At 31.9% G+C, this 121,793-nt stretch overlaps 17 protein-coding genes and 1 long non-coding RNA gene across 29 annotated transcripts; 11 read left to right on the forward strand and 7 right to left on the reverse strand.

Annotated features, from left to right (window-relative positions):
• Nucleotides 1–11,670: 11,670 nt before the first annotated feature.
• On the forward strand, nucleotides 11,671–13,679 carry LOC121220127 (dof zinc finger protein DOF2.1). Its single transcript, XM_041099362.1, has 2 exons — nucleotides 11,671–11,958; nucleotides 12,652–13,679. Exons 1-2 carry the CDS (start codon nucleotides 11,932–11,934, stop codon nucleotides 13,447–13,449), a joined length of 825 nt encoding a protein of 274 aa, XP_040955296.1. The 5' UTR covers nucleotides 11,671–11,931; the 3' UTR covers nucleotides 13,450–13,679.
• A 10,252-nt stretch (nucleotides 13,680–23,931) lies between these two features.
• Nucleotides 23,932–27,099, forward strand: LOC121220128 (LOB domain-containing protein 1). The gene is made up of 2 exons (XM_041099363.1): nucleotides 23,932–25,012; nucleotides 26,569–27,099. The coding sequence occupies exons 1-2, from the start codon at nucleotides 24,764–24,766 to the stop codon at nucleotides 26,929–26,931; spliced, it is 612 nt and encodes a 203-aa protein (XP_040955297.1). The 5' UTR covers nucleotides 23,932–24,763; the 3' UTR covers nucleotides 26,932–27,099.
• A 5,004-nt stretch (nucleotides 27,100–32,103) lies between these two features.
• Nucleotides 32,104–35,335, reverse strand: LOC121203257 (pentatricopeptide repeat-containing protein At2g27800, mitochondrial). Of its 4 annotated transcripts, XR_005917353.1 has the most exons (4): nucleotides 35,098–35,335; nucleotides 33,697–34,870; nucleotides 32,879–33,173; nucleotides 32,104–32,794 (listed from the first exon to the last, which is right to left on the reverse strand). XR_005917353.1 is itself a non-coding variant. In XM_041099364.1 (3 exons), exons 1-2 carry the CDS (start codon nucleotides 35,183–35,185, stop codon nucleotides 33,717–33,719), a joined length of 1,242 nt encoding a protein of 413 aa, XP_040955298.1. In that variant the 5' UTR covers nucleotides 35,186–35,308; the 3' UTR covers nucleotides 32,104–33,154; nucleotides 33,697–33,716. The 4 variants fall into 4 exon arrangements, 1 of the variants encoding a protein (XP_040955298.1); XR_005917352.1 differs by having other exon boundaries at nucleotides 33,697–35,205; XR_005917351.1 differs by having other exon boundaries at nucleotides 32,879–33,154; nucleotides 33,697–35,204.
• Nucleotides 35,336–39,500: 4,165 nt separating this feature from the next.
• Nucleotides 39,501–40,379, forward strand: LOC121220129 (protein transport protein Sec61 subunit beta). The gene has a single exon (XM_041099365.1). The coding sequence runs from the start codon at nucleotides 39,838–39,840 to the stop codon at nucleotides 40,162–40,164; it is 327 nt and encodes a 108-aa protein (XP_040955299.1). The 5' UTR covers nucleotides 39,501–39,837; the 3' UTR covers nucleotides 40,165–40,379.
• Nucleotides 40,380–42,992: 2,613 nt separating this feature from the next.
• LOC121220130 (uncharacterized) lies at nucleotides 42,993–44,231 on the forward strand. The gene is made up of 2 exons (XR_005917354.1): nucleotides 42,993–43,562; nucleotides 43,915–44,231. It is a non-coding gene; the product is annotated as an uncharacterized lncRNA (long non-coding RNA).
• Nucleotides 44,232–45,724: 1,493 nt separating this feature from the next.
• Nucleotides 45,725–52,700, forward strand: LOC121220131 (serine/threonine-protein kinase GRIK1). The gene is made up of 12 exons (XM_041099366.1): nucleotides 45,725–46,274; nucleotides 48,407–48,807; nucleotides 49,135–49,209; nucleotides 49,293–49,337; nucleotides 49,588–49,662; nucleotides 50,072–50,159; nucleotides 50,247–50,371; nucleotides 50,744–50,839; nucleotides 51,632–51,698; nucleotides 51,800–51,915; nucleotides 52,001–52,079; nucleotides 52,165–52,700. Exons 2-12 carry the CDS (start codon nucleotides 48,481–48,483, stop codon nucleotides 52,320–52,322), a joined length of 1,251 nt encoding a protein of 416 aa, XP_040955300.1. The 5' UTR covers nucleotides 45,725–46,274; nucleotides 48,407–48,480; the 3' UTR covers nucleotides 52,323–52,700.
• Nucleotides 52,701–54,241: 1,541 nt separating this feature from the next.
• On the forward strand, nucleotides 54,242–56,501 carry LOC121220132 (10 kDa chaperonin, mitochondrial). Its single transcript, XM_041099367.1, has 3 exons — nucleotides 54,242–54,469; nucleotides 54,544–54,683; nucleotides 56,276–56,501. Exons 1-3 carry the CDS (start codon nucleotides 54,365–54,367, stop codon nucleotides 56,322–56,324), a joined length of 294 nt encoding a protein of 97 aa, XP_040955301.1. The 5' UTR covers nucleotides 54,242–54,364; the 3' UTR covers nucleotides 56,325–56,501.
• Nucleotides 56,502–57,206: 705 nt separating this feature from the next.
• On the reverse strand, nucleotides 57,207–61,428 carry LOC121220133 (GTP 3',8-cyclase, mitochondrial). The gene is made up of 7 exons (XM_041099368.1): nucleotides 60,867–61,428; nucleotides 59,926–60,471; nucleotides 59,656–59,823; nucleotides 59,375–59,566; nucleotides 58,927–58,995; nucleotides 58,605–58,689; nucleotides 57,207–57,464 (listed from the first exon to the last, which is right to left on the reverse strand). Exons 1-6 carry the CDS (start codon nucleotides 60,936–60,938, stop codon nucleotides 58,606–58,608), a joined length of 1,131 nt encoding a protein of 376 aa, XP_040955302.1. The 5' UTR covers nucleotides 60,939–61,428; the 3' UTR covers nucleotides 57,207–57,464; nucleotide 58,605.
• A 513-nt stretch (nucleotides 61,429–61,941) lies between these two features.
• LOC107949068 (60S ribosomal protein L7-4) lies at nucleotides 61,942–64,816 on the forward strand. Its single transcript, XM_016883784.2, has 7 exons — nucleotides 61,942–61,950; nucleotides 62,987–63,165; nucleotides 63,255–63,352; nucleotides 63,439–63,496; nucleotides 64,051–64,130; nucleotides 64,225–64,327; nucleotides 64,415–64,816. Exons 2-7 carry the CDS (start codon nucleotides 62,989–62,991, stop codon nucleotides 64,628–64,630), a joined length of 732 nt encoding a protein of 243 aa, XP_016739273.1. The 5' UTR covers nucleotides 61,942–61,950; nucleotides 62,987–62,988; the 3' UTR covers nucleotides 64,631–64,816.
• A 1,007-nt stretch (nucleotides 64,817–65,823) lies between these two features.
• On the forward strand, nucleotides 65,824–67,860 carry LOC107949069 (molybdopterin synthase catalytic subunit). 2 transcript variants are annotated; one of them, XM_016883785.2, is made up of 2 exons: nucleotides 65,824–66,058; nucleotides 67,019–67,860. In XM_016883785.2, exon 2 carries the CDS (start codon nucleotides 67,112–67,114, stop codon nucleotides 67,670–67,672), a length of 561 nt encoding a protein of 186 aa, XP_016739274.2. In that variant the 5' UTR covers nucleotides 65,824–66,058; nucleotides 67,019–67,111; the 3' UTR covers nucleotides 67,673–67,860. The 2 variants fall into 2 exon arrangements, with proteins under 2 accessions (XP_016739274.2, XP_040955303.1); XM_041099369.1 differs by lacking the exon at nucleotides 65,824–66,058 and adding an exon at nucleotides 66,130–66,877.
• An 873-nt stretch (nucleotides 67,861–68,733) lies between these two features.
• Nucleotides 68,734–73,819, forward strand: LOC107949070 (translation initiation factor eIF-2B subunit gamma). 2 transcript variants are annotated; one of them, XM_016883789.2, is made up of 13 exons: nucleotides 68,734–68,957; nucleotides 69,041–69,136; nucleotides 69,244–69,321; nucleotides 70,644–70,724; nucleotides 70,971–71,190; nucleotides 71,268–71,326; nucleotides 72,085–72,134; nucleotides 72,231–72,318; nucleotides 72,407–72,667; nucleotides 72,762–72,839; nucleotides 72,933–73,037; nucleotides 73,218–73,334; nucleotides 73,454–73,819. In XM_016883789.2, the coding sequence occupies exons 1-13, from the start codon at nucleotides 68,892–68,894 to the stop codon at nucleotides 73,523–73,525; spliced, it is 1,371 nt and encodes a 456-aa protein (XP_016739278.2). In that variant the 5' UTR covers nucleotides 68,734–68,891; the 3' UTR covers nucleotides 73,526–73,819. The 2 variants fall into 2 exon arrangements, with proteins under 2 accessions (XP_016739278.2, XP_040955304.1); XM_041099370.1 differs by having other exon boundaries at nucleotides 68,793–68,957; nucleotides 70,644–70,728.
• A 2,487-nt stretch (nucleotides 73,820–76,306) lies between these two features.
• LOC121220134 (disease resistance protein Pik-1) lies at nucleotides 76,307–77,866 on the forward strand. The gene is made up of 3 exons (XM_041099371.1): nucleotides 76,307–76,493; nucleotides 76,630–76,708; nucleotides 77,555–77,866. Exons 1-3 carry the CDS (start codon nucleotides 76,488–76,490, stop codon nucleotides 77,695–77,697), a joined length of 228 nt encoding a protein of 75 aa, XP_040955305.1. The 5' UTR covers nucleotides 76,307–76,487; the 3' UTR covers nucleotides 77,698–77,866.
• Nucleotides 77,867–79,496: 1,630 nt separating this feature from the next.
• On the forward strand, nucleotides 79,497–80,746 carry LOC121220135 (heavy metal-associated isoprenylated plant protein 47). Its single transcript, XM_041099372.1, has 3 exons — nucleotides 79,497–79,640; nucleotides 79,846–79,924; nucleotides 80,323–80,746. Exons 1-3 carry the CDS (start codon nucleotides 79,635–79,637, stop codon nucleotides 80,460–80,462), a joined length of 225 nt encoding a protein of 74 aa, XP_040955306.1. The 5' UTR covers nucleotides 79,497–79,634; the 3' UTR covers nucleotides 80,463–80,746.
• A 2,062-nt stretch (nucleotides 80,747–82,808) lies between these two features.
• Nucleotides 82,809–89,221, reverse strand: LOC121220136 (protein DGS1, mitochondrial). Of its 4 annotated transcripts, XM_041099374.1 has the most exons (15): nucleotides 88,704–89,221; nucleotides 88,497–88,611; nucleotides 87,457–87,660; nucleotides 87,085–87,222; nucleotides 86,789–86,950; nucleotides 86,452–86,646; nucleotides 86,220–86,320; nucleotides 85,566–85,655; nucleotides 85,111–85,183; nucleotides 85,006–85,034; nucleotides 84,775–84,898; nucleotides 84,277–84,387; nucleotides 83,517–83,617; nucleotides 83,233–83,392; nucleotides 82,809–83,040 (listed from the first exon to the last, which is right to left on the reverse strand). In XM_041099374.1, the coding sequence occupies exons 1-14, from the start codon at nucleotides 88,928–88,930 to the stop codon at nucleotides 83,272–83,274; spliced, it is 1,791 nt and encodes a 596-aa protein (XP_040955308.1). In that variant the 5' UTR covers nucleotides 88,931–89,221; the 3' UTR covers nucleotides 82,809–83,040; nucleotides 83,233–83,271. The 4 variants fall into 4 exon arrangements, 3 of the variants coding, with proteins under 3 accessions (XP_040955308.1, XP_040955309.1, XP_040955307.1); XM_041099375.1 differs by having other exon boundaries at nucleotides 82,809–83,392; nucleotides 84,277–84,390; nucleotides 84,778–84,898; XM_041099373.1 differs by having other exon boundaries at nucleotides 82,809–83,392.
• A 143-nt stretch (nucleotides 89,222–89,364) lies between these two features.
• LOC121220137 (50S ribosomal protein L12, chloroplastic) lies at nucleotides 89,365–91,414 on the reverse strand. 4 transcript variants are annotated; one of them, XM_041099377.1, is made up of 2 exons: nucleotides 90,748–91,414; nucleotides 89,365–89,810 (listed from the first exon to the last, which is right to left on the reverse strand). In XM_041099377.1, exon 1 carries the CDS (start codon nucleotides 91,308–91,310, stop codon nucleotides 90,756–90,758), a length of 555 nt encoding a protein of 184 aa, XP_040955311.1. In that variant the 5' UTR covers nucleotides 91,311–91,414; the 3' UTR covers nucleotides 89,365–89,810; nucleotides 90,748–90,755. The 4 variants fall into 4 exon arrangements, with proteins under 4 accessions (XP_040955311.1, XP_040955312.1, XP_040955310.1 ...); XM_041099378.1 differs by having other exon boundaries at nucleotides 89,370–89,807; XM_041099376.1 differs by lacking the exon at nucleotides 89,365–89,810 and adding an exon at nucleotides 89,843–90,448.
• A 2,041-nt stretch (nucleotides 91,415–93,455) lies between these two features.
• On the reverse strand, nucleotides 93,456–94,339 carry LOC121220138 (glycine-rich RNA-binding protein 4, mitochondrial). Its single transcript, XM_041099380.1, has 4 exons — nucleotides 94,173–94,339; nucleotides 94,026–94,094; nucleotides 93,776–93,882; nucleotides 93,456–93,694 (listed from the first exon to the last, which is right to left on the reverse strand). The coding sequence occupies exons 1-4, from the start codon at nucleotides 94,327–94,329 to the stop codon at nucleotides 93,605–93,607; spliced, it is 423 nt and encodes a 140-aa protein (XP_040955314.1). The 5' UTR covers nucleotides 94,330–94,339; the 3' UTR covers nucleotides 93,456–93,604.
• Nucleotides 94,340–97,203: 2,864 nt separating this feature from the next.
• LOC121220139 (uncharacterized) lies at nucleotides 97,204–98,775 on the reverse strand. The gene has a single exon (XM_041099381.1). The coding sequence runs from the start codon at nucleotides 98,427–98,429 to the stop codon at nucleotides 97,479–97,481; it is 951 nt and encodes a 316-aa protein (XP_040955315.1). The 5' UTR covers nucleotides 98,430–98,775; the 3' UTR covers nucleotides 97,204–97,478.
• A 19,339-nt stretch (nucleotides 98,776–118,114) lies between these two features.
• Nucleotides 118,115–120,315, reverse strand: LOC121220053 (cytochrome P450 94A2). The gene is made up of 3 exons (XM_041099200.1): nucleotides 119,412–120,315; nucleotides 118,448–118,536; nucleotides 118,115–118,246 (listed from the first exon to the last, which is right to left on the reverse strand). The coding sequence occupies exons 1-3, from the start codon at nucleotides 120,313–120,315 to the stop codon at nucleotides 118,115–118,117; spliced, it is 1,125 nt and encodes a 374-aa protein (XP_040955134.1).
• Nucleotides 120,316–121,793: the final 1,478 nt, after the last annotated feature.

The raw sequence follows: 121,793 nt of genomic DNA on the forward strand, positions 1-121,793 counted from the left end.
ATCAAACATTAATCTGAGTTAAAATATAAAAAAATTATGATATATTTGTTAGTTTCGTAAAATGATTGGGTATTCAATAACTAGCTAATTTAGTTGGGATTCAGTTGACATCAACTTAATCAATCTCGGTTGATTGGGTTTTTTTTTAACTATACTTCTATATTATATTTTAAGTGTCTGACTTAGTTAATGGTACCCACAAATAGGGTCTCAACCAATATTTTTTAAATCGAATTGGTGATCGAACAGGTTAGATTATTGGTTCATCGGTCCAATCGGTTACATTAAAAAACCATTAAAATTAATTATTTTTCAAAAATATCGGTTCAATCGATCTAACAAGTTCAAAGCCACTTTTCGAATCGGTCCCTCGACTGGCTTCCGGTCTGATTCAAACAACACTAATCTCAACTCAATTAGGAAATTACCCCTAATCCCATTATTTTTACAAAGCAACAAATATTATTTTAAAAATATTTTTTGTCATTTTATCTTTCTATATTTTCATATAAATCTAAAAATAATACTTATACATATGAATAAAAAACATGATTTCCATTGTTTTAACTTTTTCATTTCAGCTAAATCAACATTTCATTTTTATAAACTCGTAACATTTTTCTACTCACATAGTAAGTGTGTTATAATTTATTTAGTAGCTTTTGGGTGTAATTTACCCTATATTTTAAGGATCAAATTTAGATAAAAGTACCATGAAGGCCTTAGGCTGAGAACTAAATTACATTTAGTCATTCTATTAAAAAATCGGCAAATTAATTCTGATATGTTAAATTAAAGAGCAAACAGGTCTTTTTGTTAAAAATTTCATCTATTTTCACGGTTAAAAATTGGCCCTTGTACGTCAACATGAGGTATACATAGCATATCACGTGTAACTGTTTAGTTTTTTTTTGTCAACCACATCAATTTTTAACAATAGAAATAATTGAAATTTTTAATAAAACAATCAATTTATTTTTTTTATTTAAGGTAGAAAAATTAATTTACTATTTTTTTACTTAAAAAAAAGGTAAAAAGTAATTCGTTGTTAGTTGTGGAACAATGGGTTGTTGTTATAATAATGTTGTTTCTTTGTTTTGTTGGGTTAAGGTTGCTTTTTTCTCGTAATATGAAAACAAAAATTTCGTTTTCTTTTTTTAGCAACATTCCATTTGGCCACGTCTTCGGTCTTCCACCTTCAAATTCTATCCATATATGTCTTATTGTATTAGTCCATTGCTTTTTCCTTTGCCTTTGTCCCCCCCCCCTTTTCTTCGCCTTGTCTAGTTTTTCATTTTTCACACTTAGGAGAAATCTTTATTTCTTTTCTCATATTCAACTTCACACTTGGAGAGTTCAAATGGACAAACAATTCCACTTAAATATTCATCAAATTCTACTATTAGTCCCTCCTAGTATCAGTTGTAGTTTAAGGAAAAATTGATAGGACATAATAATTTATTGTAATGCCATTACTCGACCCGATTTAGTCTAATATCAAACTTTAATTAGATAATTCACCAAAAAGACTTTATTACTCTGAACTCAACACATATACATGCCAACCATACAACATCCCAGGAATGGAGTATAGAAACTCACCTGGTGCTTATTGTCTCATCAACTTAGCTTTTCCGAACATCTGAGCTTCCATCCTACTGGCAATAGCTCACTAGACTCTCTATTTTTCTGACTCAAGCCTCATGATCATCGCTCCATGCAGAGCTTCATGAAATTATCTCTTCTTCGGAGCAACCAAAGAAGAAGATGAATAAGGGAAGAAAATAAAACAAAATCGAGAAAAATTCACCTCGAGAATTCATTTCTTATCCATTTATAGCCCTTCATGCACGATTATCAACCCATTAAAAATCACCCATTAGTAATCATTTTGTCTCCCACTAAGGAACCAGTTGGTTTTAATCCAACCCGAACCAAAATTGAGACTCAACTAGCTTTTTTCAATTTAACCCTCAATTATTCCTAAATTTCGAACTTAAGAAAAAACTGTGTGTGACATTTATCTTATTTGTTGATATATTTAATCAGCGTATCTTAATTATTTACTTACATATTTTTTAGGAATGCTAGTTTTCAAGAGTTCAGGTGTGACATGTATATACAGATTTTGAAGAAGTTAAAGTTAAGTAAGGACTCTTTTCAAGACTTTTCAATGTGATTATGTTTTCCTTATATTAAAAAAAAAAGTTCATTCCATATTGAAGATTATATCGAAGGCTATTTTTGAGGAAATAATGATTTACATTAACTGTATTTTTGCAAGCCAATATTTTTTTTGAGGAGATAGTGAAGGCTTATAATTGTTTTATTGAGGAGTTGAAGAGATAACTTATTTTGTTCAGTTAGGAAATTATTTTTGGCGCAGATTTATTGTAAGCAAATTGTTTTTGTTGTTGATTTTGCAACTAAACATTTAAGGGGAATGTCATAGTGGGAGAGCGATCTAGATTGCGTATAAGAGTGAAGTGGCAACTTGGTGAGTGAGTTGGACTTAAATTCAATATTTTCAAAACCAGAATGGTGGTTAGGTCCCCAGTTTGATCGATCCATCAAGTTCGATTAAGTAAATCATTAAAGAATCCATAAAAAAATTAAAAAAAAACCAATTCAATCGCCTGGTTCAATCAGTCTGTACCGATTATAGTCAACCAATTCAACACTCTTCTCCATATCAATAACTTAGTTGGTCCAATCTGACTCAAACAATCTTACTTAAATCTTGTCTTGTACAAAGTTGATTTATAATAGATTACTTTATGACAATGCTCCACAAACGTAGAAAGTTTTCAAACCATGTGAACAAACTTCTACTGCTCATATCTATTTTTCCTAGTAGAAGTCATTTAGTCTAGTTGTAAATGAATATATGGATTAATTAATACATCTGATAGGAAAAATCAATGAATCTCTTAGTCCTTATATTATACGTAAATTGTGAATTTAGTCTTTATAGTCTAATTGGTCAATTTTAGTTCATGTACCTTTCGACTTTTGAAATTTCAATCTTGACCTAATTAAACATTAACAATTACAACTTTAGGTCAAATTGTGTTGTTAGTCCTACACTATAATATTTTGTGAATTTAATCCATGTTATCCAAATTGATTACTTTTTGTCCTTATAATTTTTTAATTTTAAAATTCAATCCTGACTCAAAACGACAGTCATTAAACCAATTAACTAAAATGACATTGTTTTTTGTTAGTATTATGCGAATGACATTACACATGAGATTTTGAAAATAAATTTTTTTTAATTTAACGGCTTTAACAGTTATTGTTGGATCAGAATTGAAATATAAAATTACACATTTACAAATTCAAGGATTTAGAGTGAATATATTAATTAGGATTTTAGAGGTTCGGGCATAGTTTATAAAATGTATAAAAAAAATAAGTATTTAATTTTTTTTAATTTGACAATTTTTTCAAATTGATTCTTGAGTTTTTTTATTACTCTTAGAATTTAGTAATTTTTTTCTATTTAGTCCTTAAACTTAGCTTCTGTTAATATGTGATAATATAACATTTTGAGATTGTGTCATATCATCACTTGAAAATTCATATATCAAAACGAAAAAAAAAACCCCAAATTCAAAGACTAAATATTGTTTTATTCGCCAAAAGAACAGAGGAATCTTGTTTAAATTTCAAAACTTAAACCAAAATAAATATTTCAATTAAAGGCAACTATGTACGAATCTTTAATTCCACATGTAATTGCCACGTGAAGTCTCTAATTTCATCATGCACAAGTTGTAATACATAAATTTTGTTTGATTATATGCCGATATTTTATCCGTAAGTTTTTATTGTGTTTTTTGTTGATCGAGTCTTAACTCGATTGCCACGTGAGTGCGCTAAAACACATTATTCTTCTATTTATACGTCGGGAAAGGGTCTGAATCTATAATAAGATTAATTAAAAAAAGTTTTTATTATTATTTTATTTTATAATTAATGAGACATATATTTATAAATGGTATTGTATTATATTTATATTTATAACATTCAAAAAAAAAATCAGCACACAAATTAAGAGGGGAATTTTATATGTTTGAAGTGGGAATGCAGATTGCTAGATTCTTTTCTTCACTGAAGATGCTATCAATTTATAGGCACAGTTTTCCATTCTACTTTCACTTTTTTTTTCTCTTTAAAGAAATTTATTTATTTATTATTTATTTAATGACTTTTGACTGTCATAAATTTGACCAGTCAACTAACTGGATTGATACTATATATGATTATGAACATTACATTACAAATATCCACTTGTCTCACCATAATTTCCACAACCCCAAACACCACATATCCAAAAAAAAAAAACTCTCTTTAATTATTTTCATTAAAAAAATATCTTAATTTGACCAAAGAAAAAATTGAAAGGAAGTTTTGATTGAAGTAATAGAATAGATGTTAAAATTATATTTGAATTTTGGTTTGATGTGTAGTTTTATATATAAAATTTCGATTCGATTAAATTCTTATAAATTATTTATATGATTATCGATACGATATCGTTTTATGATCATATGTTGCATACACAAATAATTATATTTATCTAATATAAGAATAAATTGATGTATTTATTTATTTACATGTGTATAATCAAAGTTTCATGTGTATTGTTGAGGGTGAGCATTTGCTTTGGAGTGTCTCACTCCCTCAATGGAAGGTATTGTCCCCGTGTGGGAGGTTTCGTCTTCCGTACTTCGAAGAGAGCCCAAAGAGGCTCATGGAGTTCAGGGAGCGACTCAGTTGGTGGAGATACGACTTACAAATTGTGCGAAATATTAATTATGCATATTGCGCCTGCAGGGGTCGAACCACCAACCAAGGCATTAAAGCCTTACCTTTGCATCCATGGTACCACTTGGCTAGTTCTCTTGTGAGTTTACAAGTCGTATCTCCACCAACCGAAGCGCTCCCAAAACTCAGTGAACCCTTTTGGGCTCTTCTCGAAGTACAAGAGACAAAACCCCCCACACAGAGACAATACCTTCCATTAAGGGAGTGAAACACTTCAACACAGACACTTGCCCTCAACATGTATAATTACACTAAATCAAAGTTCATGTATCTAATTGCAAATTGAATCAAAGTTCATCTATAATTTTGAGATTTATTCCTCTTTTTCTGTTCGAGTTTAGTATTAATGTTCAATTTAGTACCTAAATCTTTTCTTTATCTCAATTAAGTACCCATATTTTTTTTATTAAAGCACAAATATCAAATATTCATTAAACCACATAATCAACATTTAAATATCAAATAATACACTCATCACGTAAATATTATATAAAATCAAACAACATTTCTCATTCTCATATTTGTACTTTCCCCCCCTTCTTTATTCTTAACATTATAGAATGATGTTTTTTTCCCCCTCTTTAGGATCCAAAGTATCTGATCAAACAATCATTGTTAGTTCAATATTTTTCTTGTTTTCTGACATATGATGACAATGTTAGAACTTTGGTTCGTGACATTGATTTTCTTGTCGGTCCAAAAAATCATGCTCATAATATAATAAAAGCATAGGCTAAGTAAAGATCTTAGCCATTTGGATTTAATTATTAAGCTTAATTTGTTTGGTTTGATTGCATGTGGATTACAAGCTTCTCTTCTTTTGTTGATGGATTCTTTTAAGGTACAAAAACTAATCTTTTTAATCATTATTTTTCTGATGTAATCTCTTTTGAGTGTTATGATTTTATATAGAATATATAACCAATAAGTACAAGTTTGCATATATTAATATATTATATCATATTATATCCGTGTTTAAATTTTTTTTTCTGATTTTGAATGATAAAAATTTTGTATATTAAGTCTTGTGGATGAAAAAAACTATCGAGAGAGCTTTTCCATTTAAAGATTCAACTCGCTTTGACTATAAATTTAATCGAAACACATATAGTTATTTGACTATAAATTTAATCGAAACCCATATAGTTACTTGACACAAGGATTGCATGCTTTGACAAAAATATTTACTTGGAAGGACTTATGTCCTAGATTAAAATATGTAGGTGTGTTAGACACCACATATTAATTAGAAGAAAGCATAATTATTAGTCCTCTTACCAATTATAAGGAATTCTAATTTTTGAGCCTTACTTGGTTGATAGAGTGTAATTATATTTTAATTAAAATTAAAAAGTTAATAAAAAATAAAATTTAAAATTCGTCATGACTAATTATCTGCGCAATTCTCCTAATTACTTAGTGACTCACCTAGTAAAAATTTTATGGGTGTCGATATTGTTGCCAGTACAGGAGAACGTAGGTTCAAGTGTGCTGAAGCGCCTTTATCCTCTTATTTAAAGGTTGGAGATATTATGCCTAGTTCTAAGTATTATATAAAAGAATGTAGTAAAATTTCTATGTTGATTTACGTAGATGTAGTTTTGTTAATAAGATGTGTATTTCAACTATATCTATAAAAAAAATATTTGACATATTATTAATAAAAATTTTAGATTCTACAAATATGGAATTTAAAAGATTATATATGTATGTATATATAAATGGTATAATATTGTTATGATGTTTGTCATTACCGACCCAACCTTTTTTATAGTTTGCTTATGTGAGTCACATGGGCTCACACGTGGGTGGTGTTCGCATCATGAGTTCGCACTTGGGGTGTTCGCATCACCATGCAAGCGAATCCATATCCAGTGAACACATATCAATTGTAGAACAGGATACATATTAGCATGTATGAAGACCTACCTAGGACATCATATTTACAAACCATATCATATAAATAACAAAAATTAACCTAAGGAGGTCACACAAAAACACTCAACAAGTATGACACACAATAACATAAAATAGAACAGGTGAAAAATGCTACAAAATGCCATATGATATGTATGACTAGAGATAAACAAACGTGGCCTCTTTTGAACCAATGTTTCACCATATGATTAATTTGACTCAAGCCTAGGAGAATAATAATGTTGTGGACCAACTTATTGAATTAATATACATGTAATATATAGTTAGTTGATGATGATAGTATTTTCATGTTTCATCCCATTTCCCTACCTTTTTCCATTCAATATTTCTTAACCACAGATTAAAAGTTTGTACTTTTTTGTGGTTAATTTATTGATGAAAAGAAGTTTAATTAATTAAGGGGATTGAAACCGATTGGACTTTGATGTAATAAAAGGTACAAGATAGAGATTGAATTTTTTTCGATTTAAAATATGTGATAAGTTTTTGTGTTGTTCATAAATTTCGAATTTAGTCTCTTTATTTTTCATGTTTTAAAATTTAAGTCCAATTGTTGATGTTGTTTTGTTAAATTCAAGTTCATTATAACGTCATTTTCTTGGTTATATGACTACAAGTGAGTAGTTGTTTTTATTTCAAAATGTCACACCAACAAATGTTACAAATAAAAAAACATTAACAGTGTTAGCAATTGGACCCAAATTTTGAAAATCGAAAAGTAGAAAGGCTAAATTCTTGAAAATAAAAATATAGGGACTAAATTCCAGATTTGTGAAGGGTAGAGAGACTTAAGACATATTTTAACCTTTTTTTTAATGTGGTATTTTTGTTGTGCAATGTGGTCTTTTATTTGGCAAAATTTATATATTCTGATATCCAAAGGTATAACAGTGTTAAATTTGATGAAAACTGATAATTAACTAACGATATTAGCAATTAGCTTTCATCAAATAGCTCTAAAACTTGAAAAATAATATAGTCATTGGGTCGTATTTAACAAATTAGTTATACACAAAATTAAATAAATTCACAATTAAAACTAAATTAACTCTATTAACAAAATAATAATAAAAGTTCAAACACGATAATATCAGTACCTAACTTTCATCAAATCAACCCTAAAGCTCAAATTAAACATTAAAAAATTGATACAGTTACTTTTGAATATAAAAATGTATAACTTCAACAAATATATGTACAATATTAGACACAAAAAAAAATTCAGATACCCCATTTTGAAAAATTCCAAACTTAAATATTAAATAATACATTAGGCCTAAATGAAATTTCAAACTCAAGCATTGTAGGCTTAGAAACTTAATCCATGAATAAATAATCCAACGAGTTTTGATCATCTTTGTTAACATAGAAAAAAATATATAATTTTTCCGTTTTCGAAGATTAATAATCGAGTCGATGAGAGGTTGAAGACCTAATTTCAAGCTCATGGACATGTCAAGTTTACTATACCCCAAGGCTCAATTACGAGGTTGAAAGCGAAGCAAATACTCTTTTTCCTTGTTTCCAATTGATTTTAGCACTTCATTTCTTCAAATTTGTTTGAACCGATTATATTTTCTTATTTGGTAGCTTTGTTTCGACTCAATTTCATTAAGAATAAGTTTGCCTCTCTAGGCTGACTTGGATTTCAAGAAACCCTAATCTTCAATTTTGTTTCCTTGTTCTTCACACCTCTATTATTTCGTTTTATTTGCTGCTCTTATTTTACTTAGATCTAACTTACTTAGTGTGCATTACAAATTCTAAATTTCCTCATTTATCTAGAGCTTTAGGTCAGATTCGCGGCTTCGATAAACTTGTGATCCTGCTCCGCACGCGCCCCTATCATTTGATATTAGTTTTTTTTTGGTATTTTAGGTGTTCTTTGTGCTTTTTATAAACTGATTTTCAGCAAAACAACCTCAAAAATAGTTTTTTACCCAAAAATATTTTTCAGTGGATAAACATTTTCTAAACGATCTCAAATTTTACATATTGATTCTTGGCACTATCTTAGAATATAAAGAAAAATATTTCCAACAAAAAAAGTGATCGAAGAAGTGGGGAAAAATAGAAAAATAAGAAAAAGAAAAAAAATAAAAAATATTTTGTGGGTTGAATTTCATGCCGAAACTTTCCAGATTAGATATACATTATTCGAGGAGACTTCAGTTTAAATTTCATAATTTTGGAAATCAAGAACACCTCGAACAAAATTTGTCAAGTTGCCCTGCAATTTTTTAGGTTTCAGCAATGTTCATTGACTCTTAACCTTAGATTTTCATTTGTTTTTTTTTTGTTACTTGATGCATTCTAACACTTTATTTTTTCTTGTCTTAGTAGGTTAAAGAACGTTGCAGATTTCTTCCTCCGTGCAACACGATTCTTTGGTGTCTAGCAGATTTTGGACTCCTAGTGCCACTAGGTTTGCTTTATTAATACGGTTCTAGTACATTCTGGTTGAGTAATATAAACATTTTTAAAAGACTCACAAGATTAATTCTTACCTCAGTGAGGTTTGCTCTTTTTTTTCTTTTTCTTTTTTTCTTTTTGAGAGTTGTATTTTTTCTCAGGCTTTCACAATGACTTGTGATACTTATAGTAGCAAAGGGAGTGATAATCTGAGTGAAAAGCCACCAATTACCATAAAGAACCTTGCTGATTTTGCGACGAAATTGTAACAAGACCTCTTTCGAGGTTAATGATAAGTTCGAGAATATAATTGACAAGTTGCAACGAGATATAGATGCTCAAGAGAGGCAATAAAATACTATACTTCAAATGATAAGCAACACTTTGGATTGTTTGAATGCCCAAACTGAGCGTTTGACATGTATTTGAGGCGATGATGATAGTGTTGAGGTTGAACAACCTCGTGCTTGCGGAAATAATGCTCGACATGCAAATGATGATATTTTGGCTAGTAATGATCATGGGCAGTTTTCTTTAACTAAACCAAAGTTCTCTATTCCACATTGTTGTAGAAAGAATAATTCAGAGGGTTATTGTGATTGGAAAGTTAGCATAAATTAATATGTCAATCCAAGAGGAGATGACCAAACAAAAGGAAGCGTACGATTAAGCTATCACCTGAAAATTTTATCTTGGTCTCTCAAAATAAAATTCATAGCTCTGTATTCACCTGAAATAACCCCAAAAAAGTAATCTTAAATGACCTAATAATGAAATGTCTAAATTTTGAAATGATCTGAATCATAATGATCCGACTTGAAATATCAAGCACTAAATCTGAATCTCAAAGCATCACATTATCATACCTTAATAGAATCCAAGTTTGAGGACCAAATGGGAAAAAAAGCTACCAAATTTTGGGAATAATGTAGACAAAAAAAATCCAGGGATTAAGGTGGAAAAAGTTGCTAAGTTAAAGGGCTAAATATTACTTTATTGAATGCAGTAGTAAGATATATTACACTTATAGAAAGAAAACTCAAATTTGAACTCTAGAGATAACATTCTTAGAAGGGACAACTACGAATCCCCAAAAGATTACAAAATAAAATTAATATTCATAAAATCATAAAACCAACAAAAAAGATAATTAATTTATATTGAAATAATATTGAAGCAGTTTCCAATGATGTTTGAACCGAACTGGACCAACCGATTGAATCTAGAACTGGCTGGGGTCAGAGGCTAGGGTCAGAGGCTAGGGTCAGAGGGAGGCCCCTAAATGAAAAATTCTTCCTTTAGTCCCTAAGTATTTGCAATTTTTATGTTAATTTAACGATAAAATTTTATTTCTGACTTTTCCAAAAATTTAAAATTCAATTATGCCATCTCCAAAAACAAAAAAAAAGTTTATAGACTCTAGTTAAAATTATAAAATTTTGCATTAATACAATAAAAAAATTACATTTTTAGCTCTCTCTAAAAAAAATAGAATCAAATTCGGCCCCTCCAAAAGAAATTATGGCTTCGCCCTTAGTTGAGGTATCGGTTTAAAGAATGATTTTAAATCGATTAGATTAAGAATCGGTACGAACAAGTTGAACTAACTAAAAACTGATTAAACCAATAATTAAACTAATTGAATCGAGTTTTCATAATATTTTTAATATTTTTTTAATCAAATCAAACCAATAATTAAACCAATAAAAGAATTGGGCGGTTTCATTACCAAAGAGAGAAGAACAAGGTATGGATTTTTTGTCATATTGTTTTTACGAAACACGAGGTTTATGCTTCTACCGTTTTCATGATTTTTGTGTAGTAGTGGATTATGATCCTCTGTGACTGTGCTGCATGCATTTTCTTGTGGACCCCAATCATGGTGATGGTGACGTACAGTGGAGGATGGGTGGTGGAAAGGTGGGGTCCCCTACTCCAATCCCCCATTGGACCCCACTGTATAGTTGCATCCAACCGAGCAAAAGGGTCCCACAAAACAACAACAAAGAAACCAAGCAGCATAACTAAAGCTATTGTAATCTAAAACATTTTGGTTTAATATAACATTTAGTCCTTTAAATTGATAACTTTTTATATTAATCCTTTAACTTTTTTCATATTAGTATTGGAGCTTGGCAGATTTTACCAGTTTGATTCTTAAAGTCAGACTCCATTAAGATGCATGATGTGTCACAATTCATCCCTAAATATTATCGAATTTAAAAAATATAACGACTAAGAATAATTCAATAACATATATGAATTAAATCTATAATATTACGTATAGCACATGGCTAATACCAAAATTGCTATCGTTCAGGTTACCACTAAAAATTTAAACAATGCAAGAACTAAAATTAACCAAAATAAAATACAAAGACTAATCCACAACTTTTGCATAACACAAGGACTAAAAATCAAATTTGACCAAACAATAACTTATAAACATAAAGTAAAATAAAATTTTATTTTTCCTTATTTCAAATAGGGGTAGGGGGGGTCTTTGCTTTCTATATATTAAAGGGTTGCCCTCATTTTCTCTTCACTTTCTCTTTTCCTTTTGCATGCCTTTGAGTTTATCATTACCAAACACAACCCCATATCTCCTCCTCCTCCTCTTCTTCTTCTGCTACTACAGTTCTTAGTTCAAAGAACCCCCCAAGTACAAGTTAGAATTCTTCTAGCAGTGTGTTGGGTTTTGTTTTTTGTTTTTTTTTTCTCAGTTTCACTTTCTTTTTTGTTGCATGGATGGATCCTTCAAGCAGACAATACCAGGTACATATATATATATATATGTATTTATATACATATAAAAAAGTTTTTGTTTTAATTTCAAGTTCATGTTTTTTTGGGGGGTCATGGTTCTTTTGATTTGATTTTAGATTGGAACATGTTTTAGTCTTTGTTTTTTTTTCTTTAATAAATTTAAGTTTTAGTTTGAATGTTCTGATTAGCTTCATTTGGGTTTTAATTGATTAATTTTTTTAAAAACCCTTTTTTTGTTAGCGAATTATAGAGAAAAAAAATTCAATATAATCCTCAAAATTTCTCCTTTGATGACCCCACCAATGACACCAAAATCCCATCATTCTTATCTATCATCCAATATCACAAAACATGCATTAAATGAGTCAAAATATCAAAATGTGCTTTTAAGCCCTTGAAATTTTCATAATTTTTAAATTTTTAGTCCTTTTACTTCTATTCTAAGGGATTCAGTCCCTATATTTTTCGAGTTCAAGAATATAAGCTAAATTGTTAGTATAAATTTTTTATAAAGAATTTTTGTTCCACGACTATCAAATAATTTTTTTTATTAATTTCAGAATGTAACAAAAATAATTTTAATAATGTTAATAATAAAAGAAAAATAAAGGATTATATTAGAGATCCAAATAAAATGAGTTTAAATCTTGTCATCCTCGTTTCTCGTAAAAAAAAAAATTGGACTAAGATTATATTTTGTAGGAGATGCCTAATCCTACGTTGGGAAACATGATGGTTTGCACCAAAGGAAATGAACAACAAGAGAGGAAACCAAGGCCACAACCAGAACAAGCATTAAAATGCCCAAGATGTGATTCAACCAACACCAAGTTTTGTTATTACAACAATTATAGCCTTTCACAACCAAGGTATTTTTGCAAGTCATGTAGGAGATACTGGACCAAAGGTGGCACATTGAGGAATGTCCCAGTGGGTGGAGGGTGTAGGAAAAACAGAAGATCATCATCATCATCATCATCATCATCAACATCATCAAAAAGGAGTCAAGATCAACTATTGATGCCATCCAATACCAACCTCCCACCAATTGACACTAGTGAACTCTCCTTAGCCATTGCTAGGCTCCAAAAGCAAGCCAATGTTCACTTAGGGTTCGACGAAAATGAACTCCCCGTTCTCGGAAACCCTAACAGCTTCGGTCTTCTCGCTAACCAGAACCATTTCCAGGGTTTTTATAATTATGGGTTCGAAAACAGCGGTGGGGAAACGATGATGTTACCGTACAACAATGACGAAGAAATCATCAGTGATGCAACGATAAGGACGGCATCGAATGGTATGGTCGCGGCGATGAAACAAGAGGTTGTCAGTGATGGTAACAAAAGTGATGAGAATCAAAATCAATGGGGTCTCCAATGGCAACTTAATGGTGACCATGGGAATAATTATTATAACATGGTTGATTTTGACTCGGTGAGAGAAAATTGGAGTGGACTCAGTTCAACTTGGCATGGACTTCTTAATAGTCCTTTAATGTAGAACAATGGGAGTGAACAAGCGTTAGAACGTTTGGGTTAATTACAAGAATGGTCCTTAGTATTTTCCTTTTGTTTTTTTTATTTCTCCCTATATTTTGCATGAATTTTGGAGCTATTTTTAAAAGAAGAGATATTTGGGGGGGTCTAATTCTGTAATTTTCTTATAGTTGGGTATTGAAAGCTGTTGTTGTTTCCTAGATATTATATTATATCACCATTGCTTCTTGGTCACTTTCATGTTGATTCTAGGAATATAACAGCATGTTGTTTATTTGATTATGACCCGAAATTAAAAACTCGATTTGCTTAATCTTCACATAAGCTTGATTTAATCGATTTGAATTGAAAAATAAAAGAAAATCGAATCAAATTCAAACACAATGGTCCTAATTCGAAACAACAAAAAATCTTAATCATTCGAACAAATAATTTAAGATGAACTAAATTTGAGCCTTAGACTAGAATGGACCTAACCATAAATAACATAAACTCAAAATTGAACCAAAAATTTTAAAACCCAAACCGATATGACAAGATAAAAATCTAATTGAATGATTGAAATTGGAAGAGAGAAATTATAAGGAAAAAAAAATTCGTACCAAAAACACAATCACAAATCCTTTCTTCTTTTTTCTTTGGTGAATTACAGTAAGAGGCAATGCCCTAGCAGTAACGCAATTAGCGCGGTTCAAACTCAGGCCTTATCTAGGACGGTGAACAAATCATTTAATCTAATTGAATTTAGCTTTAACAAATATGTCTTAGACTGGCCCAAAATAATGAAAGAAATTATTCATGGACTTTCTCAATTTGGGCTCACCAATGGCACACTTAATATATGTGAAAATATATGAAAAAAATTTGGTTAAAGTACCTAGGAGGTCCCTATATGATAGAGATTGGATCAAATTAGTTCATCTATTATTAAATGGATCAATTTAGCCCCTATACTGTTAAAAAGAATCAAATAAGTAATAGGATTAACATTTTTGTTTAAAAAATATCTTAAAAATTATTATTTTTTCATTTGCATTTCAATTCCAAACAAAAGATTTTATTTATAAAACTATAAAAATTTTAAAAATATTAACTCTGTTAAACAATAAATGATATATTTTTAAACAGTAAATGTTACCTTTATTCTAATTTGACTTTATTTGATCATTTTTAATAGTAGAGGGACTAATTTAATCTAATCTCTATAATTTAAGGACCTTTCAAATACTTTCACCGAAAAAAATTAAGAAAACATGAATAAGAAAAAAATTATTGAGTGGTGCCTGAGAGGCACCTCTATTATAGGGACATGGTCAAATTAATCCCTCTACTTTTAAATGGATCAATTTAATCCTTATATTTTTAAAAAGAAACAAATAAGGCAAAATTAGAATATAGTTAACATTTACCGTTTGAAAAATATGATCTACGGTTTAATAGAATTAATATTTTTAAATTTTTTTATGGCTCAATTAACAAATAAAATAGGCTTTTAAAACTATACACAATTTTCTACTTGGATCATTTTTCAACTATTGACTAAAAAAATTATTATTGAAATTGGACCAGATTAATCTATTGAGCTAATTGTATCGAGAATCTGTGACCTAATTGAAATGAAATAATTCAGAAAATCGATTTAATTGATAAAATTTGAATTTTCAAGAATTTTAAAAGTTTAAGAGTCATTGTTATAAACCATTAGGGGTTAGAAAAAATAGGATTTTATGTTACTTAATTGTAGCAATTAACAAATAGTAATCTAATACACATAACACGCATGTATGATAAACAATTAATTTTACAATTATAATCAAAGCACCAATTAATTTTTATATGAAGTTTTAATAAATATATTTTAATTACATAATTTTTTTTACCTATATCGTAAGTATGTAAAAAATTTAATATATATTTAAATCCACTGTGTCATTCCATCTAATACAAGGGGAGTTTCACTTAATAGAGACTTGGTTGATTGCAGTTGAGGAGAGTTGACTCTTTCAAGAGAAGTCTTCAAAGTATCAATTGTCGGGCAACCAACTAGATCCACAAAATCAAGGGTATTGTATGTTGGAAAAAAATCCGGTTCGAAAACGGTTTTCTTGCATAGCGGAAAATTATAATTTTGAAAATCGAGCCGGTTTATGATATTTATAGCAATAAACCATTTACTGTAATTACACCTATATTTTCGGCTTGACGGATCCTTGTCGTTCCTAACATTCAACCGAATGGTCTTCTTTGTTATTCTCGTACCACGAATTGCTTCAAGTGTGGGCTCGAATTAAACACGAATTCGAATAAAATATACTAGGGTTTGTCGTCCCATATATTTAATATGAGGGGATTTTGGGCCTCTCTTATATCGGATCTAATTATAAGTATTCATAGACTTTTAACCCAGTACTTTATAATTAAATTCAACTCAATACTTATTTTTCTATTTTTCAAAATAAACATCATAAATTAATTTTAATAAATTAATAAATTTTCCAATTAATAATTTTCTCAACTCGATTCTAATTCTGTTAAAATCATTACAACTTCACCGTAAAAGAATCTGTGAGAAAATATATTTAATATTTCTACATTCAATGGATTCACAATGACCAATTAATTTAATTCTATTTTTGAACTTCAATTATTTAATTAAATAATAAATCGGAAATCCATAAATTAAATTTTCAGGTCACTTCCATTTAGAGAAAATCACATTAATTTCCGAATGTTTTTCATTTCTCTGACTTTACCATTTCTATCTATTTATATTCATTTGATTCAACATGCAATTTATTTTCGGTTTCAACGAGCTAGCAGATGGACCAATTAAATATATGTGATTAGAGCTCAAATGATTTATAATTAACTTCTAACTTTTCGCCTATTAATTATAAACTCATTTAGTCACGAAGTCATTCCACTATAGCATTATAAATGAGCTCTCCCTAATAACATATCATTACGAAAGCAACTCGATCAGTGCTCATCCAATTACCTTGTCATAAGTGTGTTGCACTCATAGGATACCTTTAATCTCTTTGGGATAAATCCATTCTCCCAATATGATCCTATTTTTTCTTATGATAACCATTACATCTTCTTTCATGAAAAGTCAATTACTATTAAATAATAATCTAGTTATTCATCATAAAGATGAACGATCTGTAACCACATTTACTTTTCATCTACCATGTAATGCCAGTGAGAGGATATCATTTACTCATAGCTTTGGCTATGAATTTCACTATTGTGATTGATGCTACATACTGTAGAAGTCATATACCCAACACACTAGCTTTCGGTTCTTTATCTATTTGAGCTCAGGCTTTTACTTACATTAAAATATACGAGTCATGCATACATAGTTCGTCATCCACTCAGGATTAAGGTGTGCCACACTCTGAACGTCATAAGTAAATAAATCAATAAATATATTCAAAATTTATTCTTTTTGGGTCTAGTCTGATGTACTGCCAATCTAGTCAATTGCATCTATATTTCTATCTTTTGGGAGTTATCCGTTCCGATGCCCAAGACAAGATATCTCCTTAATTGGATTTGATAACGACATATTTGTAACACCCCAAACTTGGCCTAGACATTATGGCCGAATCTGGAGATGTCATAAAGAAGGGTTTGAAAACAGAGTTATTTCGATAAAGCCTTGTAACCCTTATTCGTTAAATCTGTTATTGAAAAAGTCCTTTAAGCAATTCATTGTCAAAACATAATTTATGGCGAAAGTCTTAGAAATTGTTATATATAATAATCTCAATCGTAATAAATTTTTTTAAGAAACCGTTATTTTATAGTAAAAACATGTTTTTGAAGTCGATCACAGTAAATAAAAAGTCAAGTCAAAATCCAAACCCCAAAATAAATTCAAACAGTCTAGAGAGTCCATAATTTACAAAAATCCCAGAAAACAATTCTTAAATAAATAAATAAATATCAAAATCTTAAGCAGTACGGACTCGTGGTCATTGCGAGACTTCGTCACAGCAATCCACCTAAGTCTGTGGATTACCTGAACAGAACATACAAAAGATGTGAGTTTTCGTAAAGTCAGTGTGTAACCCAACAGAATTTAGACATGTAACTCATACAGATATCACATATACAGTCAGATTTGGACCTAAGTCCTTTACAGATACAGATGACAGAATCAAATATGCAGAAGAGATATACAGAATCCTACCCCCATCCTCTACACACCAACTCCGACCATCACAACACACCATGTGGGGTTAAAAATACTCACCCATCCTTACACACCATACCGTGTTGTTACGACACATATCCGATAAAGTGCAGCCAAATTGCCAAAATATAGACGATGAACGCCATACAGAACACTTCCTTCACATATGTAAAACCCACTCCAGTCACAGATATAGATATACAGATACAGTAATTCCATGCATAACATGCTTATATATGAATGTCGATAGATTGGTTTTGCAGCTTTTGTTGAAGCTCGATTTTCTACGTTTCAGGTACACACCTGGTACAGTTTTGAGGCAAAAACAATCTCAAGCCTTCTGAAACCTAAAAAAATAGTACCCAACATCGATTTAGTAGATTGATTAACGAATTCGACACAAAAATCAACACGAAACCTACTTACCACCGATGACAAACCACCTCTAACGCATACTAAACCGTTGAAGTGCAATTCCCTACTCCACAATTAAACCAAAAGGAGAACTTGACAATTCCAACAGCACGATCGAACAATGGATTCACGAGCCGAATCGAAAGAGAACCAAAATAGAGGGTTGCAGAGAAGGAGAAAAGAAATGTCAGAAAAGGGGAAAACAGAAGAAATTTGACGTCAGATTTTTTTTAGAGGAGAGATAAAATTTTTAGCAAAAAATAGAAATAAAATAAAAAATAAAAGATAACCCCCAAATCCCTTATTTTTCTCCCACTAACCCACAAACTCATAACTCCCCCAGAATTTAAGCTCTACCGAAACTTTATTAGACAATCAAGCAAAAATTAACATCCATGCTTGTGCAAGGATTCAAACACAAGAACTCCAACACACTAACTCCCATACCACTCAAACTAGCAAACTCATTCTAATATAGATTAACAGATAATTTTCTATAAGCCCCCTCAACAAGGGTAAGGCTTGGATAAAAAATAACAAAAATTGCCAAAGTGATAATTGAACTCAAGACCTCTCACACACACTCAAAACACTTAACCACTAAAGTAGATACACATTTATGTTAAATACTTACAGAAACAGAAATAAATGATTCAGGGCGTTACAATATTAGTCTTTCAATCGGTTTGCTCATTTTTTATTAGACTAAGGACATGTTTAGGTTCGTCTACTAATATAAGGACATGTTTAGGTTCGTCTACTAATATAAGTTGTCTTTTCGTATTACGATTCAACCATGTAATACCTCTTAGTATTAGTTAAATATTAGACAATTAATGAGCTAATATTTGTTTTACATGTAAAAACCACGCGAGGGCAATATACAAAGAATATTAATGTAATTCGTGAATAATATTATTAACCAATCTATTCAAAAAAATTACAAGTGTACATAGACGAAAATACTATACTTAAGACACCAAATCCAACATTGTACCCGTATTAAGATTTTATCCCCAGCTTCTGTGAAGAGTTGTGCATGTTTGACGTAGCTCAGGTGATACGATGCTTGCAAGTATGTTGCCTTAAGCCTAAGTTAGTGGCTCAAATCCCCTTGCATGCATTCTCCATAATTAATATTACGCACAATGAGCTTTTGTAGGTCATCTCTTCTCCATTATAGGCGTCCTCCTCTATGAATCGTACACAGCTCTACGCAGAGACTAAAGACAAACCCCCAACATAAGGACAATACCTTCAGTTGTTGAGGGTCCGATTAATTACTCAACAGATAACACTTTAAATACTTATCCTAAATGAGTCGAGCCCTTCAACAATTCCTTTCACATAAAGTTTAATGCTTATTCATATGTCATCATGTAATTCACTCACAATTCACAAAAATTATAAGAAAACTAAAGTCATAATTAAGTTGATTTTTCTTATAAAGAATAGCCCATGGGAGAATTAACCCAAAAAAGAAAGACCAATGGGAAATTATTTTTGACCATGTATTAAAAAATTAATTTTTTTGGTACCATATTTAAAAAAAAAGAAATTATTAAACTATGAGTTTTTTCAAAAGTCTAAGTCCTATAAGTTAATATAATTAACCTAAAAGTTTTGTCACATATCACGTTTATTAATTAAAATTTGATCACAATAATATTTATATATTTTATTATTTAAATGAAGATAATTTATTTTATTATATGAATGGGACCTTATTCAATTTGCAATCACACTTACCGGGCTGCTACAAGTGGATTGCAATTTTGTAATTTATTTATTTATTGGTATAAAGAAGAGGGAAATGATTTGTTCAAATAATTCCAACATTTTATTTTCGATTTAATAGCATAGAAAATACAGTAAAATGTTTAACAAAATAAAACGATGGTCGATTGGGTCTTAGCTTAATTGGTATGGGCATTGTTGTTAATGCAGAAGGATGTAGGTTTGAGTGTGTTAAAACGCATTATCTTCTTATTTATGAGTTGGGGAGAAATTATGGGTACTTTTTAAGCATTGTGTCAAAAATTTTACTCAAAATCACCTTTTAAAGATGATTATACGAATCAACCGAACAAAAACTCATACAAATTTTGTAAGATTGAAATAATATATATATATATATTTGCTTACACCTATTCTAAGTTTAATTAGTGGGGAAGACTATTCCTACAATTCTAGATCACCATCTTTGTTCCACAAAAACACTGAAACCTACTGTCTCCCACTTATAATTTTTTCCCCTTTGTGTGTTGTGTCTAAGACTTTGGGACATGTCATGAGGCAGACTTTGGGACATGTCATGAGGCTGACGCCATTGACATATATGTTAGTCATTTTATTATGGGTAAATTGCTACCAACATCACTAAATTATAAGTAAGTTTATATTTTAGTTACTCAACTTTAAAAAGTTATAAAATGATCACCGAACTATTTAAAAGTTTTTATTTGAGTTGTTGAGATGTTAAAATTGATGTTGTATGACCTTCTCTGTTTGCACTGCTAGAGCCAGACAATAATGGTAGCCCCCCCCAAATTTTAGGTGAAATTTTTAGAAAATTTTCATTTCTCTCTTGAAGTTTTTAGAAAATTTTAATTAGGCCCCCAAATTTTGAAAATTCTAATTATAACTTTTGATTTTTTAAAAATAAAATTTAATTAAGCTCTCTTAAAATACTTGGAAATTCTCATTAATCTCACAAAAAAATTTAAAATTAATTAGACCCTCCAATTTTTTCTTTTTTTAAAATGTATCATTAAACTCCAAAATTTTTTAAAATTTTACTAGCCCCCTCAAACTTTGTCCCAAGATCTACCACTATGCACTGCCTGTACCAACGGAAAGCTCTCCTTCCTCTTTTCTTCTGCAATTCAACTTTTTAGTTTAGTGATTTAAATGAAAACTTTTAAATAGTTCAGTGACCATTTTGTAACATATTAAAGTTGAATAACCAAAATATAAACTTATTAATAATTTAGTGACCTTAAGTGTAGTTTACCCATTATTTTTATTTTTTTTGGTTAATCCATTGATGTACTTTATTTCCACCATTTTGTGTTGAAATTGCAGCATTCTTAATTTCAACATTGAAGATTGAAAAAAACGGCAAAAGAATTTTGGGGTTTCCTTTTTAAGTTGTTTTTTTAGTGTTTCGCTCACGGTCTGTGTGGGATAATAGAAAAACTCAATGCTAGCTGCAGTAAATTTAAGACCATTTTTGCCCTAAAACCGCGTGGATCTTTTTCTATACATCTATACATATAATACTGTGTTGGGATCGAGATAAAATTTTCAAAAAAGAGTATGGGGTCAATGCTGAAAAGTTTGGTGTTAAAATGGTTTAAATTGAATATTTAATTTTTTTGGAGGGGTCAAAAATGAAAATTGTCCATTTGGCTAAAGCTAAAAAGGACTCAATTCAAGTGTTTATACTTAAGAGGGATTAAAAGTGAAATTATACCATTTAGGCTCCTAAGACTGAAATCAACTTTGAATTTTATAAGTTAACTACATTAAATGTTTTCAAATTATTGTTTAAATTTTAAATCAATATGTACATTTTATAACGGTTTAATTCAATTTTCAAAATACTAGTCCGATCATCGATTTAGGTTTTAAATGTTAACTTTATGTGAACATAAATAAAACATGTTAATCAGATTGTAAACACGTGCGTATCTATATGTTAAAAAAAACAAATGTCAATAAAATTTAAGTGATATAATTTTTTTTTCTTTTAACTTGTCGGATCCAAATTATCCATTTCTGTTTGGAGTCAATATAAGATTATAAAATTTGAGGGGGATAAAACTAAAAATCATGCGTTAAAAATGCTTAAATTAATTAATCAATTTTTTAAAAGACCAAAATTACAAAATTTCCATTTAACAAAAAATTAAAAAATTAAATTGAATCTTTTTAATTTTGAGAGGACCTAAAAAGCAATTTAGCAAAGGAGACCAAGGTCGCTGCCTGTCCCCTTTAACTACGTCCCTGGCTAGTATACACACGTTGAAAATTTTGAGCTAATATTTAATGTCCAAGTTAATAAATGACCTAACAAAAGAACTTGATTGATACGATATTGGTATTATAAGGACTCAATTAAAATATTTTAAAATTCAAATACCGATATAAAATCTAACCATAGTTTGAGGATGTTTGTTGCAATTAACCCTACATATTCTATAATCTTTTATACCATATCTGAAGATCAAAGTTTCTAAAAACAACTTGGCCGACATGAAAATGTCAAATATAGATAATCATCAATTTTGTTATGAAAAATCTTAGGTTTTTTTTTCAGCTTTATAGTTCATCTTCCACTAGTTTTTGTTGGTCTTTCACGCCATCCATGCAACATCCATCCATCCATCCATACATACACATACATACATTATCTTAACCGTTTCACAATAGCTCTTCGTTATGTAGTGTACATCCATTCATCTATCCATCCATACGTACATTACTTTAACCGTTTCACAATGACTGGTCGTTACATAATGTACATAAATTGAAATATAGATAACTGTCGGTCAAATCTCGAATTTCGAATATCCAACCTCAAACCTCGTTTAAATAAAAATTTAGTGGAAAAGTATTAAAGTAATGGTTGGATTAATTTGTAAAATAGTAAAAATATGAATAATGAATTAATAAGAGATGTAGTTTTGTTTTTTAAAAAGTTAAATTACTTTTTACAACATTATAAATATTTATTATTTATTATATTATTTGGGTTTTCTGTGTTTTTTTTTTATTGCGTCGGTGTTAGTGAGTTAAGTGATACCAACTCAATCTAAAGTTTTATTATAAGTATCAGAAATCCTACTACACACGTATGCGTACGGAAACCACAAATTTAGAACATAAATGTGCGTTTAAAAATAACATACAATAAATAATAAAACGTATGGTTTGAGGCCATCATAATAATATTAATTATAATTTAAAAAGAATGGGTGTTTCTGTAAATTCATAAGTGAGTTCGTGATCTGATTAAGGATGACACCAACTCAATAAAATGCTTAAATAAAATAATTGGATTTTTTGTATGACTTAGTTATAAACCAAGTGTGGACCACTTCGAATTTTGGCTGCTTGTGTTTTTTTAAAAATAATTTTATTATAGATTCTGATCATATCTATTTTTTCTTTTGTATAATGCCTAAAACTACTCATAGCCCATCCTCAGCCCATAAATAGGAGGATAATGCACTTCAACACACTCAAACCCACGTCTTCCTGCATTGGCAACAGTGCATATGCTAATCGAGCTAAAACTCAATTAAAATGGTTAGTGTCTTTGTAGGAAATATCAAATTTTAAAAAAAATAACATTTTTTTAGATATTTAATTATTTTAAGTGTTTTATTGAATTATTTTCATGAGTCAACCAAGCACCATCTCAATTACAAAAATACTAAAATACCTTTTTCTTATACAAATTAAGTTATATTTTTATAATGGTATTTTTGTCTTTTTTCTTATATTATAAATCAATGAAATTTTAGTCATAATGAGATTTAAACACATAACAGTTAACACCTCTCTATAACGAACAATTAATTTTACAATTGTAATCAAAGTATCAATTAATTTTTATATAATTTTTAATAAATATATTTATTATATAATTCTTTTACTTACATCGTAAATATACCGTAAATCTAGTAATATATTTAAGTTCACCGTGTCCTTCCATTTAATACAAGGAGAGTTTCTCTTGTCAAGGAAATAAAATTTTTAAGTAGTGAAATGGATTATCTGGGCGAATCGAGCTGAGCAGGAAATTGATTTCTTTTTCTAAAATCGGGTCATAGTTCGATTTGACCCATGAATATATCTTTTATACAATGTCTACTTCTATCCATAACCCCAAATCTTTAAATCGGAAGAAAAATGCATTTACGAGTGGTCGAACCCACATACTCCTTGTTGTTGCAATAACAATGATGCCAACTAAATTAAGACTCAATTACACCCAATCAAATAATGATTTAAAAACTAAAATTCTATATAAATATTAATATAAAAATATTTGTTTAATATTTATTTTTACCAATTTTTATTTTTAGTTTCTCAATGTATCTACCGGAGCGAACCTAGTAACTAATCCTCCGCATTCGATAGGTCCATTAAGGGGTAAATGTTTGGTCACGAGTTTTAAAACTGTTCCGTACCCAGAGCAAAAATCAAACCCTTGACCACTAACTAAGATAGGAGAAATACTTATCACCTCACCTAACTCTCGTAGTTTTTTACCAATGTTTCAAACTACGGAAATGTACTTAAATATAAAAAGAAAAGTTTTAAAAAAAATTAGGTCATGGGTCATGAGGTCAACAAAGAAGGAAGAGTTATTCAAACTAGAAATGGTCGTTTTTAGAAGACAAAAAAGCCAAAAGAAATGTAAAAACATAACCCAAAAAAATTTGTGAAAAACATAGAAAGCAGCCAGACCAGACACCAATGTAGAATTTTTTTTTTTGTTAATTTAATGATGTCATTTTTTAAAATTTTTTATATGGGCTTATTTCTTCTATAAATAATACCCCATTTCAATGCAAGAAAAAAACCCCCACAAAAATTTCCTATCAACATTTTATGATCATCATCCTATAACTCTTCTTTTTTTCTCTCATTTAAGTCCATTTCTTCTTTTACACTAAAATCTTCCCATATGTTTAAGATGGAATTTAGAGAACCAACCCCATCCGCCGTTGCTTCTCCGAATTCTTCGAACCCGTCATCCCCTTCGACACCTACGTCTCCGCCGGTCGTCATTAGTCCTTGTGCTGGTTGCAAGATTTTGAGGCGAAGGTGTGCCGATAAATGCATGTTGGCCCCGTATTTCCCTCCAACCGAACCGGCTAAGTTCACCAACGCTCATCGGGTTTTTGGTGCTAGCAACATAATCAAGTTCTTGCAGGTAGTTTATTGATAGTTTTACTAGGAGATTTTCCATGTGAAGAGTATTGGCTAGTTGTACCAGTGTGAAATGCTTAAAAGGTTTTCACTTTTTTTTTAGAGAAATAAAAGAACTTTTACTTTACGAAAATTAAAAAAGTTAGTCCCTCTATTTTAATTTGTTAGGTTTCAACCCTCGTACTTTACAAAAATCGAAAGTTAATCCAATTGTTGATAAACATATGAACTTGTTGAATTGTTAGTTTTCAAGTTATTGATATCACCCAATTGGACTTACTTCTCAATTTTTGTAACAAAACAGGGATTAATTTCTCAATTAAACCCTAATAAACTCAATTTGTATTAAGTCAAAATTGAATAAAAAAATTTTGAGTCGACTCAACCAAACCCGAACTAAAATATTTTTAGAACATCTTCTTCTAACCTATTTTTTTTTAATACGTTTAGGCCTAACATTTCTCATTCTATTAAATGAATGCTTTATATCAAACAGCAATATGAAAAGCTAGTTTTGAATTGATTTGTTCATATTAGGTAGAATTACATATGGTGCATGTGCTAACGACCCCACTTTATTTCATCAAATGTTGACACTTCCTAATTACATTTTCTTTGACTATGTCAAGAATTATTCGTACCCAATTTCTTTTTCTCGATCTGATGTCTTGATATTCAGTAGTTATATTGTGCCCCAATTAAATCTAGAGTTAAATCGTGTCAGAGTCTAGAGGCAAAGCAAGAAATGTTGTTAAAGGTTGAGATTAAGTTATATGTTTTTATTATTGTATTGGCTTATATCTAATTTATGGTTTTCAAAAGTACTAAATCAAAATTCTAGAATTTTTTTAAAGGCCAAACTATAATTTTATCATATACTAAATTAATATTTTAGATATTTCAAAAGGACTAAAATAGAAATTTTCTATTTTAAGAGACCAAGGCATAGCCTACCCCTCCTTTTGCCCTTATCGGACCCATCAAACTTCAACTCAAAACCTTATACTTCTGCATGTTGAATTTCTTCACTACATTGAGTTCTCTTCATCAATGATATTTGATTTTTTTTCCCACACATTAAGGCCTATTCATTTGTTTACTTATGGTCTTAGTTTTGAGATTAATTTGGTTCAAATTGTAGTTTTGGTCCTTTTACAATACTCAAATATGGGATTCAGTCCAAATACTTTAATTTATCATAATTTGGTCATTTTAGTTTTATAATGTCATCTTTTAGTCTAAATGGTTAATATTATTAACTACTCCGATTAGAATATTATTGTGAACTTTCTTAAAATCCATTTTAACATGATGGGTCGAAAGGGTTAAATCGTGAACTTGAGCATAAAAGGGGACTAAAACAATAATTTGACCTATTGATAAGAAAAGTTCATTAAAGCCTAAAGGTGTAGGTGTAGACTTTCCTTTCGCAGTGACATACTGACATGAACAGGGGCTTTGGGGAATAAAATGGTGAAATTTTATTTTAAGTCTTTCTATAAATTTAACAATTTACTTTAGCCCCCAGTAACTTATATTTTTATCTACAACCCCTTTCAGGAACTTCCAGAGTCACAAAGGGCCGATGCAGTAAGTAGCATGGTGTACGAAGCTAGTGCGAGGATCCGAGACCCGGTGTACGGCTGCGCTGGGGCAATCTGCCAGTTGCAGAAGCAAGTCAACGAGCTCCAAGCACAGTTAGCCAAAGCTCAAGCCGAAGTGGTCAACATGCAGCTACAACAAGCGAACCTCGTGGGGGCTTTGCTTTGCATGGAGGCGACTGCGCCGCCTCCTCAACCGCATCCCCAACAACTCGCCGTCGACACCTTCATGTGTAGCCCACAAAGCTACCATAGCAATCCCGGCTTCATCGACGACGACGAGAACAACAACAACCTAGGATCCTTATGGGAGCCTCTTTAGACATAACTGATGTCAAAGGTCCCATGAAACTCTTCTAAAGGAGAAGTTGAAGGACATTAGATTAATAAAGGCCAAGTTACGATTCTAGTCCCTCTATTATACTCAAATTTCATATTTAATCCTTATACTTTAATTTGACATAAAATTATTCTAATTTACTTTTATAATGTCATTAGTTAGTCTAAATAATTATCACCGTTAATTATTCTAGTTAAAATATTGGCATGGCTTTCTCGTAAGAGACACTTCTTTCAACACAAAGTAATTCATGTTAACATGATGAGTTGAAAGGAAAGCTTCTTAAAAAAAAGCCACATCAACATTTTAATCGGAATACCTATGATGTTAATTGTTTGAGTTACCTAATGACGCTATAAAAATAGAAGGATAAAAATATGTCAAATTAAAATATAGGGATTAAATCGCACAATTGAGCACAGTGAAGGGATTTAAAACCATATTTGACCATTAATTAATATTTAACTTTAAACATTGGTACTAATAGGTTATGATAACTTTGTATAGACGAAAAGATACCTCCAATTTGTTTCTAAACTTTATTGATGTGCTAATTATGAAATAACTTTTTCCTTCGGTCAAATTCTAGTTTTGGTTCCTTATTCTGCTTAAATTTGAAATTTAGTCCCTTTAATTTGATTCACTCTACTTATAATATCATTGGTTACTCTAAATAGAATGATATTTTTTTCTTAAAAACAGTCTAGACTAACAAATAACATTATAAAAGAAGGAAGACTAAATTATAAAAATTGAAGTATAATGACTAAATCTAACAAATTCGAGCATACTTGAAAAAAACTCGCATCAATAATTCAACCATAATAGTTAAGGGCGTTATTTATATGGACTAACAAATGACACTATAAAAGCAGGAGGACTAACTTATAAAAATTAAAGTATAATGACTAAATCTAACAAATTCGAGCATATTAGAGGGACTAGAATCATATATTCTAACCCTTTTTCTTTTGCATTAGACTCCCCCACTCGATTTTTTTTTTTTTTACTTACTGAAGTGGAATTATGGCATGTAAAAAGAAAACCTATAGCTAGACTCAAAATTTGGGTTTAAACCTAATTTCCACTAGTAACAAATTTTAGGTCACCCACTAATACTATTTATGATATACTTAAAAGTTTATGTTTGATTTAATTCCTTGTCAAACAAGTTTTTGACCTATCTCTATTAGTTTTCAATTCTGTTATTTGAGTCGGAACGGATTGAGAATTTATCAGTATACTGGACCGAACACAAGGGTTGAATCGATCCTTACACTGGTGAAACTAAAAAATTTTTAGGGTTAGAATTGAATTATAAATTTTTGAAATTTCAAAATATAATTTTATCATTCATTACTTTATTTAATTACTTTTTAAAGGGTTAAAATTATTTTTTCCTTCTATTTTTTAAAGGGCAAATTTATCATATATCAATTTATAAATTTATTATTCACGCGGTACTGAAAGGTTAAATTTCTATTTTTTACCCCTAGACCTATGAGCTAATTGCTCGATAAAAATTAGAAATCAGGATGAAAAGTAAACCAATTGAATCGAATTTTTAATTTTTTTAATTATTATTGAATCGGCAATTGAACTGAAAATTAATTATCTAATTTTAACAAATTTTTTAAAAAAAATCAAATTGAAATTAAATATGTGTGCCTAAATCAAAGTGTACTTTTCTAAATGACTAATCATTTTCCTAATACAATGAAACATTTTTCAATTTTATTTTCCTAAATTTGACTAATTAGGGTGACTAGTTTGACCTTTTTGGAAGGTTCAAGACCTTATCTCAACTAATTCACCACCACAATTTAATTTCTTTCCTTATTATTATTATTATTATTATTATTATTATTATTTATGAATCGGATTATATCATAATTCAAAAATATTTTTATTTAAATTTAATTTATAAATTAATTTATTATTTAACTCGATATGGATTTAACTCGATATATGATAATTCACTTGAAAAATTCAATTTATAGGAAATTCAAAATTTTAATAAATTTAATAATAAACATTAAAAAAATAATTGACTTATAAATAATAAAAGTCTATACCAAAATTTTTCTTAATAAAAATCTTCATAATTAATTATCACTTAATAGTCAACATTATCATAATTTATATTTTTTTTATCTTAATATCATACCTATCATTTAAAGAAAAATCTTTAATTTATGAACTTTATTTAATATTTAATTTTTTAGATATCTTGTTTTAAAATTTAAAATTTTACATTTCTCAAACAATATAATTATATTCAACCTAAACCTAAACCCGAACCCTGAACCTCGAACTCGACCCTGAATCTTGAAGTTTAGAATTCAAGGTTCGAGTTCAAGTTTGGGTTTGAGTTTCGGATTTGGAGTTTGGGGTTCAAGATAAAAAAATTACTAAAATTATGTGTCAATGACATGAAAAAAATTGTGATTAACAGGGCACATGCAAATGTTTCAAAAACTAATGGTCTTGATTTTGAGACTTTGTCTCCTTTTTGGAATTCTGATTTTAAATCATGTGCTTCCCACGTGATTTGATCTTTCAAATGGCTACAATAAATTTGTCATTTTTTGGTAACAAAGTTTATTTTTATTTCTTTTCTTTGAAAAAGACAAAATGAAAAATCATATTTTTCCCAACATCCCATTATTTTCCATGCTCAATTTCTTTTAAAAAAATCTGATAACTTTTATCGGTAAAAGAATTTCTCTAGTCTTTCTCAGTTTTGATATTGAGTAAATTGATCATTTAAAAAAGAATTTGTCAATTTCGAAAATGAGCAACCAATGACAATTTATCCTACTTTTAATTTGTATAATAACAAGTTTATCTTCAATGTTTACAAGTTTTGTCATTTTTGTCATAATTCTAAAACTAATCAACAAATTTAGAATCGGGACCAAATTGATAGGATATGTAAATGTTTAGGGATAAATTTATTGAATTTGTTAGAATTAAGACAAAATTGAGGGTTGTTATACCAATCAAAGGTAGGATAATTTGACTAAAAAAGTTAACATCATGACTAATTGTCTTTAGTTACTCACTTTCGAAATTGAGATGGACTAAATTGCTATGTTTTTTTTAAATAGACCAATTTACTCGATATCAAAATCAAGGAGGATCAAAGAGGTCTTTTACCTTTTTGCATTTATATAATGTTAATCTTTTTAACCCTATAATATTAATTAAGAGGGACTGAATTATCACATTATTCCAATACATGAACAACTGCCAAGTTCAGGGATTAACTTGGACAAAAAAAGTTCAAGCCCCAATATGGGAATAGTTGTTAAGATCAAGCTCCCCAAAAGTGGATTAACCCTATAATTTACTTTATAAAAAGGGACAAAGTAGCATTTAGTCCCTGAACTTGGAAACTTTTCCTAACTTGGTCCCTAAATTTTTTTGTCCATGTTAATCCCGCACTTGACATGTTTTTCCAATGTGGTCTATAAAATTGAACATAGATTCCATTAAAGTATGATGACATGACACTTTGACAAAGTACCACATAATCACTTAAAAAATTTTTAAAAAAATATAAAATCTAATCGATATAAAAAATTATATATATTTAAAAAAATTATGTGACAATGCGGTACAATCTCAAAATATCACATCATCACATTTTAACGAAAATCTAAATTTAAGGATCAAATTGAAAAAAGCTGTCAAATTCTAAAACTAATATGGATTAAAAAAATTTCGAGGATCAATATAGAAAGATTGTCAAATTCAAAGACTAAATATTACGTTATATATTATAAAAAATATCATTTTTAATTATTTTTCAATTTAATTGATTTATATCATTCCAATTTAATTTTTAATTTTTAATTATTTTTAATTATTGTCAAATTCATGTGCATTGTTCCTTAGATTTTGATGATATTTTCATGGCTGAATGCCACCATGGCCATGGAGCTCCTCTCTTACCCATACTTCATTCAAAGCCATATAATAATGACACCCACGTTCCAACATTTATTCCATCCTTAATTTTCGAAAAAAAAATAAAAATTTTATTCATTCAAGCATGAAAGTCTAGTCGATATTTGAGAGAATTTTAACAAAAATATTGACAAATTAGACAACAATTAGGTCGTGTTTAAAAATATGACAGTTTATTTTCAAGTTTTAATTATATATATCCTATATATTAAGGAGATAATTGAGTTAGTGTCGTTCATCAATCAGATATAAACTCAATTATGAAATTACTAAAAACCCATTTTTTTACAAAATAAGAAATATTGTTAATGGGTATTTGTGTCTTTTAATATTTTGATAAGTTCAGAAAAATAAGTACACATTATAAGATTTGAACTTCAGTTATATTTTTTTCACTAACTCAACTTTATTATCATTTCAACTAAAATCACATCTGGTTTTTATGTCAAATTTTTAGAAATATTTTATATTCGAGTCTTTAACTGAGTTGGTATCACGAGTCAACCAGGCATCAACTCAGTTAGAAAACGACTAAAAACCTATTATGTTTATAAAGAAACAAATATTATTATGATGTTTTTATCTTTTACGTTTTTATATAAAACCTATTATAATCAATTTAAATCCGAAAACATACCTATGCATGATGGGGTTTGAAGTTAAACCTACCATTTCAACCAAAACTTCATTTATTTTTATAAATACATTTTTAGAGCCACTCAAATAAAAATCAAACCTTTTAAGAATTGGTCACATAATGATCAATCATTTTTAAATTGTCAAATAATGACTATACCTATTCGAACGTACTCAAACACGAACAATAAAAAATAAATAAATAAACAAAACCTTAATTACAACAAAATATTAATCCTCAAAATTTGTAATAAAATAATCCTTAACCAATGTCTATAACCCTAGTCATCTTAGAGCCTATATCCGTACGATGTCTGACACCCGCGTTCAATGCATAAGATCCTCCTAAAATCTCCCAAGTACAAGGAAAGGGAAAAAACATATGTAAAATACATATTCATATCCAACACTAACATTCAAGTCAAGTCTGAGTAACATAGCTCTGGTCCATGGAACCTATCTCGTAAATGCACTGGTATATTCTACCATGATGATGTACCAATGAGAAGAAAATACACTGACCTACAGCTACAAGAAAATTTAAAGGGAGTAGAAATATTATGTTGTATTTTATTGTAATCAAAAGATACGAGTTGCAATATTTTTCAGCCAACAAATGTTATCAATTAAATAACTACGGCCTATGTTGCACCGACTCTTCATTTTACTTGAAACACCTGTGTCTGATAGTAGTGCCTGATGCATATCGGGGATATGAGTACAAAAATATGACCCCTTTTTTCCAGTCAAAAGAATATTCCACCTAGCATAGCAAAGAGGATCCATTGCTATCATACCTCAATCACCTAGGTACCAAAAACGAAGACGGGATGCTTCAACCCAATTCGTCAAGCACATCCTCTTCCTCACATGGGTGGCCACCTGGTGTGCCGCTTTATTTGCTTGTCTCTTCACAATTCAAAACTCAATAGCTTCACACTTTATACATCTAACCTCAATTTTTCCTTTTCAGCTAGTCTTAACCCTCTCTTGGAGCTGCAGCTTCAGCCTGGACTGCTGAGTTTTATGTTTCTTACAGTCCCATGTCGCACAACCATTTCAACATTCTCATTCCAAATTACAACTCCTATTCGTCCCTTTCCCACCATAAGCTCCATCGCAGTTAACTTTTGTCCAAGTAGCCTTTGGCCTTTCCCATTTAGCCTTCTCTACCTCTTTACTGTCTAGCCTCTCGTTCGCTCCTTTAGCTTCCCGCAAAAGTTCAGCGACGTGCTGCCTGCATAACGGCAAAACGGTCATTGTACTAGCTTCCTTCTCCACATATTCTGAATTCTTGCTATATTATTAGTATGAATCTCACCATAAAAAACACCTTGATCTTAGCAGGCACCAATGCATAACGGCATAATGGCCGTTGTACTAGCTTCCTTCTCCACATATTCCGAATTCTTGCTATATTATCAGTATGAACTCTCCATAAAAAACACCTTGATCTTAGCAGGCACCAATACATATCCACTTCCAAACTTTTTTATCGATGACATGGGAAGTAGAACAAACCTCCCCTTTTGTTCTCCTTATTTCAGCACCCGATATCCAGACTCAACCGTATATTCCCCATCAGCCTCCAAGGACCCTTCAAATAGATGAAAAGACTTAAAAAGAAAAAGAAAATACCCACATCAAATACCTACTCATGTCAAACACATTATCGTATCCAAAACTCACAACTGAGTTAGAGTACACATAGACTGAAACATATATTTCACACATGGAAAAGAAAAACCAAAGATATTGAGAATAAAGCATTTTGAAAGGTTTTCAAATGCTGCATTGATTGTTGACAAAAAATGCAGCATCAAAGCTTGAACTATGATATTCCTAAATCCCTAAATCACATACATTAACATCAATTCATACAAATGCAAATCTAGATAGAACAAACATGTATAAATGAAAGAAAATGTTTAAAAATAATAATTAAAAGCATGCTTCTTAGGGTTTTGTTTTTCTTTTTTTGTCGATTTATCATCTATGTCAACTAAAATTAGTTCAATATCAGGACTGTCAACACATATTATAGTAGTTCGGTTAGAATGAATGATGGTGAAGTAACGATTTACGCATATTAGGACATAAAATGTTATGAGCAAAAACTAAAATTCTTGCATGCAATACCTGATCCGGCTTCTTTCATTTCAATCCCCATAGCTATCCTCCATTGCATAAAGAAGTTTCTGATAAGTATGTCCATCGACAAGATCTTTACTTTGCAACTCTCTTAACAATCCCATGGCTTCCTCGACCCTTCCTCTTCTGCAAATCTCATCCAAAACCGTTCTATATGTTATCAAATCAGCAGACTTCCGCATTTCAATCATCTCTCTCAAATAATGCACCGCTTCTTCAACCTCTCCAGCAATTGCCAAAGCATTCACAAGGGAGTTATACGATTTACCACTAGGAGTAAACCCATTTCTCTTCATTTCATCACACAACTCCCTAGCATTATTCGTTCTACCTTGCGCACATAACCCGTAAATCAAATAATCATAGGAAAAAGCATTAGGCAAGCACTTGTAAACCACACCCATCTGGTGAAACACACGAAGAGCATCATTGACATGAAGTGAAAGCACGTATCCTTTTATCATAGAATTCAACGTGAAAACATCAGGTTCGATCCCGTCATCAACCATTTGCCTGAACAAACACCTAATAGTCTCCATATACATATGGTTTATATAAGAATCCTTTCCCCTACTCAACATCGCGGTAAAAAGAATGTTATACGTCCTAATAGACGGCCTACAATCGAATTTCCGATTGTTCCTCATATGCTTAAATATATTCACAGCTCTAGTTAACTTCCTGGCTTCAGCAAAAAAGTAAATCATGGTATTATAAAGTGGCTCAGAACCGAACGAACGAAGTGCGAGCACTTGGTTAACAACAACATCCATTTCTTCATACATTTTCGCAACACCGAGCTTCTTTATAGTAATATGATAAGTGGAAACATTGTGCTTAAACCTAGGTTGTTGAGCAGCCCAATTGAATAATTCCCAACACAATAAAGGATCATCCTCTAGTGTTATTACATTGTAAAGCTCATCAGCAGTGAACCTAGGTGGGAGTTGTGAAATGACTTGTTGAAATTTAGCTTGGTCAAGAACAGGCTTTTGACTAGCTTTTAATCTCTTATTGACCCTCCTTCTATATGATCTTGATGGGGCTTTAGTTGAGTAAAAATAAGTGTAAATTTGATGTGAAATTGAAGTGGGAGATGTAATGGATGATGGGTTGATTTGAGTAAAGGTAAACGGGCTGTGTTGAGGGTTTTTGAAGGTACCTAAATTACAAGAAAAAACAGAGTAAAAGGGGAAATAGTGAAATGGGCACCTGTGAAAAAGATTAATCAAGCAATTTCTACGAAGAGCTATCATTTTGATGTTCATCAAATGAATTTGCAACTGGATTTATGGCAATAACAAAGAATATGTATGTATATAATTTTCTGTTTGCTTATCGGGAAAACAAGAGAAAAAAAAAAGAGAAAATGGGTGCTGCAAATCTAACCTCGAAACATATCGGAGAAGGCACTGAACGGTGAGTAGCACAGCACCAAAACGTAAAATTGATGGCTGTGTTTTAGCTCTATGCCCATACAAGAACAGTGGCTAACAATAAGAAATTAAATCACCAGTAAAACCTTGAGCCCTCCAAAACAGTGGTGTTGATGGCCCGGACCGAGACCCGAGCCCAGTTTCAAAAAAATCAGGCCCTGTCTTAGGATCGGTCCAGTCCGCATTAAATAATTTATTTTATTATTTATATAGCTATTTTTATTTTTTTGGGAAAACTTCATCTAAGGTTACTAAACTATTAGTGAGTTTACATTTTGGTCACTTAATTTCAAAATGTTACAAATTAATCACTAAACTGTTCAAAAACTTTAATAATTAATCCGGAGCAAACCAAGAAAAAACCCAATTGTTTGGCATTTTTGGTGAATCGAGTAAAAACTAATTTAATACCGTAGAAAAAAAAGTTGGCTAACGCCTTGTTTGATGAAGTGTTGAAAAAATCTAATCAACTGAAAATTAGTATTTCAGCAACTTAATTTCCCAAACAAGTTTGATTCCAATAGTAAAAATTACTAGATAAAATATTTTTCACGACAAAATGTCTCAAGATGTTATTTATCTCAAAATGTCTCACCAGTGAACTTAACAAAAAAAGATTAACGATGTTAACAATTAGAAGGACTAAATTACAACTATACGAAAAGTTCAGGGACTTCGAACATATTTTAACATTTCAATTATTTTAAATATCGGGGATAAAACAGTTTTTAATCATTGAATTTAACAACCTTATCCAACTTGGTCCCGAAACCTTCCTTTTGTTCAAATTAGTCTCAAAAGTCAAAACTAGGCAACTTTTCTCATTTTGGCTTCTGAACTTGGATTCTATTAAGGTCCAATTATGTAGCACTTTGATATTGTGTCATGTCATCACTCGAAAATATATGAAATTTTTATATAAAATATAAAAATGAAAAAAATATAAAAATATAATAAAATTATTAAAATTTTGTTTTTCTAATGATAAATGATGATGTGGCACAATCCGATAGTGCCATATCATTAGACTCTAAGTTCAAGGACCAAATCGGGAAGAACTTTCAAGTTCCAAGGAACAATTTTTTAAAAAACTAATATAAAAAAATATCAAATTCAAGGACAAAATGCTACATTATTCCTAAATACATTAAACGATTCTCAAACATTGTCAAAATACAGGGAGTAAAAGCACATTTTAACCTTTTAATTCAATAAAAAAACTACCTTAAAAGTACCATGGAGCTCTTATACTAAAAATTAGATTATATTTTGCCCCCTCTATTTAAAATATGGATAAATTAGTCCCTATAGTTAAATTAAAGAGTAAAAAAGCCATATTGTTAAAAATTGATCCATGTATGTTAGCATAAAGTACACATGGCACATCACGTTTTACTATTTAGTTACTCTGTTAACCATGCCAATTTTTAATAGTAGAAACAGATGAAATTTTTAACAAAAAAAATTACTATTTGATCTAATGTACAAGAAATAATTTATCTATTTATCAAGTAGAGGGGATAAAATGCAATTTAAAACCTACTATAAGGGCTTCCATGATATTTTTACCAAAAACTACCCAGCATTCACCGTAGAAACCAAGCCAGTATTGCACGACAGATCCTTCAAAACCAAAGCTCGATCTCCATTAACGTCAGCTCCCATGGATTCTTCGACCATCGTTTCGATGTTTACTCGAAAACCCATTTCTTCATTAGCTCGAACAAAGGCTTTCATAGCTTCTCTTCTTCGTTCATGCTCTGCAGCCCTACTAACCCCCCCCCCAAAAAAAAAAAGAAAAAGAAAAACACAAACACACACAATAATTTAGTTTAGTTTCCATGGGGATACCTGCAAACATTGTGAGAAAACATATATATATGTTGAGAGAGAGAGAAATTTTAGAATTATCATACTCTTTAAACCGGGAAAAATGGTGGGTAATGCCGGAAATACAGAGAGGAAGGCCATGAAAGCTTAACATTGAGTTTATGCAATATTTGTTTGAAGAATAATAAGACAAGGGAAGAGGAGGAGTTTAAGTAAGGGATTGAGGGTGTTGGTCTTTTCAAATAAAAAATCTATTTATTTCGCATTTTGATATCATTGGGAGAGATATTCACGAACTCCCAATATAAATAAAACGAACATGAAAAATACCCCGCATAAATAAAACAGACATGAAAAGTACGACAAAAATTATTTTGATTGTTTTTTGGTAAATTACATTTAAAGTTGTTAAACTATTAGTAAGTTTATGCTTTAGTTACTTAACTTTAAAAGGTTATAAAATGATTACTTAACTATTCGAAAGTTTTTGTTTAAGTCACTGGATTGTTAAAATCGTTGTTGTATGGCTTTCTTTGTTCACACAACCTGCAGTAATCGAAAATTCTCCTTCCATTTTCTTCTATTGTTCTTTTTTTTTTCATCAAACAGCTTTTAATATTATGAATCTGTGAACTGAACTCTAAATAACTTTCTTCTCGTATCTTTAACATTGGCTATCAAATTAACTTGAATATGAGATATAATTTTTTACTCATAAATGAGTATTATTTCACCGTACTGATTATTGAATCGTTATTCTTTATATGTAATCGTAGGATAGATAATTATTGTGGTATTAATTATTTGGATCGTTTTATAATTTTTTAAATAGTTTAATAGATACATGGATAGTTTTCTTTATTGCCTGGTGGCCTTCGTATGGTCATTTTCTTTATTGATTTAAGGTTGGAACACGTGCATGTGTTGTTATATTTATGTGGTCTATTTTTGTCTCTCTTTTAAAGCATTTAACACGTGGCAATTTATAAATATTGTGTACTATATCATTAAAATATGTTATAAGCTTTTATATTTTACGAATTTGAAATGTAATCATTGTACTTTTATTTTTAAAAATTTAATTTTTTTTTATTTTTTAAATTTTAAAATTTAAGTGTAATTGTTAATACTGTTATTTTTTTATTAATTATAATGTCTTGTTTTTACAAGGCTATCAAATGAATATTTTTTATTAGGGTTAAATAGTAATTTACCCCCTACAAGTGATTTTTTTTGTTCTCAACTTGGTAATTATGGTTTTATTCCGTCAATCACTTTACTCCATGCCGTTACAAAAAGTGACATGGTAATGTTGAACAAATCAACAACCAACACGTGGCATGATATATATTAAAAGTAATTTTCCATTTTTTCCTTTATTTACATTTTTATTTCCATTTTGTATTTTTTTAACAAATATTGTGTCATGTGTCAGTCGTTGATTGGTTCAACATTGCCATTTATCAAAATGAGAACAAATAAAAAATATCAAGTACCACATTGAGGAATGAGGTATAGTTCAAAGGGTAAATTACTATTTAACCTTTTTTACTACTTCAAAATGTTACACCAATAAATTTAGCGGTGTTAACAATTGAACTTAAATTTTGCCATTTGAAAAGTAGAAGAACTAAATTTCTAAAAATAAAAGTATAGGGACTAAAATCTAAATTTTTTAAAAGTACAAGAACTTATGACATATTTAAACCTTTTATTAAGCATAAATTGCACTGGTAGTCACTCAACTATTTGTAAATTTCTTTTTTGGTCACCCAATTATAAAAAGTTACAAACTTGTCACCCAACTATTCGATTTTGTCTTTTTTGGTCATTGATGGTTAAATGGCTAATAGAAAGATGATGTGATAGCTTTTAAATTTAGCATAATAGCATTTTTAATCCTCAACATTTATATATTGTGTCATTTAGTTATGATTTTAAAAAATTAACCCTCAACATTTATACATTATGTAATTTGGTCTTTTTTGCAGTTTTTTGCGACTCTTTTACTTAAAAAGCTCAAAAAATTTATCAACTAAAATTGATCAAAAATATACAAAAATAGAAACACTAAAAGATCCAAGATAATATTTTTCATTTTTTCTCATTCGTTTAAAATTAACCCCAATTTCATAAAAGAACCCTTAAAAAAGGACTAAATTACACAATGTGTAAACGTTGAGGATTAAATTTTTTAAAATTAAGACTAAATTAACACAATGTATAATGTTAATGGTTAAAATTACTTCAAATTTTACTCAACGTCATTGCTAATTTTGCATACTAGCTTCACCTTCAATGACACCCAAAACTATGGGTTCACGAAGTATTATTCTTATTTTCATCCTTCAACAATCCATACACAATGGGTACGGATACTTCATTTCACTCATTTTCATTATGTAAGTGCTCGTGTCGAATCAATTTCAATTTAACTCGTTTTAAAAATTATGAATCGGTAAATAAACTTTAAAAAACTAAATTGAGAACGTTAGGAAGTAAAGTGGGAAAAATAAACTTTAAGAACTAATGTGGGAAAAGTGTATACTTTGAGGACTAAAGTGTGCATTAAAGCCTATTTACAAACTATCAATGTCCAAATCAAGGACCAAAGTGAGAAAAACGTATACTTCAAGGACTAAAGTGTGCATTAAAGCCTATTTACATACTATTATTGCCCAAATCAACGTCAAACCGTTGACTAATTATCTAAGAGAAAAAAAATGCTGATCGTCCAAAATATTACTATTTTACCCTCCACATTTCACTCTTCTCCCCCACCTCTCTCTCTCGCAGAAATTAAAGGAAGAAAAATACTCACACACACACACAAAAAAAGAAATCACATTATTCTCCCAAAACCATGGCAAGAGGTTCCTCCCAGTCGCAAAACACCGCTTCCTCCACCACCACCCGTCCCGGCGTCATGGCTCCTCGCGGTTCCGCTGCCGCGACTGCCGGAATGCGTCGTCGCAGGGTTACGGGAGGCGCTGCTGCCACCTCCGAATTGACCACCGTCGGCTCCGGATCGAGCAACATGCTCCGGTTCTACACAGACGATGCTCCGGGCTTGAAGATCTCCCCTACCGTTGTTCTTGTCATGAGTTTTTGCTTCATTGCCTTCGTCGTTGCTCTCCACGCTTTTGGCAAGATCTATCGCGCCAAAGCTGGAGCCGGAGCTGGACCGTGAATCATGACCAGAACGCGGTCTCTTTTTTTTTTTCGGATCTATGAGCTGTTCTTGAATCGGTAACTGAATAACAATCGATTTGGTTTTAACTTTTCGATACTGTAAATGATGGATGGGTAGCAAGCTTGTAATTAACTAATGGTGTTTGATCCAGTTATTTTTCATACCTTCTGTTTTTTTCCCGAGAAAGTTAATTTATTTTCTTTCATTTTGTACATTTTTTTTATCAAATTGCAGAAACGGGATTTGCTTAACCTTTTACTAGCTTTAATTTAAATTTAATCGGAAAAAAATGAAGTAAGAATATTCTTTTAAGTCGAAATTAAATTATATGCGAAATTTGTTCGTTTTAATAATTTATATATTTATAATTTTTAGAATATTAAATTAAAGTATAATTTTATCATTATTAATTTAAAATTTTATAAATTATAAAAATATTTTTCATTTTACGGCAGTGGGGTGTCAGCCACTTTAAATCCGCCTTGATTTTAGGTTAAAGTTTATTTTCTTGGAATCTTTTGGGCAAGGAACAATTTTCTCAATTTTGCATTTAAATTTTAATGATTTAAAATTTTTTATTTATTTGGAAGCTAAGTTTTTTAATTAAATATTTTAATAAAAGTGTTTGACTTTTTCATTAGAAATTCCATTCAATTCTAAAGATGACATGATTAGTAAGATAATAATCACGTGTATCTTGTTTTGATATATAATAATTAATTTTTAACAGTAAAAATAAATAAAATTTTTAATAATAAATGACTAGTGTATTTTTTAATCTAACGTTAAAAATTAATTTACATATTTTTTAATAAAGGGTCAAAAATGTAATTCGACTCTCATTACAAAAACCTGAGCTTTAATCACTAACATTTTTTTAATTATTTAAAGAGTTTTTATTTGTGTTTTATTTTTTTATTGTGATTTTAAAGTTTGAAGTCTTGAATTATTATTATTTTATTTAATATTGTATTTGTACAATAAGAGAATAGTTTTTTTTAACTCTCGTAGGATATAATTAAAGGATGTTCACTTATAGAACCTATCATGGTTTTTGCCTTCGAGCGAGCCTTTATTTGGGTAGTTCTCTTTAAATGAAGTGTGTGCGTGTGTGATGTAAGTATATCTTCATGTGTGTATTAACTGTCGAAACCATTTTCAAATTTGAAAAAATGGGGATCGACTTTGAAAATAGGAATTGGAAGTCGCCACCGATATTTTATTGTGGTGTGATCGGACCACCTCGAAAATAATTTTAGGTCTGCGAATTTTGAGAAAACAGGTTAGGGAGTCGGTTACGCACGAGGATGGGTTAGCACGCTCGTGGCGCCCAAAATTGGTACCGAATTGATTGTTTAATGTCTTAATGTCGAAACCTTGAAAATATTATTAATACGTTTCTTGATAAAAAACTTGAACAAACTAGATTGAATGATGAGACGCCCTTATCTCGAAGAAATAAATTATCACACCCAGTGAGTTAGGATGTTACAATTCTATCTTCGAAATCAAATGTATACCCTTTTTATGAAAATCACGAGTTTAAAGAAGGTTACTTGATTGTTTAAGTCAATCGAGAAATCAGAATCCAGTAAGCTAGGGTTCTATTTCTCGAATTTCTTAAACCTCAAATATTGCCTTTATTTTAAAATTGAGATGACTAAATACCATATCCAGTAAGTTAGGATCCAACATCTTGAAATCAACAAAGTTTTATTTTGAAATCATACGGTTTTAACAAAATAAGCATTTGGTTATTTAAATTCATCGAGAAGAATTGAAGCCCAGTAAGTTAGGGCACAATTATCTCGAGAACTATGAGAACGAGGCTTTTTTGAAAATTATGAAATAGAATGATTGTAGTGCTTTGATAAAACACAATTTTTACAAATATAACATGATTGAAAAGCAATACGTAAGGTAAAAGACACAATTCGCAATCTAAATACCCATTGAGGAATAATAAACAAAGGATGAATTCAAGCAAAAATGGCTACAACAAATTTTTTTTTATCATATTAGGCAAATATTAATCTTAATTGTCAAATATCAAGTGAATTAAATATAACAACATTTATTAATAACCACATTTTTAAGCTAAAATATTTACACACAAACTTAAAATGGACTTGAAACAAAATAAAACAACATTGAATAATTGTATTTAAAAATGAATTTGAAACAAGTAATATACCTTTATCAATTCAACATAGATAGAATATACAAAATAATAATAATAATAATAATAATAATAATATATCAAAAAAATGAGGTAGTTATACAAAAGTGGATTTTAATAATATCCATTTAAAGTACATTTAAAGTACTCTTGTTAAACATGTTAAAGACGCTTGAAATTAATAATATCCAATATCAAAACATTATCTTATTTTTTTAAAAATAATAATAATAATTTATGGGTACAAGAATAATAGCCTTATATATAAAAAATATATTATCACATAAATATTTGATATGAAAATATTCAAGATAAATTTTAAAATGGAGATAAAACATTAAAATATATATCAAGATTTTATCCAATCTTCATAAAATATATGTATATTAATAAATGATGAATTAAATAATAATATATCAAAAATTTTAAAAAGGTATAAGGGATAAAAGACTAATGTATGATACATTTAAATTACATTAATAACAATTTAAATAATAATAATATATTGTATTAAAAAATTGTATTAATAATAAGTTTAAAAAAAAACTTAAAGATTTAAACAATGTTGGAAATAACTATAACAAAATAATAATGAAATATATTTAACCATAAATGAATAAAGATTAAATTACAATTAGAATTAAAAACGAACTAAATTATTAATCTAGATAAACCTAAGGGACCAAAACGGAAATTAAACGCAAAGGTTCGGGCATTCAAGTCCAAACAATGGAAACGACGTCGCTTAACAGTGGGCTTAAATGCAATCGAAGTTAAATGCACAGTCTAAATTAAAAAACAGAAGAAATCTGAATCGAAACGACACCGAATACAGAGGGGCCTATTGCGCAAATAGACCGCTGAGCAAAAACGCGTGGATAATTCCCTTGGATCGGGTCACCGCGCGGGTCAAAGGCCGCTAAACGGCGCCGTTTGATGTTTTACAGAACTAAAATAAATAAATAAATAAATAAATGAAACCTAAAATAAACAAACTAAAAAAAAACCCTAGCCCCCTTTTACTCAGAAACGCGCCGCAATCAACCCTCGTCCCTTCCGATCTCTTACCACCATGAAGCGGACTAGGATTCGATGACTCGACGGTTTCGACACACAGGTAAGCCTCTTTTCCTCTCCGCTGCCTTGAAAGCCAGAACTCTCCTCTCTCTCATTCTGATTCGGACGGAGTAGAGGATGGCTCCAATGGCGCGCAAAGGTGAGGTTCCTCTTCCCTTTTTTCTTTTATTTCATGTTATTTATGAACTGAGTAAAAAGAACAAAGAAAAGTAAAAAAAAAAAAATCAAAAATCACCTTACGAAACTCTGTTTTTCCTTTATTTTTGAATATCTCTTGTTTTTTTATTTTCGTATTGATGTTGTGTAAAAAAAAATCCTTTTTACAAATCTTGATGGCTTTTATAGCCGGAAATACAAAAGAAATCCCTCTATTTTTTTGTTGTTATCCTCTGGCCTTTTTCTGCGTTTTGCTACTGTTTTGTGCGTGGTTGCTGCTTGCGCTCTTTGTGTGTTGCAGGTGTACGGTGCTAATGTAGCGGTGTGCGTGGCAGATGCAGAGGGTACAGAGGCGCACGTGAGAGGAACGACTCGAAGGTGCGGTTCGTGCGAGGGCAGAGCCTGCAGTGCTGGAGGCACGTGTGTAGGGAAACGGCGCTGGGAGCTTCTAGGGTTCCCTGCCTCTGATTTTTGTTTTGGGCTGTATGGTGATTGGGCTAGGGTTTAATGGGTAATTCGGGTTAGGTTTAGTTAGCATTTCGGGTTAGGGTATTTTATTTCTATTTGTAATTGGGTTTTAGACAAAATTTGGGTCAAATTTTGTAGTCTGTACTATGCTAATTGGACCTTTATTTATGTGATATTTTTTTTATATCTTGGCTTTAACAATTGGGCTCGGGCCGGGAAAAAATGGGCTCTTACATTAACCTTCTACCTGTATAATACAAAAAACAATAGAATAACTTTTATGATTTTTTTTTTTTAGATTCTCATGTATTTAGTCATTATATCAAATTTCAATTAAATTTGAAGTCGAGTCCGGTTAGAACCTAAACTAGAGAATAATGCTCTTTCAAATTTGTTTTCTCTACTCACAATAATTCGATTCCTTATTATTTAAGAGCCATCAAATTCTTTACCCCTCGATCCAACACATAAATTATTGACCTAATTATAGGCTTAAAATTTTTAAATATTGTAAAGGTGACCTAATTTTTTAATTATTTTGGGTCAACTACAAAAATAATCATTAAGCCATGCCTATAGTTCTGCTTTGGTCATCGAACTATTAAAATTTTCAACTTAATCACTCAACTTTTTAAAATCAAACATTTAAGTCACTCTTCTATTAGTTTCCATTAGATGAGTAACAAAAAGCCGACGTGGATTTTTTTATTGACCTAATGTTAAATTTAAGGGTAAACTATAAGAATAGTCACTTTTGTTTACCTCATATTACATTTTAGTTACTTATATTTGAAATATTACATTTTAGTCATTTACGTTAACGTGTTGTAATGTTTTAGTCACAGAGTCGTTAATTATCGTCAACGATGTAATCGTAAGCTGACATGACACGTTTAATCATCATTTTAAACAAAAATTTTAGGTTAAATTATACAACTGATCATCATATTTTTTTCGTTTTGAGCAATTTATTTAATTTTATGTTATTTTAACTTTTTTTTATTTTTTCTTTTTCATTATCTGTTTTCCTCCCTTCTCCATCGCTTTTAACGTAATTTTTCTATATTTTTCATTTGTTAAAATTAGTCCCTATACTTTTTTTTTTGAATAATTTAATTTTTCCTTTTTATTTTTTTTATTTTCCTTTTCTTATTCCCCTTAAGTTTTAACAAATGAAAAACATAGAAAAACTACATTAAATGAGATGGAGAATGGAGGAAAACATAGGAAGAAGAATAAGAGAATGAAAAATAAGTTAAAAGGACATAAAAGAACAAAAATTAAATTGCTCAAAACGAAAAAATATGGGGACCAACTGTATAATTTAACTTAAAATTTTTGTTTGAAATGATGATTTAACCATGTCAACTTACCATTACATCGTTAACGACAATTAATGGTTCAGTGACGAAAATGTTACAAAATATTAACGTAAGTGACTAAAACGTAACATTTCAAACATAAGTGACTAAAATGTAACTCGAGGTAAACAAAAGTGACTATTTTAAGAATTTACCTTAAATTTAACCTTGTATTAAAAATCTTAAAAATTTAACAAAATTAGTTATCAACATTTACAAAATTTCTTAATATAATTCTAATTCTAAAAAATTTAAAAGGAAAATATTAAAAAAATAAATTTTATTGGGTCAGCTGCGAATCTTTTACATATACACCAAACTTGATCTGACCCGACCCCCACACCCACACCACAGTTACCGGTCGTTATCAGTGCCTTTACTTCGATTTTTTCCAATCACTTCCCCCAAATCCCTCTTCTCTAAAATCCACTCTCAAAATCCATTAAAAAAAAACCCTAAAATGGGTGTTTGAATTTTTTTTCCGATTTTCTCCGATTCGATTTTGGAAAAAAAAAAAACCGGAATCGCCGCTTCGATTTCAAAATCTTCGAAATAATTTTACGCAGGCCGTTTGAATTTGATTCTCTATTTCTAACCCTTTTTCGTTACCGCTACGGAGGTTTCTTCTTCGTAGTGGTTCATCTTCTTCAAAGAAGAAATCAAATTCAAATGAGGCCTTTTCTGTATATCTGTTTGATCGGGGAGGGAAAAAAGTCAACGTGAAAAAAAAGTGGAGGGTATTTAGAGCGATGTTGGGTGAGATTCGCTGTGGGTTTAATGTTGAAAGTTGTTTCTTCCATTTAGCCGAATGGCATCCTTTGCAATAGCATAGTTGATTCGGGCTTCAGGCCTTTAAAGAAAATCAGGTAATTTGAATTTAGTATTGGATTTTAATTATGCTAGGGTTTCGTTTGATTGTTTGGTTTATTGCTTTTTTTCTTTCTTTCTAATTTTACTGTTTCGAATTGTGCGAGTCAATTTATGTCTTAATGAGTATTGGAATTACAAGTAGCCGTTTACTATTTATTTACTTTTTGATTTGATGCTGGAGCTTTCTAATTATTTTAGATTTATTATTAAATGATCGAATGTATTATCGACTGTTAGGGTTATTAGTTATGTTTAGGGTTTAAATCTGGGGTTAGTAATAGAACTTTATTTGCTAGAAAGCGTAGTAACTTTACTTGCAAGAAAGTCTAGTATAAATAAGTTGCAAGTTTTACGGTCAACTTGTTTGTTCAATCTAAACCACACTGATTTTTGGTAGATATTAGTAGTGAAAGAAGGGAGAATGAGCTAGAAAGTAGGGGAGAGAACTAGAGTGAGGAAGGAGAAGGGAGGAGCGAGGGAAGAGCAGGGACAGGGATATGGATGGTGAAAGGAGAAGGGAGAAGGTGCATGATAGGAGTTGGGATATGGAAGCAGATAGAGATAGGAAGAGGGAGAAGGAAAGAGATTGGAGCAGGGGTAATGACAGAGAAAGAGTTGGGAAAAAAGGTAAAAAAAAAACTGAAGAATGGAACCGAAAGCAGGAGAGGGAAAGGAGAAGTGACAGGAGTAGGGATAAGATGGGAATATTGAAGTTGAAAATGATGGCTATGGTGATTAAGATAGGTATAAGAAACGTACACAATCTAAATGGGATGTAACAGAAAGCTATTGGACAGAAGATGAAAGCATTTAACACGGGGCATTTTATAATCATTGTGTACTATATGTTATTAGCTTTTATACTTTACGAAAATTTGTAATGTAGTCCCTGTACTTTTATTTTCAAAAATTTAGTTTTTTTTCCTTTTCAGATTTTAAAATTTAAGTGCAACTGTTAATACTGTTGTTTTTTTTATTAATTACTACGTCCTTTTTTTACAAGGCTACCAAATAAGTATTTTTTATTAGGGTTAAACAGTGATTTGCCCCCTGAATTATATCTCATTCATCAATATGGTACCTGTGAATTTTTTTGTTCTCAACTTGGTAACTATGGTTTTATTCCGTCAATCACTTTACTCCATGTCGTTACGGAAAGTGACATGGTAATGTTGAACAAGTCAATGATCGACACGTGGCATGATATATATTAAAAAATAATTTTCCATTTTTCCTTTATTTACTTTTTTATTTCATTTTGTATTTTTTTAACAAACATTGTGTCACGTGTCAGTCGTTGATTGGTTCAACATTGCCATATGCCAAATTGAGAACAAAAAAATCTCAAGTACCACATTGAGGAATGAGGTATAGTTCAGAGGGCACATCACTATTTAACCCTTTTTACTATTTCAAAATGTCACACCAACAAATTTAACAGTGTTAACAGTTAAACCTAAATTTTGCCATTTGAAAGGTAGAAGAACTAAATTTCTAAAAATAAAAGTATAGGGACTAAAATCTGAATTTTTTAAAAGCACAAGAACTTATGACATATTTGAACCTTTTATTAAGCGTAAACTGCACTGGTAATCACCCAACTATTGGTAAGTTTCTTTTTTGGTCACCCAGTTATAAAAAAGTTACAAACTTGTCACTCAACTATTCGATTTTGTCTTTTTTGGTCATTGATCGTTAAATGGCTAATGAGGAAGAACTCAATAAGATTAAAGAGGAAAGCAGGAAGCAAAGGCATGGAGAAATATAAGAGTCAGTAGTTGCAGCAACAGAGTATGTTGTAGTGGATGTGAATAGAGCCTAAGTTGATGGGTAATTTCATATGTGTTTCTGTCAGTTCTAATGCATGATATTTAATACTTTTGAATGATTAAAAGAAAAAAAGAAACTAGCTTTTTGAATAGAAATGTGCATAAATTGTGTTTTTGAATGAACAATTGTCTGTGTGTTTCAATTTAGTCATTTACACATTTGTAATAAAATATTATATCTCTTTATGTAGTATATAGATGTATTTGAGATTTCCTTAATCTTAACCAGAAAATTCCATGGGTAGTTTTGTGATAGCTATAGGTGGTCTATTGACCTATTCTTATGCTCACTTTTTCAGGTCTAAGATTTGTTGTTCGTTGTTCCGAGGCTTGAGAGCTGCAATTTACTACCTTCAATGTTTTGAGTGTTTAAATGTTTAGTAAGAGTGTTTCATTTGCTAGAGCAATGGGGTGTTGTGGTTGCTTTGGCTTCACAGCAAGGCCCAAACAAACTTCCAGGCCCAATTGTAGATCTAACTTTAAAATTTCCCGGGAGTTATTGTTAGAAGAAGAAATAGAAGAAGAAGATGATGATGATTGTTCATATTACAGTGAGGTTACTAACACTGCTCATAGAGATGAAGTGGAGTCTATAGGTCGTGCCAAGCGTTCTGAAGAAATTTTGAGGTTCAAACTTGACAATGGCTTGATTTGCAGGCAATTTCCTGTCAAGGAAACCAACAGGATTGTCCGGTCAGAGGTAAGCTTAGAAATGAATTATTATGCCTCCATTTGTAGTGAACTGTTATGACATATGATGGCTTTCTTCTTTATTTGGCCACAATATTTTATCTCTAATATGGGTGCTGCATAATCATTACTATCTGTATCGACTTTACAAATTGTAATTATGCATAGGTTAGATGACTTATCACTTTATGCCAACATTAGTGTTGTCTTGTCGATGTGCTTTAGCATGTGAGACAACTTGTGTGCTTTGTATTCTGGAATTACACCAGTAATCTTCATTTCATTTTGTTTTTAATTCTTGTGCTAATTTATTTTTGATTCTTGACTTCGTTTTCAGGATGGAAATGGGAATAAGATGATTAATGAGTATGTGAGGGAATACAAGATTGGTTCTGGTAGCTATGGAAAAGTGGTGAGGATATTATTGAAAGACAGTGGCATATAATTTGCTTAAAGGATTTGAAATTTACCTGTTTTGATTGCTTTTTTTGGTAGGTTCTGTATCGAAACAGCATAGATGGGAAACACTATGCTATTAAGGTTAGTAGCTTGTTTCAATACGAAGCGTTCCCTTTGAGGGTAAAAGAGAAGTAACAAATCAGAATGAGTGTTTTATGGCTATTCTATGCTGAATTTACGTGGTTACTTTCAGGCTTTACTTGGAGCCACATTTATTGTTTATTAACAAAATTGAAGCATTTAAAATTAAAGAAACATTTATTGTTAAAATTTTATGCCAAATTATGATTCTACCTTTCAATTTTGAGTAATTTTTATATTTAAATTATAGGCTTTTCATAAGTCTCAATTGTCAAAGCTGCGAGTTGCTCTTACAGAGACGGCACTGACTGATGTTCTTCGTGAGGTATTGACTTGATATATATATTTCTGATGTAATCACTCATATGTTGGATCAGACTGCTTTCTCTTCTCTCATTTAAAGGCTATTATCCCATTTTATTTTTACTTCAAAATAATTGGAAGTAACTCAGGTCTCCAACTCCTTTCTTTTTTCTTTTTTAAATGAAAAGTCTTTAATGGAGAAAATGACTCAGCTCATTGTTGGTTTAACATGTTATCGGTATTTTATTCCATCCATGAAGAGGTGGGGAAACAACAGAGAATTTGTAACACTATTTGTTTAATTTTCTTGACAAATCAGAGATGTTGGAAGAATTTTAAGGATTCTACTTTTTTTGTGGAGAGAGCTGCCTTAACTTCTACCTTTTATTTTGGGTGAGTGCCCATGTTTATCTGATCCATTTCCCTTGCAGATTCTAATTATGAAAGTGTTGGAACATCCCAATATAGTCAATCTCATTGAGGTGATTGATGACCCTAGCATGGATCAATTCTACATGGGTATTTATATTTCCTTTTTTTCCCTTAGTGATGTGCTTAAATGAGTTACTGTCATTATTGACTGCCTGTACCTTTCTCTTTGTTCAGTTCTTGAGTATGTGGAAAGCAAATGGGTTTGTGATGGTTCTGGTCCTCCTGGAGGCATTGGTGAAGATACTGCTAGGAAGTATGTGCGAGATATAGTATCTGGACTTATGTACCTCCATGATCATGTATGATTTGAAAACCAACTTTTGTGAATGGTTTCATTTTTTCTTGCATTCATTTTTGAATAAATCTTTTGTGAATGGTTGTGTGATGGGCCCCAACTAAATTCTTTATTAGATAGATATGGTAAAGAAGAAAGTGTGCTGTTTTTTTTATACCTATGATATATATTCATACTTGTTCGATACCTTATGTTTCGATGTTCTGATGATGAAGGGCTTTGATCTTAGAATTTTACTTGTTTACCCTTTGTACTGTGATGAAAGTTTGCACATGCTCCCATGAATTTTACATTGTATGTGGAACATCTTGTTCACGGTGACGGACGATAAAATCATCTGTTGTTAACTTGCTAGTGTTGTTTCTTCTAAATACAGAACATTGTGCATGGAGATATAAAACCTGATAATTTGTTGATTACTAGCACGGGTACGGTGAAGATAGGGGATTTCAGTGTCAGCCAGGTTTTTGAGGTAATGGTTTTACTTCACCCGTAAATTCCCTCAAATTACACTTGAATGAGAGTGTTAAAGTGCAACGGTCTCTTGTTTGAACCTCTTATTTCATCTTTTCCTGTTTATTATTGCAATTATAATCATGTGAACCGCAGATTTTGTTAATAGTCTGTTCTTCTAAGATATGAGCCAAGTGTGGAAGGGTAGTGTGTGTACCGGGTAGATTGCGTGCAATTGTTTTGGTTAGTTTAAAGTTCAGTACACTATAAGTTTGTATGGCTTAGACTTGAAGGCTTTGCTTGGCTGAGCAGAAAGAAAATTGAAAAGATGGAAATGTAAGAGTAGAAAAATAGAAAGCAGTTTATCTTTTCTTTCCTTTGGCGTGCTTGGTAGGAAAGATGGAAAAATCGAAAGAAAAAGTAAAATTTCTTTCCTTTCATTCCTTGGTAAAGTTGAAAATTGAGATAAAAGAAAATGAAATATATTTTTTTAATTTTCTCTCCTCTTATCATTTCAGTTTGGAATGATTTGATTTTATCCATTAGGATGGAAAATGAACATATTTCCTATTTTCTTTCCTCTTTCTTATTTTCTGTTCTCCTTTTCCGTGTTTCTATTTTTCCATCCAAGTACACCCAAAAAGATTTGCTTGAAGTGTTCTAGTAGAACTTTGTCCTTGTTTGTTCTCATTTTCATGCCTCTCATTATTATTGCATCTTTGTCACTGTCGAACTTTTAAATCATGTTTAGTTCTCTGTGGAATTAAGTTGTGTATTTACTGTTTCAGCAATTTTTTTTTAATTTCTGTAGAATGACAATGATGAGCTTCGCCGTACTCCCGGGACTCCTGTGTTTACTGCACCCGAGTGTTGTCTAGGTCAGTTTTCCCTCTGTTAGCTGAAACTTCACTCTAGGATTTCATGGAGATAGAGAACATTGTTTATGTTTGTTTTTACAAAGCCCAAAATCAACCAACAGGTTCAGTATATCACGGAAAAGCTGCTGACGCGTGGGCTGTAGGAGTTACCTTGTACTGTATGGTACTTGGAAAATATCCGTTTCTTGGTGAGACACTACAGGATACATATGAAAAGGTATGCAAAGGCTTGCATACATTCTCTCGCTACATCTTTCTCTCTCCCATGGCCAACAAATACTTTGTTCATTTTCTTCTTGCAGATTGTTAATAACCCTTTAATCCTGCTGAACGACATAAACTCAGAGTTGAGGAGCTTACTAGAAGGACTTCTTTGCAAAGGTTAGCGAAATATTTCTTTATGATTTCGAGCTGGGCTTTACTGTTCTTGGTGATCATGAGAATGTTAAAACCATTTCTTTTTCAGACCCAAAAGAGAGAATGACTTTGAATGATGTAGCCAAGCATCCTTGGGTTATTGGAAAATATGGACCGATACCCCAGTATATGTGTTGGTGTAAGCGCAACAATACTGACGAGGGGCGGAATCCAATACGAGGAATGATGATACTCAATGGTAACTAACTAATCTTCTGCTTTTGAGAATTTGCTGTACAGTAAACTAAAAAGAAAAAGAAAACTCGGGCCTCCTTTTTTGCCCGGTTACTCCCTTTTTAATGCATGCGCCGGAGAACCAAAAAATCAAGAAAGCCAAAGACCGATATGAAACAGTAGTGGTTGTTTCGGGTTTTATGATAAGATATATAGTAGGGAAATATTTGTGCAAAAAGTGATTCTGTGAGATATGATATCATAGCTTGGGTTTGTTTTTTTTTTTTTGGATATCGAGCTTTGGTTTGTTAAGGTTTGTATGAGTGTTATTCTCAATGGTATCTCAAATCTATTGTACATTAAACGAAATAATTTACTTTACAAGCAAGTACTTGTAATTTTGTGAGATTATTTATTGGAGTTGATTGTAAATGTCCTTAAATTATGGGTTAAATTTTAAATATATTTTAATTTTAAAGCATATTATACTTTGGGTTGAATTTGAATACGATATTGTTAGAAGGGACAGTTAGTTCTATCATTATAAAAATTTATTATTTCTTGCGTGTTAATGACGGAAAAAAATATTTTATATTTTGTACTTATTATTATTTTAAGTTGGTAAAAGTTTATAATAAAAAAACCTAATTAGAGTAGGGAAAGGAGTGATAATTTTTATATTTTGTTTTTTATTTTTAACAAAAAAAATTTGATTTATTTTATTTGTTTTTGGTTCATTATTATATTTGATTTTAAAAAATATAGTTTGTTATATTTGATTTCTTTAATCTTTAACTTTTTAATTATTATCAAATTGAGGCTAAGAAAATGTCAGAAAAGCTCACTAGCCTCTTTTAAGATTTATTTATTAAAATGAATTTTAAATAAAAAGAAAACCTTATTATTTATGAGTTAATTTTTATTTTTTATCTTTGATTTTTTAAAATTAATAAAATTTAACAATTATTAAATTAAATTATAAAGTATGCATAATATATTTTTTATTGATATATATAAACTTATTTTAAGCTTAAAGTATAATTAAAATTATAAAACAAATGTATTATCTAATTAAAAGATTCAATAATTTATGAGAAATTTAGTAATCGTATAAGGAATTCGATAGTTGTCTAAGAAATTCAATTTTCTTTTACCTTACTATAGAGGTATATATGGATCGGGTAAGGTCTACGCACGATATTAATATATTTTATGTTTATTTAAGCTTGACTGATTCAAAATATCGACTTTAAATTTTGTTTAAATCAAATATGGGCTTCAAAAATTGTCTAAACTCGGCCCGAAAGAAAATTGTTAAGTCCAAGCCCGGCCTGGCTAGGCCCATATTTGATTAAAAATAAAAAATATATATTTAATGTATATTTCAATTAAAAGTCCAATATATATATTTAATAAAAAGTATATTTGATTAAAAATAAAAATAAAAATAAAAATAAAAATATTTAATATATAATTTGGGCTGGGCTGGGTCGGGCTCAGGCCAAAAAAGTTTTACCCGAGGCTTGGCCTATTTTCTAAATGGATCTCGTTTTTTTGCCCAACACATTTCAAGCCTATATTTTTACCCAAATCCTCCTATTTTTCAGACGGGCCGGGCCGAATAGCCCAACCCATAATCACCTCTAACCCTATAATATACTTGTCAAAATCTTAATCTACTTCTAGAGTTTAAAAAACCCTCACTTACAATGCATCAAATAATTTTCCTTTTATATAGTGTCATTTTAACATTTTGTTTAAAATTTACATTACAATAATATTATAAATTTAAATTTTATATATTATAAATTATATAATATATAAAAATAATATAATATAAAACATTACCATATTTAAAAACAGGTTGAGCCTACTAAATTCGAACTTTAAATAATTGAATCTTAGCTCAATTCATATTTTAAATACCTGGATTTAATATTTTTACCCAGTTATGCGAGTAACAGAATCATATATATATATATATATAGGCACCCACAAAACCCTACTTCTCCCCCATTTACTCCACCCTTTAAAGAAGCTTCTAGTTTCTCTGTTAAAAGCAACAAAATCAAAACATGGCAAAGCGTTTAATCCCTTCATTCAATCGCATTTTGGTGGAGAAAATAATTCCTCCTTCTAAAACCACTTCCGGAATCTTACTTCCCGAGAAAACCTCTAAGGTTAATGATCATCTTCCATTTTCACTGATTTTTTTGGGTTTTTTTTCATCTAATTTCGTTCAATATTTTTTCAGTTGAATTCTGGGAAAATCGTAGCAGTTGGACCAGGAGCACGAGACAAAGATGGGAAATTCATCCCGCTTAATCTAAAAGAAGGAGATACTGTTCTTTTGCCTGAATATGGTGGCACTGAAATCAAGCTCGGTGAAAAAGAGTTAGTCTCTTTTTTCTTTTAAAAAAGATTGTTTTTGTATATTCTCATCTTTCTTCTTCAATGTTGAAGCTTTTACTTAAATTTTGATGCAAATTTGGCTCATTCATGCGTTAGACAAGTCAGGGTTGATTTTGAGCTAGACTCATTTGCACATGTTAGACTCTAGGCTTTTAATTTTCAAACTTGTGAAGTTCTGGTTTGAGGATTGTATCATTTTGGGTTTCGGGCCTCTTCGAGTTCGAGTTGGGGCTCAGTATTCAGGTTTGATTTTGGATTGGTTCGATTTAGTTTGGGTTGAAATATGTAGATTTAAATTTTTGGGGTTATTTTGGTTTTTCAGTTCCTTTTGAGTTTATGTTTTCGGGTCTAATCATTTGGGGTTTAGTTCACTCTAGATTCGTATAATTTCAAGTTTGTTTCTGCATATTCTCATTGTTCTTCTGCAATGTTGAAGATTTTACTTAAATTTTGGTGCAAATTTGGCTCATATAAGCCTTAGACAAGTCCGTGTTGATTTCAAGCTCGATTTCTATGCATGTGTTAGATCCCAGGCTTTTAATTTTCGGGTTTGGGTCATTCTGGTTTGAGGATTTGGTTTTTCGTGATATGTAATTATAGGATTGTATCATATCAGGTTTTTGGTCATTTTAGCTTCGGGTTGTTTCGTGTTCTAGTCGGGTTTGGTTTAGGATTGGTTTGATTTAGCTCAGGTTGAAATATCGGGTTTTAAAGTTTCAGGTTATCTTGGTTTTCAATTCCTTTTGAGTTTGGATCACTGGGTTTGAAGTTCATGTTTTTCGGGTTGGATCATTTGAGGTTTAGGTCACTTAAGATTCATATCGACTTAGGTTTGCTTGATTCTAGTTTTGAGGATTTGTTTTTGGGTCCAGTCATTTTGGATTTATAAATAAAAGGAGTAATTTAAAGATCTAACTCGTGAGTGATGTCAAATGAAAACTTCAAAACAAATCATTTGCACTTCATCAATAGTTTAATCAACCATTCTGGTTTATATCATTTTGGGTCTAGGCCGGATTGAGTTCATGCCTATTTGGATTTGGGTTGCTAGGTTCAGGTTGTTAACTTTTTATAATCAAGTTGGATCAGATTTGATTCGAGTTGATCAAATAGGGATTTTGGGTTCTATAATTTATGCCTCTGTCTTTGTTTACTTATGAGCTTAGAAAATGTTTTTCTTGATGATGTTTGAATTGGATTGGACCGGAAAGTTGAATCGGGAACTGGTTTGAGAATGGCATTGAACTGGTTGGATTGGAAACCGGTACGGACTGGCTGAACTGACAGTTGAACCAGATTTTTTAATAATATTTTAGTTGAATTGATCGGACTGACAACCGGTGGTCTGACCAGTTCGATCACCGGTTTGGTTATGAAAACATTGGTTTTTTTTGCCTTTGTTTAGTTCTATCAACATCTTTACTAGTTTATTTATTTAGAATGAAGTCCATAGGGTGAAAATGCAAGTTATGTAAGTTTTACATTTTTGGATATTTTACACAAATAGTCCTTTGCTTTTGTAAGTTTTTTTAATTATAAGCTCATTTGCTTCTTTGAACTTTGATTGTTTTCAGGTATCACTTATATAGAGATGATGATATATTGGGAACACTTCATGAATGATTTCAAACACTGCCAACTTTTGAAGAAATGAAACATTGATTCAAATGTGTTGTGTTAGGCCAAATGGTTTGTCTTTTTGGACTTTGACCTTGTATTTGTTTTTAAGACAATTATGGATAAGCCATGTTTTCAAGCATCCAATTTTTGATGGAACCATCAATAAAATGTTTCCTAGTATCTTCCCTCAACTATATATATATATATATGAACTTTCGCGTTAGGGATGTTCATCCCGTAGAACTTATTCTAGTTCGAGTCTTTAGTTGAGTACTAACCATATATATATATATGAAGTTTTTGTATTCAATTTTATTAATGAGAAAAATAAAACATTTTCCTTAATTTTATTTAGAGATAAATTTTAAAATTATACAAAAATTTTGATCTATTATGCAATTTTATAATAAAATTTTGATTTGATTAAATTTTTATAAACTATTAACATAATTAGTGATATATCATTTTATGTTTATATATTGCATATAAAAATAATTATATTTCTTCAATATAATAATAAATTGATGTATTTATTTTTTAAAATGTATATGATTGAATTAAAATTAATATTTAATGTCTAATATTAAAATTTATGTATCAAATTGTACATTTAGTCAAAATTCGTTTATAATTTTAAAACTTGTCCCTCTAAAAAAAATTATTTTATGGAATTTTATCTAATTATTTAAAGATAAATAATTTATAATAAACATTATATAATTAAATATTTAATAGGTCAAAATGTATGAAATCAATATAATTTCCAAATGTATAAAAATAATATTTTAAACTTAAATAATGTAATTAAATTTGAATATAATTGGTAATAATCCCCATTCTAAAAAGGTATATAAATAAAATCACTGCATAATCATATATAGCTTATGCTGTAAAACCAATACCATTATGGTTATTGCAGTAAAATACAGCGTTTTGATCTCAGTAAATGTGCCCTCTCAATACTAAACCTGGCCTTTTAAGTTAAAAAAAAATTATACCACATAAAGAACTTACAACAAAACTTTTTCATCACAAATTCATCCCATTTTCTTTTTTACTGTTAAGCAAAGATCAACAGTGTGTGAAAGTTACCAGCTTCATCTCTGTTTTTCACCTCTGGAGGATGTTTTTTACACCACATGCCTGAAATATATGTAAACACCAAAGAGTAATTATCATCAGCATTCGATTTATTCAATGTCTTCTTTTTTCTAAACTATGTTTCCCCTACTATTCATTTTTGTCTAAAATGTCTGTGTTCGCCACATACTCGGACATGAGTATGAGGGATGATTATACTAAGTGTATGTGCAAAGAGAAGAAGCATCTCCATACCCGTACATACACATACATATTTGAAACAGTTATGCTCTGTTTTTCCATTTATTTGGAGAATCATGTCCCACACTCATGTTCGAGTATGTGCCAGACATGAACTCAGACATGAGTTTTACGAGCATGTCGGTACATTTATTTTGCATTCATTTTGTCTAAAATGCTGCAAATGTCCAGCACATACTCAGACATGGGTAATGGAGGTATGATTCTCCAAATAAATGGAAAAAACCGAGCATATACATTCAAAAGGAAGGGATATTGAAGCAAGTGAATATCGAAGATGCATGTGTAAGAAGCAAGAGAAGAAGCATGTCGGTACATTTATTGTTTATGTTGCCTTTACGTAGGCAATGGAAACTATTGGGCACTCCTCATGAATAAGTTGGGACTAAGCAAATGAAATGCTCAAGGGTTATAAAGACACTAGGGTTAAATTCGGAAATCGTTGAAATCTTGGGTGGAATGACCGACCAGAAACAACGTTTGTTAAGTTCACTGAAGCTTCAACCTATGTAAAAAACCTAGACAGAAAATGCTTGAGCAGCTAGATTCTTATTTCCTAGTTTCAAATAATTCAAATCTCACATGGGGTAGAATGGCTAAACCATGCTCTTTACATTGAATCTCCGAAAATATAACGTTCGACACAAACAAGTTGAGGAGACTTTATTCGTTAGAGAGATAAGAATAACAGGATCTGTGATCTTGTCCCAATCAAAGATGGGTATAAACATTAGTTGACTTACAACACCATTCCATATTCTAACAGGTAACAGTCTTCCTATGCTATTCGGAGCAATACATATGAAGAAGAGAACCTATGCTATCCCACTCTAAAACGGTACTATAATCGTTCAACCTCAACAAGCAAGAACTAAAAACAAGACCAACAAAAAAGAAACCGAGCTACCAGATTCCTTAAAACATTAGAAGGTACATAAGTACCTTAGCCACCAATGTGTATCATCGGTCTATTTGCTGTCTTTGCAATGTCAAACATCCCGGCGTGCGAAGCTTTCTTCCTCTTTACCTGAACCAAAGAAGAAATAACGTATACGTATATATTACAAGCCAAGAAAAGGAAATGAAAGAAGACTTGGATTGATTCTTCCGTAACTCGAAGCTACCATGAACAATCAACTAGCCATATCACTCATTTAAAAAGCTATAAAACTCCATCAAACCCTCTCCCTGGTCTCGGAAAAGGACAGAGCATGAAAGTCAAAATAATAGGCCTAAACAAAGTGTCATTAAGCAGAAAGCATACCGCTGCTCCAATTATTTCTCTAAGTTCCTCGTCACCAGCACCGGAACGAAGAGGATCTCTTAAGCTAACCTGAGAAGAATCATCACTAGTAAACATTGAAAGTGCAACTGCTATGCCAGTGCAATGAAGAACATATTGACATTGAACTCGAGATACGCAAAAGAATGACAACATATGCAGCAAATAGCATAAGAACCGGAAAGAACCATCACTAGTAAACATCAAACCGCTATGCTAGTGCAATAAAGAACATATCACCATTAAACTCGAGATATGCAAACAAATAACATATGCAGCAAATTGTGTAAGAACTGGAAAGAATCATCACTAGTATACATCAAAAGTGCAACCGCTATGCTAGTGCAATGAAGAACAAATCAACATTAAACTTGAGATATGCAAATGAATAATAACATATGCATCAAAATCGTATGAGAACCAGACTCACCTCAGAAGGACCAAAGAGACATACTTTTAAGTTGCCATCAGCCAAAAGTCTCAATCTATTACAACCAGCACAAAAATGTTCGGTCATCGAAGTAACGAAAGATACAGTACCGACATGGCCATCAATCTGGAAATTCTTTGCAGTCTCTGTCGGATGATCACACAACCTCTTTAAGGTCGGAAATTTCTTTGCCTATCAAGCAAGATCAAACAGGAAACTGAGTTAAATTGTGAAAGTTAAGAAACAAAGCATAAAACAAGATCATTAGTTCCGTACCTTACCACTGTATCCAACATCTCCGAATATGGAATGAGTTTCTTCACATTCCATACATTCCCATCAAAAGGCATGAACTCAACGAATCGAACATTAGTTGGTTTATCAACAGTGAGATTGACAAAATCACAAATTTCATCATCATTGAATCCACGCATAACAACACAGTTAACCTAGAAAAAGCAAGGAAAAACAGACCCAAACACTTCAAAATCCAAAACAGAGCATTATATTGAAAACAGAGTAAAAAAAACAGGGTATAAAATAGAACATACTTTTACAGGGTTGTATCCAAGATCAATGGCCGCATTAATGGATTCAATAACCTTATGATGACCTTTACGCCTAGTCATAAACTCAAATTTCGAAGGAACAAGGGTATCTAAACTGATATTCAAATTAGTAAGCCCACATTGTTTAAGCATTGGAAGCTTTTTAGCAAGGGTAATTCCATTTGTAGTGACAGCCAATGTTTTAAGCCCTTTCAAGCTCGATAAATTGGAACAAATATCGTGAATATCTTTCCGGACGGTGGGTTCACCGCCGGTGAGACGGATCTTATCGACACCGGAAGTAACAAAGAGGTTAGCTAAACGAAGGATCTCGTTGTGAGTGAGTAATTTTGGTGAAGGAGTAAGGTCTACCCCTTCTGCCGGCATACAGTATTGACACCGGAGATTACAACGTTCGGTTAAGGAGATTCGCAGGTAAGTATGTTTCCGGCCGAACCCGTCGATTAACATATCGGAAATTTGATTCCCTTCTTCGTTATTAATTGGTTCTTTCGCAGGTTTAGAACCAAAATTCCTCTCCTTATCCACCTGATTTATAAAACAAAAAACAAAAACAAAGCCCAGATCAATTCTCATAATCAAAGGTGATTTAGACGTTTAGTTGTCAAATCACATAGTGATAAAAATTGGGTTTTCATTTTTGAACAGAAAACAACAAAGAATTGACAAAAAAGTGATTATAGAATACATACTAAAAAACGTTTTTCTGGGAAAAAAATTGGAAGAACATTGAAGAAGAAGAAGATACCGTGATTTAGACGTTTATTTGTCAAATCAAATAATGATAAAAATTAGGTTTTTCATTTTTGAACAGAAAACAACTATGAATTGACAAAAAATGATTATATAATACATACTAAATACGTTTTTTTTGGATTTTTTTTTTGAAAGAACATTGAAGAAGAAGAAGAAGAAGAAGATACCATGAAGAAATTCAAGTTTCGAAAGGGAAAGGGCGTAGGCCAATTGGTGATTCTAGAGATGTAGCGTTTCATGGTAATGGCAAGGCAAATTGCAATTGAATTACTGAATCTTCATAAATGAGTAATCCAAACAATATAAGCAGAGAGGCCACCAATGCAGCTCGTTGCTTATCCAATAGTAACGTATGCATTACATCGAACACTTCATCTGCAATTGAAAGACTCGTACTTGAAATGCTGTCACTGACATCTGTTGAAATAGCTATGTGATTGTCCGAAGGGTCAGTTTAGTTCTACTATCCTATTTTTAAAAATCGGATTATTGATTTTCATTTATATAATAATTTAACAATAAATAAGTATCATTTTTAAGATCATAAAAAGTTTTTTAATTGATTCAACTAATGATTTTTTGTTCCGATATTTTTATCGGTTCAAGTGAGTCAGTTAAAATATTATCAAACTCGAGCTTGGTTTGAAATTTGAAACTTAATTCGAACTCGATCAAATATTTATTTTTAAGTTTAAACTTGGGTTGAGATATAAATGAGCTACTTGAGCTTGAGCTCAATTAAACTCGTTTACATATTTTTATATTCAAGCTCGAATTCGAGCTTAAGTTTGGCTTGATAATTAAGCTTTTATAATTAAAAAAGAATAAACTGTAAAAGAGTAAGGGAAAAAGAGATTTCAATTGGTGCAGGCGGTGCGAACAAAAAAAAACCATATAATAACAATTTTAACAGCTCAATGATTTAAATGGAAAACTTTCGAACAATTCAGTGACTTATTTTATAATATTTTGAAATTGAGTGACCAAAACATAAATTATTAATAATTTAGTTACCTTAGGTGTAATTTTCCCTAATAATGAGAACCTCTTGAAACAGAGATTGGGCCAATGAAAAAAATGGATATTGGTTTGGGTTTTTATTATATTTTTTCTTTCTTTAGCCCAAAACCCAACCCTAAAACCCTAGGAAATCAATAACTTGGTTATCAGATTTGTTGAAACCCTAAAAATCTCCCCCCCCTTTCAGTAAGCCGCACCATCGTATATTCCACAGTTCATAGGCACAGAGAGGTAAGCCTTCGCACACCATTTTTTTTTAAATTTGCAAAAGTATTTTGGTTTCAATTAACTGTTTATTCATATGTGCTTTGATTTTGTTTCTATCAGTTCTTTGAAATGAGGTGAATACTAGCTTAATTTCCATTTTTTTGAAGTAATTGCTCAATTCTTCACAGAAATTAAGAGTTTTTTTCTTCTTTGATTTTATAGTCTTTCATTTTTCCAGTATTATAGTTTTGTGAGTATAGCCCCATTTCATTGTTTCTCTCTTTTATGTTAATGTTCTGATCCGATCAATTTGAACCCAAACTCGAACCGACTTGAACCTGTTTTATCAGAACTTGAAGTGAACCGAGCCTGAAATTTATCTGATATTGAGATGATCCGTACCGAAATTGGCTTGAACTTGAAATGAACCGAGCGAATATGTTGAAAAGACCCTAATTTGGAGTGATCATAACCTGGAAATGATTGAAACTCATAATGATCTTATCTAAAACCGAGTTTCAGTCACGAAATTAATTCAAACCTGAAGTGATTGGAACTGAAATGATTCAAAATTTTAAAAACCCAAAACCCGGTAAAAGTATCATGGAGACTTTTGTATTTGGAGTCAGATTGTATTTTGCGCCCTCTACACAAAAAATGGGCAAATTAGTGCAAATTGGCCATCCAAAATGGATGGAACTTTTAACAGCACAAGGCTAATTTGCCCATTTTTTAGTGGAGGGGGTAAAATGCAATCTGACTCCTAGTACAAGGGACTCCATGGTACTTTTACAATCCAAACCGATATGGTTCAGATTGGTTTGATTCAAAACTAACATGAGCTGTCCAATTGACATGTTTAGTTGCATGTATGTATTTGCTGGGTGTATGCTCAGTATGCTTTTTTTTTTTCAGTATTTTGGAGTATTGTATTTATTATTTATGTTTGAATATGCGTTGGATTAAAATATTTTTAAGGAACAGAAGAGTACGGGCAACATTGGTTAAATCTTTAGAACTTGTTTCTTGATTTGTTTTGGTTCGATATTATGTTGACTAGAGATGGGTGAGGAAGTCAAGGCTGTGATTCCTGAGTCGCTCTTGAAGAAGAATAAGAGGAATGAAGAATGGGAGCTTGCCAAAAAGCAGGAGCTTGAAGCTGCAAAGAAGAAGAAAGTCGAGAACCGCAAGTTGATTTTCAATAGGGCTAAGCAATACGCAAAGGAGTATGAGGCTCAGGTGGTGTTCTATTTGGATTTATGTAAAATTCGGTTTTATCTAATCCTAAATGCATCTGAATCTCTTATTGTGTGGCCTGTAACTCTTAGGAGAAAGAGTTGATTCGATTGAAGCGCGAGGCGAAGTTGAAAGGAGGATTCTATGTGGATCCGGAAGCTAAGCTTTTGTTTATCGTTCGAATCCGTGGGTATGTGTGATCCGTGACATTTCATTTGTTTATGAATTTTGATTCTAAATTTTAGATAGTAATATGTTGTGAATGTTTGCTTTTAGTATCAATGCTATGCACCCGAGGACGAGAAAGATTTTGCAGCTCTTGCGATTGAGACAGGTAGCTTACCGTATCTTTTTCCTAAACCACAAGGCATATGGGTTACGAGAATCAATTTCCTGACCTTTCCCTGTTTGTAAGATGTACGATTTTGATATTTTAGTGTCGTTATTTACGTGCTGATGTTTGATATGTTTTGTTTAAAGTTAACTTATGGGATGTAGTTTGTGTGGTTTGAAGTTATTGGTACTTTAGTGGTTTTTCATTTTGTTAGCACAATTTTGAGTTGAAAGTTGTGGTCTATTTTGCTCCCAACTCTTTATTTTTCTTGAAATACCTGTATCCGACCCGTATATGGAAATGAGTAGAGAGATATGATTCTCCATACACAGAAATCTTTGGAAAAAAATGAACATATCCAAGTTCGAAACACACCTGAGCTTGAGTAATACAGGTGACAGTAGCTTAGCGAATACCGAACTTACTCTCGAACTTTCTTGTTCTGTTATGCCTCTTAATTGTCATTCTAACTTTGGGTCATTCTTTCCAAAACCGTATCGGAGAATATAAATCTGAAATCTAATTTGTCGTGTGTTTGCTCTTACAAAACACAGATTTTCAATGGTGTTTTCCTTAAAGTAAACAAGGCAACAATGAACATGCTTCACCTGGTTGAACCTTACGTTACATACGGGTATTGTTTGCCTTTCCCGTTTCCATTTCTTTCCCTTTTTGTAATCCTTATACGTACTTGCCTTATCTTATTTTTCATTGACGTATGTTTCTAGATACCCTAATCTCAAGAGTGTGAAGGAATTGATTTACAAACGAGGTTTCGGGAAGTTGAACAAGCAGAGAGTTGCTTTGACCGACAATGCAATCGTCGAGCAGGTCTGTATCCTTTTTCCATTTACCTAGTTTTGCATATCAATGGCGACCAGTCATTAACCATGCTTGTTGATTGGGAACTGATCGCAGGCGCTTGGCAAATACGGGATCATCTGTGTCGAAGATCTCATCCATGAGATCATGACAGTGGGTCCTCATTTTAAAGAGGCCAATAACTTCCTTTGGCCTTTCAAGTTGAAGGCGCCGCTGGGTGGTTTGAAGAAGAAGAGGAACCATTACGTCGAAGGAGGAGATGCCGGTAACCGGGAGAATTATATCAACGAGCTGATTAGAAGAATGAATTAAAAATTGGTATTTTTTTCGTTGTTAAATGGTTCGATTTCGTATTTTAATTTAATTTTATTAGAAAGCTAGAAACAATTATCTTAAAAAGTATGAAAATATTTCAATGGTACCAATATTCTGCTTTGTGACTTTGCCTTGAGAAATTTTGTGGCTAGTACATTGAGAGGCACATTCCTTTTAGTTTTATTATTGACTTATGGATTTTGTTCTCTTTCCTTTACATTATTAATAATATCAAATATGGTCCCTTTACTTTTTAATTATATGAAAATAGCCAAATTTGAGCGACCAAAATTAAAATTTGACATAATTTGACACCTCAGTCTTTTTAATACCATTAGATAGTCTAAATAGTTTATTTTAATTAAAATGCTCACATTAATTAAAAGAATTGTTAAATTTAAGTCCATTATGAAATCATTTTTTGTGACATAATTATCGAGTAAGTATTTCTTTTTTTAAATTTTAGAACGTCGCACTAACAAATTTAATAGATGAATTTTAAATATGTTAATGAATTTTTAAATTAAAAAAATAAAAGAATTAAATTTTTAAAAATAAAAAATATGAGGATTAAATTCTAAATATATAAAGAGTATAGAAACTTGAAACATATAGTAACTTGTAAATTTTAATTATCCAACACGAAGTGTGAGTAGAAATTCATATTGATTTTAATAAATGTAATGTTTTTAAATAAAAAACAAATTTTTTAATTCTTCATATTTAGTAAACGTAATGCTTTTTAAATAAAATATATTTTTTTAATTATTCATATAGACTTCTACATCAATATTTTAATGATATTAGGGTAAACTATAACTCAAATGGTTCAACTTTAAAAAGTCGTAAAATTGTCTTTAGAATATTTAAAAGTTTTTAATTAAGTCATTAAAGTATTTAAAGTTTTTCATTTAAGTTACTGAACTATTTGAAAATGTTTTAAGTTTTTGAACAATTGAGTGATCATTTTTATGCTAATTTTAAAACCTGCCATTATTAACGAATTGGTGCCCAAAAAAGATAAAATTGAATAGTCGGGTGATCATTTTATAAAATTTCATAATTGAGTGACAAAATTGAAATTTACTAATAATTAAGTGATCATTTTGTAACTTTCTATAGCTGGATGACTATTAGTATAATTTACCCAAAACCTATTATAAATTTGAAAAGGGCTGAAAATTGAAGGGTCAACGCTTTACCCTTCTCTCCATTTTTACCTTTGCCTTCAAAGTACAAAGCTACAAAATCAGTACGGTGAAATTCCCAAACAGAATCCATAAACTATAAGCATTTTAAAGGTGGGTTTTTGTTTATATATATATATATCTCTGTGGCCATCTCTTATCTCTTCTTGGCGGTTACTCTCACCCATTTCGAAGAACCAAGCTTCCCCCCCCCCTCCCAATCCCTTTTTATTTCAAGGTAATCTAATAAACTATTTTCTTTTCTTTTTTCGATTTTTTTTTCTAAATTTTCGTTTTAATTCTTGATTTTTTCTGTCCTTCATTTCTGAAATTTTGCTGGAACCAAATTTCCATTGTTTGATATGTTTATTTTGCTGCTCTGGGTTATTTTTTCCCCTTAATTTTTTACGTATTTTCTTTGTTAATTCCATTGATTTTAGTTAAGTTAGAGCTGAATTTGTTGCTGCTTTTAGTCTAATTGTATCTATGTTTGATTCCTTTTTCGCCTTTGGTATTGAAATTCCCCTCTTTCTAGGGATTTGATGTTCTTGTTGGATTAATGTTTTGGCTATGAATAATTTATTGTGTTAACCTTTGGAATTATTACAATGCATAGTATTTACTGTAAAATCTAAACCTAAAGACCTCAACCCTTAGATTTCAGCTAAGAACTCATTAACTACTCTGTTCTATTATTTGCAATCCATCTGATCATTTGGTATTATTATAGAGTTATGATTATCTATCTTACTCAGATTTGTGATTAAGCCAAGGCCTCATTTGGTAATCGGTTTTTAATTTGCAGTCTGTCTGATCATTTCATGTACATGTCATTTTGGGCTTAAGTTTGAGGCTCGGTTTTTCGGGTCAACTCATTCCAGGTTATGGTCACTTAGTTTCTGGTCATTGGGATTGAGTTGTTTCAACTTGGTTTTGTGTAAGTTTGGGTTCGGTTGGATGGGTTTGGGGTGTTAATTTTTTATTGTCTAATCGGATTAGGTCAAGTTTGGATTCGGATTGATCGTATTGGATTTTTGATTCAAGTCGGAATTAACAGGTCTAATCCGAAATTGCTAGAATCTTATTTCACTTTGAATTTAGTTGTTTATGTTGTTAGTTTAGTTGTGACATTGTTCCTTTTCAGTTTTGGCAGAATTCATTCCATTTGACATTGCATTGTTTTTGATTTGATGTCTAGACTGCATTCACCACCATTGGGATTCTCTTAATATCTGTCCCGAACAAAGACCAGTTGAGCCTCGGGATAACCGTCAAAGTGCCGAAAACAGCAATGAACTCTGAGGAGAAAACTCTTGTTGAAATCATAGACGACAATAACCAGATCAACCTTGCCAAGTACATAAACTATGTAAGTGCCCCTCAAGCTGGCGCCATAGCTACGTTTTCCGGCACAACACGTGACACTTTCGAAGGCAAAACAGTAGTGGAGCTAAGATACGAAGCATACGTACCGATGGCGATCAAGAACCTCAAGTCTATTTGTTCCGCTGCTAGATCATCCTGGGATCTCCATTCTATTGCGGTTGCACACCGTTTAGGCATAGTTCCAGTAGGAGAAACGAGTGTGTTTGTTGCCGTATCGGCTACTCACCGTGCTGATTCCCTGGACGCGTGTAAGTTTTTGATTGATGAGTTAAAGGCATCTGTTCCAATATGGAAGAAAGAGGTTTATTCTGATGGAGAGGTTTGGAAGGAGAATCCGGAATTTCTGGAGCGGAGGTTGGAACTCGGCAAGGATGGTGGCTGTTGCCGAAGGAAGATCGAGACTGCGGCACATGATAAAAAGAGTTGTTGCAAACCAAAGGTGAAGGTGGAAGAAGCAATAGATTGAACTCGGAATTTAATTCGGTTCGTGTTGTCATTAAGGCATGATCTTCATTGTATCGATATCGGTTGTACCGGTCAGTAAAAACCGAATTAGTATCGAAGTTGACCTAGTTCGGTTTTTGTTCGTCCATCTTAATATGTATGGAATTGTATCTAATTTGCCGTCTTTTATAATATTTTTCTCTTTTTCTATGGGTTCATAATTTTTTTTAATCAAATCGTTTATATTTTCAAAATTTTATTCAAAAATAAAAATATGTTTATTAAATTAAGTTATAATTCAACTAATAATAATGCATATGAAATTAAATAAAAATTTTAGAAATATTTACTTTTTTATAGTTAAAATTTTTTAATATAAAATATTTATAGTTTTGAATTTTGTAAAATTTTATTGAGCAAGTTGATGGATATGAAATTATTACATAACAATTTATTAAAAAAAACAATATTTCTTTTATTTTTGAATAAGGAGAGGAAGTAGAAGTGTTTATAAGTTAAGTCGAGTCAACCCGAAACATAAAATTTCTATTCAAATCCAGCTTAAGTCAAGACGAGTCTATCTGTAGGCATTTTGACCAGAAGAAATTTTATTTTGTTATTGAACGATAAGCTTGGTCAATAATATTAAATATTTAAGTTCAAGGCTAATTAAAACAAAAAAAAAAATCAATTAGAAATAAGTTTAATATACTATTTGCTAGCTATGGTTTTTTTTTCAATTTAATACTTAAGTTTCGCTTCAACGTTCAATTTGATACCCAAACCAAATGATATCATGTGGTTTAATTAATATTTGATACGTGTGTTCTAGTAAAAATAACATAAGTACTTAATTAGGACTAAAAAAGAACTTTGGGTACCAAATTGAACATTAAAGCCAAACTTAAATGCTTAATCGGAACAACAAAATACTCAAGTGTCAAATTGGAAAAAAAAAATCAAGCACCATTTTGAATATCGAAGCCAAACTAAGGTACCAAATCGGAACAAAAAACTCAAGTACCAAATTGAATATTGAAGCCAAAGTTAAGGTATAAAATATTATATTAACCCTAAAAATATAATGAAATCTAAATCTCTAAAATAAAATCGAAAATATATTATTTTCCATACGTATGTTTAACAAAAATTATTCATAGATTCACCAAAACCCCACGAAAAACCCACCATATATATATAGATACACATACATACACATATATTTCTCTTTGAAACTGGCAATGGATTTTCAAGTAGTGGTTTTAGCCGGTGGCAATTCAAAGAATCTAACTCCCCTTGTTTCCAAGGTTTTTTTTTTTTGGCTTTCATTATCTAATACCCAATTCATAAATTCATTGATTTAAAATTTTTTTTCGTGAATTTGTTGCAGGAATTGCCTAAACCGCTGCTTCCGGTGGCTAACTGCCCTGTTCTTAACTACGTTTTGCACCAATTGGAACAAAGCAACCTTAAAGATCTAATTGTTGTAAGAAATAAAAAAAAAAGAATTTCCCTTTTTGTGTGATGGTTTAAAAATTATTTATGGTTTTAGGGTTTTTTATTTGAATTGTCTTGGGGGTGGTGAAAAAATAGGTGGTTGAAGGAGAAGATGCAGCTCTTCTCGTTGGTGCTTGGATTTCTGGGACTTTCATTGATCGTTTACATGTTGAGGTACTTAACACTTATCCTTTTTTTTTAAACAATTTTATTTGAGGATTGTTTATAGAAACTATGCAACATTTTATTGCTTAATAAATTGCTTTTTTTCTGCTTTAGTGAATGTTATTTACTTGATTGGAACAAATGTAAAGTACAATTCAAGTTGTGAAATTTGATTTTGAGAAAAGGGGAGTGTTTACAATCTGTGTTACTCGCACTCGAGGTGAGGGTTGGATTCAGGTGTGTGTCCGAGACTGTTATGCTCGGTTTTTTTGGTTTTTTTTTCCATATATTTGGAGAATCGTACTCCTATCCATGTCCAAATATGTGTTGATATGGATGTTGGATATAGGTACTTTATGGAAAATTAAGAGTTGAAGTGTTGTAGATTTCAACTGGATCACCTGTAAAGGTATTTCAATGTTTCTGATGATGGTAAAAGTATCATGGAGGCCCTGTACTAAGAGTCAAGTTGCATTTTGTCGTCTTTACTCAAAAAAAGAATAAATTAGTCCCTATACATTAAATCAAAGAGCAAACTAGTCCTTTCAATTAAAATTTCATCCTTTGCCATTGTTAAAAACTGGTGTGGTTGACAGAATAACTAGACAAATACACATAACGTGTCACGTGTACCTCATGTTGATGCACGGGGACCAGTTTTTAACAGGAGAAATGGATGAAACATTTAACGGAAGGACTAGCTGCTCTTTGATCTAAATTATAGGGACTAATTTACTCATTTTCTGAGTGGAGGGCAAAATGCAATCCGACTCCTAGTACAAGAGCCTCTATGATACTTTTACCTTCTGATGATGAATAATATTCAGAAGCTGATTAGCATAGAAAACTATGGACATTCATTATCCATATTTCTTTTGGCTTTGGTAGAAAGGACCAAATATAGATATAGTTAAATTTTGTGGAATGAGTTATAGTGCATGTTATTCGATATTTTTGAAATAGAGTTGCTTGAGCTCATTAACACTTCATTTGTGTAGGATCTTTTAACTCATTTTAACTAAATTCTCATCAAGATTCAAGACTAAGAACAAGTTTGAGACTTTTAACTCTTTCTCGAATAGGAAATCCATGGAAACCTACCATGCGTGTGTTTTGTTACATAATTGGCTGCATACTACATTCTAAGAAGGTTGCCTTTAACAATCACACCCGAAAAAATCTATTAGGGAAGCTTTTCTTTTATGTGGTCTACTTAGAGACAATGGACAAGTTAATTATGTAAAAATAATGAACATGGAGTTTTTTAACGAAAACCGCAATTTAGAGGAAGCTCATCCTTTTAATTAGTTTCCTCTTTTATGATTTTGCAGATTGCTGCAGTCCCTGAGGATATTGGAACTGCTGGGGCACTTCGGGCAATCTCACATCACCTCACAGCAAAGGACATTTTGGTTGGTACTTGTTTTTCAACAGCCTCTCGGTTCCAAAACCAGGGGTGAAGCCTGGAAATTTTTGTTTTTTTTTTTGGGGGGGGAGTGCAATTTCACCATTATACTAACTTGTGATTTCCTAAAAACTAAAAGGACTATATAAGCAATTTTTCATTTTTGGGAGGCCAAGGTCACTGCCTGCCCCCACTCCCTCTGCCCCTGTCCAAAATCAAGTAGTTTCTTTACAGCTGTCTCATCGCTGTGCAGGTCGTGAGTGGTGATCTTGTTTCTGATGTTCCTCCTGGTGCTCTTGCTGCCACCCATAGGCGACATGATGCAGCAGTGACTACAATGCTTTGCTCTATTCCTGTTAGTGGACCTTTAGAGTCAGGATCCTCCGGAGGAAAAGATAAAGCCAAGAAACTAGGACGATACAACATCATTGGACTAGACCCTAGCAAACAATTTTTATTACACATAGCTACGGGTTAGTTTCCATTGTTTTATTTATTTAACCTGCTACTTGTATTGGATCTTTATATAGAATCTCTTGATGCTTTATAGGAGCAGAAATTGAGAAAGATGCTCGAATTTCAAAGCGCATTCTCCATGCTGTAGGCCAGGTATTACTTTTCATCAATCCTTTTTCTTATTTTACGACTCTTACGCAAGTGACGATGAATGCCTATATGGTGAAGTTGATTACTGATAGCATTGTGTGCTGCAACACACAAGTCTAGAGGCTTCGTTTCTTATATAGAAGGGGGTAAAAATATCATGGAGGCCTCTATACAAGGAGTCACATTGCATTTTACCCCTTTTACTCAAAAATTGGGCAAAATAGTCTCTGTACTTTAGATCAAAGAGCAAACTGGTCCTTCCGAAAAAGTTTCATCCATTTCTATTGTTAAAAACCAATCCCTGTACGTCAATATGAGGTACATATGGCATGCCACATGTTACTCTATGGTTATTCTATCAGCTAGTCAGTTTTTAACAGTACAAATTGATGGGATTGAAAATTTTAATAGAAATGACCAATTTGCTCTTTGATCTAATGTACAGGGACTAATTTACCTTTTTTTGAGTAGAGAAGCAAAATGCAATCTGACTCTTAGTACAGGGGCCTCCATAGTACTTTTGCCATAGGAGGGTCATCCTTTTTCCACCCATCTATCGATTTAAAGGCTACTAATGGCCAATAACTTAATAGCTAAGCATCGATGTTCTAGTTAAACAATGTTGTGTTTTGTAATGTAGCTTATTCTGTTCAGTCTATCGTCTTATATTCTAACTCTTGCATGTTGAAAATCCATCAAATGGATTAAAACTTGCTACATATTCTTTTTTTAACCTCGTTTTTGTTTTGTATTTTATATAGATGGAAATGCGATCTGATCTCATGGATGCTCATATGTATGCATTCAAGAGGTTGGTTCTATCCCTACTTGCTTCAAGATCAGCTGTGTCCTCACCTTGTTTTACCCTTTATTTTTAATTACAATTCTGTGTCGTATTTCCACTTAGGTCTGTCCTGCAAGAAGTTTTAGACGTAAAGGATACGTTTCAAAGCTTGAAAGAGGATGTACTTCCTTATCTTGTCCGGAGCCAGCTGGTTAGTATCACTACATGTCTCAATATTCAAAGGCTACATGTTGATCTGGATAATCTAAATTTGTTCCTAATTCTTTTATAACTATCAGAAATCTGAGGCCTTACTAAATAGAACACCGCAAGGTGAAGAAAACAGTAACGAGAAGGTTAGTTCCCAGAACAATCAAGCATTCATCTCTCGAATCCTTGCTAACGCATCTACCCCAAGCTTTCACGGAATCTATTCTGAGAATCCCGATGGTTCTTCTTCTACTCGGAAAACCCATAAATGCTGTGTTTATATTGCAAGCAGCAGCAGTTATTGTGTGCGCTTAAATTCCATTCAAGCATTTATGGACATAAATCGAGATGTGAGTCATGTTTCACATTTTCACTTTTCTTATCTGCCACCGAACTCTTTTACTCCACTTTACAGTTGACTTTTTTCTCTCTATAATATTTCAGGTCACTGGTGATGCAGATCATCTGCTAAGTCCTAATAATATTATAGGTCCTTCACCGAAGCTCGGAACCAAAACTACTGTAAGCCTACTTCACCCATACAAACATTTATAATTATTTAATAATCAGTTTGAATAAGAACCACCAATTATAATGATAATCTTTGGGGATTAGGTGGGGCCAAACTGTAGGCTGGGTGAAGGTTCGGAAATGGGTGACAAATGCCAAGTAAAACGGTCAATCATTGGTCGTCACTGCCGGATAGGTTCCCATGTGAAGGTACGATGATTTCTCCTATTAAATTAGGCAAGTAAGGTAAAGCAGAACGTAAATAAGGACAGTCTGTAAAACTTGCTTCCTACGATTTTGTTATTTATGAAACTAAAAACAGCACGAACATTTCAAGCTTAGATAATCATTCACTTTGTAACACAAATATTTGTTTCCATGCATATGCAGGTTGTCAATTCAGTTGTAATGAATCATGTTACCATCGGCGATGGCTGTATAATACAGGGCTCCGTTATTTGTAGCAATGTACAGCTACAAGAGCGCGTTGAATTGAAAGATTGCCAAGTAATTCTCCAACACTCTTGCATAAACTTTGCATACACGTCTCAAATCGAATCATTTTATTATATTTTTCATACTGTTTAGTATTTATAGTTGTGGTTATTGCATCTTGCTTCTTTTAGGTCGGGGCCGGTTTTGTTGTCACTGCCGGAAGTGAGTATAAGGCAGAATCTTTGGCTAAAAAGGAGAAATGAGTGAAAGCTGTATCCCTGAATTACTTAGAAAAAAAGAATGCCTGTCTCGACTCTCGACTCCCGGCCCGTCTTGTTTTTGCTTTCGAGACAGTACTTTTTCTGGAACTGCTGGTGCTACATTGCTTGTGAAGGTAAGACCGATGTCAAATGAGCGTGTATTGTCCTGCTGCTCCCATTTTATTTGCTTTCTGAATAGATATTGTGTTGCTTATATATATATATATCATGGACTTTGCCCTATGTATTTTTCATTCACTAGAGAATATATACATAGACTAAGCCCAATTTTGATCCTTTTTTTTCTTAATATATGTTCTAATCTTTCTAGTCCTGGAAGGAACAACCCCATCATAGTTCTTTTTTTTTTCTTGGTTAAATTTTGCTATCGATCATTATACTTTGCAATAGTTGTGGATTTAGTACTTAAATTTAATTGGTCATTCTAGTCCTTGGTACTTTTTAAAATTTAAAATTTCCGTCCTTACCAAACGGTAACCGTTAAATTCATTAAGTTTTTTTATATCCAAAATCTGATGTAGCAAACATATCATCACGTGTAATATCATGTTAGGTTATTATTTTCACATATTACTCAATAAAAATTTAATTAATGGATTAATGTTGTAATTCTTTCCAAGATTGAAATTTCAAAATTGGAAAGGTATAGGGACTTAAAATGATTCAATTGGAAATATGGATTAAATCTACAACTGTATGTATAATATATGACTAGTAATTGAATTTAATCAAACAAATTTAATTGTTATTTCAACATTTAGAAAAGTATAGAGATTAAAATTGATCAATTTGAAAAGTATTAAGGACTGAAATTGGTCGAATTAAAGTATATATATGGATTAAATTTACAACTTTTCCAAAGTATAGGGATTAATAGCAAAATTTATTTTTTTTAGAAGAATTTTCTTTTCTTTTTAAACTAGGCTTTAAATTCCATGAACTAATTAAATTAAATGCGGAAATACGAGTTAAAAATTATGGTTATTCGAATCGAGTTTAATTTATAATTATTTATAATTAATTTTAATTTAATATGATGTAATGATAAATGATTTATGTTTAAAGTAGTGACCAGTGAATAGTATTTTTTGAAATTTTATATCAAAATTTATTTTTTCAAAAAATAATATGTAGTAAGAGCTCTACATTATTTTTTATTTACTTCATCAATTAGTTTTTATCAAATGATATCTAAAATTTATAAAATAAAATTTATTTTACTAAATAAATCTAAAATTAGAACCAAAAAAAAAAAATAGAAAATCAAATTGAATTATTATGAACGGTTCAAAATATCCAAACTCATCCTAATCATTTTAGATTTTTAAGGGCTACAAGAGTTGAAAGCTACAAATGTTTGTTTGAAAGCGATATATGAAGTAGATCTAAAGTTTACGTGTTTTTTATTTGTATCAATTCAATATTATTAGTCAAATTTCGGCATGAAGTATATTTAAAACATAAAAAACAAATTGTAAACAAATTGAGGGACGGGATTACGTTTAAATACTAAATTTATTGTTACACAATCCAAAAGAACTTGATTGATACGATATTGTTAATTTAATAACTCAATTAGGATTAATCCCATAGTACATAACATAATATTAAAATATTTAAGCAATATTTTTTTTTAAAATTAATAATTATCGATAATATAATAAAAAATGTAAACAATTTATAACTAACCTATGTAACCATACTCATATTTGTTTTGTTAGCCTGTGACACCAATTTAGACAAATACCTTATTTATCGATATTTATTTCTTGGAATTTAAAATTACAATATAGTGTAAATCATAATATAATCATAAGTACAGATCTAAACAATTATAAATTAAATTAAATTAAATATAAATCACAAATAAATTAAAAATCAAAATAATCCAAACTAGAAAGAATATGTTGCAATTAAGTTTTTTTTATATATTTTATTGCAATTAATAAAATCCAAAAGAAACATTTTTAAATAATAAAGAAGAAGACTTAAAAGTTGACTTAAAAATACAGGGACTTGCTAGTGAAAAGGTCTAATTTTAAAAATAAATACGTGGCGGCGTGGTTTAGGTACTTACGCGTCACGCTTATAAAATTGATTTAAATATTTTAGATTTATTTATTTAATTTTTTTAAGGGGTCGAGATAAGAATTATTCGATTACATTCAAAATTGGTGTTAATTAAAGACTTAAAAGAATTTTTTTCTCCTTTTTTCATTTTTTATTATCATTTATAAATATATCCGAGATTTTAATTTTTTTTAAATTTTTATTATGTATATTCGAAACATTACGCGTATACATATAAATAAGAGAAATAAGTTGAACAAGATTTACTCTGAATTCGAGTTATATGTAATTTTTTTACTGAATTTATTGAAAGTGTAAAAATATAAAAGTATCCTCATAATATTTATATATGGAAATAAATTTTCATAATTTATTTAACTAAGTTAATGATCTGTGACACTAACTCAGTTAAATATTTAAATATTAGTATAAATAGTAAGTCTTTACAGTTAAAAAAAATATAAATTTCTTCATAAATCACAAAGACTTATTTTTAGTAATTATTTAAACTCGTGTCTGGCACCTAGGTAATACGAGGTCAAACCCTTTTTTTTCTCTTCCCCAACTCTCCTCCCCTCCCATAAATGGTAGATTAGGTAGCCTATAGTTGTGAACCCAAGTTAAAAAACTTGTAAAAGAAGGTGTTAGGAAAATGGGGAGAAATTGACTTCAAAACTCCTTTTTTTTTTGTGGAAGAAAATGGAAGGAAACTTGACAACTAAGTTGTGGAATTTCATGACATGCATACATACATACATATGTATCACTATATAAATGGGATTCTTGCATCTTCAATCATCTTCATACCTCACTTTATTATCTTCATACTATATATACTATCTTTGGGTGTTTCGAGAAGGAAAAAAAATCAAATATGAAGGTAAATTATATATATATATATATATATGTGTGTGTGTGTGTCTTTTATGCATAAAATACTGTATTTTTTTAATAATATATATGCCTAAATCGAAGTAAACGTTAAAATTCATGTTTTTGTTTTGTTTGGGAAGCAGCAAAAGGTGGTGTTGAAGGTAGCTATGAAGTGCCAAAAATGCAGGACTCGATCCCTCGAGGTGGCTGCAGAACAACAAGGTAAGTTTTTTTTTTTTTTTTTAAATATTAACAAATGGGTCCTTAAGCTATACCTCAATTCTCAATTTGATATTTAAGTTATCGAGTTTATCTTAGTTTACCCCAAAATAATACTATTCATGTTTTGATTAAATGTCGTAACTATTTGGAATAAAACGAGATAAAATGATAGTTTAAATATCATTTCTGATTAAGGTATAGTTTTGGGGTCAATTTGTTAATAAAGTATTATTGGAACCCACCCATTGTTTGAAAAGTCAAAAAGGGTGGGCACCGAAAGTAGAAAGTAAAATTGGTTGGCAAGTTGGGTTAAAAGTTGGCATGGGATAATTGCAATTTTGGTCCCTAATTGTATAGGGACATTGCAAGTTGATCCTTGAACCTCAACTATAAATAGGCCTAACCATTTCTTACTTTCTTCATCCCACACTTGCCATTCTCTACTTAAGGCAATTGTTCTCTCTCCCTATTTGTAAACTTTCACTTGTATTTTTGGAGTGAAATATATTTGGTAGTGCCCGAGGACGTAGGCAAAATTTGCTGAACCTCGTTAAAATTCTAGTGTTCTTTATTTTTGTTCTGCATATTTTGCAAGTGTCATTGTAGTGATTTATTGTGCTATTAAATTACGATAGAGGGATATTCTGGCTAGGAAAGATCTGGTATGTAAGCGATCCTCGTGATCCACCTCTCTTTCCTGGGAATTGAACTTAGTGTGATTTTTCAGTACAATAATTTTACTCTTTCACACGCTTCCGCGCAACAAGTATTGTCAATTGTTATTCTTTGAGATTATATATGAAGTAAATAATTGGGAAATTATATATATATATATGTATAAAACAGGGGTAAGCTTTGTTGGATTAGAAGGCAATGAAAAAGAGAAAGTGGTGGTGATTGGAGATGGAATTGATGTTGTCAAATTAGCTACAATTTTGAGGAAGAAAGTTGGAACTACTGAAATTATCAGTTTGGCTGAGCAGAAATAATTTTTTTTTAAAAATTTTTTAATCCGTATATTCATGTTGTATTCATATCGAATAATATATACTGATATGTACAACGAGAGTTTTGTTCTCGAAATTTGATGGTTTGTACGTTGTTGTATTGTAGGTCCGAATATATTTTAATTATCAATTTTATATATTTTTTCGATTCTATCTATTTTTTATATTATATAATTCCTATTCAATGACGAAACCAAGGTGGGAGGCGAGGTCTTGACTCTTTCCTAAAATCTAGATTCATATATTAGAGTTTATGTGTCAATCGTTCTTTAATTAATAAGTTATATATAAATTGCATTCTCTTTGTCCCATTTCATACCCAAGGGATTTTATTAAACAATAAGGTCCGAAGCCTAAATTGGTAACGTATCTGTTAGAATTAAGTGACACAAATCCTTATTTAAATTAAATACTGTGGTAAAATAAAATAAAAGTAAAATCCTTATAGAATTATACTTCTTTTATTTTATTTTAGAATAATGTTTTTTAAACCTTATTAAACTCCATCTATTTGATATTATTAGAATAAGGAGTTTCACTCCTATTAGAATAAGGTTTACAAGCCTATAAATAGGCATAGTCTATTCCTCTTGTAATTGATTTTGAATTCGACATGGTGAATTTTCTCCTCCTTTGCCCGTGATTTTTTCCCGAAAGAGTTTCCACGTAAAATCTGTGTGTTCTTTATTTTTCTATTTCTATTTTCTTTGCTATATATTGTCATTACCGACATTATATTTTTAACAGTATCAATGCTGACGTGCCAACAACGTATATGCAATGTCAGTAAGGTTAAAAAATTTAGTTTTCTTCATTCATTTTGAGATGATTTGACAAAAACGCAAATTCAAGTGTTAAAAGAGATGAAAAATTAAGTAGAGGACTAAAATGACTTTTTTATAAAGTTGAAAGGCTAAAAAGTCATTATACTTTTAAATTGACTACTACATTTTCATAAACAAAAACTTGACTTTGAAAATTATTCATTGTCTTTAGTATAATTTTTCTTCATTTGCAGCTTTCATTGTCTTTTTTCCCCAAAATCACTATGCATTAAAATGGACAACCCAAAAGGATAGAATTAAAAAAAAAATTTTAAACAAGATTTATCTAAGAAAATAATATTTTTACGTTGTCGTAATTCAAGTTTAGAAACTATTAGTTTGATTGGCATGATATTGTTACCAATACAGAAGGATGAGTGCTGAAGCGAATTATCCTTTTATTTATGGATTGGGGAGGGACTATAGGTAGTTCTAGGTATTATATTCAGGGAAAAAAAACATACATTATATTCAAGTCAATTTAACGATCAGTGTCGGAGATAAAAAAAAAACTGTTTGAATTTTGGTTCGCAGATTCGTGACGTTCAAAACTGTTTCATAAAAAAAAACTGAATTGTATAAGAAAAGGGAAAAAAGAGCTTTCAATTGGTACAGGCAGTACAAACATGAAAGGCTATATATAGCAACAATTTTAATAACCCAATAACTTAAATGAAAACTTTCAAAAAATTCAATAATCATTTGGTAACCTTTTGAAGTTGAATTATCAAAACGTAAACTTACTAATAATATCGAATCATACTCTCTAAACCCGAATAATATTATTCATTATATATATTTATTTAGAAATTGATTGAAGGGGTTAATTGTGAACATAACAAATAACTTGTAAAAGAAGTGTTGGGACTGTTCTTTTTCCTTGTTAATTTATGGCAATAAATTCATAGCAATGAAAAGGAAACTTCAAGGCTACGTCATGTGAAATTTCATCATCATCATGTATATATATATGAGGTTGTTGCATGTGCACTATGTGATAAACCATATATAATTTTATTCCTTCTTAGCTGCATTTTTATCTTCATACTATATATTTTCTTTGGGAGTTGGTGAAGAAGAAGAAAGAAACCAAATATGAAGGTAATTTTTTTTTATGGATTCCATCATTTGAGTTTCATTACATCATTAATATTTAGTTTTGTTGCTCTAATTTTTTTCTTTTATAATTTAAATTATTCTTTCAATTTCATGAAAAATATGAAAAATATGGTCATCAAATGTTTAAATCGACATAAAATTGATATTTAGGGCTAAAATTCATGTTCTTTTTTATGTTTGGGTACAGCAAAAGGTGGTGTTGAAGGTGGCTATGAACTGTGAAAAATGCAGGAGTGAGGCCCTTCAAGTGGCTGCAGGACAAGCAGGTAAGTTGATTTTTTTTTTAAAATATTAGCAAATTGATCCTTAAGCTATACCTCAATTCTCAATTTGATATAAATTTTTTTTTATCAAAAGTGGTACTTAAATTATCAAGTTTACCCCAAAACAATACTATGCACGTTTTTATTAGATATCACCCTTATTAATTTATATATTTTTATGAGAGATAAAATATAATTTCTCATTTTAGCGGAGATCAAGCTTTACCAGTCTCTTCCTGTCGCTACTGCGTTGAAGACAAAACATAGTTTAGATACCAATTTTGCTCAAATTTTTTTTAAAAAATTAAAGTATAGTTTAAGATTCAATTTATTAATAATTGTTACTATTTTGTTTCCTTTGAGATAATGAAGTGAATCATTATATATATATATATAAATAGGGGTAGACTCTGTTGCATTGGATGGTAAGGAGAAAGAGAAAGTGGTGGTGATTGGAGATTTTGATGCAGTCAAGTTGACAAATAATTTGAGGAAGAAAGTTGGAGCTGCTGAAATTCTCACTTTGGGGAAGCACAACTAATTTAAGGAAGAAGGTTGGAGCTACTGAAATTCTCAATCTAGGAAACAGGACTGAAGAAAAAGTATATGCTATATTTCTTATCACACTTTATTTAATTTATCTAGTCGTGTTTTATTTAGTGTAAGATTAGGTGGGCGGTGCATTTACCTGAGGTTAGTGTAAAAATAACAGCGACAGTGAGATTAAATACTGTAACGATATGAGACAAAAAGTAAGTTAAACGCACCGCACTGTCCATCTAAACCCATACTTAATATTGATATGTTCAACTTATTTTCCAAAAATATATACTTAATAATAAAATATTTAAAAAAAAAAGATTTGGGTAAAGAAATTTGGATCACAATAGACAATTATAATGTGTAATATCTTTTGAAATTATAAGTAAAAAGATCTCTCCAATCTCTCTCAATTTCGATATTGAGTAAATTGATCCCTAAAAAAAAAAGGGGAACAATTTAATCTTTGTCAATTTCGAAAGTGATAAATTAAGGACAATTAATCAAAACATTAATATTTTTCTTCCATTTTACATAAATTTGACTTGTATAATAACAAGTTTAGCCCACAATATTTTTGTAAATGTGTAAATATTGAGGTTAAATTTGTTGATTTTTTTAGAATCAAGACCAAATTAACAATACATGTAAACATCTAGGGCTAAATTTGTTATTATAACAATCAAAATTATGCCCAAACGACAAAAAGACATTAACACGTGATTAATTATTCTTAATTATTCACTTTCAAAATTGACAAGAATTAAATTACTTCAAATTTTTTGAGAAAGACTAATTTACTCAATTTTAAAAAAAATATTTTTATCGAAATTATACTACAAAAGTTAGATTGCATATTTGTCCAACAAGGGCGAAACTTTGACCTCATTTGATTAATGGAAGATCATTTCCATCCCTTCTATTAAAAAATGCTAATTTAATTAAGGTGTTTTTAGCCTCTCTTTTTTAGGAATTTTAATTTCGTATGATTATATAAGCAAAATTTGAATTGGAGTTTATACGCTTGATTTTCATTCAATTGTACTCATTTAAATAAATAAATACATATATTTATTTTTATATTGGGTTAATATAATTGTTTCTATATGCAATATATCAATGTAAAATGTTGCTAATTCAATAATATTGTCAGTGATTTGTGAAAATTGAATCAAATCAAAAATTATTTATAAAGTTACACAGAATCAAAATTCACATGTGACATTACACGTTGGATCAAAGTTCATGAACAATTTTAATGTATATATTTTTTTTCCTTCAATTTCTCGCCTACCAAACAGAGTAAAATTTTCCATTCCACCTCTCTTCTCTCTTACTCCTACCATACAAAAAATTAATAAATTTCCCAACCACCTTTTTCTTCCTGTCCTTTGCTATAGGGCGTGAACATGGGGGAAAATGTCCTTCCCAATTTTTATGGTTTGACCCAAAAATTATTTTCAATGGTTTGGCCCTTTCCAAATAGACCTTTTACTAGTCATCTCATTACCCTTATTATCAGCTAAGAACTCAAATATTCGTCAAGAATTTAATGATGTTTGAACTAGATCGGACCAGTTGAACCAAATATTAACCGAAATATCAGTCCAAAGAAAGTTGCTACACTGATTTGATTCAAAATTTGGTATAAATCGATTATTTTTAAAAATTTTAATAATTTATTTAGTCAAATTGGACAGAATTAGATTGACAAATTGATAGTTTCAACTTCACCACTAGTTAAGTAAAAACGTGCATTGAACTCTTATTAAATTTGAAATTAAATAGAGTAAGACTTTTTACATGACTCATACCTGTAAACCATCTAATAAGTATAGGCACATTCTTATCTTCTAGCTGCCAATAGATTAAAATGATAGTTAAAAAAGGAATGCAAGCTACTCAATCCCAAATATAAAATTGATCAGATCTAATAAATACTAGATTATGACATACTCATTACGTAGGTAAAAAAATCATGTAAAAAACTTAAGATTTTCCGATATAACAATTTTAATTCAAATGGTAAATTTTAGCGAAAATCATAATGTTTTGAGTTCGAATTCCATCATGTGCGAATATTTTTCTCAAAATAATATCTATTACTTTATAAACATAAAAGACTTTTTGATAAATTCTTCACTGAATTAAAACTCGGTTAAAAAGTATAGATTTGACATGTGCTACATCATAATAAAACCCCCGTCACCTGACATGACAGTTTCACTCTCGAACTTTTAAAAGATTTTCAAGTATTTTATCTATTTGATACATTGTTACAGAAAAAAATACATTAAAAAAGTTAAATCTTGAAGAAAGCATGCATGGAAATACGAAATAGCAAGTATGAAAAAGGCAAAATCTATGTTTTTTCCGACTCTTTATTTCTCTTGAAGTATTCGTGCCTATAACCCATTTTGGACACATTTAAATATGGCACAGAAATATGGATTCCTAAAAACCTTCCAAACACATAAAAGACTTGGACAAAATGAAACATACCCGTGCTGGACATGTATCCGTATCTAACATTCACATCCAAATCCGAGTACATAAGGCAAATCGGCAACGAACCTTACCTGTGTATAACCTCAGATCAAAATTAAGCAATGCCCTACAAAATTTCATGCAGACAGCAATTCGAGAATGCCAGGGAAGTGTTGCACTTGCAGCTACTTTTTTCCGCTGTAGTTTTCCGACTACTAGGATATGGTAAAATTATGCTTATACAACAATAAAAAAGCAAAGGAAAAGGAATTTAAGATCGAGACCTTTTTTATTCCCCCCTTTTTCGAACTAAAGGTAATGATCTATTGGCGTTTTAGGGAAGGAAGCAAACAATCATAAACGCGTTCCATTCGTGCCGTCACACTTAGCTTGTATGAAGTTTGAAGACCAGGCCTTCCTAAATCAATTATATCCTGTTTCAAGCTGCAGAATTTTATAATCAGTTAGTTGCTACCTTGAGTTCATTATCTTACGACAGAAAGTCGAAATGAGATGGGCAAAGTAATTTAGCTTTTAAGTCAGTTAAGAAACAGAAGAATCAACTAACCATTGCCATTCACCAGTCGCCTTTGCATGTCTTCTGACAGCATGGTATAAACGGTCTAGACAATAAATCAACAACCCGAACATGCATTGTGCATCATTTTCCTGTGAAAGAGCATTATATATGTCATATTTTTTTCACCCTTTGGAACATAGATGTAGGTGTGGTATGTGTGGTGCCTGAGTCGAAGCAAATTCCTTAGATTTAGTCACAAAAGCAGTATTCTAATCTGTCTCAAGAGAGACCGAATTCAGCATAGTAAAAGTAAATACAACTTTTGGACCAAATAAAGGTTCTTCTAACAGATCAAACTTCTTTCTTGGCGCCTAATCTACAGAAATACAAATGAACAAACATATCGAGCATATGAAATCATGCAGGGTAACATATGATATACTGATATTGAGAGAAGGGTAGATGGGAAAAGGGGGAGGATGAAGATGCTTTTAGAAAATGAAAACAAAATAAACATACGGAGCAATGGCAACAAGAAAGGTCCTTCCAGTTCTCTCCATTTAGTGCCACTATACGAGTAGAACTGAAGAAGTCAACTCCATATCTGACCTCACCTCAATACCATCAAAGCTACTTAGAACTTGTTCTCAGTTGAGAAAGCATATAAAGTCAAGATCTTATGATTTCCTACGAGTTCACATCTTGCAAATGGCATGCTCAGAATCTAAATTTTATCAAGGCCCTTTCAAAAGAAGCCAATGTGGATAGGGGAAAAAGGAGAAATTAAACCGAATGGTAAGGTTCTTACCAGCCCTTGGTCAAAGTAAGCCTGGTACTGCATAATTGTTTTCTCAATCTCCACAATAAGTAGCCTCCTCTGGATACGAGCAATTCTTCCTCTGCCTTCAGCTTTAGTATCCTGATTAGAATGACAAAACCAAATAATCAATTGTCTGACAAATACGAGAAAGGAAACAAGATTTGGTGATTAACAGGTATGCTTTTCTGCCCTGAGGGTATTTGTGTTTGGATGGCGGCTCAGGATCAGCCTCATTAAAACCTTATAACATTCCCTGAGAAGGTTCTACCCTGTGCAAATGCTCTTTAATGGAACTTTAGCTTTAGCCAGTCATGACCAATATCAAAGGTACAATTGATAGTCAGGCACTATAAATTTGTATAACCATGTAAATAGTGCAATCGTTAAACCTAGCATATCATCCCTTCCTACACTGATCAACAAAATGGAATTTACTTTTAAAAAATTAACTAGATAACATATTGTATAGCTTTGAAGTGTTCCAACCATTCTAAACCATGCACGCACGGCTACAATCAAACCAAGAGACAGAAAGAATGCTGGCAAGGCAGCTAGTATTGCAAAGTTTATTTCATTTGCTCTGAGAATCTGATCCAGTTCAAGCATTGCCCTAGTTCAATGATCATCGTAATAAGTAAGAACATTGAGAACTGAAATAAACCAGAAAGCCGATAATATTTAAGCATCTATGTAGGAAAAAGTTGGCGTTGAACTTACATCTCAATATCGAGTTTCAACTTCTGCACCTGCAATGGCAAAAGCACGAGGTTATGCAACCAAAATAGAAGGCAGCATCGGCATTGTAAAAATCATGAGCATTACCTGGATAAGCAGAGCACGGGCAAGCTCTCCGTGGAGAAGATTCTGGATAGGATGCACAAGTTCTTTTTCATATCTACATTAGAAATCCCAATGAAAGAGTTTGTTTCAAAGAAGAAATTTACCACATAAAGAGATAGACACCATACAGTGGCAGTTCAGTTAAAGCAATATATCAGATTAGCAATAGGAGGAACATATTTATTCTGGAAATTTCTGGAAGTGTCATGAAAACGCAATCATCTAGAATGCAAGATTATTTCAGATGTATTGGAATTTATAACAACTTACTATCACTAATCTCTTTGGTCTAAAGCATTTTTTTGTACCTGAAGCATTCGTAAATAAAAAAATTCCAAACAAAAGATAATGTTCAAATTTCACCCATACCATGTGCATCATAATCATAAAGTGCAAACATGATTTAGCATTGCCATGATATTAGAAAAAAGTAGTACCTTAACATAACTATCTCAAGCATTTCCTGATCTGATGCATTCTCTGGGAACGCTTCACCTTTTGTCTGCTCACTGAAGGCCAATAACATTCTGCAAACCATGAAAGCAATTGTGTTTAGAAAAAGCATTTGACATGGCTGTCGATGATACGGCAATTACCTTTGAACAAAAAGAACTTCATTATATCCAATCACCATAGAAAAAGAAAGAGATCAAATAGTGGAGCTGGAAGACAATCTAAAGACAAATAAAACAAATATCAAGCAACTTATATCTCCAGAAGAATCTTGATATCTCAAGCAAAGATTAAAGTAGTAAGTACAAATCTTTTTTGTACATACAGAGGCCCATTGGGCCTTGAGCTACACAGTAGCCCTTCCTCTAAGCCTCACCCCCATCCCCATTTTCCTAAGGTTTGAAGAAATTCTAGTAATATGGTTAGGAGGATTAGGTATATACTCAGGATTTATGTCCTAATTCTAAATAATGTAGCAGCCTAAAACTCAGAACTTGGTCGTTTCACTAGCCGTGTTTCGTGAATAGATAAGAAGTTAAAAAAGGGATTGAAGAAATGACAATCACATCCTGCAATTCCCTTGCTAGCTAATTTTAATTCAATATCCATGATGCAAACTGGCAGGAAGAAAATTTAACCTGTGGAGAGAATCGGAAGTCAACTTCACTTCCTCCATATCCATCACACCTTTCTGTCTTTTCTTAAACGTATCCAAAAGTTCATCTCTAATTGCCAAAAGCTGAAGATATATTAACATCACTACAATCAGCTTCATTCTCAAGTATTCATGAAAATGGTAAATACAAGACATGCAGGAGAGAGATGTTAAAAAAACCAGCTGAGCAATCAGATTAGAAAAGTGCAGTGTACCGGTTGCTCAACATGGTCATTAAAGAAGCTAACTGTTGACTCCTTTGCTTCACGAATCCAGATGTCAATGTCAGAACTTCCCATCAGACGGCTATGCCGTAGGAGCCAGAAAGAACAAACTGAAAGGCCAACTGCACCACATGTATACCGGATCCAGTAACGAGTTACATTACTTGGTTTTTGGTGTTTAGCTACCTAAGAGCATGGTAAGAAAATAAGCAACAAATCCAAAAATAAATTGAACATCAAATGCAAAAACCATGAATGAACAAGCCAGTTATCAGTTAATAAAATAATGTCTAGTTTTATGACAAAAAGGACTAAAAAGGACCATTACCATGAGAGCTAAGTAAGAGTCAAGTGCCTGGAGATTTGTACAAACCAAGTTGATAGCTTCCTTAATTTCAGAATTTGTCCATTGAGACTCTTCCTGACTGATTTCTGGCAATGTCTCAAAAAGTAGAGGAAACGAATAGGTTCCTTCAATGGAAGAATCATTCTGCATAGTTTTTGTACATGAAAATTGGGGTAGAAGTTTTCAACAATCTAAATTATAATAATAGTAGCAAGTCTGAAATGCTCTGCAAAAGATTGAAAACATTGCAAAATAAATGCAACAAGAGAAATATATACCTGACGCAAAGCATGAAGATGGCCAATTGATGCGTCCAACTTAGAAAATAAGCCATTAAGAGTGTGCATTAGTGAGGAAAATGACTTCTCTGGATCCTCTGCTAACTCCTTTCCACATTTGTCAACTTCCACATAAAACTATTGAAGAAAACAAGCAATGAATCCTTGATTAATCACATCTAACGAAACATCACAACAATAGAGTTATCAAGCCTAGAGAACTACTACATGCTTAATGTTATGTCTATCTATGGCTTTCGGAAAAGAGAGGGAGGAAAAAGGTAAGATTGTGAGTGTCAACATATGATGGGCTTCCTTATTACGGTCAAAGCATAACAGGACAGTACAGAACTAGAATAAGATGAAGCAAACCTGAGCCAGAAAAGCAGCAAGTGAACACCTTAGTGAAGATAAGACAGCAATCCTTTCAGAGATGTACACAGATGAAGAATGGGAAAGATTTTGCATTGCTGATCCATCAGTGACAGCTTCACGCATAAGTTGAACTGATCCATTAACAAAAGCTCGTGGCCCTCTCTCGAAAATCATGAAGTAAACTTTCCTTGCATTAGATCCCTAAATATTTGTACAAAATTACATTAGTAAGTACAATGAGGCTGTTGTTATTGCTACTTGTATTTCATTTCTGGAAGTAGATGTGCTCAGGCAGTTAAAGCTGACCAAAAAAACCAATTCAAACAATGAAGGGTGGTACAATTTTGCCTTGCAAACCCATGTTCGATTCGATTTCAGTTCAATCTTTTTGATTTCAGTTTGATGTAATAATTAGATATATTTGACTTGGTAAAAGTACTATGGAGGCCCTTGTATTAGTAGTCGGATTGCATTTTGGCCCCTCTAATAAAAAAAAGAGCAAAGTAGTCCTTATACGTTAGATCATCAAGCAAACTGCTCCTTCTATTAAAAATTCCATCCATTTCTACCGTTAAAAATTGGTTTTTGTACACCACATATCACAGTTTGGTTATTCCATCAAATTTTCAACAGAAAGGACCAATTTTCACTTTGAACTAACATACAGGGTCTAATTTGCCAGTTTTATAAGTAGAGGGGGAAAAATGCAATCTGACTCCTAGTATAAGGGCCTCCATGGTACTTTTACCATTTAACTTTGGTTTTCTTTATTCATAATTAAAAACCATATTTTTATAAGATCAAAATAAAATATTTTATTTCTAAATTAGCGAAAAAACTTGAAAGTAACTTTAACAAAAGTGATGAACCAAAGCAATGCAATTCAATTCAGGTCATTCAAATATGTAAATCGGTTTGATTTCAATTTGGTTACATTTTTCTTGCTATTGCTAACACTAATCCTAACACAATAAATTCAAAGAAACAACTGCATATTTTACAGAAATTCAAAATTAACGAAGTCATTAGTGCATTACCTCAGCTATAGATTGCCAAAATTGCAAATTCTCTTGAATTTTATGCAAATTTAAAATGAAACGATCCATTATATCGTTTAAAACTTCATAAATTCTCGATGCTTCTGATGCCGTCCTGGATATTAAAAAAAATTACTATTAAGTTCGAAATTCATTTCTACTAATTAAGAAAAGTGGAAATGAATAAACGAGGTGAAGGTCGTATACCGAGTTAAGTTGACTGAGTTGGAAGGCAATGGGAGAGGGAGACCAGCTCTGCGTTTAGTAGAGATAGGAAGAAGCGTTTGGCGATACAGATTTGAGATTTTCTCGAGAAAATTTGACGGAAAGGAAGGAAACAAAGAGGTGAATCGGTTGCTCAGATAATTGGAGTAAAATGAGATTAGGGTTTTAGCGTCCCTCGATGACTCGTTTCCTTCAGGTGTAACTTCCATACTTGCCCCTTTTTTTTTCTTCTAACTCACTGAAATTGTAGTGCTGAGTTGATTTTCAACTGAGTCAGCCGATTCAAACTCGATGACTCGCTAGGTATGTTTCACAGCTGTTGACGACGAAGAAGAAAAACCCCTGTTTTTCCTAGGAATTTATAACTTGCCTTTGTAAATTGGCTTAATTTCAAAATTGACTACCAAATCATATCGCTTTTCACATTTAGGTAATTACTATTTTTTTAAAGAAAATAATCCTTAAACTATTAATTTCCATTCATTTTACCGTAGCAACATCCAATAAGAAAATGCCACGTCTTTTTTCGTTTAGTAAAACATAAATGTATTCTATTAACGATTAAATAAAAATATTTTTAATCTATTAAAAAATATAACCAAATTAATTCTTATACCTTAAATTAAAGGGCAAATTGATCCTTGTGTTAAAAATTGATCCTTACACATCCACACGAAATCACATGGCACGCAATATATAATTATCTGGTTATTCCGTCAATCATACCAATTTTTAATAAATACAAATTAAACTGTTTATTTTTTACGTAAATGAGATAAAACGTAATCTAACTCGCTGCGTGTTGGCATACCAAGTAATAGCTAGCTTAGTTTTATATTGATGTTTATGTAATGAATGAACAACTTGGGTGATTCATAGCTACCATAGTTATACTCCAATTTTGCCAGCAATGTCCTTGATTGAATCAAGCATTTTAGTGTAGCTCATCAGTCATCATTTTGCACTGGATTCATTCATTTGATCGTCCTTTTGCAAATACATCAAAAGGATTTTCTTTTTTTAACATCTTTCCCCTTTTCCTCCGAGCTCGTGAACGTAGGGTGCTCAAATTACATTTTGTCCCCTCTACTAAAAAAAATAGATAAATTAATTCATATACATAAGAGCAAATTAATTTTTTCTATTAAAAAATTCATCCACTCGTACTGACGTGACCGATGAAATAAACAAATGTTGACATACAATGACAAGTTTCCTTTAACGGGAGAACCAATTTGTTCTTTGATTTAAGATATAAAAATTAATTTACCCATTTTTTAAGGAAATGAGCCAAGATACAATTCGACTCCTAATACAGGGAACTCCACGATACAATACTTTTAGAGGATTGTTTTGTTGAGTTAAATTTAAGATTTTCACATGTCGATTTTGAATTGAATTTATGTATGGCATTAATAATATAGATAGGAATGGTCATCCCCTACCAGTAGAGAAGAGCTAAAGTTGGTAGTAAGTGGTTTTTCTTAGTGTGGAGGGTCAGTTGATGTATGGTTTTGCGGTCAAGGATGTGGGTTTGACAGATAGGCTCCTACTAATTGTAATGGTTCTAAGATAGGACTTGATATCTCTAATAGCCATGGGTAAGCTGTCGAGGTTACAGGCGATTAGTGGCATTGGATGTCTAACTCGGCATTGTTTGCTCTTATCCTGCCTTCGAGTCTTTGACTTGTTGCGACTGGGAAGCAGCATTGGGTGGACGCTTCCATCTTTAATCATGTAAGTAGGTGTGGTATTGGAGTTTGTTCCATCAGGTGAAGGCGAATTCATTCAAGCAATGGCGGCGTCGAAGATAACAGAAGGGTTGTGCAGCGTTTTCAATAATTTATTTAATTCAACCGTCCGAACAAACAGACGGATTCGAGCAATTCATGAGAAAGTAAGCAACTAAATATATAAAAATGCATCAATTAAATGAGCAAAAAAGGGAGTAAAATTCAGAATACCAACAGTTTTAGCAATTTAGAAATTTTCTACTGTACTGGAAATTAATCATAGGAAAACAAACCTGCTGTTCTAAGCAATGGAAACTTTAGCTCCAGCTTCTTCAAGTTGTTTCTTGGCATCATCGGCTTCCTCTTTCGAAACTCCTTCTTTGAACTTCTTGGGCAAACCTTCAATCAACTCTTTCGCTTCTTTCAAAGCCAAATTTGTCAGAGCCCTAACGGATTTAATCACCGCGATCCTGGCATTGCTAGGAACCTCCTCAATCACCACATCGAACTCGGTCTTCTCTTCAACAACAGCCGCTTCATCACCGGCACCACCGGGGGCGGCAACTGGAACGGCTGCGGGAGCGAAGGCAGCGGCAGAGACGCCGAGTTTCTCTTGAAGGTAGTCGACGAGGGTGCGGGCTTCCTCGAGGGTTAAGTTGGAGATTTCGGTGCCAAGTTTTTCGATTTTTTCGGGGGCGGCCGTGGCGCGGAGGGCGGTGGAACGGTGGGTGAGGTTAGGAGGAGTGAGGGAACGGAGAGGGAATTGGAGGGAAGGGACTTTGAAATGGGAAGGGTGCGTAGGATTAGAGGAAGTGGGCAAGCGGAGAGAAAGTGTTGAGAGAGTTGAAGAAGCCATTTTTCTTCTTCTATGAATTGCAGAGAGGATTCGGATAAGGCAAGGCGAGGCAAATAGAGAGGGAGTGAGCGTAAATAATAATATAGCGAAATTGCCCTTCTAAGTTTACAATTCAATTTGACGAAATTGACCTTCTAAAATAGAAGAAAAAAAATGGGAATTTGCTTTGCTTGTCAACCAATTGTAGTTTTTTTCTTTTTTAGTCACTTAATTATTAAAAAATTATAAAATAGTCATTTAATTATTTAATTTTATCTTTTTTGTCACTAATTGGTTAACGTAAAAATGGAAACATGCAAAAATTCAACATAGTTGAGTGGCTAAAAAATTGAAATTGAATAGTTAAATAATCATTTTGTAATTTTTTTATAATTAGATTACCAAAAATAAAATTTATTAATAGTCAGGTGACTATTTTTTTTAACTTTTATAGTTAAATGACCAAAAAAGAAAAGAAATATATAATTTAATCATAAAAATACAAATATTTAGAAAAATTAAAATTTCATTTCAATAAAAATTATGAATCATTAAAAAAAATTAACATACTCCTTAAATTAATAATTAATATAAAAATTAATTGTTTAAAAAAACGTATCTTTACACTACTCCAGCTAGAAGCGTTTTCGTTGTTCCAACTTAATCCTGTAATTTAAAAAAAAAAAAAAAGACAGCCTAATTCAATAATTTTAAAAAATGGCTCGTACAGGTAAAAGAAAAAGAAATGTCAATTAATAAGTTTAGATAGGTGTCAAATAGATACCTAATGTAAACAATACGGATGGTTACCTAATTATGTTTGTGTTCTTGTTTTGGTCATCTAATTTTAAATTTTTTAATTTAGACATTAATGTTTGAAGTCGTTCTTGTTTTTGTCACCCGTTATTAAATTTTCAATTTTTCCTTTTTTGGGTTTTAGAAATTTATAGATATGGAATACATTTGTTTTAAAAGCTGAAACCTTTTTCTTAAGAAGTTTGAAGATTAAATTGATAGAATTTGTAAATATGAAGGGTTAAATTTATTGAATTATTTAGAATTAGGATCAAATTGATAGAATATGTAAGTACTAATGACTAAATGTGTTATTATACCAGTTAAAAAAAGATTTTTTGTTATCAATTTAGTAGCCGGTGACTAGAACAAGAACGAATTCAAACCGTAGTGTCTAGATTGAAAATTTTTAAAATTGGGTGACCAAACTGAGAATGCGGGCATAGTTGGATGACCATTTGTATAATTTACACTAAAAACAATTGTTTTATTATGAGTAAACTAGAGTAGAAGTTAGCCAATTATGGTTTTTTTATTCCTTTTCGGTTACCTAATCGTGAAAAGTTACAAAAGGTCACCCAACTATTCAATTTTATATTTTTCGATCCTTAAACGGTTAATGCAAAAATGGAAACACCCAAAAGTTCAAAATAATTGGGTAACCAAAAAAAAAACAAAATTAAATAGATGAGTGACTCTTTTATAACTTTTCGTAGTATAGAAAAAGAACATAGTTGGGTGACTACTAATGCAGTTTATACTTTTATTATCCATACAAAAACAGCACAGTTATTCAAATGTTCTTCAAATACACTGCAACAGGGAAAAGTACCATGAAAACCCTTTTCTAAGAGCCAGATTGTATTTTGCCCTCTTTCTCAAAAAATGAGCAAAATAATCTCTTTACATTAGATTGAAGAGCAAATAGGTAATTTCTTTTAAAAATTCCATCCCTTTATACGATTAAAAACAGGTGTAACTGACAGAATAACCACACAATAACATATGACATGTTAATATTAAAAACAAGTTTATGTATGTTAGTGTGAGGTACATGCGACACGTCACGTCTTAATATCTAATTATTTTGTCAATCGCGTCAATTTTTAACGGTACAATTAGATAAATTTTTTAATAAAAAGAATAAGTTTACTCTTTCATCTTACAACCTTTCATAATAATTGGAAGGGACTCAATCATAGTCTTAAATGCCACCTTAGTATGTAACTTTTCACTGCTGTTCCGTGCTGCCTTTCTCACCTCTGGTTGGACGAGATTTTGCACTTACAGAAGGTTTCTAAAGGAATGGGGTTGTGTTGTTGTTCAAGTGATACATAATTCTCTGTGTTGTCAGCATTTCTTCGATAAATGTATCGAAAAACACTTTCTTTTTTCATTTCATAAAATATTCAAAGGAAGTACAATGCAATTTTTAATGAATATCCTTCATCAGGTTAATTGATTAGTTCATCGATACCATAATCACATAGAAGTAAGAAAGTAGAAAAGTACTTGCAAATTCAAGTGTGAGGTAGACGAGGGACTATAACAGGAACACCCCGAACCTTCTCAAGGGCAAAACTTATCCTTAATGGTCGACCTAACAATGCCTGCAGCGAAACCAGTTCTCAACATAAATATGATCTCCTATGGAAGATGACTTTCAGGTTCAAAAGTACAAGTCTCAATACCTTTCCATCCATAGCATCTTTTGCAGACATGGCTTCATTTTCATTAGAAAAATGGACAAACCCAAAGCCTCTTGACCGACCAGTCTCTTTATCATACATTATCCTCACTAGAAAAAATTTATCAAAGAGCGAAACAGGCCGATTATATGAAGCTTTCCAGTTCAAGTCATTGTTTTCCAAAGACTATTTAATGAAGACACTGTGATCACTGAGACAATTTATCGAACACATAGAGGACGAGTCTACTAACCTTCGGAGACATTGCCAAAAGAAGAGAAGGCGTCTTTCAAAGATTTCTCGTCAACCGACCATGATAATCCTTCAATACCCAATTTCCCATTATGTTAAAAACAATCGGAAAGACAAAAACCGAAAGAGATGAGAAAGAAAATGAGACCTGCAACAAAGAGTTTGCTGGAAGATGAAGGAGGTGAGTGTGAGCTATAGAATCGCAAGGTTGAAGGTGAAATTGAGTTATCAAGTATAGTTGAAACTCTTCCGGCGATGAACCTACCAACACTGTTCTTCATTTCTTCGCCAAAAATAAAAAGCATTCTTGTTTGAGATGGTAGTGTTGAAAGAGCGTAAATATGTTATAGTTATGGATAAAATATGACTATAGTCCCTATACTTTTGAAAATTAGGAATTTAGTCCCTCTATATTCAAGTTCCAAAATTTAGGTCCAATTGTGTTAATTTTTTTGTTAAATTTAGGTTAATTACAACATATTTTTTTAATTACATGGATACCTAGTGAGTATTTTTTTATTTATTTCAAAATGCCATAGAAACCAATTTAACAAAAAAAATTAACAGTGTTAACAGTTGGATCTAAATTTTAAAATTTGAAAATAAAGAGACTAAATTCCTAAAAATACAAGTACAAGGACTAAATTCCTAATTTTCCAAAACTACACGCAGCACATTGTAATCTATATTTATTTGTATAATTTTTTTAGTGTATGGTAAATAGAATATTTTGAAATTGGGATAATATAATTTTTGACCCTATTGTTAAGTCTACTGAGTTGGTACTTTTTTAATATATTATAAGGTAAACTACACTAAAGGTCACTTAATTATGATTTTTTTTCTTTTCTAGTCACCCAATTATTAGTTAATTTCTTTTTTGTCATCTAGCTATGAAAAGTTGCAAAATGGTCACTCAACTATTCAATTTTTTCTTTTTTGGTCACCTACTGGTTAAAGTAAAAATGGAAACACCCAAAAATCTAATATAGTTGGGTGACCAAAAAAGACAAAATTGAATAGTTGAGTGACAAAAAAAAGAAATTTATTAATAATTGAGTAATCATTTTGTAACTTTTCATAGTTGGGTGACAAAAAAAAACATAATTAAATATACTACTTGAAATTGGGATAATATAATTTTTACCCCTCATAAATTAAGTCTATTTTTGATGTCTGTACCTCTTTAATATATTGTATTACTTTGATAATATAATCTATACCACTATATATTTTTGGTAGTTAGGCCTTCCTTCTTTAACACCTCTCTAAGCCATTTTTTCAATTTTGGGCCTTATATTACTTTTGAATTTAAAATTTAATCTTTATACTTTATTTTTTACACGATTTAGTACCCCTTTTTTTTTTGCCTTATAAGATAATGGTAAACGGTATAATTTCATTAGTACATCCCTAATTGTGCTCACCCCCCAAGCTGTAGTGTTTTTACCCAACTTGAACATGGTGATAGTTAATGTTGAAAAAAAAAGAAAAAGTTGAATCTTCTTAAGTTTTCTTCATGATTTTTCCCTTAAATTTTTTATTTATAAAATTATTATTTTATTATTTTAATAAATAAATTTTATGTTAGAAAAATGGGTTTTGATTTATTTATATATATATTTATAATTTTGTATGTATTTTTTTTATAAAATATTATGTACTTTTATCGAAAAATAAACTTTTAAATATAACTTTCAAGAGTATATTAAATTTAATAATTTGTATTCCTAACTTCTAAATGGAGTTGATAGAAAAAGTTAAAATTAAAAACGGAAATTTTGCCAATCTCTTAATGGGCCTACAAAATGTAAAAAAATTAATTATTGGACTCATTTCGATAAATACATTGAGAAATAAAAAAAAAAGAGGCTAAAATGTTAAAAATAATAGAGAAACTAAATTTGTATAAACCCACAAGTACAAGATTTATCCTTAAATTTACCAAAAAATTAGATACAAATACATATAAGGTTGAAATTATGAAATATGGGTCATCATTTGGTACCATATATTTTTTTATTCCACACGCAACTTTAAAAATTTGTGATATATATTTTTAATATTTTACTATATCGATAATTGTCAATCCCTGACCTTATTTATGAAATTTAAAAACTCCTCCAATATACGAAATATGCAAAATGATTTTGAACGGGAGAGAAAAGAAAAACCTACAAGAAGCACAAATTCATGATTAATTGTTCTTTTTTATTGGTGGAGAATCGTTTGGAATTATATTTTTCTTATTTTATTTTAACGAGGTAAGTTAAATACAAAATCTAAGGCTTAGAATAATTTATTTCGATCTAACGGCTAAAATCATTTTAGTTTTTATGATTCTCATTTTGATTTTTACAGTTCACAATTCTACAATTTTGTAAGTAAAGTTGAGAACGAAAACCGCGTTAAGTAAATAAAATGATTATTAGAATCAAAGAAAAAGTAATTTGTTCCATTTGATCAACAAATCATAACAATGTGTGTTCTTTCGGTTTTAAACCGAAGCTAAAGAGTCTAAGTTTCTTTTCAATATCGAGAAGATTATCTTCCGTTTCGATTAAAAATTTCGGTATATTTTAATTTGTTTCGAACATTAGTTAACTTACATTGATACTTATAGGCTCGAACTATTAAGATTTCGATAAGTAATTATATGAATCGGTAGGCTACTATATTAGTTTAATTAGGGGATAATTGTTCGAACATGCTTAAACCTTCTTTCTAACATTTCTTGTTATTGTCTGTAAGTAATGCGTGCGGATTATACATATATTAAGCCTCCAAAAGATAATCATTGTTTCAAAGAAAAATATGGGAAAACCAATCAAATAACATTCACTTGAGATGAAAAAAAAGTAATTTAAAAAAACCATAGATATACATATACATATATATGTGCAAATAGTAATCATCATATAAAAAAATCAAACTAGCATATAGTATTGATCATAGATTCAATAAACTATACATACACATACACATATACATATAGTAATCATCATATAAAAGAACATCAAACTAGCATATAGTATTGATCATAGATTCAATAAACTATACATACACATACATATATACATATATAGTAGTTATTATATAGAAAAACAACATCAAAATAATATAGCACTGATCAAAGATTCAATAAACTAAATAGATGTGCATGTACATAAAATCATAATCATCTCAGTTGTATTGAACCAACAAACATACTTAAAATTTCAGTTCTAGGGCAACATGAAAAAGACATAAACTATAATGTCAAATGGCAAACACGACAAACTAGTTGACAGCCATTTATATTTTATGCAAAAAACAACAAGGGTTTTCAGGCACAAGTTTAAACCCTAAAAGGATAGATAGAAACTAAGAAACCAAACATACATACATACATATGTATATGTGTATATGTATAAGCAAATGGTAGCTGAAACCCAGAAATTTGGTAATTTGATAATCAAACCTCACTATCTGAATCATCTGAATCTTCTCCAATATAAGGTTCATTCAAATCAAAATCTAGCTGCTGTGTCTTGTTGTTCTTGGTGTAGTATTGTTTTGCCTCTTCTTTCAATGGAGTTGTTTTAGGGTTTTTAGTGTAGAAGCTTGTCTTCAATGGTGTCTTATGGATTTTTGTATTATCTATTTCAAATGAATTACCTCTAGATAGCTTCATAAGACAATAAGCAGCTTCGGTTATCTCATCCTCGGTGTCGGTATCGGCATCGGCGTTGTTGGCGTGATCGGAACGAGTTGATTTCTCGAACCGTTTAGTGGTGGTGGTCCATTTGGGGAGGGATTTCAACAGATCGGAAGCGGAGCCTTTGATCTGATCAACCACGACGGCTTCGTCGTTCTCCGACACACTCGAACAACAGCTGTTCCTGTCGGAAGGCGGGGGCCTTATCCCTCTCCAGTTTCTCTCAGGGTGATTCCTCATGTGACCGAACAAGGATTTCAATGACTTGAAATCCTTCTTGCAAATACAGCAGCTCACTTTCTCTTCGCTTCCATGGCTCTCATGCGGAGTTTCCGCCGCCGCTACCGCCGCCATGATCGGAATCTTCTTACGGATGTTATTATTGTTGTTGTTCCTTGGCTGACGCTTTGATATCTTCTTATAACGGCCACCATTCTTGTTAGCTTTCATATGGATCCTTACATGACCTCCCAACGCCTTACCCGACGTAAACCCTTTGCTGCAAACAGGACAAACATGTTGATCACCACCGTCTCCTCCTCCTCCTCCTCCTCCTCCTCCACCTCCGCCGCCGGAGCCGCCGTAGCTTTTCTTGGAGATCTTGAGCTTCACCATGAGCTTGTTATTGTTTGGCTTTAATGGCACTGAATCTGATGTTTCAATTGAAACTGATCCTTTTTCCATGGTGTTAGTCACTTGATCATCCATCAAAACACACAAAAAAAAAACCAACAACACAAAAAAACCCAAAGATTTGGGTGTTTTTTATTTCCTCGGAAAATTAAAAAAGAAAATTGGGAATTTTAGAAGACTGATTGAATTAAAAACGGCATGTAAAGGGACAAAAGAGCAAAGAGTTCAAGATTTTAGGGCAAAGAAAAAGGGATTTGAGCTATATTGAAGGAAGAAAAAATACATTTCAAATAATGAAAATTACTCATAAATATTAAGTGAAAAAATACTTACATTTTCTTCTTCTTTTTATTGACTTTCCAATGCATATGAAATATTTCTTAATTTCTTTGATATCCCCACCTTCAATGTTCAATGTGTATTTATTTGATAGGATTTTTTAGTCACTTTTTTCTTCTTAATTTTCCATATATATAAAGTATTTATATATTGTTTATGTGTTAGAGATGGAAACTTCTTATAAAATCTCGGGTTCGGGTCGTGACATATATAGAAAATGATATTAACAAGGCGAAAATTTTTTCGTTGCGAGCTTATCGTATCATATATATGATTTAGATGATCGGGATCGTTGGTTGTTGGTGTCTTGGATCAACATTCGAATCGTGTGTCATCCATTCCCTCACCAAATAGTTTAACGGATTAATTTTAAAAAGAAATTACTAAAAGATAAAATAGAAGACACTTATCTCTTAAAGTTTGTTATAAAATACAATTACGGAGAAAATTTTAAATAAAAAATAATTATACCCTTATTGTTTATATATGTATTTTTAATTATTTATTTTTCATTTTTATTTACAAAATAATAAAAACTTAATTATATATTAATTAGTTACAATTATTTAGAAAGTTTTAATAAAAAAATTGATAATAATTTTTTAAAAATAAAGTTATTGGCCTAACAGTAATCTTAAGATCCTGGGAATTTTAACATCTTATCTCGAAGTCACATTTTGTGTAAATCATATGTAACTTCTTAATCCATATTTATTCTAATTTATGTCTCAATACGTGTGAGAGTTTTGTGTAGGCTTATTTTGGTATAGGCCTGAATATGTTATTTTGTATATCGAGCTCTATAATATATTTGCAATTGTGATTGTACTTGTAATTTTCGGAAAAAATAATGGAGTTAAATATTTTAATTGAAAAATGTTATTATATTAGAATGTAATACACCTTATAATTTTTTAACATTATCTTCGTTATAGGTTCTTATCATATATATTCTTTTTTTATGTAATGCCTATAACTATATTTAGCTCCTCCCCAGCCCTTAAATAGATGGATAATGCGCTTCAGCGCACTCGAACCCACGTCTTCTTGCACTAACAATAATACCGATGCCAATCGAGTTAATGGCTAATTGAATATTATAAATTAAATTAATTAATGGCATGTTTTATACAATGCTTATAACTATACATAGTGTCTCCCCAACCCTTAAATAAGAGAATAATGGGCTTCAGTGCACGATGCTTATAACTATACATAGCTCCTCCCCAACCCTTAAATAAGAGGATAATGCGCTTCGGCGCACTTGAACCCACGTCTTCCTGCACTAACAACAATACCGATGCCAATCGAGTTAAGACTGGCTAATTGAATATTAAAATTAAATTAATTAATGGCATGTTTTAGCCATGAATGCTGTTTTAAATAAAAATAATTACCCTTAAACTATTTTATTTATGTGCTAAAATAATTATGAGAATGGAGATCAGACTAAATTTAATATGAAAGGCATTTAGTCTTTCTAACTTCTATTAATGCGTTATATTCAAAATAATACACACGAATACTTTATATAATTTCAATTATTGAAATAAAAAAATTATTTTAAAATATAATAAAATAAAAATTATATTAAATCTAATAGTAGATAATTACATTTGAATCTTGACAATCTATTGGCTGTAAAATTTTTTAATATTTTATTAATTTATATATTTTAATTTTTAATATATATATTTAATTTCATAATAATAATATAACCTGATATTTAATTAAAAATAAAAAAATATAAACTTACTAAAAATACATCTAAAATGAAGCTAGACAAATGGGTGTCAAATTTTAGATGTATTGGGACAACCTTGTGTCCAAATTCATTCTTAATGTGAAAAAAAGAAATATTCTTTTTTTTATTAATTTATATATTTTTAAAGTTTTTAATTTTTTTTAATTTATGTCTACCACATGGTTGGCATACTAAGAAGTTGCTACATTTCACCATCGGATTGGCTATCAGTGCCACATCAACACAAAACTAACGGTGTTAGTGCGAAAGTAACAACCTGGGTGACGAAAAACAAATTCAAATACCAATTAAGTCCAAAAAAAAAAAATTTGGTATCAACTAAGTACTTTTAGAGAATGGGGCAAACTATATATTAACATATCAAACAAATTTTATAATTCAAATTCAACACCTAATTTCCATTTCATCAATAACACCTAAGTTAAAATTATATAGACTGACAATTAAATTTATTGTTGTTGCAATATCTTAAAGACTATTGGGCTACACATTACATCTCTACTTGTAAGGGAGGAAGTTCTATAAGGCATATTTCGAGGGAGGAGACGACAAAAATAGAAAGGTGGATTCAACTAAGTTCTGATGGAACGATTAAAATTAACACAAGTTGTGTTGTTGTAGGAGGAGCTTTGAAAGATCAAAATGGGGAATGGATATTTGGGTTTAATTGCGGATTAGGGAAATGCTCTGTTTTCAAAGTTGAACTGTGGGGTATTCTTGATGGTGTGACATTGGTACAAGGAAGATAGCATGATAGAGTTTTGGTGAGGACAAACAACTTGGAAGTTATTGGGGTGATCAAGGTCTTATCAAAATGATCCTATTCGAAAATAATCAGATGTATTATACAACTCTTGCAAAATGAGGAGAACTAGTGTAATACCCAAAAAAAAATACTACAGTAAGAAAGTAAGATAATATTCTTGATGTACGAGCCCATTTTGCCCGGGCCCAGTGCCAAAACAAAAACAAAATAAAAATAAAACATAAAACCAAATACATGAAATAAAGTCTAAATTGCAGCCCAAATTTCATATGGCCCAAACTACCCAAAATTAACCCTAAACCCAAAACAAACATAACCCTAGCCCAAGATTAACCCCATTTTCAGCAAACCCTAGTTTGCTTCCCCAAGCTAGCCGTCGCAAGCTTCCATGCGTGGCCCCCTCGTCTGCCACGCCCTCGTCTGCCACGCCTCCAACTCTCGACCACGCCTCCAAACCACTGTCGGCCATGGCCACCTGCAAGAAGCCAAGTAGAAATAAACAAATAGAAAATAAACAATTGTAATCGGTTATAAAAACCGAAAATCTCACCATTGCTAGGGGGGTTTTTCGTTGTAAAAGACATACATCAAAAATCAAATACAGAACTAAGATTGGAAAAAGGTTGTTCTTCTTTTAAAAAATTTTTGTTCTCTTCGTTCTTTTTTTCATAGTTTTTGTTTTTCTGTTCTTTTCTTTTATTTCAAATCTATTTAAAAGTAATTAAAAAACAAAAAAAAAGGAAAAAAGAAGGTTACCTGAATCGGCCCCTAGGCCCGCCGTCGATGGTGATTCGCCGTCGCCGAATGTGGGTTCAAGGAGGGGCCAAAGTTCTTCTCTTTCCCCTCGTCTCTTCGTTCCATGGCCTCGTCCCATGAGCGCGTTTCAAGGCGCCGATAGGAGCCTTCTTCGCACAGCTCCGATCACCGGACAGCGAAGGCATGGCGGCGACGGGGTTTCAATCTTGGAACCCTAGCAGAGGAGGGAGTTTCCCTTTATTTTTTCTTTTTTTCTTCTTGCGTTCTGTAAAGAATGAAGCAGCAGAAAAAATAAGGCAATTTTTTTAGTTTTTATTTTGATTTGTGATACGGCGCCGTTTAAAGGGGAGACCTGCGCACTTTGCCCTAATGGTTTATTTGCGCTTTTGGTCCCTCTAGCTCTGCGACACGTTCCATGTAGCCTTTCAATTCTTTTAATCTTGGCCGCATATTTTTTCGTCTCCTCCAATTTAGTCCGCGCATAAATGCGGCGCTTCAAGACTTGGGCATATTTCCCGATCAGTCCTCCGTACTTTGCGCGCGCCTCATTTCAGTCTCCCAGCCTTTAAATATCTCATATTTCAGCCCCAAATCATTTTATTTGTTTGCAATTCGCCCCCAAATTTTAGTTTAGTTTTCAATTTAATCCCTTATTTGTTATTTTAGTTATTTTATCATTAAATTAGTTATTTTAATATTATTATTACTATTATATTACATTACTATTATTATTGTTATCTATTCATTTATATTTATATTTATTTAAATTTTCGGTACATATATATACTTATATTTTTATATATTTTACAACTTATGTACATACCTATATATTTATATACATATTTTCATTTTCATAAATATATATACGTACACATTTTTCTCTAATATATATATGTATATATATATACTCATATACATTTCTTACTATATCTTATAATTTATATATATACACGTATATTTTCTCTATTTATTTTAAATATATTTTTATATTTCATATTTTCTACATGCATATATATATACTTATCTATTTACATATTTTAACTCATATACCTATACATGTATACATATTTACATATATTTTTATATTTAATAATCTCACAATACGTATACGTACATAGATTTTTCATATTTTCATAGTTTTGTGTACATTCATGTATATACGTTCTTTACATTTATTCGTTATTTATTTATTTATCTTCATTTTCATTATTATTTATATTTAATAATCTTATTTTCGTTGCTATTACTCGTGTTGTTTTTATGCCATCATATTCGTTATTGTTTTGTCATGCATTAACACCAAACATCGAAAGGAAAGTTTTTTCTAAATAAGGCAATATTTCGCGTTTGGAAAATCGAGAAAACGTGCCCTAACGTGCTGGGTTTCGATTTCTCGTTCGACTAAATAGCCAAATATCCTCTTAAAGCTTCAAAGTATGGTTTCATTAAACTATAAGGTGATCTTGGTTTCGATGGTTTAGAGTATCGTGTCCTAACGTGCTGGATGTGATATTCCTTCGGAACAAGAGAATCTTATATTTCAATTCACGTTATCAGAGTTTCTTTTAAGGATCGTATTTTTTTAAAAACTCTTCGAATTTTCAATTTTTGACACTAAGACTCTAATTAATCAACTAGGTACCAATTTTGGGCGTATCGATGGTGCTAATCCTTCCTCGTGCGTAACTGACTCCCGAACCCATTTTTCTGAATTTCATAGACAAAAATCGTTGTTTTAATAAAATCTAAATCGTTTATTAAAAACAACCGTTTTACGAGGTAACCCGATCACACCTCATCAAAAAAGATTGGTGGCGACTCCCATTTTTCGTTTTATTTTCAAAATCCAAGTCGACCCCGTTTCCATCAAAAAAAATGGTGTCAACAGCTTGGCGACTCTACTGGGGATAGTAAGAGAGTCAAGCCACGTGTTGATTATTTCTTGTCTTTTTGTTGAAAGTGGAAAATTCGATTTGAATTTACGATCCTCTCATTGCATCTCTTTTATTTTGAGTTATATTTTTTTTATCGTGTTCTGTATTTTGTTTTATACCTCTGCAGATTGCATTGCATGACCGCTGGTCATACCCTTTTAAGTGGGAGTGAGAAACTACGCCTTCGTGAGGTTTTCACCTCCGCATGGGATAATGAATCGCTTCCGGGATACATCCGTACCTATGTCTTCGTGAGATTTTCATCTCCGCATGGCCATAGAGAAATGTATCCCCCTGAACCGAACTCGGTCCGCATGAGCCTACAATGGGTGAGGATCGAGGAATCTGCTGGTTCAGGTACCCTTACTTTAGAACCAAACCTCATGTAGTGAACCTTAGGAGCTCACCCTAGGTAGAACCACTTCGAACCCCTAGTATTCACCCAAATAGGTGTTCTATTTATTCTTGCTTGCTTTTGCTTTGTACTAACATGTTTTCTTTTTGTCATGATTGCATTGCATTTTCATCATAAAAAGAGGTGTTGATTCACGTTCAATTGCTAAATAGAGAGCTTGTCATAAGAAAATGGGTTTCTTGATAAAGTGGATGACGATACGGTTGTCCTAATACGGTCCGAGAAGATATAACAAAAGAAGGATGATAGTTCAGTAGAGGACTATACGACTTTGCCTCGTTGCCTGAAGACTCAAGATGACAAAGATTATTCGAGAACCGCTAAACTTTTTAAAGAGAAGCCAACGAGCATCACAAGGATGAGTGAGTAACGAGTCACGGCCCAGATGAAGAAAAAGAGATAGAAGGGATGTCCCTTTTGAAGAGTTCGGGAGATTTATCTTAACGCTCGAATGAAGAAGAGGATCGAATGTCCCCGCCTATGACGGCAAAGCCGTATATATATCTACTTTATGTAAATGGATTTGTTTTCTATTCCAGTTGTTCTAATAGAATTGAACCAAGAATCAACGTTTCTTTTGGCATTCATTTCATGCATTTGCATTACATTGCATCATATGCATTAGACTTTCACGAAGTGACCCTAACTAGGTAAAATTATTTCAGTTACCCTGGAAACCAAAAAAAATCTAATCAAATATCACTACGGTACTCGTCGCCAAACGAAAGCAATGGATCAAAGGTTGGAAAGATTGGAACAGTTGCAACGAGAGATGCAAGATCAGATGCACGAACGACTGGAAAAAATCCAGCAAGACATGTTAGAATCCCAGAACACTGTGATGAACCAATTAAAGCAGTTATTGACTGGAAGGAATGACAAAGGAAAAGGCCCTTTAGTTGATGCTGGGGATGATCACGATGACCCTGCCTATCCTCCAGGTTTCACCCCAACTAACATCCAAGCGCAACCAGAGGTGTACCCGCAGAGGGCACCTGTTACCATTAGATCCCAATACCAGGTCGGTGCCCCGGCATCGATGAACTTTCCAATAGGCTCGGGTTCTAATCCCGGTGATAATCCTACCAACCCCGTGTTTCCTGATCTCGATAACATGGCAGAGATGGAGAAAGCGAAAACGGACTTGTCAAAACAACTTGAGGACCGATGTAGATGGCTAGAGGAGAAATTTAGAGCCATGGAGAACACCGACTACCATTGTGGAGTCGACGCCAAGGACTTGAGTTTGGTACCTGATCTAGTACTCCCTCCCAAATTCAAAATGCCGGACTTTGAAAAGTACAACGGGACTAGTTGTCCTGAAGCTCATATAACTATGTTCTGTCGAAGAATGACAGGATACATCAACAATGATCAACTATTGATCCACTACTTCCAGGACAGTCTGATCGGGTCTGCAGCTAAGTGGTACAACCAGTTAAGTCGCGTCAACATCCATTCATGGAAGGACTTAGCACAGGCTTTCATAAAGCAGTACAACCATGTGACAGATATGACATCCGATAGAATCACATTGCAGAATATGGAAAAGAAGCAAAGTGAGAGCTTTAGGCAATATGCCCAAAGATGGAGAGAGGTCGCGACACAGGTCCAGCCACCTCTTTTAGAGAAAGAAACCACGATGCTTTTCATCAACACTCTGAAAGCACCGTTCATTAACCACATGTTAGGAAGTGCTACCATGAGCTTCTCAGATGTAGTAATGTCTGGTGAAATGATTGAAAATGCAGTAAGAAGTGGGAAGATAGATGCGGAAGAAGGCATCAAGAGATCAACCCCAAAGAACAAAGACAATGAGGTGAACAACACGAGTACATATAGCAAGGGTTATTCAAAACCAATTACGGTGAATCAGCCAAGAAAAATGGTCGCTAACCAATAAGGCTCATTGAGACAAGAACCTAGAGTGAAACCAGGTACTGAGAAGCTCCAGTTCACGCCAATTCCGATGTCATATGAAGAGCTATATCAAAATTTATTCAATGCGCATGTTGTTTCCCCTTCCTATTCAAAACCCCCACAACCTCCATATCCAAAGTGGTATGATGCGAACACACAATGTGACTACCATGCAGGAATTACAGGGCACTCAATAGAGAATTGCATCACCTTCAAAAAACTAGTTGAAAAACTCATCAACATGGGTATTGTCAAGTTGGGTGACTCATCTACTGCAGAAAATCTGCTACCCAATCATGATTGACAATAAGGTGAATACGATGTATGAAGAGATATTGGGAAGTGTTCACATCAATGACATGCATGAAGACACAACTGAAGAGGGAACTTTGTCAGATGTCTGCCCTCATAAACTTGGAAGTGTTCTAAATAAATCAGACTGTAAAAGAAGTCTCTGTAGTATTTAGAGCCTACTTAGAGTAATATTCAAAACAAACTTGTTGCTTTTAGCCTGAAGCAATATGAATTTTTTTTTTGTGAAATAGGCTCATGTCTGAACGTCGTTATTTTAATGAAATGCATCTTTGCGATCATTTTTGAGCTAATATTCTTTCATTCTTTATGAATAATTATTTTTAATCTTTCATTCTTTCTCCAAAATCATTCATTCATTCATAATTATACTGTACAGATAATTATTCTTAAATTCATACATTCTTTGTATATTCTTTTGCACCAACAACAGGTCCCTGAATATCAACGACATGAATGACACTGCTACAGACTCAGAATCTCCTTTTGAGCGAAACATGTGTTTAGAGGAATCTCATGACTTCGAAGATGACATAGATTGTGGCCTATCTCCGTACTTATTGAGGAGGGTAGAACAAGGTGAAAACAGATTCCACCTTACGAAAAATCAATGGAGTCCATGTGAGGCATGAAGGTTATTAGGTTGATCTCGCCAAAAAAAGGTCTGGCGGTCATCAGTTTATCTTCACGGGAAGAAGCTGCTTCATATGCCAATGTCACGAAGTCGACAGTAAATTTTTTGAAAAATCACGAAAAGTCGAAAAGAATCATATTTGACAATGCACTAAATTTGAACAAGAGCAAAATATAAGAAGTTTGCAGTCTGTTCAAGATTAACACCATATCGCCAAAAAAACTCTCTCAGGGCAACGCCCTCTTTTTGGGCTTATCGCGGTTTTACCTATTGAGGTCGAGATTTTCTTCTCTTTGAGTTTTTGGATCCAATCCTGGTTGGAGAGGAATGTTCAAAATATCTATCATGGTCAAATGTACCAAAAACAAATGGTATGAGTTCACCAAAACAAGGTTTGCTCCAGAGAATTCCACAAGGGGGACCGGATATCAAAGAAGATCCTTCCCATACAAAAGGGACTTCAAAAGAAAGTGGATGCCAAGCCAGAAGGACCTTATGTGGAAGGCTTTATCTGGGAGAGTGTCGGTATGACCAAGATAGATGGCAAGAACTTGCCTAATATTGAGAATTTTGATTCAAGGAACAAATACTTCACTTAAAAAAAAGAGAATTAATGAAAAGAAGAAAAGAAAAATGAGTGAAAAAAGGAGAAGCCAAGGTGAAAACCCGCAAAGGGAGCCTTGAGACCAAAGGGGCTTGAGTTGAAAACCCTAAAAAAAAAGGGTGACTCAAATTTTGGATCAAATTGGGGCATGAGGCGATCAGAGCAGCTCAAATTTTGATCAAATCGGGGCATGTAATGATCTTGCTATACCTGATTCAACAGGAAAGGGTAGGTAGCATCTTGGGGCATCGACAAAATCTTGTAGATCTCCTAAACACATGTCAAACACAGAATGGTCTTTCAAAGAGTTGGTACAGAGAAGTTCAAGCTACGATATCTGGGGCATCTTGTCCTCATACTATTTTTTTTCTTGGAATACTTCATTCTTTTTCAAGATACGTGTTCCCAATTAACTCCCCTTTTATTCTTGCTATCCTTGATAGTTTATTTATTTTGAGCTATGCTCTCAAATCAATTCTATTTTATCTATCGTTATGATCTTTTGCAAGCATGTTGCATTGGAATAATGATTAATGGACTAATAAAACTTTCACGAATGAAGTTTTGCATATTACTCTGAAAAGTTTCTAAATAATATAGGAGCCTGAAGCAGGACAATTGTTTAGAACACTCCAAATTTAAAGGTTGGAAATTTGGGAAGGAATAGTCTAAGTTTAGACTTTCTCTTTGGATTTTTGTTGTCAAACGCGTTGATTGACAAGACGCCATGTTGGTGACAAAGTTTGAATAAACAAGAAAGTGATGATCTTCAGGCAATAGGAAGAGGTTACCTCAGGAAGGAGAGCCCTCGTTTGCGCATGAGTCTTTAGTATGACACCTTGGGAATGATGTAAGGGACCAGAAGGATTTAAATCTTATACCCTTGAATTGCGATAGGAGAAGATTGACAAAAGCCATATCTTTCTACCCTGGGGTTACAGTGGGAGATTGATGGTACAAATTTTATGTCCCAGTGGGTTGAACTTCGATGTTCACAGTGGGGGGCAATCAGATTACGTGTTTCTTTGGAAATGCCGGCCGGTCAAGAAGGCGTTGCGACACGTTAGTGATAAAGCCTTAATAAGCTTTTGAGCGATAATAACCTAAGCATTAAGGAATTATTTTCATGACATTCTGTATTCATTCAAATACCATTCACGCATGTCTAGTTAGGAGAATTTGATTCATTTTGATCATGCCATCCTAATCATTATGCATAATTAGGTTCATTATACAGGTCATGTTTCCTAGAGGACAGATCAGTAAAAATTGAAGATAAACCTTGCCTCTCTCGGTCGTAGCAGAGCTGGTTGAAGTTATCAGATCTTGCCTTCCTGCATTGACAGCGAAGCAGATCGAAGACAAACCTTACCACTCTCGTTTGTAGTAGAGCTGGTTGAAGATAGCAGATCTTGCCTTCCTGCACTGACAGTGAAGCAGATCGAAGACAAACCTTGCCTCTCTCGTTTGTAGCAGAGCTGGTTGAAGATATCAGATCTTGCTTTCCTGTATTTGGCAGCGAAGCAGATCGAAGATGGCAGATTTTACCTCCCTGACTACAGTGGAGTACATTGAAGCCGATAATTCTATCTCCCTGTATTTGGCAGTGGAATAGATTGAAGATTGCAGATCTTGCCTTCCTGTATTTGGCAGCGAAGCAGATTAAAGATGGCAGATTTTACCTCCCTGACCACAGTGGAGTACATTGAAGCCGATAACTCTATCTCCCTGTATTTGGCAGTGGAATAGATTGAAGATTGCAGATCTTGCCTTCCTGTATTTGGCAGCGAAGTAGATCAAAGATGGCAGATTTTACCTCCCTGACCACAGTGGAGTACATTGAAGCCGATAACTCTATCTCCCTGTATTTGGCAGTGGAATAGATTGAAGATTGCAGATCTTGCCTTCCTGTATTTGGCAGCGAAGCAGATCAAAGATGGCAGATTTTACCTCCCTGACCACAGTGGAGTACATTGAAGCCGATAACTCTATCTCCCTGTATTTGGCAGTGGAATAGATTGAAGATTGCAGATCTTGCCTTCCTGTATTTGGCAGCGAAGCAGATCAAAGATGGCAGATTTTACCTCCCTGACCACAGTGGAGTACATTGAAGCCGATAACTCTATCTCCCTGTATTTGGCAGTGGAATAGATTGAAGATTGCAGATCTTGCCTTCCTGTATTTGGCAGCGAAGCAGATCAAAGATGGCAGATTTTACCTCCCTGACCACAGTGGAGTACATTGAAGCCGATAACTCTATCTCCCTGTATTTGGCAGTGGAATAGATTGAAGATTGCAGATCTTGCCTTCCTGTATTTGGCAGCGAAGCAGATCAAAGATGGCAGATTTTACCTCCCTGACCACAGTGGAGTACATTAAAGCCGATAACTCTATCTCTCTGCATTTGGCAGTGGAATAGATTGAAGATCAAAGATGGCAGATTTTACCTCCCTGACTACATGGGAGTACATTGAAGCCGATAACTCTATCTCCCTGTATTTGGCAGTGGAATAGATTGAAGATTGCAGATCTTGCCTTCCTGTATTTGGCAGCAAAGCAGATCGAAGATGGCAGATTTTACCTCCCTGATTACAGTGGAGTACATTGAAGCTGATAGTTCTATCTCCCGGGGCAAGAAGTAGATCGAAGATAGCTGATCCTATCTTCCTATATTGGTAAGAAGTGGATCGACGACGCAGATCTTGTCTTCCCATATTGGTGGCGAAGTAGATCGCAGAAAACAGATCTTGTCTTCATGTATTAGCGTGAAGTAGATCGAAGATAGCAGGTCCTATCTTCCTATATTGGTAGGAAGTGGATCGAAGATGCAGATTTTGTCTTCCCATATTGGTGGCGAAGTAGATCACAGAAAGCAGATCTTGTCTTCATGTATTGGCGTGAAGTAGATCGAAGATAGCAGGTCCTATCTTCCTATATTGATAGGAAGTGGATCCAAGATGCAGATCTTGTCTTCCCATATTGGTGGAAGTAGATCGAAGAAAGCAGATCTTGTATTCATATATTGGTGTGAAATAGATCGAAGATAGCAGATCCTGCCTTCCTATATTGGTAGGAAGTGGATTGAAAAACAGACTCTATCTCCCTGTATTTGGCAGTGGAATAGATTGAAGATCAAAGATGGCAGATTTTACCTCCCTGACTACAGTGGAGTACATTGAAGCCGATAACTCTATCTCCCTGCATTTGGCAGTAGAATAGATTGAAGATTACAGATCTTATCTCTCTAAGTAATAGTGGAGCAGATCGCATCAAGTCTTATCTCCCTAAGCAGTAGCGGAGAGGACGAAACCATAGATCTTATCTCCCTAAGCAGTAGTGGAGCAGATCGCATCAAGTCTTATCTCCTTAAGCAGTAGCGGAGCAGAAGAAACCACAGATCTTATCTCCCTAAGTAGTAGTGGAGCAGATCACACCCAGTCTTATCTCCCTAAATAGTAGTGGAGCAGACTAAAAACACAAATCTCATCCCCATGGAGTCGTAGCAGAGTAGATTGAAGCTACAAGGCGTATCTGAAGTTGCGGTAGAGTGGATCGAAGCAACAAGACGTAGCAGGTTGGAATAAGGCTACTTGAAGAAGATGAGCACCAAAAAGTCAAGACTCGGCAAGACCGGGCAAAATTGGCCCTTTTGATGTCTTTGCTCTATTCTCGTTACACGAAAATGAGCAAAGAGGGGCAGCTGTACGAGCCCATTTTGCCCGGGCCCAGTGCCAAAACAAAAACAAAATAAAACATAAAACCAAAGACATGAAATAAAGTCTAAATTGCAGCCCAAATTTCATATGGCCCAAACTACCCAAAATTAACCCTAAACCCAAAACAAACATAACCCTAGCCCAAGATTAACCCCATTTTCAGCAAACCCTAGTTTGCTTCCCCAAGCTAGCCGTCGCAAGCTTCCATGCGTGGCCCCCTCGTCTGCCACGCCCTCGTCTGCCACTCCTCCAACTCTCGACCACGCCTCCAAACCACTGTCGGCCATGGCCACCTGCAAGAAGCCAAGTAGAAATAAACAAATAGAAAATAAACAATTGTAATCGGTTATAAAAACCGAAAATCTCACCATTGCTAAGGGGGTTTTTCGTTGTAAAAGACATACATCAAAAATCAAATACAGAACTAAGATTGGAAAAATGTTGTTCTTCTTTTAAAAAATTTTTGTTCTCTTCGTTCTTTTTTTCATAGTTTTTGTTTTTCTGTTCTTTTCTTTTATTTCAAATCTATTTAAAAGTAATTAAAAAACAAAAAAAGGAAAAAAGAAGGTTACCTGAATCGGCCCCTAGGCCCGCCGTCGATGGTGATTCGCCGTCGCCGAATGTGGGTTCAAGGAGGGGCCAAAGTTCTTCTCTTTCCCCTTGTCTCTTCGTTCCATGGCCTCGTCCCATGAGCGCGTTTCAAGGCGCCGATAGGAGCCTTCTTCGCACAGCTCCGATCACCGGACAGCGAAGGCATGGCGGCGGCGGGGTTTCAATCTTGGAACCCTAGCAGAGGAGGGAGTTTCCCTTTATTTTTTCTTTTTTTCTTCTTGCGTTCTGTAAAGAATGAAGCAGCAGAAAAAATAAGGCAATTTTTTAGTTTTTATTTTGATTTGTGATACGGCGCCGTTTAAAGGGGAGACCTGCGCACTTTGCCCTAATGGTTTATTTGCGCTTTTGGTCCCTCTAGCTCTGCGACACGTTCCATGTAGCCTTTCAATTCTTTTAATCTTGGCCGCATATTTTTTCGTCTGCTCCAATTTAGTCCGCGCATAAATGCGGCGCTTCAGGACTTGGGCATATTTCCCGATCAGTCCTCCGTACTTTGCGCGCGCCTCATTTCAGTCTCCCAGCCTTTAAATATCTCATATTTCAGCCCCAAATCATTTTATTTGTTTGCAATTCGCCCCCAAATTTTAGTTTAGTTTTCAATTTAATCCCTTATTTGTTATTTTAGTTATTTTATCATTAAATTAGTTATTTTAATATTATTATTACTATTATATTACATTACTATTATTATTGTTATCTATTTATTTATATTTATATTTATTTAAATTTTCGGTACATATATATACTTATATTTTTATATATTTTACAACTTATGTACATACCTATATATTTATATACATATTTTCATTTTCATAAATATATATACGTACACATTTTTCTCTAATATATATATGTATATATATATACTCATATACATTTCTTACTATATCTTATAATTTATATATATACACGTATATTTTCTCTATTTATTTTAAATATATTTGTTATATTTCATATTTTCTACATGCATATATATATACTTATCTATTTACATATTTTAACTCATATACCTATACATGTATACATATTTACATATATTTTTATATTTAATAATCTCACAATACGTATACGTACATAGATTTTTCATATTTTCATAGTTTTGTGTACATTCATGTATATACGTTCTTTACATTTATTCGTTATTTATTTATTTATCTTCATTTTCATTATTATTTATATTTAATAATCTTATTTTCGTTGCTATTACTCGTGTTGTTTTTATGCCATCATATTCGTTATTGTTTTGTCATGCATTAACACCAAACATCGAAAGGAAAGTTTTTTCTAAATAAGGCAATATTTCGCGTTTGGAAAATCGAGAAAACGTGCCCTAACGTGCTGGGTTTCGATTTCTCATTCGACTAAATAGCCAAATATCCTCTTAAAGCTTCAAAGCATGGTTTCATTAAACTATAAGGTGATCTTGGTTTCGATGGTTTAGAGTATCGTGTCCTAACGTGCTGGATGTGATATTCCTTCGGAACAAGAGAATCTTATATTTCAATTCACGTTATCAGAGTTTCTTTTAAGGATCGTATTTTTTTAAAAACTCTTCGAATTTTCAATTTTTGACACTAAGACTCTAATTAATCAACTAGGTACCAATTTTGGGCGTATCGAGGGTGCTAATCCTTCCTCGTGCGTAACCGACTCCCGAACCCATTTTTCTGAATTTCGTAGACAAAAATCGTTGTTTTAATAAAATCTAAATCGTTTATTAAAAACAACCGTTTTACGAGGTGACCCGATCACACCTCATCAAAAAAGATTGGTGGCGACTCCCATTTTTCGTTTTATTTTCAAAATCCAAGTCGACCCCGTTTCCATCAAAAAAAATGGTGTCAACACTTGATATAGTAAAATAAGGAAATAAAGTGATAAAAAGGGTAATTTTGAGTTATGTCAACATTGAGAAGTATATTATGACATATTAATTCAAGAAAGGATTAAATCGCAAAAGTGAGAAAAGTTTTGTGGCCCAAGAGTAAATACTCAAAATTTAATGGGTTAAAGTGTAAATATGAAAAAGTTGAAGGACCAAAAGTGAAATTTTTTTAAGGGTAGAATAATCTAGAAACCAAGGAAAATGGATGAATTAGGACCAAATTGAAAAGGTGAAGAATTTTGAGGGACTAAATCATAATTTTACCAATTTAAGTGATGACTCAAGGATGGAATTTTAAAAGAACATGAAGAGCAAAATGGTCAATTAGAAGAGAGAGAAATCTAGAAGGCAATGATGATGTTGGTGATATTTTAGATTAATTAATTAATTAATTAATTAATTAATTAATTATTAGTTTATTAATATTTTAATTTAATTTTTAAATGATAATTTATTATTTTATTATTAATTTATTTAGTATATATATATATGTGGAAAGAAAGATGAAAAGCAACCAAACCATCATCTTCCATGCATCCAACGTGAGGAGAAGAGAGAAAGAATGAAAGTTTTGCTTTCTTTACAATTTGGTCCTTCCTCCAAAAACTTACCATTTTCACCTAGAAATCAAAAGAATTTCCATATCCATCAAGAGAGAAAGATAACAAGGAGACTATGGGGAGCTAGAATATCAAGTTGAATTCAAGAAATTGAAGCTGGAGGAGAGAGAAAATTAAGTTAAAGATTGAAATCAATAGGACAAGGTAAGAACATTGAGATTTCAATATATTTTTAAGTTTGATATTATTGAAATAGCATGGAAAAGATGTTATAGTAGAATTTTCTTATATAAAGTCTTATGTTCTTGATATATTAGTGAAGATAAATAAGTGAAAGTGATGGGAAATATTATAGAGAACGGGAATAAGGAAGTTATAAACTTAGTAATTAACATTTTGCACTAAAACAGTTTTGGACAGCAGTAGTAGGTTAACTTTGAAAAATTACCATAAATTGTGGAAATGAAATTAGAGGATGAAAAAATGTGGAATTAAAGCTTACTGAGCCTAGCTTTTCATAGAAGAAACGGTGTAAGTAATGGAATTATAAATCATGAGATATAATAGATTTTGTGAGACAAGGTCAGAATGATTTTGGGTTCCCCTGTTCTAACTTTGGAAAATCATAAAAAAAACTGTACAAAAATAATTTTGGGTTATAATTTATATGTTTAAAATCCTTAAAGAGTCTATTTTCAATATAAATAAACAGGGATATCATCCGAATTTTTTACAAGGAGATAATTAAGTTTTAGTGAAGAAAGGTCGGAACTGTTAGACAGCAGAACAAAGGTGACTTTAAAGAATAAACTGTACTTATTGGCTAAACCAAAAATTCTGAAAATGTTACGGTAGGAAGATATGTGAGTCTAGTTTCAGAAAAAATTAACGTATCTCAATTTGGAGTTCTATAGCTCAAGATATAAATAATTTAGTGACTATGACTCAAGTGGACAACTTTGACTGAATATATAAATAAATGGTGAATTATAGATAATGTTACATATAAGCATGTTATATACATTAAGGATGTGAAATGGAGAGGAGGAGGAGGAAAATATATGATTATTAAATTAGCATGAGTTTTCATTAAAAATGACCAATTTACATGTTTTAGGTTCAGGGACTAAATTGAACAAATGTGAAACTTTAAGGGTAAATTTGTAAAAATGTCAAAAAGTGACCAAATTGCATGAAATGAATTGTTTTATTATTTAAATTAGTAAATTGAATGAAATATTAATTCAGATCAAGATTGAGAGGAAATTCGAGAAAAATAGAAAATTTTCAAAATGTCCCTGAATTTTGCTATTTTTGTAATTTAGCCTGGTAAGTTCGTATGAACTATATTTTGTATAATTTTAATAGAAGTGAATGCTATTTGGTAATGAATATTATATATGTGTGTTTTATTATTGGAATTGAATTATTATTGGTAATAGGTATAATTATTAGATGTTTTGAAATGATTATCGAAAGCTCGATTGGGTTGGAAGCTTGTTGGAGATATATCACATTATCCATTGGTTCTATTGGTAATTTTGGATGATTTGATTCTGTTTATAATAACTTGTATAAGTTTAATTGGTTAATGTTAACTCATAAATGTTTTGATTTTGATTGGTTATAAATATGAATGCTTGATGAAATGAAATGTCTGAAAATTAATTTGTAAACTCCGGTAATGCTCTATAACCCTATTATGGAGAAGGATACGGGTTAGGGGTGTTACAACTAGTCAATTGAATATGTTCCTAGAGAAGAAAACATGAAAGCTGGTCATATTACCAAGCTAGCTTTTGATAGGGAGGAGGGTCTACAATTATATGTAACATCTCTTTTTGTTTCTTTTTAGTATTTTGTATAGTTTCTTCTTCTATTCACCAAAAAAAAAATTGTAATAATTTTCACTTTAAAGATACATAATATAAATTTGGTAAAAGAACCTCTAAAGTCCTTCTCAATTTCAAAATTGAGCAAATTGATCCTCTAAAAAAATTAGAGCAATTTAATCCCTATCAATTTTGAACGTGAGCAACTAAAGATAACTTATCATGACGTTAATGTTTTCCATCAATTATTCATGATTTTCATTGGTATACTAACAAATTTAGCAATTAAAATTTACACATTCTGTCAATTTGGTCCTAAATTAACAAATTTCTCAATTGTACCTTTTTTTGTGTTTATTAGTTTTACAATGTATATAATTTCTTGAGATAAATCCAAAAACTACACATGAACTATGGTTTAATGCGCAGTTGTATACATGAATTTTGATTTTGTGCAATTTTATACATGAAATTTTGATTTGATCCAATTCTTGTAAATTATTAACACAAGTATTAATATAACATCATTCTATATTTATATATTGCATACATAAATAATTATATTTATCCAATATAAAAATAAATCGATGTATTTATTTCTTTAAATGTGTATGATTAAATTAAATATCAAATTTCAAATATATATTTGAACCACAATTAGAATTTCACGTATATAATTGCATCAGAGTAAAGTTCATATATACAATCTCACACTAAATCAAAATTTATGTATAATTTTGAGATTTATCTCTATTTTTTTTTATATCTCCAAACTTTCAATATTCAATGCGTATTTAATTGGAAGGATTTTTTAGCCATTTTTTTCTTGTTAATTTTTTCCATATATATAAAGTATTTCATAATTTGCCAAATTAATCAAATAAAAAGATACCATAATAACCATACATGTATAATATAAAATATGGTAGCTTAATACGGATTAGGTGGTAAAATCTCGGGTTTGAGTCGTGAGATATATAAATTGGTATTCACGAGACGATAAATTTTTCGTTATGAATTTAATATCATACATATAATTTAGATTATTAGAGTCGTTATCGGTTAGCGTTTTAGATCAAAAATTGAATCGTGTGTCATCCATTCCCGCCCTAAATAATTTAATAGATTGTTTTTTCAAAAAACTTTTTAAATGAACCACACAACATTTGAAAAGCCTTTTCTAAAATTTAATTATCATATTTGTTAATAAATATTTTTAAAAATACATTTACTTTATAGTTTGAAAAATAGGCACTTTTGAAAAAAATATTCCTAAATTATTCACTTTACATAAAGGAAAATTTAAATAAAAAGATAAGATAAATTACACTGCAAGTCACTCAATTATCAAATTTTTTAATTTAATCACCCAATTATTGTTCCTTTTCTTTTTTGGTTGTCTAATTATCTTTTTTTTTAATTTGGTCATCAAATTAATCGAGATTTTTTTTTGTCATTTTACTGTTAGTTGTCGTTAACTCTCTTATCGGAAAGTAACGTGGCGGTTAAAAATTTTAATATAATAACAAATTTAGCCCTAAAATTTTACATATTATATTGATTTAGTCATAATTTTAAAAAATATTCCTTGAAATTTACAAATAATCTTATTCTGATCCTAATTCTAAAAATTAAAGAAATATATAAAAAATTAAAAATACATAAATATTTTCAAAAAATATATATAAAATACCCCCACCTCCACTTCCATCAATGGCTATTTGGTCTTCTCCTCCTCCTCTCAACCACCATCCAGGATCCATACTCCTCCATCTTCGCACGATAAGCAACCAACGGTTCCTTGGGCAACATTTCTTCCCTGTTAATACTATCGTCTCTATCCTTGAACATGGCCATAACTCCCACATTTGAAACAAATATTAGGATTATCATACTTTGATCAACCAACTCATGGATTCGTTTGGAAAACTTGATCATTCTCCTTCTTCCAACTTAATGTCATCTTCAAAAAGTGAGCCTTTGGCCCCTTCCAACTTTTTTCGTTCCATTTGGCAGTTTATTCTTAAAGGACATCAGAACTACCTCCAAAGCCTCCATGTCCATACCACCATCGTCAGGAGGATCATCCTTCCATAACCGAACTTTCTTGGTAACCCTACTGCCACCGTTACCTTGGTAATCCGGTGATGAAAACAGGTGAGGAGTGCTACACTAAGGGTGTGTACGAGGGAATTCTATTTCTTCTTTTTATTTGTCACTGATTCCCATATGCAGGTCTTCATTGTTGGATCTTTTCTTTGTGATCCATCGGAATGTGCTTAGGCATGTATGTTTGGAGTTTACAAAATTTACAACATTTTAAAAGGAATTAAAATTTTTTATTTTGTAAATGTGAGGGACTAAATTTATTGAATTTTTTTAGAATTTGAACTAAAATACTAAATTTACAAACATTGAGGGTTAAATTGATTGAATTTTTATATTTAGGATCAAATCGATAAAATGTGTAAACATTAGAAAACTAAAATTATTATCGTTCAATATAATTTATTCTAATATTATATATAATATATATATATATTCAAATTCATTTAGAAAAAAGTGTTGAGTGCACTTGGAAAGCAATTTGCACTTCAAATGGATAAATTCGAACTTTAAAGATAATATTATTAGAAGGGGCAGCCACGAACTACAAATATGAACCATAAATCAGACATAAAAAAATAATATAAAATTTTTAAAATCAAAGATAAAAATGTAAAATTAAAAACTTCGGTAATTTAAAAATCATATTTATTTCTTTTTTTGTGTGACCCATATTTAATTTTAAGTAACATATGAAATAAGTTTTATAATTCAAATCCAACACTTAATTATCAATTAATCAAATAACATGAAAGTAAAAGATTACGAAAGATACATAATATAAAATTCAATACGAAAAATATTAATATAATTACAATAATCTAAATTTAAAATTTTTACAATACGACATCGGATTAATTCGGATTAAACCCCCTTTTCTTTAATCTAACAAGAAAGCCACCTCGCATTTTCAAAAGAAATGATAAAGTGTAAGGAGGGTCCATCATTTTCTCTGCACTCGCACCACCATCAACCGCTATGATCTCGAATTCACGCATCAAAGCCACTACGATCGTCTTCATCTGTACAAAAGCCATATCTTTACCCAAACACGTCCTGGGCCCACAATGAAACGCCGGAAATTTAAACTGATCAGACGGCTTAAAAACGCCATCACCCCCGGGCAACCATCTTTTGGGTTTAAATTCTCTACAATCAGGGCCCCACACTTTCTCCATCCTCCCCATAGCGTAAGCAGAATAATCAGCGAACCAACCTTTTGACACGCGGGTACCATCAGGCCAAACATCATCACTCACCGTTAATCTTGAATTGATTGGTACCGGAGGAAACAACCGTAGCGATTCCGATAGAGCCGCATGTAGGTAATTCAAACTCTTTAAATCATCGTATGTGAAAGTAGGATCTAGTGTTGTTACTTCGTTAAGAATCAAACGGTCGCAATCTGGGTGGCCGTTGATTAACCAGAAAAACCAAGTCAACGCCGTCGACGTTGAATCTTTACCGGCCAGGATGAAGCTTATGATTATATCTCGTAAGAACTTTCTCTTCTTTGCTTCGTCGTCGAATTCTATCTCCGATGACGTTTTCGCCATGAATCTCGATAACAGATCTTGATTTCTCCAATCGGGATAGATTCTGTCGTATTGTTCTTGTTTTGCTTTTGATTTGATGATTTCAAAAGCGAAATCATCGATTATTTTGATTGATTCTTTCAATTTTTTCTCCGATCCGATGTTCAACGATCTCTTGATTCTCCAAACGGCGGGAATCGGAGCGAAGAATCTCGAAGAACAGATATCAACGGCGTCGTTGAAAGCTTTAGCGAAACCTGAATTATCCATAGATTCAATATCTACACCAAACGCGACTTTACAAATGTTAATGAATGAAAATCTTTGTAAAATCTCTTGAAGATCGATGATTCGGTTTTCGTTACAAGCGGTGTAGAGATACGGTACGAGGTTTTGATCGAGCTGGGAAGTTACGACGTTAGAGATGAAATGTCTGAGTGATTTGGTGTTGAATTCGTGACTCGAGAGCTTACGTTGCAAAGTCCAGAGATGGCCATCGATACCGAATATGCCGTCGCCGAGGAGGTCGTGGAGGAAATCGTGGAACCGAGAGCCTTTGATGTAGTTGGGGAAATTGGCGACGAGGAGGTGGTGGAGGTTGGCGGGGTTAGCGGTGCAAACGCCGCGAGAGAGGTTGAGGAAGTTGTTGACTTGGAGAGTGGATGTTGGCGTTTGAGAGAGCATGTCGGCGACCCAATCGTGGAAACGGTGGCGGTTGCGGAGGAAACCCGGGAGGTTTCCAATTATAGGGTACGACTGTGGAGTCGGGTTTTTGCGCGGCGGAGCTTGTTTTTGACGGCGGAAAATGGGGAAGAAGATGAAGGGAAGGAGACAAAGGGATAATAAAGCTAGTAATGGAAGCAGGGGACTAATGTTATTTAGAGGATCAAAGTCTGCCATTGTTGATCAGTTCCTTTTGCTTCGTGGTCTTCGAATGGGGTAGTGCAGAAAACATACAAAAGCTAGAAGAGTGTGGATATGGTTGTGTTTTGGTAAAATTCTATGTCAAGTCCCTCTATTATAAAGATTGGATCAAGTTAGTCCCTTTATTATTAAATGGATCAATTTAATTCATGTACTAAGGCTAAATTGTAATGGACTAATGAGATACTGGTACTCACAAGCTATCTGAGTTCAATTTAAAAAAAATTCGAACTCGATTTGGTAATTATTGAGTTGAGCTCGAGTTATCGGTCAAGTCAAATTCTAACGTAATAATATTTGACTCGAATAGCTCATAACCTAATATCGAGCTTTTCATATTTTTATATTATCAAATTAAATTATTGTCCTTAATATATTATTAACCTAAGCTTAATTATCGAGCCGAGTTCAAGTTTGAGTTTGAGTACAAAAATTGGTAAACAAGCTTAATTGAACTCCAACTCGAATAACTCAATTATATCTCGAGTCGAGCTCAAGCTTAAAAAATAGATGTTTGATTGAGCTCAAACCAATTATTGAACTCTGAATTTTGAGTCGAGCTTGAGCTTGGCAATATTTGGGCTCTGCTCAACTCGTTATACCCTTAGACACGACTTTTTTAGTTGTAGTTCAACTCCAAGTAAAAGATTCCGTTTGTAGAATCATAAAAAAAGCTTTCAAAATATTAGCTTTGTTAAAAATTAAATGACATTCTTTAAAGGCTTAATGACAAATTTGGCTACTAACGTTTATATGTTTTGTCAAAATGACCCTAATTGTATTTTTTAGCCTTTTTTGGCATCAACATTTATTCTTTTTTTCAA

This window comes from Gossypium hirsutum, chromosome D08 (assembly GCF_007990345.1).
Source record: "Gossypium hirsutum isolate 1008001.06 chromosome D08, Gossypium_hirsutum_v2.1, whole genome shotgun sequence".
In the NCBI taxonomy this organism is placed as follows: Eukaryota; Viridiplantae; Streptophyta; class Magnoliopsida; order Malvales; family Malvaceae; genus Gossypium; species Gossypium hirsutum.

Coding starts and splice junctions, on each gene's coding strand:
- LOC107949069 (XM_016883785.2), top strand. CDS start 67,112: ATGAACTCTGAGGAGAAAACTCTTGTTGAAATCATAGACGACAATAAC.
- LOC121220139 (XM_041099381.1), bottom strand. CDS start 98,429: ATGGATGATCAAGTGACTAACACCATGGAAAAAGGATCAGTTTCAATT.
- LOC121220127 (XM_041099362.1), top strand. CDS start 11,932: ATGGATCCTTCAAGCAGACAATACCAG. Junction 11,959..12,651: donor CTTCAAGCAGACAATACCAG/GTACATATATAT, acceptor TATATTTTGTAG/GAGATGCCTAATCCTACGTT.
- LOC121203257 (XM_041099364.1), bottom strand. CDS start 35,185: ATGGGCATAGAGCTAAAACACAGCCATCAATTTTACGTTTTGGTGCTG. Junction 34,871..35,097: donor CTTCTCCGATATGTTTCGAG/GTTAGATTTGCA, acceptor CTTGTAATTTAG/GTACCTTCAAAAACCCTCAA.
- LOC121220129 (XM_041099365.1), top strand. CDS start 39,838: ATGGCAAGAGGTTCCTCCCAGTCGCAAAACACCGCTTCCTCCACCACC.
- LOC107949070 (XM_016883789.2), top strand. CDS start 68,892: ATGGATTTTCAAGTAGTGGTTTTAGCCGGTGGCAATTCAAAGAATCTA. Junction 73,038..73,217: donor GGATAGGTTCCCATGTGAAG/GTACGATGATTT, acceptor ATGCATATGCAG/GTTGTCAATTCAGTTGTAAT. Junction 73,335..73,453: donor TTGAATTGAAAGATTGCCAA/GTAATTCTCCAA, acceptor TGCTTCTTTTAG/GTCGGGGCCGGTTTTGTTGT.
- LOC121220133 (XM_041099368.1), bottom strand. CDS start 60,938: ATGAAACGCTACATCTCTAGAATCACCAATTGGCCTACGCCCTTTCCC. Junction 59,824..59,925: donor TTGGATACAACCCTGTAAAA/GTATGTTCTATT, acceptor TGCTTTTTCTAG/GTTAACTGTGTTGTTATGCG. Junction 59,567..59,655: donor CGGAGATGTTGGATACAGTG/GTAAGGTACGGA, acceptor CTTGCTTGATAG/GCAAAGAAATTTCCGACCTT.
- LOC121220128 (XM_041099363.1), top strand. CDS start 24,764: ATGTTTAAGATGGAATTTAGAGAACCAACCCCATCCGCCGTTGCTTCT. Junction 25,013..26,568: donor ACATAATCAAGTTCTTGCAG/GTAGTTTATTGA, acceptor AACCCCTTTCAG/GAACTTCCAGAGTCACAAAG.
- LOC121220134 (XM_041099371.1), top strand. Junction 76,709..77,554: donor GGTGGCTGCAGAACAACAAG/GTAAGTTTTTTT, acceptor TGTATAAAACAG/GGGTAAGCTTTGTTGGATTA.
- LOC121220132 (XM_041099367.1), top strand. CDS start 54,365: ATGGCAAAGCGTTTAATCCCTTCATTCAATCGCATTTTGGTGGAGAAA. Junction 54,470..54,543: donor TTCCCGAGAAAACCTCTAAG/GTTAATGATCAT, acceptor ATATTTTTTCAG/TTGAATTCTGGGAAAATCGT. Junction 54,684..56,275: donor ATCAAGCTCGGTGAAAAAGA/GTTAGTCTCTTT, acceptor GATTGTTTTCAG/GTATCACTTATATAGAGATG.
- LOC121220053 (XM_041099200.1), bottom strand. CDS start 120,315: ATGGATAATTCAGGTTTCGCTAAAGCTTTCAACGACGCCGTTGATATC. Junction 118,537..119,411: donor ATTTCTTTTGAAAATGCGAG/GTGGCTTTCTTG, acceptor CGGATTACCAAG/GTAACGGTGGCAGTAGGGTT. Junction 118,247..118,447: donor TGGACATGGAGGCTTTGGAG/GTAGTTCTGATG, acceptor GCCATGTTCAAG/GATAGAGACGATAGTATTAA.
- LOC121220138 (XM_041099380.1), bottom strand. CDS start 94,329: ATGCTTTTTATTTTTGGCGAAGAAATGAAGAACAGTGTTGGTAGGTTC. Junction 93,883..94,025: donor TTTTGGCAATGTCTCCGAAG/GTTAGTAGACTC, acceptor AATTTTTTCTAG/TGAGGATAATGTATGATAAA. Junction 93,695..93,775: donor AAGATGCTATGGATGGAAAG/GTATTGAGACTT, acceptor GTTTCGCTGCAG/GCATTGTTAGGTCGACCATT.
- LOC121220131 (XM_041099366.1), top strand. CDS start 48,481: ATGTTTAGTAAGAGTGTTTCATTTGCTAGAGCAATGGGGTGTTGTGGT. Junction 50,840..51,631: donor GTGTCAGCCAGGTTTTTGAG/GTAATGGTTTTA, acceptor TAATTTCTGTAG/AATGACAATGATGAGCTTCG. Junction 51,699..51,799: donor TGCACCCGAGTGTTGTCTAG/GTCAGTTTTCCC, acceptor ATCAACCAACAG/GTTCAGTATATCACGGAAAA.
- LOC121220135 (XM_041099372.1), top strand. Junction 79,925..80,322: donor AGTGGCTGCAGGACAAGCAG/GTAAGTTGATTT, acceptor ATATATAAATAG/GGGTAGACTCTGTTGCATTG.
- LOC107949068 (XM_016883784.2), top strand. CDS start 62,989: ATGGGTGAGGAAGTCAAGGCTGTGATTCCTGAGTCGCTCTTGAAGAAG. Junction 63,166..63,254: donor CAAAGGAGTATGAGGCTCAG/GTGGTGTTCTAT, acceptor TGTAACTCTTAG/GAGAAAGAGTTGATTCGATT. Junction 64,131..64,224: donor GAACCTTACGTTACATACGG/GTATTGTTTGCC, acceptor GTATGTTTCTAG/ATACCCTAATCTCAAGAGTG.
- LOC121220136 (XM_041099375.1), bottom strand. CDS start 88,930: ATGGAAGTTACACCTGAAGGAAACGAGTCATCGAGGGACGCTAAAACC. Junction 87,661..88,496: donor TTTGGCAATCTATAGCTGAG/GTAATGCACTAA, acceptor ACAAATATTTAG/GGATCTAATGCAAGGAAAGT. Junction 83,618..84,276: donor CTTACTTTGACCAAGGGCTG/GTAAGAACCTTA, acceptor GCTCTTTCACAG/GAAAATGATGCACAATGCAT.
- LOC121220137 (XM_041099377.1), bottom strand. CDS start 91,310: ATGGCTTCTTCAACTCTCTCAACACTTTCTCTCCGCTTGCCCACTTCC.